General features: G+C 45.0%; 6 protein-coding genes across 11 annotated transcripts; 2 read left to right on the top strand and 4 right to left on the bottom strand.

The window, feature by feature from the left end:
* Positions 1-5,963: 5,963 nt before the first annotated feature.
* znf646 (zinc finger protein 646) lies at positions 5,964-16,116 on the bottom strand. 4 transcript variants are annotated; one of them, XM_014158951.3, is made up of 4 exons: positions 15,819-16,116; positions 11,420-14,199; positions 9,920-11,047; positions 5,964-9,677 (listed from the first exon to the last, which is right to left on the bottom strand). In XM_014158951.3, the coding sequence occupies exons 2-4, from the start codon at positions 13,993-13,995 to the stop codon at positions 8,777-8,779; spliced, it is 4,605 nt and encodes a 1,534-aa protein (XP_014014426.1). In that variant the 5' UTR covers positions 13,996-14,199; positions 15,819-16,116; the 3' UTR covers positions 5,964-8,776. The 4 variants fall into 4 exon arrangements, with proteins under 4 accessions (XP_014014426.1, XP_014014425.1, XP_014014424.1 ...); XM_014158950.3 differs by lacking the exon at positions 15,819-16,116 and adding an exon at positions 15,409-15,524; XM_014158949.3 differs by lacking the exon at positions 15,819-16,116 and adding an exon at positions 15,318-15,521.
* On the top strand, positions 16,015-19,808 carry znf668 (zinc finger protein 668). The gene is made up of 2 exons (XM_014158954.2): positions 16,015-16,116; positions 16,734-19,808. Exon 2 carries the CDS (start codon positions 16,758-16,760, stop codon positions 18,729-18,731), a length of 1,974 nt encoding a protein of 657 aa, XP_014014429.1. The 5' UTR covers positions 16,015-16,116; positions 16,734-16,757; the 3' UTR covers positions 18,732-19,808.
* Positions 19,809-20,220: 412 nt separating this feature from the next.
* On the top strand, positions 20,221-21,674 carry gjz1 (gap junction protein zeta 1). The gene is given in 2 exon segments (NM_001146638.2): positions 20,221-20,244; positions 20,474-21,674. A coding segment is annotated over 1 exon segment (708 nt). The 5' UTR covers positions 20,221-20,244; positions 20,474-20,515; the 3' UTR covers positions 21,224-21,674.
* A 2,617-nt stretch (positions 21,675-24,291) lies between these two features.
* On the bottom strand, positions 24,292-35,836 carry LOC106579237 (circularly permutated Ras protein 1). The gene is made up of 21 exons (XM_014158955.3): positions 35,782-35,836; positions 32,001-32,106; positions 31,501-31,629; positions 31,001-31,237; positions 30,703-30,807; positions 30,482-30,556; positions 30,233-30,306; positions 29,806-29,985; positions 29,502-29,543; positions 29,222-29,311; positions 28,846-28,997; positions 28,606-28,687; positions 28,381-28,511; positions 28,097-28,181; positions 27,839-27,945; positions 27,405-27,523; positions 27,180-27,297; positions 26,786-26,926; positions 26,403-26,496; positions 24,816-24,845; positions 24,292-24,593 (listed from the first exon to the last, which is right to left on the bottom strand). The coding sequence occupies exons 2-21, from the start codon at positions 32,089-32,091 to the stop codon at positions 24,504-24,506; spliced, it is 2,172 nt and encodes a 723-aa protein (XP_014014430.2). The 5' UTR covers positions 32,092-32,106; positions 35,782-35,836; the 3' UTR covers positions 24,292-24,503.
* An 8,146-nt stretch (positions 35,837-43,982) lies between these two features.
* LOC106579238 (protein kinase C and casein kinase substrate in neurons protein 1) lies at positions 43,983-59,850 on the bottom strand. 3 transcript variants are annotated; one of them, XM_014158956.3, is made up of 10 exons: positions 59,542-59,850; positions 55,169-55,237; positions 54,821-54,977; positions 53,595-53,830; positions 52,609-52,764; positions 48,152-48,327; positions 47,457-47,577; positions 47,197-47,264; positions 44,780-44,859; positions 43,983-44,642 (listed from the first exon to the last, which is right to left on the bottom strand). In XM_014158956.3, exons 2-10 carry the CDS (start codon positions 55,223-55,225, stop codon positions 44,530-44,532), a joined length of 1,164 nt encoding a protein of 387 aa, XP_014014431.1. In that variant the 5' UTR covers positions 55,226-55,237; positions 59,542-59,850; the 3' UTR covers positions 43,983-44,529. The 3 variants fall into 3 exon arrangements, with proteins under 3 accessions (XP_014014431.1, XP_014014432.1, XP_014014433.1); XM_014158957.3 differs by lacking the exon at positions 59,542-59,850 and adding an exon at positions 59,243-59,388; XM_014158958.3 differs by lacking the exon at positions 44,780-44,859 and having other exon boundaries at positions 44,503-44,642.
* Positions 59,851-60,488: 638 nt separating this feature from the next.
* On the bottom strand, positions 60,489-105,260 carry LOC106579239 (SH3 and multiple ankyrin repeat domains protein 1). The gene is made up of 24 exons (XM_082965531.1): positions 105,165-105,260; positions 95,400-95,603; positions 91,455-91,526; positions 91,237-91,345; positions 90,901-91,052; positions 90,585-90,752; positions 88,531-88,743; positions 84,971-85,037; positions 83,798-83,976; positions 83,471-83,607; positions 78,187-78,341; positions 77,976-78,089; positions 77,497-77,575; positions 69,991-70,073; positions 69,640-69,764; positions 69,153-69,291; positions 68,817-68,999; positions 68,290-68,328; positions 68,135-68,191; positions 67,841-67,953; positions 67,461-67,569; positions 64,119-67,350; positions 63,076-64,020; positions 60,489-62,676 (listed from the first exon to the last, which is right to left on the bottom strand). The coding sequence occupies exons 1-24, from the start codon at positions 105,258-105,260 to the stop codon at positions 62,613-62,615; spliced, it is 6,834 nt and encodes a 2,277-aa protein (XP_082821657.1). The 3' UTR covers positions 60,489-62,612.
* Between the last annotated feature and the right edge of the window lie 14,793 nt (positions 105,261-120,053).

Here is a 120,053-nt window from a genome sequence, read left to right as displayed (position 1 = left end):
GACCCTTTCTTCCATACTTAATCATCTTAGATATAAATTGACACATGCCTCTTCGAAATGAGTCTGGTACTGCTGTCTGTGGGTTCTCTAAAAGGATATGAGGTTTCCGGTGTAGTGTCTCTCAAGGGACATACTGTAGACATTTTCTATCTAGTCTATGTCATGTCAGTTCACTGCTGTTATGGTAATGTTTACTCCCAGTCTCACCACACCTTCTCTAGAAGTCAAACACACCAAAACAATTTCAGAACCTCATCTTGACACATCCTGCCATTCACACACAGCGTCTCACCATGCTTGTGCACGCAAAGCCAATGAGTAATGTTCATTTGCATATTAAGTGCATCAGTACGAGAAAATCAAAGGAATTCCCCAACTCATTTCATAAGAAGAGGAAACACACAGTTTCTCGGATCTTCTCTATTTCTTTGGACTTGATGTCATACGATTTCTTTATCATTGGGCAAAACAATTCCTTTCTCAGACCGCGGACTAAGTGCATACCTTTTTATTGGCAGGTTTTAAAAACATCTACAATAAGATAAATCATACTTACAGTGGGGGAAAAAAGTTTTTGATCCCCTGCTGATTTTGTACATTTGCCCACTTACAAAGAAATGATCAGTCTATAATTTTAACGGTAGGTTTATTTGAACAGTGAGAGACAGAATAACAACAAAAAAATCCAGAAAAACGCATGTCAAAAATGTTATAAAATGATTTGCATTTTAATGAGGGAAATAATTATTTGACCCCTCTGCAAAACATGACTTAGTACTTGGTGGCAAAACCCTTGTTGGCAATCACAGAGGTCAGACGTTTCTTGTAGTGGGCCACCAGGTTTGCACACATCTCAGGAGGGATTTTGTCCCACTCCTCTTTACAGATCTTCTCCAAGTCATTAAGGTTTCGAGGCTGACGTTTGGCAACTCAAACCTTCAGCTCCCTCCACAGATTTTCTATGGGATTAAGGTCTGGAGACTGGCTAGGCCACTCCAGGACCTTAATGTGCTTCTTCTTGAGCCACTCCTTTGTTGCCTTGGCCGTGTGTTTTGGGCCATTGTCATGCTGGAATACCCATCCACGACCCATTTTCAATGCCCTGGCTGAGGGAAGGAGGTTCTCACCCAAGATTTGACAGTACATGGCCCCGTCAAATGATGCGGTGAAGTTGTCCTGTCCCCTTAGCAGAAAAACACCCCCAAAGCATAATGTTTCCACCTCCATGTTTGACTGTGGAGATGGTGTTCTTGGGGTCATAGGCAGCATTCCTCCTCCTCCAAACACGGCGAGTTGAGTTGATGCCAAAGAGCTCCATTTTGGTCTCATCTGACCACAACACTTTCACCAGTTGTCCTCTGAATCATTCAGATGTTCATTGGCAAACTTTAGATGGGCATGTATATGTATTCTTGAGCAGGGGGACCTTGCGGGTGCTGCAGGATTTCAGTCCTTCACGGCGTAATGTGTTACCAATTGTTTTCTTGGTGACTATGGTCCCAGCTGCCTTGAGATCATTGACAAGATCCTCCCGTGTAGTTCTGGGCTGATTCCTCACCGTTCTCATGATCATTGCAACCCCACGAGGTGAGATCTTGCATGGAGCCCCAGGCCGAGGGATATTGACAGTTCTTTTGTGTTTCTTCCATTTGCGAATAATCGCACCAAATGTTGTCACCTTCTCACCAAGCTGCTTGGCGATGGTCTTATAGCCCATTCCAGCCTTGTGTAGGTCTACAATCTTGTCCCTGACATCCTTTGGTCTTGGCCATGGTGGAGAGTTTGGAATCTGATTGATTGATTGCTTCTGTGGACAGGTGTCTTTTTTACAGGTAACAAGCTGTGGTTAGGAGCACTCCCTTTAAGAGTATGCTCCTAATCTCAGCTCGTTACCTGTATAAAAGACACCTGGGAGCCAGAAATCTTTCCGATTGAGAGGGGGTCAAATACTTATTTCCCTCATTAAAATGCTAATCATTTTATAACATTTTTGACATGCGTTTTTCTGGATTTTTGTTGTTGTTATTCTGTCTCTCACTGTTCAAATAAACCTACCATTAAAATTATAGACTGATAATTTCTTTGTCAGTGGGCAAACGTACAAAATCAGCAGGGGATCAAATACTTTTTTTCCCCCACTGTCGGTTGCTGTCTAAAGACTATTCAGGCAGATCTGTTGTTCTCATTGACCAATGTTGAAGGAAAATAATATATACTCTCTCTCTTCCAATAGTTCATCTGTTTTGGTGAGGTAGAAGAACATTACCCAATGAGCAAATTGAGTCACAAATTGTTGTCATTCAGATGGGTAAAAGCTGTAAGAGAATTAAGCATTGTCTCTCCATTTTATGTTTTTCTCACAGACCAATGCAGTAGTTCAGAGTTCTGGAGTTCGGACATAGACCAATGCGTATCCTGCTCATCATGCAAGCAGTATCCAAAGACCCCTTCGTGTAACACTTGTAAGTCAAATCCTTAGCTAAGGAACATTCAACCTTTATATCTTCCAACTAAATCATGGAAATAACCAATGCTTAATTGTATGCCTTCGACCAATATGTCCCCTTTCAGGCACATTTACCAAGGAAAGATCTGATGTCTGGAGACTGGCAGCCATTTCCAGCTTCTCTGTGCTGGCAGTTATTCTGGTCGCTGCAGTATTGATCATTGGAGTCATGGTGCATCGACGCAAGGCACAGAAGAGGCCCCTTCGTGGTAGGGCTCAAGGCTACCATCTCATGATAAACTAACATTGTCAGTCATGAAACGTATTGTTGCACGATGATAGAGGCACACATATGTTTGTAGCATTAAGACACATTGACCTCTTTGGGTTCTGGTGAAAATACATAAAAGAAAATCGGCATCATCTTCTTGTTCTGCAGAACCCATTGAAGAGACAACGGGACCTCTTTACCAAGCGTAAACATTTCAGTAAGTGTGCGTTCCTCACATTTGTTGATGTGTGACCAGTTGATGATAACGGCTGTCAATTATTATACACAATTACATATGTAAGTAGCCTACATAAGTATACGTAAATATTTCTGTACGAGTTGTAATTATGTTTTGAAATAACGGGGATGTTAAGAGGGAATTAACTTAACAAATCTCTCTGCCTCAGCCTCATCTTCCTTCTGACATTGATGTGACAGAACCAAGGGAACATCTTTGGATGACCAACCGAAAAAGAATCATTTTTGTACAATGGATTGTACTCTGACCACAGGGTATTATTTGAGTGGAGTTTGACCATTTAATTTATTATACTGTTAGTAAAGATGTGTTCACATACACTCAGTGTGTTACGGAACGAAGCTCTCACATAGAACTGTGTTAACTAGCGCTGTCAATCCCCTATCTTGTCTGCAGTCAGACTGTACTCTGAGGAAGACAATGTAGTTAGTAAAGAGTACCTCTCACAGCTCTTTTTGAAATGATGGCCTTTGAGTAGTGATGCCAGGTTGAGCTTGTGTAGATATTCAATAATCTATCTATCGATAAGTAAGTTGTTCAATCAATAAGTAGTTTAAAAAACAGTAGTGAACATGAGACATCTTGAATGATGTGGATGTCTAACCATTACTGTCAGTGCTTGAACACCTATTGTTTTATTGTAGCTTATTAGGATGAATACCAACTACCGAACTGCCTTGACTTGCCATCATCAGCAGGATAAAAGTGAATACAGCACAATTGTGCTTCCTGGGCCAGGTTTCACATACTGTACTTCTATAACAGTAAAAGGTTTCTATTTAACATCCTCATGGTAATGAAAAGTAAAAGGGAAATGTTAGATTATAAATTCATGTTGGGCACATTTTGGCAATTTGAATGTACTTTGAGGGCAATTAATCCAGTCTGTGTTTCCATGTAGGAACTATATGCACTTAGAGCTTGTTGTTTTTAACTCATCATTTTTAAAGGAGTAGAATTATTTTAACAGTATTGTGCACTGTACTCTCTAGGATCTTCCAATCAAAAGAGGCAAAGGGGAAAATAAGTTAACTGATTATGAAACTGCGTATTGGACATTCTTACACAGGTCATTTTACCATTATACTGTAATATGTGTGTATGCAGGATAAGTAGCATAACACAGGCAAACTGTCGTGATGGAAAAGTTCAAGGTGGTCCAGAATTCCGTGGGAATGTGTTTGTATAGTTCAGGGATGGGCAACTTTGATGGGGGTGGGGGCCACAAAAAATCTGAACACATCATGAGGGGCCGCAGTTGTGCCGCCACCCAATTCTACACATTTCGCAATATGGTGGAGAAAAATGTTTGCAATTTTAATTATGATATCTTACTGAGACTGACTAACAAAATCAATGGGGGCCCCCCGGGTGGAAATTTGACCACGATTACTACAAGTTTAGATAGCTGGGCGCTAGGCTAATTTACCAATCTAAAAGTTGTTAGCTGACATGGGCTAGTTGAGGAACAAGAAAAACTGCTGATGCACAACCAAATTTCTAAATCGCACCTTGTGTATTCTACTATTCTAACTCGCAACAGTAAATTGAGGCCCTGACTAAGCCCTTCCGCCAGTTGCCAATCCCTGGTATAGTTTATATCGTTTCTTTCTTCTTTTTACAATTAAATCCATCCCCGATGGACACATAGGGAAACCTTAGCGTTCTGCTCTCCACAGTTGAAACAATGGAGATGAGTCAATGCTTGTGGGACATTTTTGTTTTTAAACACTATTAGACACTGACTGCCAACCCAGGAAGGAACATTGCAGTTTAGGGAAAAACAAACTGAACCCTATTGAAATGTATAACCATGGTATAACTGTGTACTCATCTTCAAACTAACTCAGAGCACAATTTTAGGGCTTGTGTGTCAGGATAATGTGGGTGGCTGAATATGACTTAATTCATATTACTGACAATATTACTTTCTTATCAATATTAAGTGGATATGTATACCAGCAGCAAGAAAAGGGTAATTGGACAATTTTTATACAGATACTGTTTTCATATCTATTTATTTTGAATGATATATTTTCTAATGTTTATAGTTACATGTGGTAACAGCTAAATGTATGAATAAATACTGACGAAGGGACCCCTGTAAAGTTGTTTGTAAAACCTCTGACACCAGCTGACCAATTAGATTTGTTACTGAGAAATCATTTAGGGCTCTATTCAATCTGTATCGGTGAAGTGGTACAGATTGTGCAATAGCAGTGTAAAAGTAATTTCAGATTGAGCCGTCATAAGCAGCATTTACCACGAATGCAGTCTCCGCTAACGCGGAAACATAGCCTTTAAATTTCAATGACGCCGTAACGCTAAACTTCCATATTTGGATTGAATATTGCCCTAGTGAATGTACTTTTGTCGTCTGTTTGGGTTATGTACATGGGTTAGTGTAGTAATAAGCATTGTTACAAATGAACTGACTTTTGTGTGTTATATAGAATAAAATTATGAATCCCGTAGATTTGATGTATAAACTTTATGGCCTAGATTCAATTCGTAGCACAGAGCCATGCTATAGCACGATTGAAATTTGAAGGCAATAATCCCGCGGTCGTTTGTGCTACAACACGAACCTTCCGCTCTACGGATTGAATCTAGCAAAGTTGTTCAACAACTGTCCAAATGCACACATTTTGCACTCACTACAACCATGTACTGTGTTGCATGGATACAGGCTTTGGTTTGGAACCAGGTACTATTGTGTGTAGGAAGCAGTACGTTTTGGAACCAGGTACTATTGTGTGTAGGAGACAGGTGTTGGTTTGGAACCAGGTACTATTGTGTGTAGGAGACAGGTGTTGGTTTGGAACCAGGTACTATTGTGTGTAGGAGACAGGTGTTGGTTTGGAACCAGGTACTATTGTGTGTAGGAGACAGGTGTTGGTTTGGAACCAGGTTCTTCATGTTTAAAAAAATTAATAATTTAAACCAAGTTTGAAAAGGACATGAACTCAAATTACCAACACAATGTATTTTAAGTCATTTAATTTTAATAACTGATTTGTTAAGTTTCTAATTAGCTAAGTTCATAGTACTAACAAGTAAAAATCTACATTTCAAAGTGACAAAATATATACAAGGTTATATAAATAAAATATTTCAGACTTGAGTTTTCAAACACTAAATTCAAATCATGTGGCATATGCTTTTTATTATACTATAGCCAATTTAACAGTAACTTCATGTAAAGGAAATTCTTGCTATGAATGTAGAGAACCGAGCTAATGTTTTATTTAAAATATTGACATAACTGTGGGAGATGCACATGACACATGTACAGAACCGGGGTAGTCATGTCAAAACAATGAGGCGTATATTAACAAGTGCCAGAAGAGATCATAGTAAATCTGACACCTTCCCACTTGCAAGGTTTAAACGGAGATCAACTGGTAACATTCTCTACACGCGGACCATTTAAAACGTTCATGGCTTAAAATACATGTTGCAATTTCATGTAATTGGGGTACGAGAGCCGAATTACAGAAATGAACCATAATGCATTTATTGCCAATCCAAAAACAAATAAAAAAAGACTGTCTCCGTTTAGATGTTGGTAAGTCTGCCATCACCATGCAAGCTATTCTAAGTGTACAGTAGTTCTGACTTCTGCAGTAACCTTTTGTGTGAGTTGTAGAATCTCTGTCAGGATGGCCATGTGGTTTGTCTTCTGAATCAAGTAATACAATTTAACCCAGTGGACAAGCATGTCGGATACAATAATGAGAAAAAATGTTATCCACAAAATGGGAACTTACTAAAATAACATGTATTGGCAAAATGAGCACTAAACGTTTCTAAAATGGCAACCTATTGCTTACAATATTGGTAGAATGGGGAGAACAACTTGCATGCATCTCGACTGCTCACATGCAATTAGAATTTGAGGTGTTTGAAGCTGACGCCTTATTAACAATGTGCTCATGATACAGGCCTAGAGAACTATAAAAGTTGTAATTATTACAGTGTATTGTAGCTATATGCTATAATTTCTCTTAAATAAACTGTGAAAGCTTTAAATATCAGTTTCAGGAATTGGCAAGGCTCTTTGATGAGGTATTTTATACATCTTACCGGTCCCAGAAATATTTACAATTCATAATATATGAAATACAAAGGCATAAAGAAAGCAAAGAAAAACACCTTGTGGTGTACTGATACAACACCCTCAAACAAAGGCCCTCTGCTGTTTTAAACCTAAAAAGGGCCTCTGCTTCCTACTTGTGTTTTCCCAAACATTTGACATTACAGTGTGACTGAAAAATAACTGTTTTGTGTATGATAGGCACCTTATTGTTTTCTACACTTTCTGGTAGGAATAGTAAACCAAAGATAAACGTGTAATTATGTAAAGGTTAAGTTATGACCAGACACCAAACCATTTCACAAATAGTGGTGATCAACACCTGCTTCTTGATAAACGTAGCGGTCAACATGGTTAAGGTCAGCAACCAACGATATTGACTTTTCTAACACTTAAGCTCGTGTTAGGTTGAGTATTTAGAACAAGATTTCATAGATTCATCTCCACCTTTTCAAAGTTCTAAAAGAATCCATAATACATTTCAACATAAATAAAATAACCATTAAAATGAGAGAAATAGGAGACTAGGATTTCACGGCACGATAATTCTACACTTTTGACTTATTTTAAGGACTAGCACTCAAACGTGTTTTTAGAAGTTTGAGAAGTCAAAAGCATGCGTATGGTATTGCAACACTCATGCAATTTTTAAAAGGGGGGGGGGGGGGGGGATTATGGACAAAAGGCTACAATTCTTATTTCAACAAGACATGGGTGAGAAATGACATGTAAAAAAGAAACAACCCAGACACCGATGATTATCTACAATGCTTTGCACATCAGATATTTTCCTTTTAAAGATGAAAAACCTGAGTGCTAGCAAGACCATTATCCTGGGCTTACGCATTCCTACCTGTATTGGAGTTGCACCAATTGAGAATAATGGAATTATAGATTGAGGAATTTCCATAGACGCTACATAGGATATTTCTTTAAAAAAAAGGAGGTTCTCTTCACATGTTAACATTCATTGAAAACTGCGATCTATCAAAGTATACACAGAAAAATAAATCAAAAGAACAGGAATAAATTATTAAATACGTCCATTTAGCATACAATGCCTCAAACATGAACCCAAATACTATTAGCATTATTAAAACCATTTACTTGATTTCATGATTTCAGTAAATACCTTTGATATCATCCTCTGGGTAGGACTAGAGGTCATCTCCCTTACAGCGACAGGGTTGTCCTTATTGAAACCACATCACAAAAGGTCAATTGACCACTTCTCTCTAACCTATGGCAACACTGAACAGGATTCAAGGGCATATATACAGCCCACACTTTTGATGAGCACAGCAGAGAAATTAACCTACGGAGGCACAAAACACAGTAATAGATAGCAAGAGGAAATAAATCATGACCTATAGTCTTCACTCCTATAGCACTAAACGATTCAATGGCTTTGTGCAAACATTCAATCCAATCTGGGACTTTGTGTCACAATCCCTACTAGAGGTAAGATTGGAATTCCTTCCACGAGTCCAAAAGTGTACGACCAAAACAAAACAAAATGTTTGTGAGGCAGCTTTGAAGAGCTCAGCATCAAGACTAAACGCTGTCTCTACTGGGGATTTGAGGAACACCCGTCACTTTACAATTACTGATAGGGGCCCATGGGAGACTAATATAAGAAGTATTCGACTCTACAATGGTCTGAGGGGTTGAACAAAACCCTCACCTTTTGAATCCCGACTCGACTCAGAGAAAAGAGCCCATGTCCAAGTCCATGAAACTGTTAGCATCCATGTTGAAGGAGGACTCATAAACCTGGGCACCGCTCTGGTGCATCTTTTGGTGGTGGCGCAGATTTGACTTGCTGGAGAAGCTCTTGTCGCACAGCAGGCAGGAGAAAGGCTTCTCTTTGGTGTGCATCCTCCGGTGGCAGATGAGCTGGGTGGACACGCGGAAGGCCTTGCCGCACTCCAGGCACTGGTAGCGCTTGGGCTCCGTGTGGATGCGCCTGTGGTTCTTCAGGGCCATCAGGTTAGTGAACTCCTTCTGGCACACGGAGCAGAAGAAGGAGCCCGTTTTGTGGCTGTTCTTGTGGTTGAGGAGGGAGCCGGCGTGACGGTAGGTGCGGCCGCAGTGCTCGCACACGTGGCTCTTCAACCCTGTGCAGTGAGCCTCGTTGCTCTCCTGCTGGTCCTGAGAGTCGGGCATGCCGCCGTGCATGTGGGCAAACGCCGGTACCAGCTTGGGCATGCCCTGGATCCCCACGGGTTGGTCCAGTCCCGAGCCCCAGCCTAGGTTGTCCTTTAATTGCATGCTGTGTTGTTGGTAATGCCCCTGGGCCCGGTGGTGCAGGTCCTGATGTTGCTGGTAGCTGGCCGGGTTGGGGAAGCTCTGATGGCAGGGGCTGCAGACCAGGGTGCGTTCCTTGGAGTGCACCTCCATGTGGCTCTGCAGGTGGGAGACGAGACAGAAGGTCTTGCCACAGTCTGGGCAGCAGTGGCGCTTCATCTGGGAGTGGACCTGGAGGGCGATGGGATCGGGGAAAGTCTGGAGGCACAAGGTACAGTGGTGGAGGTTTTCGGAGTGTGTCTTTTTATGGTTGAGCAGGGAGCCAGAGTGGCGGTACGAGCGTCCACACAGGTCACACCTGCAGTAGAGACATTAAAATCCCTGTTCATGAAAATAATTTACGTTGGGCATTAATTGGCAAAGAAAACCATGCTTTTACTAATAGAATATAAACTGAGGAAATAATGACAGATTTACCCTAAAACTAAACATTAAAAAAATAGCCATTAAAACCATGAAAACAGAAGGGAGAATCATTCTAATAACATCCAGGAAGAATTAGGACTTACATAAGGAGTTGATTATGAGACAGTAACTCACATGAAGCACTTGTCTCCACCACCATCTCTGTGATAGCTGTCACCAGCTTTAGCCGAGTCATCCTGACCCCTGCTCTGGCAGCGGTGCCTCTTAAGCCCAGACTTGCCCTGGAAGCTCTTGCCACATTCTGGGCAGCTGAAGTGGCTGGCCACCCTGGTGTGGACCTTCTGGTGGTTATGGAGAATACTGGCCAGCCGAAACGCCTTCCCGCAGGTCAGGCAGACATGCTTCTTCTTCTGTGTGTGAATTCGTGTGTGGTTGCGTAACGCCATGGGGTTAGAGAAGGGCTTGGAGCAGAACGTGCAGCTGAAGTGGCCGGACTTATGGGTGTTTTTATGATTCAGGAGACTGCCTGCGTGGCGGTAGCTGCGATTGCAGATGTTGCAGGTGAACGGTCGCTCCTCTTTTTTCAAGGACGTGCTCGTTTGTCCATCACTGCCCTCTGATGAGTTTGCCAGTGACCCGCAGGTATGGGCTGTGAGCTGGTCTGCAGATACAAATGTCAGTCTGCACTGCTTACATTTAATGTTTCTAGCGCGTCTGCGACCACTTCCCCTGACCCCTCCAGGCATATCCTTTCGGAGGTGTGCGCAAATATGGTTAGACAACTGCTTCTTTCCCCTAAAGGCCTTACCACAGTGTTGGCAACTGTGCTTTTTAACTGAGAAGTGGATGCGCAGGTGGTTCTTCATAGCCAGTTGGTTGGAGTAGGTGTTGTTACAAACAGAGCAGTAGTATTCACCCGTCTTGTGAGAGTTCTTGTGGTTGACCAGACTTCCTGCGTGCCGATACGTTCGCCCACATTGGTCACAGGAGTAGGGGCGAGGGTCGCCTGCCCCCTCTGATTTGACCTCAGTCTGAGACGCTGTCAGAGCCCCTTCCCCCACACTGGGTTTCTTTAGGTTGAGGGTTGGCCTACGCCTTCTGCGGGTGGTGGTGGCGGCTTGATTGGCAGGTGCATTTAACGAGTGCATTCCTCCCTCTGACCCGGTCCCATTCATTTGCATGAGGGCCTGAATCTGATTGTTGAGCTCCTGTATTTTGGCCTTGTTCTCCTTGTGAATTCTTAGGTGGTTCAATAGCTGCTTCTGTATCTTGAATGCCTTCCCACATTCATTGCATGTATGCCTAGACGAGGGGACAAAGAGAGAGGATAATCCTGTTTACAAAGCACAGAACATTTGAGCATGAATGAAGTTATGACAAGACACAAAATACATCTATGGCAATAGCAATTTTATAGGCAATATATCCTTGGATTCTTTTACAAGTACATAAGTACTTGTAAAAAATGCTTGCTGTTAGGGCAGGGTCCAATCAACAGCAAATTCAACTATAACAATGTAATAACTAAACCTTGGTATGTAGCAGTACAAATTAATTGGGTCTACCGCATGTCTACAATGTAGCTTCTCTGGTTACATACATGATGTCAAATAACATGGACATATCAGTAGAAGACAACTTTTTTCTGCGTTAGCAATTACGTTGAGCAATTACCTCTTAACGTCAAAGTGGGTCCTTTGATGGTTCTTAAGGGCCAGTAGATTGTAGAAGCGCTTCTGGCAAACCATGCAGCGGAATACTCCCATTTTGTGGGACTTTTTATGGTTGAGAAGGGAGCCAGCATGTCTGTATGCTCTTCCACACTGATCACACTTGTACTGGCGATCACCATTGTCCAAATCTGCTTTCATTGGTCCTAATTCTTTACCGTTGGCAGAGTTGCCCATTTCAGTTCTCTCATCACCAGATTCACTTTGCCCATTTGCTGTACATTGATGAGTCTCAAGATGATGGTAACTGGTGCAAAATGTACCACAATTTCCACAGATGATGCTGTCAACTTCCTCTTTGTGTCTAGCTCCATTACTATTGTCCATATGTACGTGTTTAGCGTCATCTGCTTGTGCTTTATGGTGCGAGAGCTGATGAGCAAGCATGTCCTGCTTCTTGGCAAAACTCTCTCCGCAAGTACTGCAGATCATCAGACCCCCATCCACTTGCTGTCTCTCTCCGGGGTCCTCTTCTTTTTCAGCCTCGAGGGAGGACATGGAGGAAGGGCCAGAGCTTGTAGGAGTATCGTGGGATTGAGTGTGGCCACGAAGATGACTCCTCAGAGCCCTCATGCTTGTGTAGCGGTTCCCACACACTGAGCATTGATAGAGCTCTCCGTCATCATCCTCCTCCTCGCCATCACCACCATTTAACTGCTCCCCATTCATGACTTCATGGAAGTTGTGTTCACCAAAGTACCTTTGCCCAGGGCTGCCATTCAGTCCCTGGAATTTTATATGATCCCCTGGATTTCCCATGGAGCATTGGCCATTAGTGTCCTGGAAGGTTAGGTTACTGTCATTTGACATGGCCTCCTGCTGCTGTTGTAGCTGGGGGCATATGTGCGACTTGATCCCTGCGATGTCCGCAAATGTTTCGCCACAGTCGGCGCACATGTGCCTCTCCATCAGGTGTTCGTCGTGAGGTAGGTGCACAGTTCTTTCCTGAGGAAAGGTGGAGTCAAACTTCTCGTGGGATGATCCTCCATTGTCGTGTTCACCCTTGTTCTCCTGAGCGAGCGCCATCATACTGCTAGCATCACCATCCTGAGAGGAAAAGCAGGCCTGCTGGTTCTCCAGTGTCAGGGGCTCGGGAGACAGCCAGTCTCCTTCAGAGCTGAGGTTGAAGGAGGACGGATGGGCCCTGTGGATGCGGATGTGGCTGCGGAGGGCAGCCATGTGTGGGTAAGTCTTGCGGCAGATGGAACACTGGTAAATGCCAGTCTGATGAGACCGCTTGTGGTTGATGAGGCTCCCTGCGTGCCGGTAGCTTTTGCCACAGACCTGGCACTTGAAGCGGCGCTCAACATTTTCTGTAACTGAGGACTGTTCTGCCTTCCCTAGAGCGTCAGCAGAAATCTCTGAATCCAAGATTGTGGGCTCTTGCTGAGTGTTCAAGGTGGATTCGTTACTGGAGTGGTCAGAGTATATTTGAACATCGTTGATCTGCTCCCCCTGATTATCCATCGATGGAGTATTGTTTAGAGGGGGTGAATGAAAGTTTGAGTCAGGAGAATGAGTGACACTATGGTCATAAGTGCCATGATAACCCTCAGATGAACCTTGAATGTGCCCAAATGACATAGAGGAAGAATTATGCATTTGGATGTGTTCCTGGAACTCATCATCATTAGGAAACATCACTTGACACAGGTGGCAGAAATGTACAGCAGCCTCCCTGTTTGAGGGGGAAAACTGCTCTTGTGCTGTGCCTGCGTAAGTGACTTCCGTGGAACGGGTGTCTGGCCCACTTCTGGACTTGTTATGGGTTCTCTGGTGACTATGGAGGGCAGCAAGATTATTGAACTGTTTGAAACAGATAGGGCACTCAAACATCCCTACTTGGTGAGACTTTTTATGATTGATCAGGCTTCCATGGTGTCTATATGACTTTTCACACTGATCACATTTGAAAGGTCGATCCCCTGCTTCGTCAGAGCCTAGGTTTTCACTGTAATTTGCTGAGATGGGGATAATCTCTGCCTCCTCCTGACTAAGGCCATCATCAGATATAATTTCCATCCTTGTGTCTTGCTGGTCAGCCACCAAGACCAACTGCTCATGAAGGTCTTCATTATCATCAATTTCATCTCTATTCTCAATTGGAGAATATTCTGCAGCTGCCCTCCTACCGGCTCTCCTCTTTGACTGCCTGGATAGATGGACCTTTTGATGGGTGGCCAGCTGAGTAGCTAACCTAAAGGCCTTCCCACAATCCATGCAGGAGTACTTCTTCTGCGATGTGTGGATTCGCAGATGGCTCTTCAGGGCCAGAGGGTTTGAGAGCTTCCTAGCACATACTGGACATTGAAAAGAACCCAACTCGTGTGTTTTCTTATGGTTAGCGAGGCTACCTGCATGCCTGTAACCCCGCCCACATTCATCGCACTTGAACTTGCGATCTTCCTCTTGCTGGGAGTGACTATCCATGTGTTCCAGAAGGCTTGGCATGTTGGAACACACTATGCCACAGTGTTTGCAAGGGAAGCCTTTGGTCCTGCCAGGCTCTTGCATAGCCATTACAGGATAGTACTGCACATATTTGAGCAAGATAATTGAGGGGAAAATACATCAGATTCCCAGCTCCTCTGTATAACAAGAGCGTATCTATTGTATTGTCCAAATAGGAAGGCAACACAAGAATGCGATTGGATAATTTAGTACCACTCCATTGAATATGAATTTAATTTCTGGGGTAGAAAGGCTGCAGGTACATCATGAGGGCTGTGGGAAAAATGTAAAACAGATCTGGTCATTTGGCATAATTTGCAGTCAATGTATTATTTATTTAACTATGGGATAATCATGGCCTACTAATGCAATTGGCACAAACTTTTATTCAAAATGTACTTTACTGATGCAACACCTGTATTATTTTTCATGAACATGTTAAAGGGGTCAGCGGGTAGCTTAGCGGTTAAGAGCGGTACGAAACCTTGTGCCGATTAGGTGAAACATCTGTCGATGTGCCCTTTGAGCAAGGAACTTAACTCTAATTGCTCTTGTAAGTCGCTCTGGACAAGAGCATCTGCTAAATGACTAAAATGTTAAAGGCTTGGTGTGAGACTTACTATTGAAACAAGGGTTGTCTCATCTGGAAGTATACAATTCAAGCAGGCAATGATACATTAGAGATGAAGTAGACCATATTGCTGTAAACTGGACAGTTGTGGTTTGAAACAAACACTTCAAATTATTACGAATTTTGAAGAACCATAGGGTAGTTTATCACAGATTGAAATATGGCTAATAAACAAGGCCTAATATATTTAACTCCGCTCAAATATCGTGTTAATAAACTCTCCATTCATCATATGCAGCTTCATACAGTGTACAGTAGCAATACTTTTCCTGTTTGGCCTAGCGACATAAAATGTCGTTAACGTTACCGTGAACCGAATTACCAATTGTCTTACTTATTGACATGCAATTTAAATGTATATATCAGAATTGACTAAATTTAGGAATTTAACTAGTTTGTTACTTGTTGGCTAGCTCGGTCTCAAACTATCCCAAAAAGATTTTGTCCGATTCAAGTTGAAAGTGGCTAGCTAGCTAGCACATACAGCAATACCCTGACTAGCGCGACAGCCAGCCGCATAGCTATGTCAATAATGTGGGAAAACACCACCTTGGTCAAAACAACTTAAAATGTCAAATGGTTGAATTCCAGTAGCTACATTTCATGTGTTAGGTCAACACACGCACTGCTATGGAAAAGTTGTTGTTTTGCGAGCAATCCAATGCTGGATACAATAGCTGCTAGGTAACGTTAGCAAGTAGCATCATCATGCTTAGCTAGCTAAACAAACATTGCAGCAAAAAGCGATTCTCTGTTTTACCATCCATTTCATTCGTGCGTCCTGTCAAATATATTCTGTAGTTTCTGATGTAACCTATGGCATTTTAATCCAGGTCAATGTTTTTCCTCACCACAAAGCTAAAATGTTATTGATAATGGACAAGTCTTCTTCAATTGTCTTTTTTTCCTCCTTCATTCCGTTCCATTACACATTCTTCCTACTCTTGTTGCTAGGAAACAGGATATGTGTACCACTAAAATAAGTCCCCCTTCGTCGTTCTGTCATACGCACATAACTGTGCGTTGTCTACAAAACTATTTGTGGATTTGTCATGTAAAATTATATGATGGACTGGTACGTAAACTGAAATTTAAAACCCTTCTTAGGTGACTAAAACGTTTTCCATCCCAATTAGGCACTAGCTCATTCAAAAATTAACCCATCTGCGCGACATCAACCATCCATGCAAACGATGGAAACATTTGGCAAAACAGGAGCGTGCTATTTAATTACTTCCCCTCTCAATAGAACACCTCTTACCTGCAGTTCTTCAAAATAAAGCCATTCATGCGGTTCTCCGACATCTTGCTAAGTGTAAAATACACTACCGTTGGTCAAATATGAGAAAATCCATAAAGCCAACGTTTAATATTTACAAGAAATTGTGACCCACGCAAGTGCTGCACTGTTGCACGCTCGAGAATAGCACTCTCGTCATGGTCCTAAAGCCGTCCTCCTCCACCAGCACCAATCATAGGGCTTCACTGTAAACGCAGTTATTGGGGCTTCATATCTGGACACTTTAACTGATCCTTAATGCCCGAACGAAGATAAAAAGGTAAGCAATCGTTTTAATATTATAATACACATTTATTCCAAATACAGATGCGGAGCCATCTTATGCGAGGATGACCCCAGAGGGCGAATGAGCTTGTTCAGCCGGTCCTAAAGCCAGCCATTTTGAGTTTAGCACAAGTACGCTAAAATCGCTTCAATTGCCAATTTTTGTTGAATTATTGTCTCATGATATATGCACCCCAGTAATAATTTAACATGGAAAACGCACGTTATTTTTTCAAAGAAATTAGATTTATTTGAGATTCGTGTTTTTCATGCCAACTTCCTTTATAACAAGCGTTTAGTTGAATTGTCCCTGAGGTCCTAATGCCAGCCATTTTGAGATTTACCCCTCCACATTATTAATGAAACGTTGCTTCACTAGTTTCCCTCTGCTACCTAAGTGTCTTTGTCATGTCCTCTCAGCCAGTACAAATTATATTTGAAAACATGATATAAATGATCTTGGATCGAGTTTTCAATCTGCTCACTATTTTATATGATTGTAAAATCATTACTGCCTACTGAACATTTCCCAAGCTTGATTAAGAAATGCATGACTGAATGTGTCATCTTCAGATTTACTTATGTCTTTTTCTTATATTCTAATTTCCTTAGCATCACAAGCATATAACTTAAAGGATGGCCTCTCCACAGCCTGGCAGCCCACCACCTACAGAGCAAGACACCCTCCTTGCTGAACCGAGTGAGGAGAGCAAAGAGCTGGAGGTAGAGGAGCCCCCTGTAAAAAAGAGAGGCAAAGGCAGACCTCCAAAGAAATCCAAGCATTCTTTCAAGTGCTCTGCCTGCCAGGAGGCTTTCAGTAGCCCCTTGGCTCTCCGGAGCCATAAGCTGTCTGCCCACAGTAAGGAGCAGCAGGAGCAAAAGCAGCACACATGCTCTCAGTGCAGCAAAACGTTCCACAGCAGAGCCCAGCTCTCCAAGCATCAGGTCTCTCACTCTGCTCAGCGCCCCTTTCAGTGCGATCAGTGTCACAAGGCTTACAAGACCCCAACGGAGCTACGCAACCACAGCCGCTCCCATACAGGGGAGAAGCCTTTTGTCTGCACCGAATGCGGCAAGACCTTCATGCAGGCCATATGCCTGCGTATTCACATGACGCAGCACAGCGGCGAGCGGCCATATTCCTGCCCCCATTGCTCCAAGAGCTACCCCACTCTGTCCAAGCTGAAGGTGCACCTGCGCTCTCACACGGGGGAGAAGCCCTATTTTTGTGCCGAGTGCGGGAAGAGCTTTGCCGACCCCTCTGTTTACCGGAAGCACAGGCGCAACCACCAGGGCCACCGGCCCTACTCCTGTGATAAGTGTGGGAAGACGTACACTGAGCTGAAAGACCTGAAGAACCATGAACGGTCTCACACAGGAGAGAAGCCCTACCTGTGTTCAGACTGCGGCAAGGCTTTCTCCCGTTCCTCCTCCCTGGCTTGTCACCTCCGCATTCACTCCCAGAGCAAACCCTACCAGTGTGAGCAGTGTGGCAAAGGCTTCACTCAGCTCTCCTCCTATCAGTCTCACCTGCGCACTCACTCGGGTGAGAAGCCATTCCTCTGCCCGCAGTGTGGGAAGATGTTTTCAGACCCTTCCAGTTTCCGCCGGCACCAGAGGGCCCATTCAGGGTTCAAGCCCTACCCCTGTGACAAGTGTGCCAAGAGATTCCGGCAGCCTGCTGACCTGGCCGTGCATCAGCGGGTGCACTCCGGGCAGCGGCCCTACAAGTGTCAGAGCTGCGACAAGGCGTTTGTGGCATCCTGGGACCTGCGGCGTCACATGCTGGTGCACACAGGGCTGCGGCCCTTCTCCTGCACGGAGTGCGGCAAGTCCTTTGCCGAGCGCTCCAGTCTCAACAAGCACCGCAGGGTGCACTCCGGCGAGCGCCCATTCAAATGTGACCTGTGCTTCAAGTCGTTCGTGGTCTCCTCCAGCCTACGGAAGCACGAGCGCACTCACCTGGCTGAGAGGCCTGCGCTGCTACCGCAGCAGGCGGTACCTGAGACAGTTGCAGCAGTCTTCCTCGCTCACACCTCCCTCCCCCAGTTCTCCTGTTCACACTGTGACGTCACCTTTGGGACCTGGGAGGAGGTTCAGGCCCATGAGGCTCTTCACACTGTCTCCCCTCTTTCCACCACCGTGGCCCCCCTACCCATGGGCCCACACGTATGCGCCACCTGCCGGGAGGAGTTTGTACTGCTGTCTGACCTGCAAGCCCACGAGAAGATGCACCCCAAACCGCGACCCCACGTCTGCGACAGCTGCGGCAAAGGTTTCCTCAACAAAGCCGGGTTGCGGAAACACCAGCGGATCCACTCGACCAACCGCAACCACGTCTGCCCCCACTGTAGCAAAGCCTTTCTGTTTGCCGCCTACCTCCGCAAGCACTTACGCACCCACCGCGACCCACTGCCCACCTTCCCCCTCTCTGACACACACATTGCACACACAGAGCCTCTTCCCTCGCCACCTCCACCCATTGAAGTTTCCTCGTCTACTCTTGAACCTGGTGCAATTTGTCTGACTATACCGGTGACGATTCCAGTGACTGTTCCTGTGACCTTTCAGACCACGCCCATGTATATCGATAAGGAAGACCGACTCTGAAAAGACCATAACTGTTTGTGTTGAATGAATTATGACTCAACAGCCAGATGCCTTGAATATTTTTAACAATAGTATGGTTAAAAAATGGCTTAATTCCCATCCTTAAACAAAGGTTATTGATAGCTTATTGATAACAATTTGAAATAATGAGACTTTTCACTTTAAATTGCCCTCAACTGTCTTGTGTGTAGGATGACATGTATTTGTGATTTAAAATGTGCTATTTATGCTATATAATGTACATTATGTTTTATACTATACAAAACCTGACATCTGTCATCAACTTATTTCAAATTTCATTATCATGATTTGTTCATAAGAATGTATTGTTTTGTGTCATAGGCTATACACTGAGTATACCAAATATTAGGAACACCTTCCTAATATTGAGTTGCACCACCCCGTTTGCCCTCAGAACAGTCTCAATTTGTCAGCCATGGACTCTACAAGGTGTCGAAAGCGTTTCACAGGGTATGCTGGTCCATGATGACTCCAATGCTTTCCACAGTTGTGTCAAGTTGGCTGGATGAACTTTGGGTGGTGGACCATTCTTGATAGAAACGAGAAACTGTGGAGAGTGAAAAACCCAGCAGTTTTTTCAGTTGACAAACCGGTACACCTCACACCTACTACTCTGTTCAAAGGCAACTTAAATATTTTGTCTTGCCCATTCACCCTCTGAATGGCACACATACACAATCCATGTCTCAAGGCTTAAAAATCATTCTTTAACATGTCTCCTCCCCTTCATCTTCACTGATTTAAAGTGGATTTAGCAAGTGACATCAATAAGGGATCATAGGTTTCACCTAGATCCACTTGGTCAGTCTGTCATGGAAAGTGCAGGTGTTCTTAATGTTTTGTGAACTCAGTGTATATTGATTAGTGTGTAGGCTAAGCTACTAATCTTAATTCCACGGTTAGGTCATTTATGTCTAAACAGGCTATAACATTGTTCGACTCATGATATTAAGTCATGTTTTTTTTTTCTCCATGGACTGTTGGGTATTTTGATTTCTATTCAGTTCTCATAATTATTGCGATGGAATATGTAAGTAAACAATTTACTTAATAGCATTCATGGACTGAAGTTGCTTTCTTGTGAAATGGCTGTTTTTAAGAAAAACCTGAATGCCTAAATTGACCTGTCGGAGAAGAATCATCATGCCTTATGCCTAATAATATGCAATTACATATGACATAGGTTCAGGGTATATGATAACATCATATTACAGTTAGACTCAAATACATATAATAGTTGCCTATTGTATCATCAAAAGCATGATGATAACAGAGAACCATATTTTCAACCAAAACACCTTACGTACAGACTTATACAAACAATAGTTTAAAAAGGGAGGGTCACTGAGGGAAAAAGAGAACTACCATTGGGTTGAGTCAGCAGAATAAAAGGTGAGACATGGTAACACTGATGTTGATGACAATGCCATTTTACAACCTAATAAAAGGTTTTCAACAGACATACTATGAAGTTCATGGAAATGACTTAACGGTAAGTTGGCATCTCCTATTATTACAGCAGTGTTATGTCAAATACACCAGGGAAAAGTGTTGAAATTAAATTATAGTTGTAAGCATATTTTAATATTTACGGTAATCTTACAACATTTCTTATAACGTTGAATATTATTGTTGACAAAACAAATGTTTATTGCTCTGCAATGCAAATATGTGAACATGTATCCACATTGCCCGATGTGGTACCTTTCTTCTCTTGCTAGATCACTGCTACAGTAGTTTCATAACAAAGACGAGCAGAAATAATGGCAGCCATCGTAACAGGGCTCATCCCAATCCTCCGCACGGCAGTGGACACCACTACCACCTATAAGTGCCGCTCGCTGTGGTTTGGCTTCCTCTGCATGCGCTTGGTGGTTCTGTTTGTGGCCGAGATGCCCTGGTTCAAGCTGGACGCGGACTTCAGCTGTAACACCACCCAGGACTTGTGCACCCGAGGCTGCTTCAATCAACACTTTGACAAGCCTGTCATGGTGGCCTGGAACTTCTTCTTCATCCTCCTCGTCATGTCTGTTCTCCTCATGGAGCTCTTTGCCTCCCACCTCCGCTCCGCTGCCCAGAAGAGGAGCTCCCGGCAGAGGAATACTACGGGGGAGTTGGAGGCCCAGGGGAAGAGTGTCAGTGTGGGTGAATCTGAACCCCCAGGGAAGATGGTGATTGACCTCCACAAAGACAGTGGCACTGTGGGCTTCTACCTGCTCAGCACCGTGCTGCGTATTATGGTGGAGGTCTGGTTTGTCTATGTGCTTCTGTCCTGGAACCTACCTAAAGTAGATGAAGGACCATTCAAGTGTAAGTCAGCTATCTGCCCAGAGATACATATTTGCTTGGTGAGGGCGGCACCAGAGAAACGTATGTCTATCTATGCTTTAGCCTCTGTTTCAGGCCTGGTCATTGTAACTTCCGTCTTGTTCTGTTTGTACTCTATTTTCCACTACCTCTGTAAATTTTGAGACTGCAGGGAACCCACACTGGACCTTTTTAACTATAAATGTCTAATGTGTAGGTGTAACATTGGATTTACGGTTTTCTTTTTTTTATCATGGGTCATGTTTGTGCCAGCTTAAAAGGCTAATAATGCTAAATAATCTGTCCTCAGTTTTTACTGTTCAAACGATGCTTATGGGTGTAGAAACACCTATCTGATGGTGTGTCTGAGTCAGGCATTTGTAGTGCTTTCTGGTCAGGGTGAAAATACATGCTAAGCTAGAGAGGGAGTGTTACAGTGCCTTCAGAAAGTATTCACACCACTTGACTTTTTCCACGTTTTGTTGTGTTACAGCCTGAATTTGAAATGGATTAAATTTAGATTTTTTTTGTCACTGGCCTAAACACAATACCTCATAATATCGAAGTGAAATTATGTTTTTAAAATTTGACAAATGAATTAAATATTAAAAGCTGAAATGTCTTGAGTCAATTTGTACTCAACCCCCTTGTTAGGGCAAGTCTAAATATGTGCAGGCGTAAAATTTTGATTGGCAAGTCACATAAGTTGCATGGACTCACTTTGTGTGCAATAATAGTGTTTAACATAATTTTTCAATGACCACCTCATCTCTGTACCCCACACATTCAATTATCTGTAATGTCCCTCAGTCGAGCAGTGAATTTCAAACACAGATTCAACCACAAAGACCAGGGATGTTTTCCAATGCCTCGCAAAGAAGGGCACTTATTGGTAGATGGGTCAAAATAAAAAAAGCAGACAATGAATATCTCTTTGAGCATGAAGTTATTAATTACACTTTGGATGGTGTCAATACACCCAGTCACTACAAAGATCCAGGCATCCTTCCTAACTCAGTTGCCGGAGAGGAAGGAAACCGCTCAGGGATATCACCATGAGGCCAAAGGTGACTTTAAAACAGTTACAGATTGAATTGCTGTGATCGGAGAAAACTGAGGATGGATCAACAACGTTGTAGTTACTCCACAATACTACCCTAATTGACAGAGGGAAAATAAGGAAGAAGGAAGGAAGCCTGTACAGAGTACAAATATTCAAAAACATGCATCCTGTTTGCAACAAGGCACTAACGTAATACAGCAAAAGAGATTGGCAAAGCCATTCACTTTTTGTCCTAAATACAAAGTGTTAGAGTGCATTCGTATTCAGACCCCTTGACTTTCTCTATATTTTGTTTCCTTACAGCCTTATTCTGAAATTGATTAAATAAAACATTTTCTCATCAATCTACACACAATACCCCATAATGACAAAGCGAAAACAGGCTTTTTGAATATTTAACAAATGTAAAAAAACAAAAAACAGAAATACCTTATTTCATAAGTATTTAGACCCACTCAACATTGAACTCAGGTGCATCCTGTTTCCATTGATCATCCTTGAGCTGTTTCTACAACTTGATTGGAGTCCACCTGTGGTAAATTCAATTGATTGAACATGATTTGGAAAGGCACACACCTGTCTATACAAGGTCTCACAGTTGACAGTGCATGTCAGAGCAAAAAACAAGCCATAAGGTTGAAGGAATTGTCCGTAGAGCTCCGAGACAAGATTGTGTTGAGGCACAGATCTGGGGAAGGGTACCAAAACATTTCTCTAGCATTGAAGGTCCCCAAGAACACAATGGCTTCCATCATTCTTAAATGGAAGAAGAGGGAGGAGGGCCTTGGTCAGGGAGGTGACCAAGAACCTGATGGTCACTCTGACAGAGCTCCAGAGTTCCTTTGTGGAGATAGGAGAACTTTCCAGAAGGACAACCATCTCTGCAGCACTCCACCAATCAGGCCTTTATGTTAGAGAGGCCAGGCAGAAACCATTCCTCTGTAAAAGGCAGATGACAGACCGCTTAGAGTTTGCCAAAAGGCACCTAAATGACTCTCTGACCATGAGAAACAAGATTCTCTGGTCTGATGAAACCAAGATTGAACTCTTTCGCCTAAATGCCAATTGTCATGTCTGGAGGAAACCTGCCACCATCCCTACAGTGAAGCATGGTGGTGGCAGCATCATGCTGTGGGGATGTTTTTCAGGGGCAGGAACTGGAAGACTAGTCAGGCTTGAGGGAAAGATGAACGGAGCAAAGTACAGAGAGATCCTTGATGAAAACCTGTTTCCGAGCGCTCAGGAACTCAGACTGGGGCGAAGGTTCACCTTCCAACAGGACAATTACCCTAAGCACACAGCCAAGACAACGTAGGAGTGGCTTCGGGACAAGTCTCTGAATGTCCTTGAGTGGCCCAGCCAGAGCCTGGACTTGGAACCCGATCAAACATCTCTGGAAAGACCTGAAAATAGCTGTGCAGCAACGCTCCCCATCCAACCTGATAGCTTGAGAGGATCTGTAGAGAAGAATGGGAGAAACTCCCTAAATACAGGTGTGCCAAGCTTGTAGCGTCCTACACAAGAAGACTCAAGGCTGTAATTGCTGCAAAAGGTGCTTCAACAAAGTACTAAGTAAAGGGTCTGCTTTCCACCAGACACTGGGAGATGAATTCACCTTTCAGCAGGACAATAACCTGAAACACAACACCAAATCTACACTGGAGTTGTTTACCAAGAAGAAAGTGAATGTTCCTTCTATGACAAGACCTGAAAATGGTTGTCTAACAATCATCAACGACCAATTTGACAGAGCTTGAAGAATTTTGAAAAGAATAATGGGCAAATGTTGCACAATCCAGGTATGGAAAGCTCTTAGAGTTACCCAGAAAGATTCACAGCTGTAATCGCTGCCAAAGGAGCTTCGGCAAAGTATTGACTCAGGGGTGTGAATACTTATGTAAATTAGATATGTATTTGTTTCATTTTCAAGACATCTGCAACATTTTCTAAGAACATGTTTTCAGTTTGTCATTATGGGGTATTGTGCGTAGATGGGTAATATCGAATGAATACATTTTGAGTGTAACACAACAAATTGTGGGATAAGTCAAGGGGATAAGTCAACTACATTCTGAAGGCACTGTTGGTACAAACCCATTTCACTTGCTACGTGCCATCGCAGTTCTGACATGACGTTCTGACAGTGTGCATAGATAAGAACAGGAGCAAGCTTTTATTATTTATTTGGAAAAGTTGTTTTTACAAATAGAATGAACAAGTACAATATTGACAGTTAATGCTATTTTAAATAATATATCTCCAGATGTAGCATTTTTGTTAGATACATTAATTAGTCAGACTTGTGCATAAATAGGCCTCCCCAGAAGTCAGTAGAACTTGAACAACTTCCAAGGATATCAGGCATAGCCAGTAGCTACCAATCAGTGTTGGTGCTTTTCCTTCAGTGAAATAGGCCTCCTGTTGCTGTTCTTCATGCTGTACAGCAGTGCAGCACCCATGTCCGTTAGAGACTGAAGCGAAGAGAGATATGAAGGAGGGAGATTAGCAGGGGAGACCAGTGGAAGTTAGGGGGCATATTTGGATAGGAGCTTGAGATTGCGAAGGTAAAATAGCATGATTTGTGTATCTGAATTGTACGCTAGATATTACCATAGAGGCAATTGTAGTCTGGGTGAAAATATGTTGTAATGTTCATATCAGGGTTCTATATCGATGGATATGTTTTACATTACCTGCAGTGTATCAGAACATATGGATTGTCTCTAAGATGGAAAAAAAAACATTGACAATTAGTCTTCAATTACTAAACAGAATGCATTAACCTGTTAGGGCTAGGGGGCAGTATTGACACGGCTGGATAAAAAAACATACCCGATTTAATCTGGTTACCACTCCTACCCAGTAACTAGAATATGCATATACTTATTACATATGGATAGAAAACACCCTAAATTTTCTAAAACTGTTTGAATGGTGTCTGTGAGTATAACAGAACTCATTTGGCAGGCAAAACCCTGAGACATTTTCTGACAGGAAGTGGATACCTGATGTGTTGTATTACCTTTAAACCTATCCCATTGAAAAACACAGGGGCTGAGGAATATTTTGGCACTTCCTATTGCTTCCACTAGATGTCACCAGCCTTTACAAAGTGTTTTGAGTCTTCTGGAGGGAGATCTGACCGAACAAGAGCCATGGAACGATGATGGCCCATTAGACACCTGGCGCGCGAGTTCATATTGGGTACCCTCGTTCCAATACGTTATAAAAGAGTATGCATTCGTCCACCTTGAATATTATTCATGTTCTGGTTAAAAAAGGCCCTAATGATTTATGCTATACAACGTTTGACATGTTTGAACGAACGGAAATATATTTTTTCCCCTCGTTCATGACGAGAAGTCCGGCTGGCTTAGATCATGTGCTAACAAGACGGAGATTTTTGGACATAAATGATGAGCTTTTTTGAACAAAACTACATTCGTTATGGACCTGTGATACCTGGAAGTGACATCTGATGAAGAGAATCAAAGGTAATGGATTATTTACATAGTATTTTCGATTTTAGATCTCCCCAACATGACGTCTAGTCTGTATCGCAACGCGTATTTTTCTGGGCGCAGTGCTCAGATTATTGCAAAGTGTGATTTCCCAGTAAGGTTATTTTTAAATCTGGCAAGTTGATTGCGTTCAAGAGATGTAAATCTATAATTCTTTAAATGACAATATAATATTTTACCAATGTTTTCTAACTTTAATTATTTAATTTGTGACGCTGACTTGACTGCCGGTTATTGGAGGGAAACGATTTCCTCAACATCAATGCCATAGTAAAACGCTGTTTTTGGATATAAATATAAACTTGATAGAACTAAAAATGCATGCATTGTCTAACATAATGTCCTAGGAGTGTCATCTGATGGAGATTGTAAAAGGTTAGTGCATCATTTTAGCTGGTTTTATGGTTTTGGTGACCCTGTCTTTGAATTGACAAAACATTACACACAACTCTTGTAAATGTACTGTCCTAACATACTCTAAATTTATGCTTTCGCCGTAAAACCTTTTTGAAATCGTAAAACGTGGTTAGATTAAGGAGATGTTTATCTTTCAAAGGGTGTAAAATAGTTGTATGTTTGAAAAATTTGAATTTTGACATTTATTTGGATTCAAATTTGCCGCTCTTGAAATGCACCTGCTGTTGATGGAGTGCACCACAGGTGGCACGCTAGCGTCCCACCTAGCCCATAGAGGTTTGCACCAGCATCTTACACAGTTTCTCTTTCACAATCGTCTCAATACTGCACACACAGACCTACCCTTGTGTAGTTTTGTAGGCTGTTGTGTATAGGGTCCATGGTTTTAAGCCATTTTGAATAAATCATTTTGTCTTCTGCACTTCTATCATACTCTCTGAAAAGGTAACAAAAGACAAGCATGTTGTCACGTATACATGAATACAAGTTGACAAATGCCTATGAACAGCAGAATTGACCAGCCAACACACAAGCACAAACGTGCGCATGCTCATACACACATTCGCACGCTCGCTCACCCACACACACAAAAACAGGCCTTGTTCACTCATGTGAATCCGGCTGTCAGTCTCACTCACTAATTAGCGCCCATTCTGAGGCTCTGCCTCCACACACACACACACGTTTTGCTGTCCGTCAACCTTCTCACTAAATCATTCACTCACAGGGCTCTCTCCATCAGTTCCCTCTGTGTCTCCCCCTCACTCTTTGCGTCTTGGAAGCGGCCCCTGACAGCTAGAGCGGCGCTGGCCTGGGATGAGTTGAGCTGAATGATGGCTAGAAACAGAGAGGAGAGAACCACTGAGCTGAGAGAGAGAGAGGAGAGAGGGTTACAGTGTTAGGTTACTATCATGACTCCTAACATGGTTGTCATCATCATTATTCTCCTATCAAATTGTTTTGCAAATGGAGTGGATTGTGATGTCTAAACACATTTCTATAATTTTTTTACTTTAACTAGTCTTTCTGGTAGATAAACTGTTAACAAAAGGCATTTCTGAATTCACATGTCATGAATGCTGGAAACCGCTTGAGTGAGTTTTGGACGTGTCCCATTACCTGTCATCCGTCACCTCTTTATCAGCAGTCAGTACTCTGAGCATACTGTGTCCATCCTTCTGTCTGTATCTCAGCTGCAGCTGAACAGACACACGGCCACCTGCCACTGGGGCTGACACTAAACGTCAGGGAAAGAAAAAAAGATTACAAATGTATTCCTCTGTGAACTTGGTCCCCAATCCTTAAATCTTTGACTGGTCCTCCTCCTCATGCCTCTGTTCTCACCCTCTCCCTGTGAGCCGTGTTGCCTCGCTCCAAACTGAAAGGTGATTTCTGTGTCTGATGCCACATTGCCCACCTCTCTGGTCACCCTGTTCCCAGCCTCTCTCTCTCCTTTCACACACCTGGTGGAAGAGCGAATGAAGGCGAGAGATGAAGCCCTTTTCCAGTCAAATCAGGGATCTCTGTTCAAATGTGTCGCTGGTGTGACAGTGCTAGATTTGCCATTTACAATTCAGGATTGTCAATTCACCCCAAAAAATGATTGAGGATGAGCATGCAACTGGGGTTCCTAAGCATTTACACCACTTAATGTTAAATACTGATGGTGACGTACTTACACATTATGAATGCATTATACATATACAAACATCTACCCACACACATATACTATATTTGAAAATACACATGAATATACAGATGTTTAATTCAATACTTACAGAGTTGGGGGGAGCAGCAAAGTGACACTACAGTGTGTCGCTATCGTCGCGTTCTCTATAATCTCCTCAAATTCAGTGTATAGTTCATGTGGACTTGCTATCACCACCTAGGGGGAAAGGATGACACGTACAGTACCATATTAAAAGACACATATTGAACAATGGACTATGATCACATACGGGCCAAATAGGATTGTAGCTCAATGACACACACAGCACAAAGGAGAGTAATGCAAGATTATTTATTGTATCATATACCTTTCCTCTTGTGCGGTCTGCTAGTCTCCCCAGCTCATCGAGTCTGCAGTCTGTCCCCTCGATAGCCAACACTGATACTGTCACCCTAGGAGAGAAAGGGTTACATACTGTAAGCGCTTGCTTATAATATTCAATAACTGAAAATCACTTATGTTAACACCTAAAAGGCTATCAACATGGTCTGTAGGAAAATGAGCTATTTCAAGGTAAAATAGGTTCTCCACTGTGATGCTCAAATAGAAGTGAACATGTAGCTAGTGAAGACAGTACAGAGTTGCACCGACCCCTGGCTAGCAGCGTACTCCCCCAGGTCGTGGTAGAAGATAGTGGAGGAGAGGCAAGGTCGAGCATCAGTGCCCTCCACCTCCAGATTCCCCAGGTCTGTGTTGGCCTTTCCATCTGTGCAGATGATCACCTGGGAAGAGGGCAATACATTCTATTGGTACTACATCATAAACAAAACAGATACAGTATGTATTCAGAGCACTGGAAGTATGGGACTGACTGACCTTTGACCCTGGTTGCCGAGAAGCCATCGCTATGGCTACAAGAGAAGCCGGACCTAAAGCCGTGGCACCACTCTCAGACAATCTTTTAATGAAAAGAGGAAGTGACAACATACCGTTATTTAATTAAATTATTACTTCATTGGACCAGTTTGAATGAGTCCATGGCTTATTTGCTCTTGGACCACATGGGCCCTTGAATTAAAATGTAGAGTTTGTTTTTATTGCCCCTTTCAACATCACCCTAGAATCTCTCTCTGTAGACAGTCCCTGGTCCTGGAGAGGGGTGGTGGGCTGGGAAAGCTGAATGCTGCTTCCTTAAGGTATTCACCGTCAATCAACTCCGCACCCAGCAAAAAACGTGAGGTGAACTCGTCATATCCATGCAGAGTCACCTGTCAAGACAAACATCAGTGGATGATCTTAAGATGCAGATCAAAACAACTTCAGATTTACACCCAACTATTGGACGATTGAATCCAAATCAGTGAATTTGGAATGTCACACACAAAACATAGATTTGATACCTACAGCGCCCCCCCCCAAAAAAAAAAAGTTTAGGGAAAAGAGCATGAAAACACACTTTCATTAGATATGAGAAATGGGTGTAATATTGAACCTGATTGTTGAACGTGATGAGTCCTACTCGCATGTGTGGTTGTGTTTCACTCAGCTTCCGAACACTCTGTAACATTGCTTCCTGAACAAACTGGTTTAAAATCCGCATTGGTGTTATCATTACCAGCATGTACACAACCACAAACCACGATCAATTCTAGCAAAGCAAATGATTGTGAATCTGCCACTGCATATTTCATTAACTGGTAGTTACTACGATCATCACAATATCTCACAAATGTAGCCACTTATGCTCATTTAAATAATCAAAGATGGTTGACCTGAAGACGTGACCTGTAGATTGGCTGTTTTCCTTCCAACACCTGGCACAACGAAAAAGAGAGAATTTCACTGCTCATCTCAATCTCCCAAAGAGGGTTGTAGTCAGTATATACTGTGGCCAGTATAATGGTCAGAAATACAGCTTCAACCAGCACTGAATGGGAAACTACTTAAAACAGAAAAATATGGATTTTACGGAACAAAATTGATTATAGAGGTATCCCTATCACATTTATTCTAATCTAACCGTACAGAGCCTGGGGAAAACACTAACAAATAACACTAATGGTCTTGTGTTCAAACCTGGGAGGTGATACTCATGGACGCTGAGATGTCGATACAGAACAGGAGCAGTGTGTCTGTAAGGGTCAGGGCCTTGTCACCAGGGGTCAACAGAAAGACACTGTCCTGGCAACCGAGACAGGTGGCAGATGAGGAGGTAGGTGGTTCCAATGATGACTGGCAAAAATAACAGACATTCACCTGTAGAGCAACAGAGGGATGATGGAAATGCAGTTGTTTGAAAGAAATTGTACCTTCAGTAGTCATTAATTACAATAAGTAGTAGGTATAGCTTCATTGAGATTGAGTGTAGGGCTACCACTATTGTTGAATAATTTGGAAGGCATGAAGTTAGAATCATAATAGTGATTACCGCTTGACTACTGTGATTATTTTTTATCATATTGCGTAGGATTCATGTTCAAGAGAGTGTAAAAGGTCAAACTACCACATTGTCATACAAGGAGTCCAGCACAGAGCCACACTGGGAGCAGCAGGTGGGCTCTCCCTCTATGGTGAACACTGTGATTGGACACACGTTGGTCAACACAGACAAGCGAGTTAGACTGTGACATACCGAGAGACAGTATAAAAGTCAGGAGTATCACACAGAGAGACAGTGAAAAGTCAGGTCAAAGACATTGAGTATCATATACCAAACATTATCTCAGAACGATAGCAGGAATAGTCCACTAACCGTTTTCCTCTGATATCAGCTTCCCCAAACTGACTAGGATCACATTTGGATTCCCCACCAATGGTTCCCTTGATCCTGTGTAGTAAATGGTCATTAGTAGTTGCAATTGTGTTTTGTATCTTTATTTATGACGCCTCATTTTTGCTTTTCAATGAAGAATTATCTGATGAACTGTGAAGATACTGTATACTAATGGATGTCCATAATGAAACAGGATTTACTGGAGGATGAAAAGGAAGACTTCGAGGAGGAGAAAGAATCAGGCAACAGAACTAGGTATTCTGGACAGGACCTCATAAAGGAAGGTCTTGGTGGCAAGGCTGGAGCTAGAAGTAGAGAGAATCATGTTTTTCAACTCTGGTTGTAGTCATAATCTTCATCACATCTTTATCATCACATGCAAGACTGCTTGTTTTGTTGGCATCTTAAGATGTGAATTGCATGAATGGTGGTATGGTCTGACAATACTAGCTTTGAGCCTAACAATGAATGTCTCTTGACAGGACATTAACCAGTCACCTGACTTCTGTGCAGATCCACTGCTGCTGGTGGTGTTTGGATGCTTCATCTCTTCCCCACTGCCTTCTGGGATATTGTATGAGTAGTCTGGATCCCATGGATAACTCCCAATGTCTGGTTCCTCCTTTGGAATGTCATAGGTCAGCCTCTGGCTATTGGAAGGGAGAAGGGAAGGTGGGCCTGGGATTGGCTGGAGGCAAGCAGGCGATTGAGATCGCATGAATGGGGGGAGCAGAGCTGGGGAAGGTGGAAATGGACACAATGTTAGCCACAATCTCAAGAGTTCATTCGTGACTTTTGAGACACTGAAATTGAACTGTATATCCTAAAAATGACATTATACATTGAATTCCCCAGTACACTGATGCTAGGCAAACCTGTCCATTGAGCTGTTTGAGATGTGAGCTGTTGGGGCAAGCCTGGAACATCCCCTCCTTGTCTAAGATGGAAGGCTGAATTCTCATACAATGGCAAGGGGTTGGGAGCTGTCTTCACCTCACCATTTTTAAAACATTTCTCAGTGATTCTCTGTTCTGGAGAGTGGTGTTGTTTTTGTAGTTCTGGGGAGGGTGCTGGAGGGGGAGGGGGAGGACTGCGGGGACGGATTCTGTTTGGGGGAGGAAGGAGAGCTGGGAGAGATGAGAGACAGAACATTGTTAATGTTAATGTCTACTACACAAGATTCATTAATGAACTGGCAGGACAGTGTTTGGGCAGCAACGGGCATTCGGACAGGACGGGACATTCACTGACAGGGCATTCACTGACAGGACATTCACTGACAGGGCATTCACTGACAGGACATTCACTGACAGGGCATTCACTGACAGGGCATTCACTGACAGGGCATTCACTGACAGGACATTCACTGACAGGACATTCACTGACAGGACATTCACTAACAGGACATTCACTGACAGGACGGTGTTTGAGCAGAACGGGCATTCGGACAATGTTAGCAAGATTTCATTTGAAGTGTGTCTGAAAAATTATAACTCACCTGAACGTTTAACTGCAATTGGGGGTTTCGTTTGGACTTCCTTCTGATAGGTTGATGGAGGGACATAAACAAACCCACAGGCAAACTCCATTGGTGGTCCTACCACCTAAGCAGGGATAATCAACTAGATTCAGCCACAGGCCAATGATCAGGATGCAGGAACATAATTACAAATAATTTGTACACTGTAAATTGACTGCAAGAAGACCAAACAGATATGATATTTGACTAAAACATAATAATTTCAAACCTTACTTACATTTGTATATGATCACATACATCTCTATTATGCGTGTAAAAACTTTGGAACTTGGAGCTGATTTGCTGGTGTTTTTACAGTCTTTTATGTCCAACAATAACAAAAATCCCCTCAGCAGCCTTCACTGAGATATACATATATACAGTACCAGTCAAAACTTTGGACACACCTAGTCATTCAAGGGTTTTTCTCCATTGTAGAATAATAGTGAAGACATCAAAACTATAAAATAACACATATGGAATCATGTAGTAATCAAAAAAGTCTAAAACAAATCAAAATATAGCCATCAATAAAAAACAAACCAAAACACACAAAAAACACTTTCACTTCACTTTTCCCCCCTACTTTGCACACTCTTGGCATTCTCTCAACCAGTTTCATAAGGTAGTCACCTGGAATGCATTTCAATTAACAGGTGTGCCTTGTTAAAAGTTCATTTGTGTAATTTATTTCCTTCTTAATGCATTTGAGCCAATCAGTTGTGTTGTGACAAGGTATGGGGTGGTATACAGCACTATTTGTTAAGTCCCTATTATGGCAAGAACAGCTCAAATAAGCAAAGAGAAACGACAGTCCGTCATTACTTCAAGACATGTAGGTCAGTCAGTTTCTTCAAGTGCAGTTGCAAAAATTATCAAGCACTATGATGAAACTGGCTCTCATGAGGACTGCCACAGGAAAGGAAGACCCAGAGTTACTTCTGCTGCAGAGGATAAGTTCATTAGAGTTAACTAGGTGAACGGATGATCTGCGCATGTGTGGTTCCCACAATGAAGCATGGAGGAGGAGGTGTGATGGTGTGTGGGTGCTTTGCTGGTGACAATGTTGGGATTTATTTAGAATTCAAGGGACACTTAACCAGCATGGCTACCACATCATTCTGTAGCGATACACCATCCCATCTGGTTTGCGATTAGTGGGACTATAACTTGTTTTTCAACAGGACAATGACCCAAAACACACCTCCAGGCTGTGTAAGGGCTATTTGACCAAGAAGGAGAGCGATGGAGTGCTGCATCAGATGATCTGGCCTGCACAATCACCTGACATCAACTGAATTCAGATGAGTTGGACCACAGAGTGAAGGAAAAGCAGCCAGTAAGTGCTCAGCCTATGTGGGAACTCCTTCAAGACTGTTGGAAAAGCATTCCTTATGAAGCTGGTTGAGAGAATGCCAAGAGTGTGCAAAGCTGTCATCAAGGCAAAGGGTGGCTACTTTGAAGAATCTCAAATATAAAATACATTTTGATTTGTTCAACACTTATTTGGTAATATCATGATTCCATATGTGTTATTTCATAGTTTTGATGTCTTTGGCAGCAATTACAGCTGTAAGTATTTCTGGGTAAGTCTCTAAGAGCTCTGCACACCTGGATTGCACAATATTTGCACAATGTTATTAAAAAAATTCTTCATGTTCTGTCGAGTTGATTATCGATCGTTGCTAGACAACTCTTTTCAAGTCTTGCCAAAGATTTTGAGACGATTTAAGTCAAAACTATAACTCGGCCACTCAAGAACATTCAATGTCATCTTGGTATGAAACTCCAGTATATATTTGGCCTTGTGTTTTAGGTTATTGTCCTGCTGAAAGGTGAATTTGTCTCCCTGTGTCTGTTGGAAAGCAGACTGAACCAGGTTTTCCTCTAGGATTTTTCCTGTGCTTAGCTCTATTCCGTTTATTTTTATCCAAAAAAACTCCCTAGTCCTTGCCAATGACAAGCATACTCTTAAAATGATGCAGCCACGGCCATGCTAGAAAATATGAAGAGTGGTACTCAGTGATGTGTTGTGTTGGATTTGTCCCAAACATAATGCTTTGTATTCAGGACATAAAGTTAATTTCTTTGCCACATATTTTGTAGTTTTACTTTAGCGCCTAATTGCAAACAGGATGCACATTTTGGAATATTTTTTATTCAGTACAGGCTTCCTTTTTTTCACTCTGTCAATTAGGTTACTATTGTGGAGTAACTACAATGTTGATCCATCCTCAGATTTCTCCTATCACAGCCATTAAACTGTGTAACTGTTTTAAAGTCACCATTGGCGGTTTCCTTCCTCTCTGGCAACTGAGTTAGGAAGGACGCCTGTATCTTTATAGCGACTGGTTTTATTGATACACCATCCAAAGTGTAATGAATAACTTTACCATGCCTTGGTTTTTGTTGTTGAATCTGTGTTTGAAGTTCAATGCTCGACTGACGGACCTTACAGATAATTGTATGTGTGGGGTACAGGGATGAGGTAGTCATTAAAAAATCATGTTGAACTCTATTATTGCCTCCCGAGTGACGCAGCGGTCTAAGGCACTGCATTGCAGTGCATTGCAGAGGTGTCACTACAGACCCGGGTTCGATCCCAGGGTGTGTCACAGCAGGCCATGACCGGGAGACCCATGAAGTGTCGCACAAGGGGAGGGTTTGGACGGCCAGGATTTCTTCGTCCCATTGCGCTCTAGCAAATCCTTGTGGCAGACCGGGCGCCTGCAAGCTGAATCCGGTCACCAGCTGGATGGTGTTTCCTCTGACACATTGGTGTGGCTGGTTTCCAGGTTAAGTGAGCAGTGTGTCAAGAAGGAGTGGCAGGGTCGAGTTTCGGAGGACGCATGGCCCTTGACCTTTGTCTCTCCCGAGTCCGTAGGGGAGTTGCAGCGATGGGACAAGACTGTAACTACCAATTGGATGTCATGAAATTGAGGAGAAAAAGGGGTAAAAGTAAAAAAAACGTTTTTACTCTTAATGCACACAGAATGAGTCCATGCAACTTATTATATGACTTGTTAATCAATTTTTTACTCCTGAACTTATTTAGGCTTGCCATAACAAAGTGGTTGAATACTTATTGACTCAAGATCTTTCAGCTTTTCATTTTTTTTATTAATTTGTAAAACTCTTGAAAAACATAATTCCGCTTTAACATTATGGTGTATTGTGTGTAAGCCAGTGACAAAATATCTCAATTTAATCCATTTTAAATTCAGGCTGTAACACAACAAAATGTGGGAAAAGTGAAAAGGTGTTAATACTTTCTGAAGGTACTATATATACAGAAAACTTGGGGTGCCAAATAAAATCATAGCGGGCCAAATTTGGCCACCGGGCCGCCAGTTGGGGTTCCTAACCTAAGGTAAGAACATGGACATTAAAACACATCAAACCAGTCACCAGGATGTAGACACTTCTATCACATTGTCAAACTCTTATTTCTAAGCCTTTGTATGTCATTGTGATCTTGAATAAGTCTTAATTTATTGCATCCGGTGCAAACAATTTACAATTAGATTACAACACTGATGCAAACACACCCATAGGATTATGGACTTCAGTCCCTGACAATGCTATCACTGTCCATGTAGTAGTACCAGTCAAGCTCCAGAAGATATATTGGTAATTACTGTGTAACACAGTAACTAATGTTAACACAGCTCTGTGGAAAGAATGGTCAAGTACAGGATAAGATACATTGACATTGCATTCAATGAGAGCTTAATCCGTCATACAAATGAGTCTTACTTACGTATGCAAAGCCTTGTGAACAGTGACGGTTCAAACTTGAGTTAATCCCAGTCTGAAGTGTTAGGAGTGAGTGAGTGATGACATCACTCATTCTCTATTATAATGTAAAAAAAACCTGTTTAACAAGTTTGTCCAATGGAGTGTATACATAATGTAACATGGAATGGAAACAAACACACACACAGCACTGTGCACAGTCAGTGTAGAGATTGCAGTGGACATTGTGTTGTTCCACCTTGTGAATATTCATGTTTGTAAAAGTTTATGTTCAGGGAGGGAATCAGCACAGATCAGACAGGTTTGAACATTGACACAACACATACAGCACCAATCAAAAGTTTGGACACCTCATTCCAGGGTTTTTCTTAATTTTTTGTATTTTCTCCATTGTAGAATAATAATGAAGACATCAAAACTATGAAAAAACACATATGGAATCATGTAGTAACCAAAAAAGTGTTAAAAATATATTTTATATTTGAGATTCTTCAAAGTAGCCGCCTTGATTACAGCTTTGCACAATCTTGGCATTCACTCAACCAGCTTCACAAGGTAGTCACCTGGAATGCATTTCAATGAACAGGTGTGCCTTGTTAAAAGTTCATTTGTGGAATTTATTTCCTTCTTAATGTGTTTGAGCCAATCAGTTGTGTTGTGACAAGGTAGGGGTTATATACAGAAGATAGCCCTATTTGGTAAAAGACCAAGTCCATATTATGGCAAGAACAGCTCAAATAAGCAAAGAGAAACAACAGTCCATCGTTACTTTAAGACATGAAGGTCAGTCAATACAGAACATGTCAAGAATTTTAGAAAGTTTCTTCAAGTGCAGTCGCAAAAACCATCAAGCGCTATAATGAAACTGGCTCTCATGAGGACTGCCACAGGAAAGGAAGACCCAGAGTTATACCTCTGCTGCAGAAGATAAGTTCATTAGAGTTACCAGCCTCAGAAATTGCAGCCCAAATAAGTAACTGACACATCTCAACATCAACTGGTCAGAGGAGACTGCGTGAATCCAGCCTTCGTGGTCAAATTGCTGCAAAGAAACCAGTACTAAAGGACACCAATAACATCAACTTTTTCACATTACACTTTTTTGTTGGGGCAGGATAATTAACGAAAAGGCAACTGGAATGAACTTTGATCGGTTTTGTTCGAATTTTTACATAGCAAAAAGTGACAATTATTTTGCATGCAACGAGAGGTACCGGATCCGGCCAAATAGGTTCCGGAACAAAACAGTCCAAAACGGAGAGGTACCGGATCCTGTTCCGGCAGGATTCGGCTCAAATTAAGCACTGCTCACTACCAAGTTCCAAACTGCCTCTGGAAGCAACATCAGTACAATAACTGTTCGTCGGGAGCTTCATGAAATGGGTTTCCATGGCCGAGCAGCTGCACACAAGCCTAAGATCACCATGCGCAATGCCAAGCGTTGGCTGGAGTGGTGTAAAGCTCGCCTCCATTGGACTCTGGAGCAGAGGAATCTTGTTCTCTAGAATGATGAATCACGCTTCCCCATCTGGCAATCCGACAGACAAATCTGAGTTTGGCGGATGCCAGGAGAACACTTATTTTTTTCTTGTGCATTTTGCTATGTTGCTATTTGCCTCATGACTCCTGCATACTTTGTTGACTACAAACATTCTTTACCCAACCGTGGGACAGACTATGTTTGTTCCCACACTCGGGACTCTGACTCTCTATTGGTTACACAGACTTTTTTTGTATTCATGTTACCTGATAAAATTGCTGTACAATATGATCTTGTTGCCATCTGATGCACATTCAGATGTCATAAATCAGCACTGTAGAGCTCTCCCTGTCCTCTGCCGTGCCTTGATTGTATTACTGTTGATGATATCTGGAAATGTGCATGTACACCCTGGCCCATCTACTGTGCTAGCCCCAATTCTGACTTGTACTCTGATATCTGCTTCACTGATTTCTGTTCTCGTAAAAGCCTGGGTTTTCTGCACGTTAACACTAGAAGCTTATTACCTAAAATGGATCAATTGAAAGTGTGGGTTCACAACTCCAATCCAGATGTGTTGGTCATTACTGAGACGTGATTAAGGAAGAGTGTTTTGAATGCTGATGTTAACCTTTCTGGTTATAACCTTTTTCGGCAAGACAGATCTTCCAAAGGTGGGGGAGTGGCAATCTTTACCAAGGATCACCTTCAGTGCTTGGCTGTCTCCATCAAGTCTGTCCCCAAACAATTTGATTCGCTGGTTTTAAGCATTAAACTTTCAAATAGCTCTTTGTTGATAGTTGCTGGGTACTATCGTCCTCCATCAGCACCGGCCTGTACCCTACCTGCCCTTAGCTCTCTCCTGGCCCCTTACACTAAGTCTGAATTTGTCCTGCTTGGTGACAAAAACTGTGACATGCTTAAACCACCTGGCCAAGTACTAAAGCAATGGGACTCCCTAAATCCTTCTCAGATTATTACCAATCCTAGGTATGACTGCAAACACCCAGAAAAGGCTACTCTCCTCGATGTTATCCTCACAAATAATCCTGATAGGTATCAGTCTGGTGTTTTCTATAATGACCTAAGTGATCCCTGTATTACAGCCTGTGTTTGTAATGGCTGCTCAGTGAAACGACCTGTCCTGATTTGTCATAGACGCTTGCTAAAAACTTTAATGAGCAAGCCTTCCTTCATGAACTGGCCTCTGGAAAATGGTATAGAATCAGCTTGATCCCCTATGTCGAAGACGCTTGGACCTTCTTTTTTGATATTTTCAGTGGTATTGTTAACAAAAACGCCCCCATAAAGAAAATGAGAATTAAAAACAGGTTCAGCCCCTGGTTCAACCATGATCTTGCAGAGTTACTCCACCTCAAGAATTGCATTTGGCGAAAGGCTCGGCACATGCATACTCAGGCTGACTGGCTTTCATTCAGGAAAATAAGAAATAAGTGCACTCAGGCTATCTGGAAGGCCAAAGTTAGTTACTTTAAGGAGCAGTTCTCGCTCTGTGGGTCTAACCCCAAGAAGTACTGGAAAACGGTTAAAGACCTGGAGAATAAATCCTCCTCCTCACAGCTACCCATGTCCGTTAATGTTGATGATGTGGTTGTTACTGACAAGAAGCACATGGCTGAGCTCTTTAATCACCACTTCATTAAGTCAGGATTCCTATTTGATTCAGCCGTCCAACATTTCCTCATCTCCCACCCCTTCTAATGCGACTATCCCCGATGCTTCTCCCTCTTTATCCCCTGCCCCGCTACAAAGTTTGTCCCTGCAGGCAGTCACTGAGTCTGAGGTGCTAAAGGAGCTGCTTAAACTAGACCCCCAAAAAACATCTGGGTCAGACGGTTTAGACCTTTTCTTCTTTAAGGTTGCTGCCCCTATCATCGCCAAGCCTATCTCCAACCTTTTTAACCTGTTTCTTCTTTCTGGGTAGGTTCCCATTGCTTGGAAGGCAGCGACGGTTCGTCCTTTATTTAAAGGGGGAGATCAAGCTGATTCTAACTGTTATAGGCCTATTTCTATTTTGCCCCTTTTATCAAAGGTGTTGGAAAAACCTGTCAATAATCAACTGACTGGCTTTCTTGATGTCTATAGTATTCTCTCGGGTATGCAATCTGGTTTCCGCTCAGGTTATGGATGTGTCACTGCAACCTTAAAGGTCCTCAATGATGTCACCATTGCCCTTGATTCTAAGCAATGTTGTTCTGCTATTTTTGTTGACTTGGCCAAAACTTTGATACGGTAGACCATTCCATTCTTGTGGGCCGGCTAAGGAGTATTGGTGTCTCTGAGGTATCTTTGGGCTGGTTTGCTAACTACCTCTCTCAAAGAGTGCAGTGTATAAAGTCAGAAAATCTGCTGTCAGCCACCGCCTGTAACCAAGGGAGTACCCCAAGGCTCGATCCTAGGCCCCACGCTTTTCTCAATTTACATCAACAACATAGCTCAGGCAGTAGGAAGCTCTCTCATCCATTTATATGCTGATGATACAGTCTTATACTCAGCTGGCCCCTCCCTGGATTTTATGTTAAATGCGCTACAACAAAGATTTCTTAGTGTCCAACAAGCTTTCTCTACCCTTAATCTTGTTCTCAACACCTTCAAAACAAATGTAATGTGGTTTGGTAAGAAGAATGCCCCTCCTCCCACAGGTGTTATTACTATCTCTGAGGGTTTAGAGCTTGAGGTAGTCACCTCATACAAGTACTTGGGAATATGGCTAGACGGTGCACTGTCCTTCTCTCAGCACATATCAAAGCTGAAGGCTAAAGTTAAATCTAGACTTGGTTTCCTCTATCGTAATCCTTCCTCTTTCACCCCAGCTGCCAAACTAACCCTGATTCAGATGACTATCCTACCCTGGCTAGATTACGGAGACACGATTTATAGATTGGCAGGTAAGGGTGCTCTCGAGCGGCTAGAAGTTCTTTACCATTCGGCCATCATATTTGCCACCAATGCTCCTTATAGGACACATCACTGTACTCTATACTCCTCTGTAAACTGGTCATCTCTGTATACCCGTCGCAAGACCCACTGGTTGATGCGTATTTATAAAACCCTCTTAGGCCTCACTCCCCCCTATCTGAGATATCTACTACAGCCCTCATCCTCCACATACAACACCTGTTCTGCCAGTCACATTCTGTTAAAGGTCCCCAAAGCACAAACATCCCTGGGTCGCTCCTCTTTTCAGTTCACTGCAGCTAGCGACTGGAACGAGCTGCAACAAACACTCAAACTGGACAGTTTTATCTCAAACTCTTCATTCAAAGACTCAATCATAGACACTCTTACTGACAGTTGTGGCTGCTTGTGTGTTGTATTGTTGTCTCTACCTTCTTGCCCTTTGTGCTGTTGTCTGTGCCCAATAATGTTTATACCATGTTTTGTGCGGCTACCATGTTGTGTTGCTACCATGTTATTGTTATGTTGTGTTGCTACCATGTTGTGTTGTTATGTGTTGCTGCCTTGCTATGTTGTTGTCTTAGGTTTCTCTTTATGTAGTGTTGTGTTGTCTCTCTTATTGTGATGTGTTCTTTTGTCCTATATTTATATTGTATTTATTTTATTTTTATCCCAGGCCCCGTCCCCGCTGGAGGCCTTTTACATTTTGGTAGGTCGTCATTGTAAATGAGAATTTGTTCTTAACTGACTTGCCTAGTTAAATAAAGGTTAAATAAAAAATAAATGCATAGTGCCAACTGTAACGTTTGGTGGAGGAGGAATAATAGTCTGGGGCTGTTTTTCATGGTTCGGGTTAAGCCCCTTAGTTCCGGTGAAGGGAAATCTTAATGCTGCAATGACATTCTAGATATTTCTGTGCTTCCAACTTTGTGGCAACACTTTGGGGAAGACCCTTTCCTGTTTCAGCATGACAATGCCTCTTTGCAGAAAGCGAGGTCCATACAGAAATGGTTTGTCGAGATCGGTGTGGAATAACTTGACTGGTCTGCACAGAGCCCTGACCTCAACCCCATCGAACACCTTTGGGATTAATCGCCCAACATCAATCAATCAATCAAATGTATTTAGAAATCCCTTTTGACATCAGCAGACGTCACAAAGTGCTATACAGAAATTTAGCCTAAAACCCCAAACAGCAAGCAATGCAGATGTAGAAGCACGGTGACTAGGAAAAACTCCCTAAAAAGGCAAGAACCTAGGAAGAAACCTAGAAAGGAACAAGGCTCTGAGTGGTGGCCAGTCCTCTTCTGGCTGTGCCTGGTGGAGATAATAAGAGTACATGGCCATTTAAGGCCAGATTTTTATTCAAGATGTTCAAACGTTCATAGATGACCAGCAGGGTCAAATAATAATCACAGTGGTTGTAGAGGGTGCAACAGGTCAGTACCTCAGGAGTAAATGTCAGTTGGATTTTCATAGCCGAGCATTCAGAGGTCGCGACAGCAGGTGCGGTAGAGCGAGAGAGAGAGAGAGTTGAAAACAGCAGGTGCGTGACAAGGTAGCACGTCCGGTGAACAGGTCAGGGTTCCCTAGCCGCAGCCATTGCAGCATAGATACTGAAGACTGAGACAGGAGTGGGTCTGGGGACACTGTGGCCCCGTCCGACGATACCCCCGGACAGGGCCAACCAGACAGAATATAACCCCACCCACTTTGCCAAAGCACAGCCCCTACACCACTCAAGGTATATCAACAGACCACCAACTTACTACCCTGAGACATAGCCCACGAAGATCTCCTCCACCGCACGAGCCCAAGGGGGCGTAAAACTGGATAGAAAGATCACGTCTGTGACTCAACCCACTCAAGTGGCGCACACCTCCTAGGGACGGCATGGAAGAGCACGAGTAAGCCAGTGACTCAGCCCCCGTAATAGGGTCAGCGCACAACCTCACTAATGCTCTTGTGGCTGAATGGAAGCAAGTCACCACAGTAATGTACCAACATCTAGTGGAAAGCCTTCCCAAAAGAGTGGAGGCTGTTATAGCAGCAAAGAGGGGACCAACTCCATATTAATGCCCATGATTTTGGAATGAGATGTTCGATGAGCAGGTGTCCACATACTTTTGGTAAAGTAGTATATATATATTTATCTCGGAAGAAACCTAGAGAGGAACCAGGCTCTGAGGGGTGGCCAGTCCTCTTAGGGGCTCGTAAGTAAGCATTTCACTGTAAGGTCTACCTGTTGTATTCGGCGCATGTGACTAATACAATTTGATTTGATTTGAACTAAATGTGTGCATAGAAGATGGCTTGATCTTTCATTTTCAAACATACAGTGCATTCGGAAAGTATTCAGACACCTTGACTTTTTCCACATGTTATGTTGCAGTCTTATTCCAATATTGAATGAACATAAGTATTCAGACCCTTTGCTATGTGACTCGAAATTGAGCTCAGGTGTATCCTGTTTCCATTGATCATCCTTGAGATGTTTCTAAAATTTGATTGGAGTTCACCTGTGGTAAATTCAATTAATTGGACATGATTTGGAAGGCGCACACCTGTCTATAGAAGATCCGACAGTTTACAGTGCAAAAACCAAGCCATGAGGCGAAGGAATTGTCGTAGAGCTCCGAGACAGGATTGTGTTGAGGCACAGATCTGGGGAAGGGTACCAAAACATTTCTGCAGCATTGAAGGTTCCCAAGAACACAATGGCATCCATCATTCTTAAATGGAAGAAGTTTAGAACCACCAAGACTCTTCCTAAAGCTGGTCACCTAGCCAAACTGAGCAATCGGGGGAGAAGGGCCTTGGTCAGGGAGGTGACTAAGAACCCGATGGTCACTCTGACAGAGCTCCAGAGTTCGTCTGTGGCGATGGGAGAACCTTCCAGAAGGACAACCATCTCTGCAGAACTTCACCAATCAGGCCTTTATGGTAGAGTGGCCAGACAGAAGCCACTCCTCAGTAAAACGCACATGACAGCCCGCTTGGAGTTTGTCAAAAGGCACCTAAAGACTCTCAGACCATGAGAAACAAGATTCTCTGGTCTGATGAAACCAAGATTGAACTCTTTGGCCTGAATGCCAAGCGTTACATCTGGAGGAAACCTAGCATCATCCCTACGGTGAAGCATGGTGGTGGCAGCATCATGTTGTGGGGATGTTTTTCAGCGGCAGGGACAGGGAGACTAGTCAGGATCGAAGGAAAGATGAATGGTGCAAAGTACAGAGAGATTCTTGATGAAAACCTGCTCCAGAGTGCTCAGGTCCTCAGACAGGGGCGAAGGTTCACCTTCCAACAGGACAACAACCCTAAGCACACAGCCAAAACAACGCAGGAGTGGCTTCGGCACAAGTCTCTGAATGTCCTCGTGAGGCTGTGCAGCAACACTCCCCATCCAACCTGACAGAGCTTGAGAGGATCTGTAGAGAAGAATGGGAGAAACTCCCCAAATACAGGTGCGCCAAGCTTGTAGCGTCCTACCCAAGAAGACTCAAGGCTGTAATCACTGCCAAAGGTGCTTCAACAAAGTACTGAGTAAAAAGGTCTGAATACTTATGGAAATGTCATATTTCAGTTTTTTAGTTTTTTTGGTGTTGCTAAAATAAAAAATAAAACAGTTTTTGCTTTGTCATTATGTGGTATTGTGTGTAGTTTGATGAGGGAAAAAATCAGTTTGATCAATTCTAGAATAAGGCTGTATCGTAACAGAATGTGGAAAAAGTCAAGGGGTCTGAATACTTTCCGAATGCAACACTTTGGTGTCAGTATAAAAAAGACACAAACATTGAGCTTAGTAAAGATTTAGGACTTTTACTTTTCTAATACAACCCAATGCCACTTGTAGAACTTAGTTTACTAAGAATTATGTATGTCCTTCAATCATATATAATATGCATTATCATACAGCTTTCAGATTTTAATATCAGCATACACAAATCACTGTAAACGTGTGGTCTTTCCTGGTCAAGGGTAAATACTAATACTGCTAATTAAATCATTTTAAAGTAGTGACAGAGGCAGCCAAATGTGTCCCTGCCCACAACCACCTGCAAAAGTAGAAATAGCGTGTGATAGAAGTTCATTTATATTGAGCTCAAACCATTTAGGTTAGATTGTAAAATAATTAAGGGAATTGTATGTCTCTCTTTAAGGTATTGGTAACATTACACATTTCAGCTTGATGATTATACCATTGTGAGCGTCAACCTTTTACGTTAAATCAGTCAAATCAAAATTCAAAGTCATTTTGCACCAAAGTGGATTTTTCCATGAAGACATGCACATTTCATTAAAAAAGTTGCTGACATAATGCTTGAGAGTTTTGAGAGTGGTAGGATGACATCACTGCACAACTTCCACATAATTGGCAGGGTAGAAGCCGTCATTCCCTCCGTCCAGCATCCCCCTGCACCACCCCTGGTCGTCCTCCTCCTCAACCTTCAGGAACACCTCACCTGGAATAATACAGGTATGGAAACAGGCATGATTCTGGATGACACACTTGAGACATTGGACTGGCAAAAGGAACTGTAGTCTTTCAATGCTTTAGACATAATGCTGAATTTAACTGTGTTTTAAACGGTCATGTCACCTGCTTTAAAGGACAGCTCATCACTTTCCTCTCCAACATAATTATACAGAGCTCGCACCTTCACTCCTCCAATCATCACACTAGAGGATGGAGGAATGATAGAATGAATAAGGGAGTTCATCTAGAAATGTCTTACCATAAAACTTCAATTAATTGCCCAGGCATTTATTTCCTTAAATCAATAAACACAATAGGCTCTTATTAGAGCCAAGGCATCAATTTGAGCCAGGTGTCTATTTCGCAGTGGTGTAAAGTACGCAAGTAAAAATAGTACTACTTAAGTTTTTAGTTTTTTTTTGGGGGGGGGGGGGGGGGTATCTGTACTTTACTTTACTATTCATATATATTTTTTTACTTTTACTTTTTTAATTTTTTAAAATGTTTATTTCACCTTTATTTAACCAGGTATGCAAGTTGAGAACAAGTTCTCATTTACAATTGCGACCTGGCCAAGATAAAGCAAGCAGTTTGACACATACAACAACACAGAGTTACACATGGAGTAAAACAAACATACAGTCAATAATATAGTAGAAAAATAAGTCTATATAAAAAGTGAGCAAATGAGGTGAGATAAGGGAGGTAAAGGCAAAAAAGGCCATGGTGGCGAAGTAAATACAATATAGCAAGTAAAACACTGGAATGGTAGATTTGCAGTGGAAGAAAGTGCAAAGTACAAATAGAAATAATGGGGTGCAAAGGAGCAAAATAAATAAATAAATAAATACAGTTGGGGAAGTGGTAGTTGTTTGGGCTAAATTATAGATGGGCTATGTACAGGTGCAGTAATCTGTGAGCTGCTCTGACAGCTGGTGCTTAATTAAAGCTAGTGAGGGAGATAAGTGTTTCCAGTTTTAGAAATGTTTGTAGTTCGTTCCAGTCATTGGCAGCAGAGAACTGGAAGGAGAGACGGCCGAAGGAGGAATTGGCTTTGGGGGTGACCAGAGAGATATACCTGCTGGAGCCCGTGCTACAGGTGGGTGCTGCTATGGTGACCAGCGAGCTGAGCTAAGGGGGAACTTTACTTTACTTCACTACATTCCTAAAGAAAATCATGTACTTTTTACTCCATACATTTTCCCTGAATGCTTAGCAGGACAGGAAAATTGTCTAATTCACGAGCTTATCAAGAGAACACCCTTGGTCATCCCTACTGCCTCTCATCTAGCCAACTTACTAAACACAAATGCTTCATTTGTAAATGATGTCTGAGTGTTGGCGTGTGCCCCAGGCTATCCGGGAAATATAAAAAACAAGAAGATTGTGCCATCTGGTTTGCTTAATGTAAGGAATTAGAAATGATTTACACTTTAGCTTTTATTTTTTATACTTAAGTATATTTTAGCAATTACATATACTTTTGATACTTAAGTATATTTCTAACCAAATATTTGTAGACTTCTACTGAAGTAGGAAAAGTACCCAATTGTCATACTTGAGTAAAAGTAAAGATACCTTAATAGAAAATTACTCAAGTAAAAGTGAAAGTCACCCAGTAAAATAGTACTTGAGTAAAAGTCTAAAAGTATTTGGTTTTAAATATACTTAAGTATCAAAAGTAAATGTAATTATTAAAACATACTTAAGTATTAAAAGTAAAAGTATTAATCATTTCAAATTCCTTATATTAAGAAAACCAGATTCTTAACTATTCTTGTTTTTTATTTATTTACGGATAGCCAGGGGCACACTCCAACACTCAGACATCATTTACAAATTAAGCATTTGTGTTTAGTGAGTCCGCCAGATCGGGGGCAGTAGGGATGACCAGGGATGTTCTCTGGATAAGTGCGTGAATTGGACCATTTCTTGTCATGCTAAGCATTCAAAATGTAACGAGTACTTTTGGGTGTCAGGGAAAATGTATGGATTAAAGAGTACATTATATTTTTTAGGATTGTAGTGAAGTAAAAGTAAAAGTTGTCAAAAAGATAAATAGTAAGGTAAAGCACAGATACCCCCAAAAAACTACTTAATTAGTACTTTAAAGTATTTTTACTTAAGTACTTTACACCACTCGCTAGAAGTTCTGTTAGCAGCCAATGGCTAGCAGTTTCTTACTGGGGATGAAAAGGGATGCTTGCCATAATGTTTTATAGTCATTACTGAATTATTTTATTTAACAAATCAAACATTAAACCTTGTAAACAATTCATGGTAATTCATGGTAACTTTGTAAACAATTCATTTAGACCCAGCGTATATTTGTTGAAATGTATTTGAGACTCAACGTTTAATTGACGTTTTCCAGTAATCAATTGTAATGGACATTGTAATATGTTGGATACAAATACACACACACACACACACACACACACACACACACACACACACACACACACACACACACACACACACACACACACACACACACACACACACACACACACACACACACACACACACACACAGCTTACGGTTTATCCTTCTGGCCTTTCTTGTCTCTTTTTTTATTTTTCGGCTTCTTTACAGGTGGGATCCATTCCTGATGATACAGATAAGCGTTGGTTATTCCTTCTCATTAAACTCTCTCCATATCATTTGATTTCACACAACACATGGTATGTATACAGTAGTAATCTACTGTATAGAGCTCTCACTCTATATGGCTGGTGGGAATATGCCGATCAACACTAGCAAAGGTCAAAGGTCAATATAATGAGTAACAGTTGTTTACCTCAATCGTTGGCCAGTCAGTGGGCATGCCTGGGCCGTGGTTGTTCTTCCACCACCTTAGATCGTCCGCCTCACTGATGGACGTGAGGGTGTGGTGGAGCTCACTGTACACGGTCTTCACACTGACAGACAGCGACAGACAGAACGGGAGAGGATGTTCGTATAATGAACACTTAGATCATCACAGACCTCTCACACACACACACACATACACACACACACACACACAACTCTATGCACACTCACACTGACACTCCAACACACACACACAAACTCACACACTTCATTTGCTCACACACACACACACACACACACACACATTCATGCTGACTCTATACACACGCACGCACACACTCACATACAATCATTATATATGCTGCTGCTACTCTGTTTATCATATATATCCCGATGCATAGTCACCTTACCCCTATGCATATCTACCGCTACCACTCCAGTGTCCCTGAACATTGTAAATATGGTATTGGTACTGATTCTGGAACTGACTCTGTATATAGGTTACTTACTTTCTTGTGTTTTGAAAAACATTTTTTTTTTTAAATATCGATTACTGCATTGCTGGGAAAGAGCTTGCAAGAAAAGCATTTCACTGTACTTGTGCATGTGACAATAAAACTTGAAATGCACGCACGCACCCACACGAGTGAGGACAGAGACAGAAGGAGGAGGCTCCTGTACCTTTCATTGTTGGTGATGTCCAGGTGTCTGTGGATGGACAGGAAGGCCTGTTTGAGGAAGCTGATCCTCTTCCTCTCCTCCTCCTGCGATTGGTCAAAAATGGCCTCCATCTCCTCCATGTAGCGAGGCGCATAGGACGTTACATCCTCCAACACCTTCTCATATTTCTCGCGGACCTGTCACAACATCAGAGTAGTGATGTCATACCATCAAAACACATCTTGCCACCAAAGACTGTGTAAGCTTGCCACCAAAGACTGTGTAAGCTTGCCAACAAAGACTGTGTAAGCTTGCCAACAACATTTCTCGCGGACCTGTCACAACATCAGAGTAGTGATGTCATACCATCAAAACACATCTTGCCACCAAAGACTGTGTAAGCTTGCCAACAAAGACTGTGTAAGCTTGCCACCAAAGACTGTGTAAGCTTGCCAACAAAGACTGTGTAAGCTTGCCACCAAAGATTGTGTAAGCTTGCCAACAAAGACTGTGTAAGCTTGCCAACAAAGACTGTGTAAGCTTGCCACCAAAGACTTTGTAAGTTTGCCACCAAAGACTGTGTAAGCTTGCCACCAAAGACTGTGTAAGCTTGCCAACAAAGACTGTGTAAGCTTGCCAACAAAGACTGTGTAAGCTTGCCACCAAAGATTGTGTAAGCTTGCCACCAAAGACTTTGTAAGCTTGCCAACAAAGACAGCGTAAGCTTGCCAACAAATACTGTAAGCTTGCCACACACAGTCCCATTGTTTTTAACGTAATTTGTTAATGTATTGTGACGTGGAATCTATGTGGAAAATACATTGGATTTGAAAAAAGTAATCAACTGTTGTTTTGAGGTTGACATTTCATCATGGATATCAAATTACAATACAGATAAACCTTGTATGAAATATGTTGAATTTGTACATTTAAATCAATGTCAGATCTTCAATGTTATATCCACTATCAGAAGAAAATAACAACAGGCCGGGCAGCATCTTCTACTGGATAATTGATCTATCTACAGCTACCCTTCGGTCTCTCATCCAAGGTTTTAACCCAGCCAAGCCCAGCCCTCCTGAGCTATGATATTTCTCACTGACTATTTCCAAAGTGCTATCATGCGAAAGATTGTTGAGAGATCTCCACTTAAATTCTAAATATACTCACTGTTGCTATTGAAGTCATTCCAAAGGGTAGGTTTAACAGAGCAATTGAAATGTGACCATACTTTGCCACTCATGTATCATCAATGCTGCTACTTAGGCCTATATAGCATTTGCAAAGTCATCAACAGCTATTGTTTCAATTCACCCCAGAATTGAACTAAAAATAGACAATACAATAGGCCTAGGTTTTCAAGCCCTGGTTGATTTCAAATTGAATGATATTTTGTGATATTGAATTGTGTTTGGATATCAACACAACCAAATATCAGTATTTGAAGGATATATATCTTCTGTTTGTATAGTTACATCTGTGCCAATGACTTAGTCTAGCTTTAATTCCAGTTTGTCTACAAATTCAAAATTTAATAAATAATTAATATGTTGTATTCGTGTCTCCATCTCAACCAGAAGTTAAAGTTAAAGAACAGTTTAAAGTGCATTTAAAGTTTGATTTGATTTAGTCCTATTCTTTAAATTAGATTTTTGGTTGAGATGGATACATCAATCCAACATATTAATTATTCATTTGTATACAAACTGGAATTAAAGCCAGACTAAATCAGTGGCATAGATGGAACTATCCAAGTGGAAGATACATCTCCTTCAAATGCTGATATTTGGTTGCATTGGAAACCAAACACTCCTCAATATCACTTTTATCATACAATAAATAGCTTATTAACTTGTCGACAAGATAACAAATGATATGTTGGATTCACGTCTCCAACTCAACCAAAAATAAAAGTTAAAGAATGGCATTAAGCCAATGGCTCAGATGAAACTATCCAGGCTGTAGATACATCTCATTTAAATGTTGATATTGTCAACCAAGCACAATTCCATATTACTATGTAATACAGTAAACATTAAACGTTAAAATGAGTAACACATCCATGGCCACATTTCGAGGTTACTGAAACTATACATTTCTTCTTATGTAATGATATATAAAGCGTGCATGTTCAAGATAGCAAGCACGTGAATCAGGCTTTCATGGTCGAATTGCTGCAAAGAAACCACTACTAAAGGACACCAATAAGTAGAAGAGACTTGCTTGGGCCAAGAAACACGAGCAATGAACATTAGACCGGTGGAAATCTGTCCTTTGGTCTGATGAGTCCAAATTTGAGATTTTTGGTTCCAACCACCATGTCTTTGTAAGATGCAGAGTAAGTGAATGGATTATCTCTGCATGTGTGGTTCCCACCATGAAGCATGGAGGAGGTGTGATGTGTGGTGGTGCTTTGCTGGTGACACTGTCAATGATTTATTTAGAATTCAAGGCACACTTAACCAGCATGGTTAACCACAGCATTCTGCAGCGATACACCATCCCATTTGGTTTCGGCTTAGTGGGACTATAATGACCCAAAACACACCTCCAGGCTGTGTAAGGGCTATTTGACCAAGAAGGAGGGTGATGGAGTGCTGCATCAAATGACATGGCCTCCACAATCACCTGACCTCAACCCAATTGAGATGGTTTGAGATGAGTTGGACTGCAGAGCGAAGGGAAAAAAAAGCAGCCAACAAGTGCACAGCATATGTGGGAACTCCTTCAAGACTATTGGAAAAGCATTCCAGGTGAAGCTGGTTGAGAGAATGCCAAGAGTGTGTAAAGCTGTCAACAAAGGCAAAGGGTGGCTACTTTGAAGAATCTCAAATATAAAATATATTTTGATTTGTTTAACACTTTTTTGGTTACTATATGATTCCATATGTGCTATTTCATAGTTTTGATGTCTTCACTATTATCCTACAACGTAGAAAATAGAAAAATAAAGAAAAACTCTTGAATGAGTAGGTGTGTCCAAACTTTTGACTGGTACTGTATATGAATGTATATGAATGGGCCCTTCTGGTTTAGCCAGTGTCCCTATATACTGTACACTACATGAAAAAAAGTATGTGGACACCTGCTCGTTGAACATCTCATTCCAAAATCATGGGCATTAACATGGAGTTGGTCACCCCTTTGCTGCAATAACAGCCTCCACTCTTCTGGGAAGGCTTTAAACTAAATGTTGGGCGATTACGCCTGGCTCACAGTCAGCGTCCCAATTCATCACAAAGGTGTTCGATGAGGTTGAGGTCAGGGCTCTGTGCAGGCAAGTCAAGTTCTTCCACACCGATCTTGACAAACCATTTCTTTATGCACATCGCTTTGTGGACTGGGGCATTGTCATGCCGAAACAGGAAAGGGCCTTCCCGAAACTGTTGCCACAAAGTTGGAAGCACAGAATCGTCTAGAATGTCATTGTATGCTGTGCTGTTAAGATTTATCTTCACTGGAACTAAGGGGCCTACCCGAACCATGAAAAACAGCCCCAGGCCATTATACCTCCTCCATCAAACTTTATGGTTGGCACTACGCATTGGGGCAGGTAGCGTTCTCCTGGCATCCGCCAAACCCAGATTCTTCCGTCAGACTGATAGATGGTGAAGTGTGATTCATCACTCCAGAGAATGTGTTTCCACTGCTCCAGAGTCCAATGGCGGCAAGCTTTACACTACTCCAGTTGACGCTTGGCATTGTGATCTTAGACTTGTGTGTGACTGCTCAGCCATGCAAACCCATTTCATGAAGCTCCCGAAGAATGGTTATTGTGCTTATGTTGCTTCCAGAGGCAGTTTGAACTCGGTTGTGAGTGTTTCAACCGAGGACATTTTTATGCGCTATGCGCTTCAGCTCTCAGCAGTCCCGTTCTGTGAGCTTGTGTGACCTAACACTTTGCAGCTGAGCCGTTGTTGCTCCTAGATGTTTCCACTTCACAATAACAGCACTTACAGTTGACCGGGGCAGCTCTAGCAGGACAGAAATTTGACAAACTGACTTGTTGGAAAGGTGGCATTCTATGACTGTGTCATGTTGAAAGTCACTGAGCTCTTCAGTACTAGCCAATCTACTGCCGATGTTTGTCTATGGAGATTGCATGGCTGTGTGCTGTATTTTATACACCTGTCAGTAATGGGTGTGGCTGAAATAGCCGAATCCACTCATTTGAAGGGGTGTCCACATACTTTTGTATATATAGTGTAAGTTAAAATAATTTACTACTGGATAAACAAAGATGGTGCCTAACAATAACATGGAAGGTGGTTACTATGGTGGTTACAATAACACATTTTTGCCCCTGCCATAAAAGGAAACTGTATGTGGGAAAAATTCCTTAAAATAGTCTACCAGATGGGGGCATGGGCTAGGGAAGTGCAACATTTCCATATCTGTCTAGTTGAGCATCCCACACTCTCAGATTAATGAATATAAATTGAGCAGTTGTGAGTTAGTAGCCTTTCAGTTTTTCTCACTTTGTCTTTCTCCACACTGGCCTTCTCTCGAGCGTCTTGGATCTTTTTCAGTTTCTCAGGACTCAGCTCTGTGTTCTCCTTGGCCTGCGTCTCTCTGTCTATGGCTATCTGTTCCTTATGGCAAGCCTTATGGTATGCACCACGGGCTTTCTCCAGCTACGACATACGGGTAAAAATATGCAAAACAAAGTTAAAACATTGTATTCCCTGCTTCCATGAACACGCCACTCACTACTCATCAGATCTGGGTTCAAATACTACTTTAATCCTTTCAAATACTTTGAGTGTTTGCTTTAGCCTGCCTTGGAGTGCCAAGTAGTGGGTGGGGTTTGCACATTTGGGACTTTTTAATTGGTTTCAATGCAAAAGACTTCTCAATCAAGCACAGCTAAAGTATTGCATAAAAAAAGATTGTATTTGAACCCAGTTCTACTACACATGTCCTACTACTCATAGGCTAAAATAACACCTCCCTTGGGAGTAATTCAATCACTATAATAGGGTGTGCCGCATACAGTAGGATACATAAAATATATTTTGAGGGTTCAGGAATTTATCACCTAGCTTCTAATCTCACCAGCAAAGGGTAAGCCTTGCATGCTACTAGCCTTGGAGATGTAAATGTAATGGTGCCCAAACTTAGACTACCGTAAAACTAAAGTACTGTAGAGAAACAGTTAGGCATAAAGTTGACTTCCTCGTAATCAAGCAATAGGGATGTGAAGTACAATCCCCCCAACGCACACAAATGCGGGCTCATTTGGTCAGTTTACATTTTACATTTTAGTCATTTAGCAGACGCTCTTATCCAGAGCGACTTACAGTAGTGAATGCATACATTTCATACAATTTCATACATTTTTTTTTGCTGGCCCCCCGTGGGAATCGAACCCACAACCCTGGCGTTGCAAACACCATGCTCTACCAACTGAGCTGAGCTACAGGGAACCAGTTCATGAAGACACCTAACATATGGGTTTTGTAACCTTTCCCAGCCTCTTGGCCCAGGGTTTCTGAGCGCGTGCAAACCCTGTCTCGTTTTCGTGGGTCTCACGGAATCCACAGAATATCTTCTTAGGGAAGGTATCCTTCTGCCAGCTCTTTACTCTGTCCCCCTCCTCTGTAACGAGGGACTGGGAGATAGAGGAATGGAGAATGGATAGACGCTCAGCGGAGGAGAAGAAACACTGCCACGCCCTCATAAGGGAGCCATAGAGCGGCCCTAGGGTGATAGAGAAGAGAAAGGGAAAGATAAAAAGAGAGAAGACTTTTAACTGATTAGGGAATGATAACTAATTAGATTGATGCAACCTGGACTCAGGGGTAAATGTAACATAGCAAACAAAAATCCAGAGACACTCAATTTACTGTGATATGTTACGTTTGGTATGGTATGCATTCATTTGTGGATGTCCATCAACCATTTCTTATGATATGTTACGAATTACAATTCGTATGATGTGTTACAAATTGCAATTTGTACAATATGTCATGAATTTGCTATACATATGATATGCTATGAATTTCAATTTGTTGTGACTAACATTAGCTAGGTTGCTAGGTCGCTAACAGTAATTTTAGCCAGGCTAGGGGTAAGGTTAATGCTAGGTTTAGGGTTAAGAGTTAGGTTAAAGGGTTAAGGTTAGGGTTAGGGTTAGGGTTAGCTAGCATGCTAAGTAGATACAAAGTAGCTAAAAAGTAATAAGGAGTTGCAAAGTTGTTATTTATCTAAAATGCAAAAGTTGTTTGTGATGAGATTCGAACACAACCTTTAGATTGCTAGACGTTTGCGTTAGGAATTACTGTAGGTTAAGGTTAGCATTAGGGGAAGGGTTAGCTAACATGCTAAGTAGTTGCAAAGTAGCTAAAAAGTAGTAAGTAGTTACAAAGTTGCTAATTATCTAAAATGCAAAAGTTGTCTGTGATGAAATTCGAACACGCATCCTTTGGGTTGCTAGACGTTTGTGTTATTTTGCAAACTTCTGTCTTATGTATCCATACCAAACGTACCATACTGTATCATACTAATTTGAGTGTCCCGGATTTCGTTTAATATGTTACATCTAGTCTATGAGAACAGCCTGATTGATAATACAAAGACCAGGTGGGAGGATTTGGCATAGTGTATTTGTTCATAATTTTGACAGTTTATAATGAGTGCTATAGTATAGAAGTCCAGTCCTGAAGTCCTTCTTGGTTCTCCTTCACTTACGGGCGTCTACTATGGCCTTCCACTTGCTGCCCCACTCACTGAGCTGCTGGGCGTACTGCTTCTCTACTTTGGCCCTCTCATTGAAACAGGCCATGATATCTTTACATGCATGGAAGGACTGGTCAGTGCGTCGGACGGTTCGTTCATAGTTCCCTGGCTGGGGAGGAAGAGGGGGAGAGAGGGATGGCGGAGAGAAGAGTTGATCAGGATCAGGAGGAACTGCAGAAAGAGGCATTGCTATAGATTCGACTCTCCTGTTATAAGAACACATAGAAAATCAGTTAATGGTAGTCATGAACTGTTGTAAAAGGTTGATGTTTATATTCATATCTGTAACTTCCTCCTCACCATCCAGAAGCTCTGCATCCTGGAGTCCTCATTGGGTTCTCTAGGGAGCGTCGACATTTTTGGGTATGTCTTTGAAGAGCAGAGGAAAAGATCATAAACAACCTTCAGTACTTTCACAGAGATTTCATCATTATATGAAGTACTGTGCCGTGTTACAATTCCAACCAAGTGGGTTAACCCTATTGGCGCGATGTGTAGGGTGTTTGCCATTCATACCAGCAACCCGGGTTTGCATCCCTGCACCGTAGTTCTATACATTGTTGTCAGAAGTGGGATGGCGGCCTTGGGCAGTGGTGTAAAGGTACTTAAAGTACTACTTAAGTAATTTTTTGGGCATCTGTACTTTACCTTATTATTTATATTTTGACAACTTTTACTTTTACTTCACTCCCTCCAAAGAAAATAATGTACTTTTTACTCTATACATTTTCCATGACACCCAAAAGTACTCGTTACATTTTGACAGGAAAATAGTCAAATTCACGCACTTATCAAGAGAACACCCCTGGTCATCCCTACTGCCTCTGATCTGGCGGACTACCTAAACATAAATACTTAATTTGTAAATTAATGTCTGAGTGTTGGAGTGTGCCCCTGGCAATCTGTAAATAAAAAATATACACTGCTCAAAAAAATAAAGGGAACACTTAAACAACACAATGTAACTCCAAGTCAATCACACTTCTGTGAAATCAAACTGTCCACTTAGGAAGCAACACTGATTGACAATACATTTCACATGTTGTTGTGCAAATGGAATAGACAACAGGTGGAAATTATAGGCAATTAGCAAGACACCCCCAATAAAGGAGTGGTTCTGCAGGTGGGGACCACAGACCACTTCTCAGTTCCTATGCTTCCTGGCTGATGTTTTGGTCACTTTTGAATGCTGGCGGTGCTTTCACTCTAGTGAAAGCACCGCCAGCACAAGTGGCTCAGGTAGTGCAGCTCATCCAGGATGGCACATCAATGCGAGCTGTGGCAAGAAGGTTTGCTGTGTCTGTCAGCGTAGTGTCCAGAGCATGGAGCCGCTACCAGGAGACAGGCCAATACATCAGGAGACGTGGAGGAGGCCGTAGGAGGGCAACAACCCAGCAGCAGGACCGCTACCTCCGCCTTTGTGCAAGGAGGAGCAGGAGAAGCACTGCCAGAGCCCTGCAAAATGACCTCCAGCAGGCCACAAATGTGCATGTGTCTGCTCAAACGGTCAGAAACAGACTCCATGAGGGTGGTATGAGGGCCCGACGTCCACAGGTGGGGGTTGTGCTTACAGCCCAACACCGTGCAGGACGTTTGGCATTTGCCAGAGAACACCAACATTGGCAAATTCGCCACTGGCGCCCTGTGCTCTTCACAGATGAAAGCAGGTTCACACTGAGCACGTGACAGACGTGACAGAGTCTGGAGACGCCGTGGAGAACATTCTGCTGCCTGCAACATCGTGCAGCATGACCGGTTTGGCGGTGGGTCAGTCATGGTGTGGGGTGGCATTTCTTTGGGTGGCCGCACAGCCCTCCATGTGCTCGCCAGAGGTAGCCTGACTGCCATTAGGTACCGAGATGAGATCCTCAGACCCCTTGTGAGACCATATGCTGGTGCGGTTGGCCCTGGGTTCCTCCTAATGCAAGACAATGCTAGACCTCATGTGGCTGGAGTGTGTCAGCAGTTCCTGCAAAAGGAAGGCATTGATGCTATGGACTGGCCATAGCACATCTGGGACATCATGTCTCGCTCCATCCACCAACGCCACGTTGCACCACAGACTGTCCAGGAGTTGGCGGATGCTTTAGTCCATGTCTGGGAGGAGATCCCTCAGGAGACCATCCGCCACCTCATCAGGAGCATGCCCAGGCATTGTAGGGAGGTCATACAGGCACATGGAGGCCACACACACTACTGAGCCTCATTTTGACTTGTTTTAAGGACATTACATCAAAGTTGGATCAGCCTGTAGTGTGGTTTTCCACTTTAATTTTGAGTGCGACTCCAAATCCAGACCTCCATGGGTTGATAAATTGGATTTCCATTGATTCTTTTTGTGTGATTTTGTTGTCAGCACATTCAACTATGTAAAGAAAAAAGTATTTAATAAGATTATTTATTTCATTCAGATCTAGGATGTGTTGTTTAAGTGTTCCCTTTATTTTTTTGGGCAGTATATATACAAATTGTGCCGTCTGGTTTGCATAATATATGGAATTTGAAATGATTAATACTTTCACTTTTGATACTTAAGCATATTTTAGCAAGTCCATTTACTTTTTATACTTAAGTATATTTAAAACCAAATGCTTTTAGACTTTTACTGAAGTAGGATTTTACTGGGTGACTTTCACTTTTACTTGAGACATTTTCTATTAAGGTATCTTTACTTTTACTCATGTATGACAATTGGGTACTTTTTCCACCACGAGCCGTGGGGCCATCGGAACACACGGCCCGGGACATGTGAGGGGGCTGAGCAGTCGAAGCACGGGGATTTGCCTCCCTGTTAGGAAGGGGCAGTGCAGCTATATGAGCCACATTACAATTTTTACCAAGTGGGTTATACCTATTGGCGTGATGCGTAGGGTGTTTACCTTTTACGCCTGCAACCCGTGTTCGCTTCCCTGCCGTTCACTACAATATCAACAGATATACATCTATCTTTTAAATATAAGCATTTGGCTCTTGAATCTGAAATGTACATGCCAGTGATCAAACTTAATGGCTTGATGACATAATTAGTACAGATTTGTACAGAATCTACTCAAATTAAATATGAAATATGATATGATTTGGAAAATACAGAATCTCATTGAAATCGATAATGCAACAAACAACGACAAGCAACTCCTTCACTGAGCCTTCGGAACTGGAACCAGCTGCAACATTCTATATACATTACATTGCTTACATCTATGATATACTAGCTGAACCAGAGGAGGCTGGTGGGAGGAGCTATAGGAGGACGGGCTCATTGTAATGGCTGGGATGGCATAAATGGAACGGTATCAAACACATCAAACACATAGAAACCACATGTTTGACTCCGTTCCATGAATTCCATTCCAGCCTTTACAATGAGCCCACCCTTCTATAGTGCCTCACATCAGCCTCCTCTGCTCTGAACCCATCGTGAGTAAGGGGAGTGTCATTCCGAGACTGGAATTTATAGACTGGAATCTAACAGCAGGAATAGAACACCCGCTCCGACATTCTTCCTGCTGCTGTCCCAAAATAAACAGGGAGGGAAAGGTCATATTTCCCTGGCTCTGACTAACGGCCTCCCTCACTATTAGCCGAGCCATCTTCTACTCTCACACGTCCCTTCCATGCTCATGGAAAACATGACAACAAAGTGCGAGGAGAGTGTTTGGGTTTAGCAAATCAGATAATATGCCTACTGTAGTTCTAAGTCAAAGCTTTGTTTGAAATAATTAACACAGCTTTGTTATAACCCAACTGAGGAAAAGATATGAGGCTGTGTCAGTATAGGAGGTACTTTGAACAGTACAAGATAAAAACAGATTCATGCACAAACACACAAGCACTCAGACACTTACAGGCTTATTTATCTCCCTAACACATTGGCACTTTGTTGGCTGAGTGATAATTTCCTCTGTGTGAAACTGACTAACCACACCTCATCACAAGACTAACGCAGAGGGAAGAGAAGAACCAAGGTTTTGTCTCTGAAAAGTTCTCCCCCTTGCTGCTGTGCTTATCTACCATCTCCCTCCTACAGCTGGTCTTCTATGACATGATATAACAGTACAGAAGGCCTACTGTTGATAAATGTCACAGGATTGTTGTTCGGTTTTAAATACAGTCCCACTATAGCAACTTTGTTTTATTACATGTCCGTCTCTACCCATCTCTTCTTCAGCATGCCGAGGTAAGGTGGGTAGGGGACTGGGGTTTTTAAGTATCAATTGGCTAGTTTGTCTTGGCTCAGTTTCACAACGCTGAACAGTATCATAGACTATAATTCAAATAAAAATAAATTCAAGTTGCATTCAATCATTACAAGGATCAAGTCCTCATTCAAACATGACAAAATAAAAACCATGCCGGGGAGAATCCATCACTTACATGTCTCCCTCTGAATCACCAGTGACTACTCAAGAGGCCACTTGCTAGTTCTAGGGCCGTTCCGACTTTCTCTCCCTTTCTCTCCGTCTCTCTTTTCTCTCCGAATGCCTCTCCCACAACACATGTTCCTCACTCCTCACTCACTGACCCAATTTTCCCTGGCACTTAAAGTTACACACACCAGTGTGATCTGAAAGACTGAGTCACCAAGGCAGATCCAACGAAAGTAAGACAGAGACAGTTAATTTGCATGAAAATCACATAATGATTGATGGGCAAGAGGAAAAAAACATTCTTACCTTTCTCTCCTCTTATGTTAGCAGGGCTGTTCCATCCTAATACTCATTCCACTGTTGGTCAAATTTCTCTTGCTCTTTTCTGCTGTTGCTATCCAAGTCTCCCCATCCCTTCTTTACTCTCCTCGTAGTTTCCTCAATACTCAATGTGTAAGATGATTCGTTTCGCCTACCCCTTTTTGCTCGCTCATTAGTTCCCTCTCTCTCTACAACTCTTACAACTCTTAGTCTATTAGAAAAACAGCTGGAAGAAACTTCATCCTCCTCCTCCTCTCCTTCCCTCCCTCCCTTACTCTCCTTCCCTCACCTCTCTCAATATGGTGCTAATGAATTGTAGAAGTTCATTTCGACCCTCTACTGGTCACAGCGTTGTGTCAATGTGGCACCGCATCATGGGAGCTTATTAGTGTGTGAGTGAGGGGTGGCCCCGTGAACTGTCACGTTCACCCTGTGCACTTTTGCAACACTCCATTCTCTGATGAGACTTGGGATTTGTCTGTTTTAAGAGACTATGCCGCCATACTCTCAGACCACATAGTACACACACTGCCACACTACTTGGGTGCAAAGTGGGAGTCGGAGTTCCCCTGATGCAGTGGGTCCTGGCAACCCACTGCAGAAGAACCCATCCAAGTGTGTCAGGGAACGACTTCTCGTTTACCCCTATCGAGTTTCTCTCTTTTTCTCCTCTGACTACCCACTTCTTAAAGACCCACCCTACCTCCTACACTGTATGACCACAACAGATGAATCCAAGTACTTCATGTGGCCGCTTTTCCTCATTCCGCCAGATCTGAATTAATCCTGAACATAGGAACAATATGGCATAAGGCCCCTGGTGGGCTGGGAGAAGGAGACGCTGCTAAATGAGTCAATCATAACAGGCCAGTCTAGATTGGATCTTTATGTGAACCAGGAAACCTTGGATTCAGAGAGGGAAAAAATATCAATAGAGTTCAATAGTTTATTCAGCGTTTATTTCAACACCTTAGTTATAACTCTATCATATCGGTATATTTCTGTATTTCATTTTGAACATAACTTCATAAATACCTCTTATCGCTGCATACATTTGCTCATACTGTAAATAGTCATCATATGTATATATTACTAGTCCTAAAATACTCTTTAAATCATAGAACGTAATGCTTCCTACACTACCGCTCAATCATTTCCGTCAGAAGGTTGTTGAAAGGCAACAACCCTAAAGAAGTAAAGGGTGTGTGTTGATGTGTAGGAGTTTCACTGGGAGGATGAAGTAGGTAATGGTAGAACAAGTCGAGCAGTATAGAAAGCATTTACCGGAAATAATACATAAAGAGAAAACAAAACAAGTAGCTTCAAATCATTTCTCACACTATTTGGAAGACAGCGATTCTGTAGTGTTATTTCTTTTTTACATATACCTAATGATTAATATAATAATTGTTTTAAAATTATACTATAATTGATGTTATTATTGTCGTCGTTATCATACTCGTCATTATCACTATATTATATAGGCCTATAAAGGATGTGTACAGGTTTTGAGTGTATTCCTCACCTTACAGTGCATTTCACTGAAGGCAATAGCCAAAAGGAACCTAAAAGAGCCTGTGTGTGTATCTGTGTGTGTTTGAATGTGTTTTTCTGAAATATGTGGATCTGAAAAAGGTTTCTCTTGAGATATTGGAGAGGTGTTTATGAAATAGGGCAAAGTTAGGATTGTCAACTGGTGCAAAATATACATCTCTACATTTTCGAACCATTAGAAAACTGGCGTTGAGTTGTGGAGAAGGCATATGAGAGAGGGACAGAGGGTGGGGAAAGGATCATGGGTAACCAGGCAAGCTGACAAACAGATCGACACAAACAGACACACACTCACAGAGGAAGAAGGCCTAGGAAACCATACATACCGTATAGACTGACAGACGCACAGTAAAAGCCCTTTTTTTTTGATCGCTGCACCTGTGTGTGTGAAAGTCGACATGGGACAAAAGACGCTCACATCCCTGGTATAGTCGTAAACATCATCATCATGAATGAATGAATGACAAACAGCTTTTGTAGTGTAAAATGACATGAGTTCATAGCAAACCCTGAGTCATGGCTGTGGACTCCAATACAGTCATGTCTCAGGGAAAAACAAACCAACATTTGATCATCCTCTGCCCCTCTCCTACATACTCCGGACGGCCTTTCTAAAGATAATAACTATCATAGTAAAAATGACATATTACGACTATATGTTTTGAATATTTTTCGAGTATTCGTCGTTACACACAAATCTGGATGATTAAATATCAATAATACTCTGACCCGTTTGAAATGAATGATTGCAATCAGCACTTGGTACGAAACAAATTCATGATTTGGATCTGTGAATCAATTTTTACATGTAAGCTATATTGTTACTCAGAGTTAGTAAAATACGTAGAAAGCTTGTTGGGAAATCACTAGGGAATTAGGGCATAAACTGACCTCAGTATAAAAAGTCCACTATTTTACTTTTTTTTTTACTGTTTACTTTAACTTAAAATGTCATGTACTTTTCCATTTTAGGACCATATTCAAACTTTTAGACATTCCAACAAAAGCTTCCAATCCCATGCTCTAATGCGCGTCAGAGTTTGCGCATGAATTCCAGGATAAGAATATGGCCTGTATTGTTTATTAGAGGTACCCAACCACCACCTTTAGTATATCCATGGGCTTACCCTCTCTGTATGGGTAGCAGCATTACAATCTCAAGATTCTTGTTAGCATTTCTCCCAGTACTGCAACCGCCAGGCAGCAGATGGAGTGTGAGAATCACCAGTCAAATGTCTGTGTGTGTGTGTGTGTGTCTGTGTGTGTGTGTCTGTCTGTGTGTGTCCATGTGTTAATTAAAAGCCTATTTATCAGTAGTTGTACAGTGGGTGTAAATAGACAATTGTCCTCCACTCATAACAAATCTCTCCTGGTGTGATTAAGCCTTTTCCGTCGTGATCCTTTACACCATTTGTCCAGCTCACAGTCTGTGTCCAATGGTCTTCTATAGAACTCATCTCGGTCCGTGTGTTTCTCTGTCTTTCTCTGAGCCCTGAGTCACCTCATCTTTCACTCTCTGCCTGTGGCTCAGGGGAGGGGCTAGGGTCATGCATGGGAGAGAACAGCCTGAGGAAAGAGGGAGGGGGGTAAATCAAGAAATAAGAATAAATAGAAAATGAAAAGTAGTGAAGGTAGTCAATTAAATGATAGAGAGAAATACATGTAGAGAGAGAGAGAGAGAGGGAGAGGGGGGAGGAGAGGGAGAGAGAGAGAGGGGGGGAGAGAGAGGGAGGAGAGGAGAGGGGGGAGAGAGAGAGATGGAATAACTTAGCAAATTAACTCTAAGGATAAATGCTTAATGACTAAAAAGGGAAGGGGGATGGACTCATCTGGCTCGCAGGGAAGGAAAGAGGCACTTGTCTTTCCTTCTCCATCCGGTCCTTCCTTCTCCCTCTTTATTTCCACTTGCCCCCTGGCTGACATGTTGCCTCTGTCTGTGCATTGACTCTGCCGTTCTTCCCTCACCTGTCAGTCAGTTTCTTCAGCGCTCTCTCGATGTTCATGCGGTGGCCGACGCGCGTCACCCCCAAGTCCAGGAAGTCGTCCTTGGTGAGGGAAGGCAAGTGGGAGCCGTCGATCTCGTTATCCAGGAAACGTTCCCTGTGCTCCCCCAGGTTCAGGTAGGAAAGCCAGTCGGCCACGTCCCACTTGGTCCAGTAGGACAGGGGCTTGATGGCGAAGGGCTTGGCCGGGGGAGGAGGGGTGAGGTGGGGGTAGTTGAGGCAGGATGGAGAGGGGGGCAGGTGCATGGAGGGTGAGGATGCGCCGGAGAGGAACTGGGTGGGGGAGAGGGAGCGGGAGACCAGGAGGGCGCGGGGAGGTTGTGGGGATGTGGGAAAAAGAGGAGAGGTGGAGGGGTTGAAGGGGTCTCCTAGGGTGTGACCTGGGGATGAGGGAGTTAGGGGAACGGGGAACTCAAAGGGGGTGTTGTAGACAGGGGTGCTGGGGAGGATGGGGAGGGAGGAGGGTCTGGGAGGGGCGGGGCTGGGGCGGTTTGTGGAGTAGATGAGGGGGCTGGGGGCACGCCGGCGGGACATAGACGACCTCAGCTCTGGACCAGGGGTACACTGGAAGTCAAAAATCTTGGCTCCACGGTACTTAGTGCGATGTTTGGGGGATGTGGGATAGGGTGAGTACGTGGGGGAGAGAGGAGGGTGGGATTGAGAGGGGGAGTAAGTGGGGGAGAGAGGAGGGTGGGAGGAGTGAGAGGGGGAGGTGGGCATCTGGGGAGAGGGGGAGTGGATCCAGTTAGGCTGGAGTGGGGGCTGGTGGGAGGGTGAGCCGGAGGGGGTGGCAGTGAGATTGGGGGTGAAGATTGACGGGCGATGCTGCGGGGAGGAGGTGGGTAAGGGGGAAGTGGAGTGGCCTGTGGGGGGGCTCTGAAACGAGGCAGAGAAATCCCCTGAATATCTGAAAGAGAATAAAAAAGGGATCACTGTACTCAGTAGGCAGTGCCGTGGAGTCACTGAGTGAAACCCTTAGAATTGACTAAACAACAACAGCCTTACCTTTGCATTGTGGGCGACCTCGGATTAATGGGACTCGGACCTCGCATCTCAGACTGACTCCAGTCCTCCGTGCTCTTATTGCTCATCTGTTGCAGCTTGGAGCTCAGCTCGTTGATGATGCTGGCCTTTACTCCCGATAGGGGTGAGTGCAGCCTGCGCCCCTCCACAGACATCCCACCCCCGCCTCGCTCAAGGCCCTGCCCCGGGTCAACCCCCTCGCTCCAGGACAAGGGTCTTGGCTCCAGGGTGTTGGGCCGCTCAAGACAGGCAGCCAAGGTGGAACCGAAGCTGTCCTCCATCTTGGGCCGACTCTGTCTGCGTTGTTTCCTCTCGTCCGCTGCTCCTCCCTCTCCTCTCCTGGCCTCCTCCTCTGGGTTGGCCTGTCTCTGGGGGTGTGGTGGGACACTCTGGCAGGGCGGATTGGTGCTTGCCTGTCGACGCAACGCTTCCCTTGTGTCCTTGATGCCCCCCTCTTTGTACTGCATCGTCTTTGGATACACAGGGGGGTTGGCCGTGTGTTTGGCATGGTGCGCTTCAAATGTTTGCCCACCTGAGTAAGGATCCGGGTGCACGCCACCCACTCTCTCCCCTTCCGCTCCTCCTCCTCCTCCTCCTCTCTCTCCCCTCAGTCTACTCACTCCCAGTGTTTCCAGATGGTGGTCGCTGCTACTGTCCAGCTCCTCAATCCCAGAGTCCACCACCGTCTCTGTCTGCCAGTCTCCAGTCTTCATCCTGGAGGGTTGGTGGTCGCCTGCCTTGCCAACAGCACTGATGGCGGTTCTGGGGGCGTTCCCAGCTACATTGCAGTCTGAAGACGGCGCAGAGGCGGTGGTACTGGTGGCGGCGGCGGTCACGGTCATCGTGGTAGCGTAGGTCACAGTCGTAGTGAGGGTGGCCGCGCCTCGGTCCTGTGCTAAGGTCATCGGGGAAACAGGGGCCCCCATATTAGCGGGGTTAACCGGTACGCTGGGGCCACTGGAGAAGGGGTGTGCATGGGACATGGGCTGGGGTCTGTGGAGTGAGGGGGCGGGTAAAACGGAGGCGACTGTGGCGGCGGAGGAACGGGGGAATATTTGGGGCGAGGTGAGGGAGGGAGACAGAGCTGACTGGGTGAGGTTGGCCACCTCGCTGTCGTAGGACGTGAGGCTGGAGGCAGCAGAGTCCCCGGTCTGGGGGGAAGGGAGGGGGGCGTTGGAGGCGAAGCCTCCTTGTGGAGGTACTTTAGGGGAGGGGAGGGGGGGCGGCGGGGGTGGCAAGGCGAGAGGGGCGTGTTGAGCTGAGTGTTGATGCTGTTGAGAGTATCCCCTCTGCAGTTCTCTCTGGCCTTGGCCGTTGGCGAACTGCAAGGGAGGGGGTAGGGGGTCAACAAAGACAAACTCATCATCTATGTCTATGGAGGGGGTGGGCGGTGGAAGCACCATGAGCCCCAGTCCCACTCCTCCTCCTCCCTCTCCCCCATCTTCATGTGGGTGGGCTGGGGCTGTGGGTAGGCGGTATTGGGGGATGTAGCTAGAGTTTGCACTGCTCTCCATCTGTAGGAACGAGGGTCTGCGGGGTGCAGGCTGAGGCGGTGGGCCGGGCGGCTGCATGGGCGGGCCAGGTGGCTCCCTGTCTCTAGGACTCTGTTGATAATACTGGGTCTGGTACTGGTTGGTTCTGTCCTCTGAAAAGCGAACTCTGAGGCCCTCTCTGGCTCCGGCTGCCTGGTCCCTCTCCACTCTCTCCCCTCCCCCTTCACCTCCCAAGCGTAATATCCTGGGTGACAGCGGGCGGCTCAGAGAGGCAGGGGAGGTAATGGCGGGGAACAGGGACGGCGTGGGGGACGGGAGAGAGGTAGGAAATGTCCCCACGCTGGACATCTGCCGGCCAAAGTGCCGCTCCTCCCGCCGGGTCCTCCGGTCGTCCTTGAGGGCCCTTTCCCGTGCAGCCAGTGCCAGGCCCAGGGGGGACGAGGGGTCAAGGACCTTCCCAGTCAGAGGGTGGATGAAGGTGGTGGCTGGAGAGCCTGGGCCGTAGTTGGAGGGAGCGGACTTGGGCTGGCCGTCCTGGCCCATCACAGGGGAGTGGTACTCAGGCAGCCCGAAGGCAGGGGGCATGCTGCTGGCGTAGTGGACGTAATTGTCCCCAGAGAACATGCCCTCGTCGATGGACTTGGAGGGGCGGAGGCGGGGGGTGGGGACATCCATCCCCATCCCCTGTAGAGGCTGGGTCCATACCCCCCCACCTCCCTCCGCCTCCCCTTGGATGTCCTCTTCGGAGGAGAGGAAGAAGGAAGCACTCTTCCTCCTCATGTCACGGAAACGTTCCCGGTCCCGGCGCGCTGCCCCGACGAAGGCCCCCCTGAACTGGTTGGTGAAGTCCAGATTCTCCAGGTTAGGGGGCAGCTGGGGGGCGACAGTCGAAGGGGGCATGGTGGAAGAGACAGGGGGCTGGGGTGGTAAGGGGGACACAGGGGAAGGCAGGCCGGGAGTGATGGGGGTGTCGGGGGAGGCGGATGGGGAGGTAGGGTCGTCTATGTCGGGAGGCGGATGCTCGGCATCTACGCTGCTGCCCTGGCTGCTGCGGCCACTGCCGCTGCTGGTGGAGGGGGCCTTGACGATGATGGTGGGGATGGGGATGGAGCTCTTCTCTTTGGCCCCTGAGCGCTTACCCCCCTGGCCTTGCCCCCCTCGGTGGTGCCTGCTGAGCCCACCTTCCACTGTGGTTTGCTTTACTAGAGGGCCCCTCCCGCCCTTCCTGCCTCCCCCACCCCTGCCTGCCCCTCCGCCCCTCTCCCGGGTCGCCACTTGCTGCTGGGGCTGCTGCTGCTGGGGCTGCTGTTGAGTTTTGGGAGCTGCGCTTGTGGGTGGAGTAGCACTACTGTAGCCCCTCCTCAACGGCCCCATTTTGCCCCCACCTCTCTTCATCCCCTCCGGGGGCTCCCCTGTGTATTGTCCTCCTCCTCTCCGGAGCGTCGGGGCCATGCCGTGCTGTTGATTGGCCCCGCCAGGGCCTCCCCTGTCCCAGCCTGCCTGGGTGGCGTGGGCTGCCTGCTGCTGGGTGAGGAGGGCCTGGGCCTGGGAGGACGGGGGCTGGGGGGCAGACTGCTCCCCCCTCCAAACAGTATGGGGGTCAGAAGATAAGGGGGGTTCTGGGGCGGATGTGTTGGGGGGAGGGGGGATGTCCTCTGACAGACTACGGGCCAGTTTCATGGCCGGGTTGTGGAGGTACTGCCTCTCCTCCTCCATCACACCTGAAACAGGGACACACAGAGATAAACAGACTATCTGGTTGGAAAACAGTTAACAAACAGTCAGAATGTAGCTTTTTGACAGTCATAGCAATAATATCTGTAGGACTTACCAATAGATTTCTGTCGCAGCATTACTCCATGAGGCTGGCCGGGGGGATATTGACCCTGGCTGTAACCAAATCCAGGCGGCATCACACCAACCAACTGGTCATGACTTGGCTTTATGTGTTGCAAGACACACAATGGAGAAAGACACACAGGGAGAGATGCCCGAGAACGGGAGGAAGTGATGCCGCATTAAAAGTGCATTGGCAGTAAAAGGGATATATAGTGCAATATGGAGGAAGCAATAAGTTCATATCCTGTTCTGTGAGGTTTCTTTCACATCCAGCGTTACAGACACAAGCACTGAATTGAGGGTAAGATCCCCAGGGCCAGTTGGACCTGCAGGTACAGTCATGGTAGGGTAATGTCAAGAATGATGCACTACCTCATTGGGGGCGATGCTCTTGGTTCGGTCTCTCTTCCCTCCGTGACCCCGCTGACCCTGTCCGTCTGATGTGATTGTGTGCTGAGCTGCCGCCAGGATCTCATCCAGTTTATCTGAAAGACGGAGGGCGATAGAGCGACAGAGCGAGGAGAGGGAGAGAAATAAAATATAGAAGAGAAGGAAGAGAGAGATCAAAAGCGTAAGACGATTGAAAGCGGCGGCACATTATTGTCACCCAGTTCAAAGATGGCCCTTTTTGGAAACACAAAGGGGGGGACAGGGGTCAGATCTTACTCAGTGCCATTTGATAGACTGTCCTCTTCTTATCAGGCACCTGGGAGGACTCGTACTCTGAAAAACAGAGGTGATATATTCTTAGGACCCGAGCAGACTGATTTTGAATGGAGGCTTAAGGGCTGATTTAAGGTAATGATAAGAGAGATATTCACCTGCTTTCTTTTTCCATGGAGAGGCAACTGCAGCATAATTAGAGAAAAGAAGGTTGTCATATTATGCTATAACAGTATACTGAGACTGCTATTGTAGGCATCTCTGTAGTATCACAAAATAACATGAATAAAGTACAGTACATTTTCTACATTAACACTGATGATGACTCTGATGACGTGATGGTGATAATGATGGTGAGGAGGAAGACGACGACCATGACAATGACGTCACACAACTCAACCTTTTCCCACCTTTCTCCACTGTTAGTCGTCCATTTGATTTAGCAGAAAAAGAAGACATTGAGCAGAGGTTATGTGCATAACGTCGAGCTTCCACAATGTGAATGACTTCACTGTATCTACATCTTACCTAGTGTTTATACATTCACTTGAAAGAGGACATGTATCCCCACAGTCCTCCTCATTAAGCCATTGGTAATTAAAACATGAAATCTTACCTATACCCCGAAACATCCAAGCTTCCCTGCATCAACTCACTTAATATTTAATGGACTTTTTCAATTAACGTCGTTTTCTATGGGTCAGAATTCTAATGTGAACAATCCTTTTCTTCTCCTTTTCTCCCTGCTTTTTATGCTTCCCAGACCCTTCTTCTTCCATTGTCTTACCCATGTCTTCCAGCTCTGATGTCATTGATTTAGAGCGCAGGGCAATGGCAGGAGGAGTCAGCCTCTTAGCCTGCTGGGGGACTGCCAAGGGACAAGGACCAAACAAACTTACTGCTTACTGCTGTATTATAAACATACACAGAGTAGCTGTTACGGTATTGCGAACAAGCATTATTATTACAAAGTTATAAACATGAATTGTGTACATTACACAGAACAAGCTAAAAAGTATACCTTTCTTCCTGAGGTTGGTCTCCTCCATCTCTGGGTTGCGGGCCACCATGACAACCTTGACCATTAGAGCGTTGCCACCTTGTCTGATCATGTTGACCACCTGCCTGTGGCCCACCTTCACTACATTCTGACCATTAACCTACGCACACACGCACACGCACACACGCACGCACGCACACACACATACGCACACACACACACATACGCACACGCACACACCCGCACACGCACGTACACACACGCACATGCACACGCACACACACACACACACACTCATGCACACGCGCACACACACTCATGCACACGCACAGAGAGATAACACTGGCTGTCAACAACACTAAACTGTCACACTGCACTCAACACGATACAAGTTCAAACTCTTAACAAATCAACAAATGTACAATTTGATAGTGATCACAAAAGTTGGACCCACGTTACCAGGCCTGCATAAACTGTCAGGGTGACAAGCTTTTCCAGGGATCCATACCTCAATAAGGAAGTCCCCCATCCTTAAACCAGCCCTCCAGGCCACCCCCCCCTCATCCACAGACTCCAGGTACTGCAGCGCGGGGAATGCTGGGGTCGGACTGAACTCCTCTATAGGAGTCTGGGCTGCGGAGAGAACAAGTCAAGAACAAGAGGATGAGGGGGATTTGAGAGAAGCAATAAAATAGTGTTAAAGTAGGGGGAGAAGGGAGGCCGAGAGATACGATGGAAGAATTGGGTGAGAGAGGAAGTGCAAGGAGGGAACGTGAAATAACAGAAGAGTAGAGGACTGCGGAAGCCGGAGATTGTAGACATCCAGGGGTATTTCGGGGGGGGGGAGGCTCGCACTCACCTTTGGCTCCCCGAAGCACAAAGCCAAAGCCCTCATTGTCTTTCTTCTGCAGGAGCACTGTCTTCTCCTTAATGATGTAGTCACTGAGAGATAATAATAAGGGGGGGGGGGGGGGTGAGAGAGCGCAAGCTACATGACTTCTTCAGCAGCAGAAAGTCTAATTGTCATGCAAATAAAGCTTTTCTGAATCTGGGAGACAGCTATACTGCATCGCATTATGAAATCACACTGCACCAAAAGATGGGAGGGGGGGTTGAGGCATGTCATACCAAGACCACCACCATACGAAGACACCCGACAACCAGGGTAGAGTCGATGTCATGACGGGCAAGGATGAGTGCACTGGAGAGACCTCTACATAATCCAGCATAATGCTGACTAGCACCAGGAAGCACGAGGGAATGTACATGAAAAAGGGTGCCTAGACTCTTCACTGTTAATAATTAGAACTTATAAATGCACCTGTAATGCTGCACTAGCTTTCCTCAAGCGTTCACTGCACTAGATATCTTGGCTACCACTCATTGCCACATGAGGATGTTTTTTTTTCTTAATTGATGATTGACATGGCCGTCTTGTTATGAGATGGTAGGAGTAGTGTTATGGCGCGGCAGCCAGAGTTGTCCATGCTGTTTCATTGCTCCATTACCATGTCTGGAACTCCTATTCGTTGTCAGATTTACAGATGCATTACAGCAGTTTTGCCTCATGCAGAGAGCTCAATGTATACTGTAGCCTCACACTCCACAGTACCCATATAATGTACTGTACTATAACAACAGTGTCTCCAATTCATTTGAGGTCGCCATCCTAGACAGCCCGGCCGGGTCTCAATTCGCACTGTTTTCCGAGGTCAGCTCATACTGTAGACTCCGGCTCCACAGCCGTATACAACAACAGGGTCTCCATCTCCGTTCATTTAAGGTCTCAATTCTATGCAGCCGGCCTCAATTCACACTGTTGTAGCTCCATTAGGATGTCTGGCTCTTTGGTCGCTGTATGACCTGTGGTTGAATCCATTGGTTTGAAATCCCAGCAGCTAATTCCGGGTTCTGCTTTTTTCTGCATTTAGCTGCTCGAATAAACTCAAACTGACGGCGGCCCCGCCGACCGACTACTGACTGTGCAAATCCACCCAGGTACAATGTGACTGGGGACGAGAGTCTTTGCTTTATTGGGAGTTGCTGAACTTGGTGTGAGCAGGCAGTGCCCGGAAGCCATTGCAAAGCTGAAGATTCAACTTTTAACTTCTCGTGCAAGAGGTCTACAGTTTGCACCGTCCCTTTTCATCCGTCGCTTGTGCTCTGTCATACTGTCAACGTTAGTGTTTCGCCAACGCAAAAAAAAGCCGCCTTCCATCCATCTGCTGTTCACGCCTCGTTCCTTTTTTCTCACCCTGACTCCTTCGCGCGTTCCCTCTCAAAGGATCAAATCTACATGCAGCAGTGTGTTCAAACGGCTGGTTGCAATCCACTACTGTCTGAGAACGGTATCGTTCTATCCCCGAGGCAATAGAGGTGTAGCTATGATGCTGTGGATCTTTGAAATAGTCCACCATTTAACCCTCTCGCTCCTGTTCGCTCTGTCCCTGCTGTTCAGGAAAGGATCTTAAATGTGCATGAGTGTTTTTATGTAACATGAATTCCCCATTGGCCAGTATGACACTCAGTGCTCATAGTATGACACTCACATATTACAGTAGCCTAAAGTATTACAGTAGTCTACATTATTACAGTAGCCTACAGTATTACAGTAGCCTACATTATTACAGGAGTCTACAATATTACAGTAGCCTACAGTATTACAGGAGTCTACAGTATTACAGTAGCCCACATTATTACAGTAGCCCACATTATTACAGTAGCCCACATTATTACAGTAGCCTACATTATTACAGGAGCCTACATTATTACAGTAGCCTACAGTATTACAGTAGCCTACATTATTACAGAAGTCTACAATATTACAGTAGCCTACAGTATTACAGGAGTCTACAGTATTACAGTAGCCCACATTATTACAGTAGGCAACATTATTACAGTAGCCTACATTATTACAGGAGTCTACAGTATTACAGTAGCCTACATTATTACAGTAGCCTACATTATTACAGGAGTCTACAGTATTACAGTAGTCTACATTATTACAGGAGTCTACAGTATTACAGTAGCCTACATTATTACAGGAGTCTACAATATTACAGTAGCCTACAGTATTACAGGAGTCTACAGTATTACAGTAGCCCACATTATTACAGTAGGCAACATTATTACAGTAGCCTACATTATTACAGGAGTCTACAGTATTACAGTAGCCTACATTATTACAGTAGCCTACATTATTACAGGAGTCTACAGTATTACAGTAGTCTACATTATTACAGGAGTCTACAGTATTACAGTAGCCTACATTATTACAGGAGTCTACAGTATTACAGTAGTCTACATTATTACAGGAGTCTACAGTATTACAGTAGCCTACGTTATTACAGTAGCCTACAGTATTACAGTAGTCTACATTATTACAGGAGTCTAGTATTATAGTAGCCTAAAGTGTTATCATGTACCCTCCCTCCTGACTCATCCTCTGTAGCCTCCACAATTATACAGACGAAGCAGCATGTTAGTCATACACACTCATCTTCTACCTTTACCACAGGAGGTCGGTGGCACCTTAATTGGGGAGGACGGGCTCATGGTAACGGCTGGAGCGAAATGAGTGGAACTGTATCAAATTCAGCAAACACATGGTTTTCAGGTGTTTCATGCCATTCCATTCGCTCCATTCCAGCCATTATTATGAGCCGTCCTCCCCTCAGCAGCCTCCACTGACATTTCCATACATACAATGAAACCATGAGACACAATGACACATACATGCAGCCACAACCCAGGGACAGAGACACAGATGAACTGGTCCCAAGACGACCCTCAACCACACTGTGACTATGCTCACACCAGTTTACACAGTCAAATGAAGGAAACCACAAACAAACCACTGTGTCCTCTGTCCCTTTCTATACAAGACTTTCATCCTATATGTCAGTGGTACCAACACAGATGCACATTTATGAAACACAAAATGAATGTCACACACAATTCATGAGATATGGCAATATATACTGTAGCTATAAAAATCCACCTACCTAACCAGAATCAATGATACCATGAACAAAATAAATCATTTGAAATGGTGATACAAAATGAAACACACACCGGCTGACATTACAAGAAATGCATTTACAAAATGCTCTCAGATTACATTCAGAAATACATGAGAGGAGAGACAGAGATAAACACGCTGCAGTCAGAGCCTACAGTACATTCAATAGCCACTTCCATCACACACAAACGTTCTCACACACAGGAAAAAGACGATTCAACACACACACGCACATATATACACAAGCACACATGCACAAACGCAATACATAGCTCATTAATCTGCCTTTCAAATCCACGGCCTTTCTGTTGCATCTACCTCTCCCCTCTCTCCATTGTCCTCTCCTCACATCCATAGCCAGGCAATGAATGAGGAAACAGCCTCTACCTGTAAATGAACCACACGCTTCTGTTTCTGGGGCCCAGTGACGGCCACGAAGAAGAGAGGGAGAGAGAGCGAGACAGATCTCTCTCTCTGCATCCCCCCATTGCCACCCCCCCCCCCCTTCTCTCCTCCACCCCCTCCTCTCCCTCCGCCTCCCGGTCTTCCAGCGAGAGTACAGCCAGAGAGAGCCGCGAGAGTGGAGGAGAGGAGGAGAGAGAGATGGGAAGAGTGAGAGGAGAGAGAGAGAGCGAGTGAGTGCTGGCCTAGCATGTCTACACCCTGCCTGCTTGAGACAGAGCGAAAGAGGGGGAGAGAGAGAGGGGGTGGGAAAGAGGGAGGGTGAGTGAAAGGGAGAGCGACAGAGATGGTTCTCCGCGACAGGGACAGACAGCGCAAGAGAGTGGAGGGAGTGAACTATAGATGTGAGAGTGGTGGTTTAGCATGAAAGAGAGAGAAAAGAGGTGATTTTGCAGTTGGGGGAAGTGGGGGGTGGATATAATGTGAGGGGAGATGGGGTAACAGGAAGCAGGGATGGTGTGTTTATTTGAACGTCCACTGATTCCCAAACAGCTGATTTCCGCTCCAGAGAGATTTCCTTATCGGCCAAAATACACAATACCCTATGAACAGAACAGCACTCACAACATTCACATTCAAACCAAACCCACTCAAAATTCTCATTGACATTATCCCAAGCACAGAAAATACAGTGGGTAGCAGCGGCCATACATACATCTGCAGCTGGATCCGGCTCAAAATGCCACTGTATTACAATAGGCCACATAATCACTACCACTGTACTACACACATTCCTACATGCACTCTCCCTCTCCCTCTTCACACAGACGTCATTCACCGTCTGAGTCACTGGCCATTGTTCACATTGCCAAATACCAGTAAACCTTTATTAAGCTGATTGACTTTGTGACTGATAATGAGAGCTTCTTAGCGCACGGCTAATGTCAGCTACACACTGTAAACCCAAAAACGCCGGGGGCGTGGAGTCCCTCCTCACACTTGCCGATGGACCGAACGAACGCTCATCACCTCCAAATCCCCATGACTCATCATCAGGACGTCGTGCCGCACGCTCACACGCGTAGAAACACACAGACAAACACACATACACACAGAGCACTGTTAGCCCTCATGATGCACAGCACAGCTACAGCTTCCTAGGGCTGGGCTGCAGTTTGACGCTAGCGGAGTAGACAGATGCAATAGAAGGGTTGGCTGACAACGTCAAGAAAATGATGCGCGCGCATCAATGTGGCCAGAAGGCGTGCGTTGTAACAATTCTGAACGGTCAAATTGCTAGCAACAAGCTGCCTTGTGGGGAATCGTAGTTGGTTCTTTTCAGCTCGTTGTATCTATCTTGTTTTGAGGTGTTTTGACTGATGTCATGTCTATGCTAATATGGCAAACATTTGCTAGTTAACTAACCAATAACTGTAACAATGTATTTGAGAGACAACAAGTGCTCATTGTGCAAATGTATTAAAGTTTTAAAGAACATTTGGAGACAAAATTGAGTTTACATATTGTTAACAGTCTAAGCCAACCTCGTCTGTTTTGACTCATAGCTGTGCACGCGTCGGGTTTGTTGCTAAACAACTAACCCGTCTATGGGGGAGAAGGGAAACCATTGTCAACATTTCGCCATTATTTTTAACAGGAAAAATAAACAGGGGACTGGAAGGGCAAATTCGGAGGGGTGATGAGTCATGTGAGCGAGGACAACACAAGTTGGGCTCCTCGTGGCAAAGATGATCAAGGAAGTGTCAAGGAAGAGCCAGGGAAGGGTTGAGGGAGAGCCAAGGAAGAGTCGAGGGAGAGCCAAGGAAGAGTCGAGGGAGAGCCAAGGAAGGGCCAAGGAAGAGAGTCTAGGGAGAGCCAAGGAAGAGTCGAGGGAGAGCCAAGGAAGGGCCAAGGAAGGGTCGAGGGAGAGCCAAGGAAGAGTCGAGGGAGAGCCAAGGAAAAGTCGAGGGAGAGCCAAGGAAGGGCCAAGGAAGGGTCGAGGGAGAGCCAAGGAAGAGTCGAGGGAGAGCCAAGGAAGCGCCAAGGAAGAGTCGAGGGGGAGCCAAGGAAGAACCAAGGAAGAGTCGAGGGAGAGCCAAGGAAGAGTCGAGGGAGAGCCAAGGAAGCGCCAAGGAAGAGTCGAGGGAGAGCCAAGGAAGAGCTAAGGAAGAGTCGAGGGAGAGCCAAGGATGGGCCAAGGAAGGGTCGAGGGAGAGCCAAGGAAAAATCGAGGGGGAGCCAAGGAAGAACCAAGGAAGAGTCGAGGGAGAGCCAAGGAAGGGCCAAGGAAGGGTCGAGGGAGAGCCAAGGAAGAGTCGAGGGGGAGCCAAGGAAGAGTCGAGGGGGAGCCAAGGAAGAACCAAGGAAGTGCCGAGCGAGAGCCAAGGAAGAGTCGCAGGAGAGTCAAGCGACTGTCTGCTAGATCAGTGTTTCTCAACCTCAGTCCTCTAGTACCCCCAGCAGCACACATTATGTTGTAGCCCTGGACAAACTCACCTGATTTAACTCATTAAGGGCTTGATGATTGAATCAGGTGTGCTTGTCCGAGGCTACAACAAAAATGTGTGCTGTTAGGGGTACTCGAGGACTGGAGTTGGGAAACACTGTGCTAGATGTACATATTACTGCACTGTTGGAGCTAGGCACACAAGCATTTCGCTACACCGCAATAACATCTGCTAAATATGTGTATGCGGCCAATAAAATTTGATTTGAAGAAATAGAATTGACCCGTGTTTAGTTCAGTGCCTTTAGCACTAGCATGTTCTAAATACAGCTGATACACGCACACAAACACACTCGCACACACTACACACTACACACACACACACACACACACACACACACACACACACACACACACACACACACACACACACACACACACACACACACACACACACACACACACACACACACACACACATCCTCGTCCAATTCTCAACCCAGAAACACACACCTCAGAAACACGAACAAATTAGCTGATTCCATCAACAACATTGTAGTTACTCCACAATACTAACCTAAATGACAGAGTGAAAAGATGAACGCCTGTACAGAATAAAACTATTCAAAGCATGTATCCTGTTTGCAACAAGGCACTAAAGTAAAACTGCAAATAATATGGCAAAGAAATAAACTTTATGTCCTGTATAGAAAGCATTATGTTTGGGGCAAATCCAACATCACTGAGTACCACTCTTCATATTTTCAAGCATGGTGGAGGCTGCATCATGTTATGGGTATGCTTGTCATCGGCAAAGACTATGGAGTTTTTTGGAGTTAAAAATAAATGGAAAAGAGCTAAGTGCAGGCAAAATCTTAGAGGAAAACCTGGTTCAGTCTGCTTACAATCAGACACTGGGAGACAAATGTACCTTTCAGCAGGACAATAATCTAAAATACAAGGCCACATATACACTGGAGTTGCTTACCAAGACAACATTGAATGTTCCTGAGTGGCCTAGTTACATTTTTGACTTAAATCAGCTTGAAAATCTATGGCAAGACTTGAAAATGACTGTGTAGCAATGATCAACAACCAACTTGATAGAGCTTGAAGAATTTTACAGCCGTAATTGCTGCCAAAGGTGATTCTAACATGTATTGACTTAGGGGTGTGAATACTTATGTTAAGGAGATATTTCTGTATTTAATTTTCAATAAATTAGCAAAAATGTCGAAAAACATGTTTTCACTTTGTCATTATGGGGTATTGTATGTAGATGGGTGAGATATATACTTTTTCTTTATCAATTTTGAATTTAGGCTGTAACACAACAAAATGTAGAATAAGTTAAGTGGTATGAATACTTTCTGAAGGCACTGTAACTTGGTGACCATGGTGACCATGTTTCCCAGGGGTCAAAATTAGGTCATTCATCCCTACATCTAATCTTTGAGGAGCAACACATGACAAGCTTTTATCAATTCCAGTCTTACCTGGGGCCATCCACACCATCATATGCTCCCACGGTAACATTACGAAACAGCTTCCTCTTGGCTTTCTCACTGCGCGTCTCTGGAACACAAAAAGTTAATGTGTCACAATTATATTGATGTGTGTTTTGTGTGTCTTTGTGTTCCACTATTTGTTTATTCCGGTTGTCTTTGTATACTTTGTATTCCAGTACATCTCTGAAACACACTATGATCAAGTCGGTTGTGGTGGTGTCATTACTGTTACTGGGTGGGTGTGATACATGGCCTACTGCTTGTAGCATTGTGAGGACGTCCTGCAGTCAATAGAACGCTGGGAACTGAATGAAGGGAAAACGAGTCATTCAGTAAATGCGGGGCTAGCATCTGTAGATGGATTTTGGTTGGTGTTCGTCTGAGCTGATGAAATGCGAGTGGAGATAGTGACTTTGTCTGAACACACATATTATTTGGTTTCTATAAGGTTGGTAATGTCGTCTCACCTGATCGATTGTCCTTAATGGGAGGACCCACCTCCTCCACATAGTCTGAGGGGAACCAGCCTGTACGACCCTTCACTGTGCCCTCCCAAAACCCCCCCTCTCCCACACTCAACACTGAGGGAGAGGGAGAAAAGAGAAGAGAGGTGAATCAAAACTTTATAATCAACACAATGCATTCCAAAAAACCCACTCCTCTCTGAATCTCTCTTACCTTTGACTTTGTCTCCTTTGCTGATGCTAAGCTCTTTGTCTCCGTGGGCATTGTAGGCCCTCGTGGCCACGTACACTCGCCCTGGTACCGCACTGTACATACGCCTCATCTGACCCCCAGCTGACCCCCCACCACCACCCGTTGTTGAGGTCGCACTGCAAGAGGAAAGACAGGGCGGGACAGAGTAAGAATTTGTGTTAGTGTGTAGCGGAACAACACCTGGTGATACCAGTAGCCGAGATGGAAATAAAATGGCTTAGGAGTCATGCCAGTGGTTTACACTATTAAAATAAAGCGTGTTGAAGCTTCAAAGTTGGTAAAAGCCTATTTGCTGTAGACAACCGAGAAGGATGTAAAAACACAATATTTAGCATTGTCACGTCCTGGCCAATATAAGGGTTAATTGTCATTTTAGTTTGGTCAGGACGTGGCAGAGGGTATTTGTTTTATGTGGTTCAGGGTGGTGTATTAGTTAGGAGGGCGTTTGATTTATTATTTCCGGGTTTTGAGTTATGGTCTATGTTGGGGTATTTCTATGTGTAGTCTGGTTGATCTGTTTCTATGTTGAGTTAATTGGGGTGGACTTCCAATTGAAGGCAGCTGTGTGGTGTTGCCTTTGATTGGAAGTCCTATATTAGTTGGGTGTGTTTGTCTGTGGATTGGTGGGAGATTGTTCCGTGTTTGGTGTGTGTAAACCTAACAGGACTGTCAGTGTATCGTGTGTTCGTTTTTGTTATTTTGTATGTTCGTTTTGGAATTTATTAAAAGTTCAAAATGAACCATCTCAACTCTGCTGCATATTGGTCCTCATTTTCCGATGATGATTTCGCCATATCGTCCTCCGACGAAGAAATCCCTGACAGAATCTCCCACCAAACCAGGACCAAGCAGCAGAGGAAGGAGCAGAGGGAATTTGGATTGGATACATGGAAGAAATGGAGCAAAGACCAGGAATGCTACCGAGGAACACGACTGGCGATTAAACCCGAGAGGCAACCCCAATAATTTTTTTGGGGGGGGCATATGTGTAGTTTGGCGGGGCAAGTTTGGAGCCCCAGGCCAAATCCCCGGACTGTTTCTCGGAGGCCAGTTAATGGACAGGTATTATGCTTCGGGGTAATGGGTGTTATGGCGAGGCCAAGTGTTTTTAGGCCAGTACGCGCTATACCAACGCCCCGCAGTTACCAGGGGGTAGTAAGCATTCAGCCAGAAAGGGCGATGCCAGGTTTAAGCTTGAGACCGCCAGTAAGCCTCCATGGTCCTATATATCCTGTTCCCGCTCCACGCACTAGCCTAGAGGTGCGTGTTCACAAGCTGGCATATCCGGTACCAGCACCACGCACCAGGATTATAGTGCGTCAGCCCAGTCCAGTACGTCCTGTTCCCGCTCCACGCACTAGCCCTAAGGTGTGTGTTTCACAGCTGACATATCCAGTACCAGCACCACGCATCAGGCATCTAGTGCGTAAACCCAGCCTCGCCAGTCTAAAGTCGCCAGAGCTGCCCGCCAGTCAACAGTCACCAGAGCTGCCCGCCAGTCAACAGTCACCAGAGCTGCCCGCCAGTCAAAAGTCACCAGAGCTGCCCGCCAGTCAACAGTCACCAGAGCTGCCCGCCAGTCAACAGTCACCAGAGCTGCCCGCCAGTCAACAGTCACCAGAGCTGCCCGCCAGTCAACAGTCACCAGAGCTGCCCGCCAGTCAACAGTCGCCAGAGCTGCCCGCTAGTCAGGAGCCGCCAGAGCCGCCCGCTAGTCAGAAGCCGCCAGAGTGGCCAGACTGCCCGGAACTGCCGGAGTGGCCAGACTGCCCGGAACTGCCGGAGTGGCCAGACTGCCCGGAACTGCCGGAGTGGCCAGACTGCCCGGAACTGCCGGAGTGGCCAGACTGCCCGGAGCTGCCGGAGTGGCCAGACTGCCCGGAGCTGCCGGAGTGGCCAGACTGCCCGGAGCTGCCGGAGTGGCCAGACTGCCCGGAGCTGCCGGAGTGGCCAGACTGCCCGGAGCTGCCAGAGTGGCCAGACTGCCCGGAGCTGCCAGAGCGGCCTGACTGCCCTGAGCTGCCAGACTGCCCCGAGCTGCCAGACTGCCCCGAGCTGCCAGACTGCCCCGAGCTGCCAGAGTGGCCCGACTGCCTCGAGCTGCCGGAGTGGCCCGACTGCCCCGAGCTGCCAGAGTGGCCAGACTGCCCGGAGCTGCCAGAGTGGCCCGACTGCCCCGAGCTGCCAGACTGCCCCGAGCTGCCAGACTGCCCCGAGCTGCCAGACTGCCCCGAGCTGCCAGAGTGGCCCGACTGCCCCGAGCTGCCAGAGTGGCCCGACTGCCCCGAGCTGCCAGAGTGGCCCGACTGCCCCGAGCTGCCAGAGTGGCCCGACTGCCCCGAGCTGCCAGAGTGGCCAGACTGCCCGGAGCTGCCGGAGCTGCCAGACTGCCCCGAGCTGCCAGACTGCCCCGAGCTGCCAGACTGCCCCGAGCTGCCAGAGTGGCCCGACTGCCCCGAGCTGCCAGAGTGGCCCGACTGCCCCGAGCTGCCAGAGTGGCCCGACTGCCCCGAGCTCCCAGAGTGGCCAGACTGCCCGGAGCTGCCAGAGTGGCCCGACTGCCCCGAGCTGCCAGACTGCCCCGAGCTGCCAGACTGCCCCGAGCTGCCAGAGTGCCCCGAGCTGCCAGAGTGCCCCGAGCTGCCAGACTGCCCAGACTGCCCCGAGCTGCCAGACTGCCCAGACTGCCCCGAGCTGCCAGACTGGCCAGACTGCCCCGAGCTGCCAGAGTGGTCCGACTGCCCCGAGCTGCCAGAGTGGCCCGACTGCCCCGAGCTGCCAGAGCTGCCGACTGCCCCGAGCTGCCAGACTGCCCCGAGCTGCCAGACTGGTCAGACTGCCCCGAGCTGCCAGACTGGCCCGACTGCCCCCCGGGTCTGCCAGAGTGGCCCGACGGCCTGGAACGGCCAGAACCGGAGCCACCTCCAGATATAGGTGGGTTGGGGAGGGGGGGTGTAGCACAGTGCCGTCGTTGACGGCAGCCACCCTCCCTTCCCTCCCTTTAGTAGGGGGGAATTTTGGTTTTGTTGTTGTTTGTGGTTAATTTTCTTAAGGTGCTTCCGGGGTTAGCACCTTTAAGGGGGGGGGTACTGTCACGTCCTGGCCAATATAAGGGTTAATTGTCATTTTAGTTTGGTCAGGACGTGGCAGAGGGTATTTGTTTTATGTGGTTCAGGGTGGTGTATTAGTTAGGAGGGCGTTTGATTTATTATTTCCGGGTTTTGAGTTATGGTCTATGTTGGGGTATTTCTATGTGAAGTCTGGTTGATCTGTTTCTATGTTGAGTTATTTGGGGTGGACTTCCAATTGAAGGCAGCTGTGTGGTGTTGCCTTTGATTGGAAGTCCTATATTAGTTGGGTGTGTTTGTCTGTGGATTGGTGGGAGATTGTTCCGTGTTTAGTGTGTGTAAACCTAACAGGACTGTCAGTGTATCGTGCGTTCGTTTTTGTTATTTTGTATGTTCGTTTTGGAATTTATTAAAAGTTCAAAATGAACCATCTCAACTCTGCTGCATATTGGTCCTCATTTTCCGATGATGATTTCGCCATATCGTCCTCCGACGAAGAAATCCCTGACAAGCATTTTCACATTATTTTATAAATACATTTACATACAGTTGAAGTCGGAAGTTTACCTTAGCCAAATGCATTTAAACTCAGTTTTTCACAATTCCTGACATTTAATCCTTGTAAAGATTCCCTGTCTTAGGTCAGTTATTTTATCCCCACTTTATTTTAAGAATGTGAAATGTCAGAATAATAGTAGAGAGAATGATTTATTTCAGCTTTTATTTCTTTCATTCCCAGTGGGTCAGAAGTTTACATACACTCAATTAGTACTTGATAGCATTGCCTTTAAATTGTTTATCCTGGGTCAAATGTTTCGGGTAGCCTTCCACAAGCTTCCCACAATAAGTTGGGTGAATATTGGCCCATTCCTCCTGACAGAGCTGGTGTAACTGACTCAGGTTTGTAGGCCTCCTTGCTCACACACGCTTTTTCAGTTCTGCCCACAAATTTTCTATAGGATTGAGGTCAGGGCTTTGTGATGGCCACTCCAATACCTTGACTTTGTTGTCCTTAAGCCATTTTGCCACAACTTTGGAAGTATGCTTGGGGTCATTGTCCATTTGGAAGACGCATTTGCGACCAAGCTTTAACTTCCTGACTGATGTCTTGAGATGTTGCTTCAATATATCCACATAATTTTCCTCAATCATGATGCCATGTATTTTGTGAAGTGCACCAGTCCCTTCTGCAGCAAAGCACCCCCACAACATGATGCTGCCACCCCGTGCTTCACGGTTGGGATGGTGTTCTTCGGCTTGCAAGCCTCCCCCTTTTTCCTCCATACATAACGATGGCCAAACAGTTATATTTTTCTTTTATCAGACCAGAGGACATTTCTCCAAAAAGTACGATCTGCCCAGTGCGTGCAAACCGTTGTCTGTTTTTCTTTATGGCGGTTTTGGAGCAGTGGCTTCTTCCTTGCTGAGCGGTCTTTCAGGTTATGTCAATATAGGACTCATTTTCGTGGAGCGCCTGTTTCCTCCAGCATGTTCACAAGTCCTTTGCTGTTGTTCTGGGATTGATTTGCACTTTTCACATCAAAGTACGTTCATCTCTAGGAGACAGAACGTGTCTCCTTCCTGAGCGGTATGATGGCTGCGTGGTCCCATGGTGTTTATACTTGCATATTATTTTTTGTACAGATGAACGTGGTACCTTCAGGCATTTGGAAATTGCTCCCAAGGATGAACCAGACTTGTGGAGGTCTACAATTCTTTTCTGAGGTTTTTGGCTGATTTCTTTTCATTTTCCCATGATGTCAAGCAAAGAGGCACTGAGTTTGAAGGTAGGCCTTGAAATACATCCACAGGTAAACCTCCAATTGACACAAATTATGTCAATTAGCCTATCAGAAGTTTCTGAAGCCATGACATAATTTTCTGGAATTTTCCAAGCTGTTTAAAGGCACAGTCAACTTAGTGTATGTATACTTCTGAGCCACTGGAATTGTGATACAGTGAATTATAAATTAAATAATCTGTCTGTAAACAATTGTTGGAAAATTGCTTGTGTCATGCACAAAGTAGATGTCCTAACCGACTTGCCAAAACTATAGTTTGTTAACAAGAAATTTGTGGAGTAGTTGAAAAATGAGTTTTAATGACCCCAATCTAAGTGTATGTAAACTTCCCGACTTCAACTCTATGCACGGTCACTCCCTCCACTATGTCCTCACCCCTGTCTGCCGCGCTGTGGTTTGCTGTGATGCCTCTCCTCTGTGTCACTCTGTCCTCCTCCTCTTCCTCGTGATGGGGAGCGGGTTCGGGCCCTGGGACTGCTGGAGCTCCTCACACCTACAGAGGCCCTGCGACCCTAGAGAGAGAGGGGAACAAACAAGTACACAAACACACACACTGATTATATAAATACATAGGCTGAATGATATAATTGTGTTGACACTTACACAAACCCAATCTCACAAATTGTTAACTAAAAGTAGCTTAAAGCATAGCTCCCCAATAAACATTTTCCCACTGCATCTCCATACTGTGCCTCTCAGTACCTGTCCAGGGATGGGATTGGATCTAGCAGCCTTGTTGGGCAGGGCCATGGTATCAGGCATTGTCATGCTGTTATCACTGTTAGCACGCAGGAGGGGGTGGGGGTGAGCCATGAGGAGAGGGAGCGTGCGTGCACTCTCTCCTCTTTTGGGAGCATACTTTGGGAATTCCAGAAAGGGCACTGAGAAAAGAGAGTGACAGGTAGGTGGGAGAGCAGTAAGGTTAGTGGAAGAGGGGGAGAGAAAGAAGGAGGGAATATTGTGAGAGTGTGAACAATTATCAACCAGACCCAAGTGATTCGGATGGAAAGACAATACACAAGCAACACGGATGGACTTGAACACCACACACACAACCCTGAAACTGGGCAAGCAATCATCAAAAGGATAACTTGAGGTAAAAGGGATACTTCGGGATTTTGGCAATAAAGCTCTTTATGTACTTCCCCTCAGTCAGTGGAACTCATGGCTATCGTTTTTTTTTCTCTGCATCCATTATGAAGGAAGTTAGAGGTAGTTTTGCGGGCCAATGCTAACTAGTACAATAACTGGAAGTCTATAGTCTACGGTAACAGCTAGCTGTTGGGGCAGCAGGTAGCCTAGTGGTTAGAGCGTTGGGCCAGTAACTGAAAGGCTGCTAGATCGAATCCCCAAGCTGACAAGTTAAAAATCTGACGTTCTGCCTCTGAACAAGGCAGTTAACCCAATGTTCAATGGTAGGCCGTCATTGTAAATAAGAATTCTTAACTGACGTGCCAAGTTTAAAAAAAAAGCTGTTACCATAGACTCCCAGTCATTCAGCTAATGCCAGTTAGCAACTTCCTTTGAAACTGCACATAAATGGTATCCACAAGTTCAGGCCACCTCTGAACCAACACAGGGCTTTCAGAAACAAAATAGTTTGCAAAATGTCTAGGGATTAGCCTCTATTCTGATCCAATGCACCACTTCAAATACTATCTATCAGTGTGATCAAACAACTTAAGATGACAAAAGACAACATATATTGTGAGTCAAAGGTTGATTGATGAAGCAGAACATTCATACCAAATGATGCACTGAAAGGTGTTTTATAGCAGACAGAACAAAACAAATATAGTAGACACTCATGCATCAAAACACACTACCAATCACTCCCGAATCTGAAGATAACCCAAGTGGAGGACCAAAACTTACCTACATCTGCATCTCTGTGGTTTTTGATGATTTCCCCGATTTCAAAATGGCCTGACATTACTGCTACCTTCAAAACACAAACACATGTAGACACACAATTACATGCAACTGTGCAACACTCCCCCTAATACATGCACCAGGTACAGGAGCAATTCTACAAAAACACAGAATTTAATAAATGCTTTGCAAATAATACATTTAAAACAAGCAACTGATTTTTAACTCAATGGTTTATTTACCTGTTTATTTTATTTTTTAATTTCACCTTTATTTAACCAGGTAGGCCAGTTGAGAACAAGTTCTCATTTAAAACTGCGACCTGGCCAAGATAAAGCAAAGCAGTGCGACACAAACAACAACACAGAGTTGCACATGGAATAAACAAACATCCAGTCAATAACACAATAGAAAAAGTCTATATACAGTGTGTGCAAATGGCGTAAGGAGGTAAGGCAATAAATAGGCCATAGTAGCGAAGTAATTACAATTTAGCCAATGAACACTGGAGTGATAGATGTGCAGATGATGATGTGCAATACTTGTGTTTAAATAAAAGAGCAAAAAAGTAAAAAAAAACAATATGGGGATGAGGTAGATAGTTGGATGGGCTATATACAGATGGGCTGCGTACAGCAGCAGCGATCGGTAAGCTGCTCAGCGATCGGTAAGCTGCTCAGATGCTTAAAGATAGTGAGGGAGATATGTCTCCAACTTCAGCGATTTTTGCAATTCGTTCCAGTCATTGGCAGCAGAGAACTGGAAGGAAAGGTGGCCAAAGCAGGTGTTGGCTTTGGGGATGACCAGTGAGATATACCTGCTGGAGCGCGTGCTACGGGTGGGTGTTGTTATGGTGACCAGTGAGCTGAGATAAGGCGGAGCTTTACCTAGCAAAGACTTATAGATGACCTGGAGCCAGTGGGTCTGGCAACGAATATGTAGTGAGGGCCAGCTGACGAGAGCATACAGGTCGCAGTGGTGGGTGGTATTTGGTGCTTTGGTGACAAAACAGATGGCACTGTGATAGACTGCATTCAGTTTGCTGAGTAGAGTGTTGGAGGCTATTTTGTAAATGACATCGCCGAAGTCGAGGATCGGTAGAATAGTCAGTTATACGAGGGTATGTTTGGCAGCGTGAGTGAAGGAGGCTTTGTTGCGATATAGGAAGCCGATTCTAGATTTAATTTTGGATTGGAGATGCTTAATGTGAGTCTGGAATGAGAGTTTACAGTCTGCCAGACACCTAGGTATTTGTAGTTGTCCACATATTCTAAGTCAGAACCGTCCAGAGTAGTGATGCTAGTCGGGCGGGAGGGTGCAGGCAGCGATCGGTTGAAAAGCATGCATTTAGTTTTACTAGCATTTAAGAGCAGTTGGAGGCCACGGAAGGAGTGTTGTATGGCATTGAAGCTCGTTTGGAGGTTTGTGAAAACAGTGTCCAAAGAAGGGGCAGATGTATACAGAATGGTGTCATCTGCGTAGAGGTGGATCAAGGAATCACCATCAGCAAGAGCGACATCGTTGATATATACAGAGAAAAGAGTTGGCCCGAGAATTGAACCCTGTGGCACACCCATAGAGACTGCCAGAGGTCCGGACAACAGGCCCTCCGATTTGACACACTGAACTCTATCTGACAAGTAGTTGGTGATCAAGGCTAGGCAGTCATTTGAGAAACTAAGGCTGTTGAGTCTGCCGATAAGAATACGGTGATTGACAGAGTTGAAAGCCTTGGCAAGGTCAATGAAGATGGCTGCACAGTGCTGTCTTTTAGCGATGGCAGTTATGATATCGTTTAGTACCTTGAGCGTGGCCCAGGTGCACCCGTGACCAGCTCGGAAACCGGATTGCACAGCAGAGAAGGTACGGTGGGATTCGAAATGGTCAGTGATCTGTTTGTTAACTTGGCTTTTGAAGACTTTAGAAAGGCAGGGCAGGATGGATATAGGTCTGTAACAGTTTGGGTCTAGAGTGTCACCCCCTTTGCAGCTTTCCAATCTTTAGGGATCTCGGACGATATGAAAGAGAGGTTGACCAGACTGATAATAGGGGTTGCAACAATGGCGGCGGATAATTTTAGAAAGAGAAGTTCCAGATTGTCTAGCCCAGCTGATTTGTACAGGTACAGGTTTTGCAGCTCTTTCAGAACATCTGCTATCTGGATTTGGGTGAAGGAGAAGCTGGGGAGGCTTGGGCAAGTAGCTGCGGGGGGTGCAGAGCTGTTGGCCGGGGTTGGGGTAGCCAGGAGGAAAGCATGGCCAGCCGTAGAGAAATGCTTATTGAAATTCTCAATTATCGTGGATTTATCGGTGGTGACAGTGTTTCCTAGCCTCAGTGCAGTGGGCAGCTGGGAGGAGGTGCTCTTATTCTCCATGGACTTTACCGTGTCCCAAAACTTTTTGGAGTTAGAGCTACAGGATGCAAATTTCTGTTCTGTCCTGACTTCCCTGAAAAGTTGCATATCACGGGGACTATTCGATGCTAGTGCAGTCCACCACAGGATGTTTTTGTGCTGGTCTGGAGAGAACCAAGGGCTATATATATGTTCTTAGTTCTACATTTTTTGAAAGGGGCATGCTTATTTAAGATGGTGAGGAAATTACTTTTAAAGAACGACCAGGCATCCTCTATTGATGGGATGAGGTTAATATCCTTCCAGAATACCCAGGCCAGGTCAATTAGAAAGGCTTGCTCGCAGAAGTGTTTTAGGGAGCGTTTGACAGTGATGAGGGGTGGTTGTTTGACCGCGGACCCATAGCGGATGCAGGCAATGAGGCAGTGATCGCTGAGATCCTGATTGAAAGAGCAGAGGTGTATTTGGAGGGCAAGTTGTTCATGATAATATCTATGAGGGTGCCCATGTTTACAGATTTAGGGTTGTACCTGGTGGGTTCTTTGATAATTTGTGTGAGATTGCGGGCATCTAGCTTAGACTGTACGAGTGCCGGGGTGTTAAGCATATCCCAGTTTAGGTCACCTAACAGAACAAAATCTGAAGATAGATGGGGGGCAATCAATTCACATATGGTGTCCATGGTATAGCTGGGAGCTGAGGGGGGTCTATAACAGGTGGCAACAGTGAGAAACTTAATTCTGGAGAGATTAATTTTTTAATTTAGAAGCTCGAAATGTTTGGGCATAGACCTGAAAGGTATGACAGAACTTTGCAGGCTATCTCTGCAGTAGATTGCAACTCCTCCCCCTTTGGCAGTTCTATCTTGACGGAAAATGTTGTAGTTGGGGATGGAAATCTCAGAATTTTTGGTGGCCTTCCTAAACCAGGATTCAGACACGGAAAGGACATAAGGGTTGGCGGAGTGTGCTAAAGCAGTGAGTAAAACAAACTTAGGGAGGAGGCTTCTGATGTTAACATGCATGAAACCAAGGCTTTTACGCTTACAGAAGTCAACAAATGAGAGCGCCTGGGGACACACAGGGCCTGGGTTAACCTCTACATCACCGTGGAACAGAGGAGGCGTAGGATGAGGGTACGGCTAAAGGCTATCAAAACTGGTCGTCTAGTACCTATAATAACCCTGAAACCATGACGTTGTTATTGATACCTGAAAGGGGGTTTGTCCATGCTTGTTCTTCATTTCCTTATTGGCACCTCTGTAGAGCAGAACACGAACACAGCTTTCCTGATAGGCCAGAAAGAAAGTCACTGTTTTAAGGCTCAGTGCAGTCAAAAATGTAATTTCCTGTGTTTTATTTCTATTTCCACACTTTGAGGTTGGAATAATTCTGTGAAATTGTGAAAGTGATGATAATGCCCTTTTAGTTTAAGAGATGTTAAATTTCAGCCTGTTTTTGGTGGGAGGGAGTTTTGGTAAATTAGTTAATAGACCAATAAGAAAGAGATTTACAAGCCTCTCTGCCAATAACAGCAAATGTAATGTTTTCCCCTCCCCACTCAGACCACTCCCAGAAAGTTCTAGCAACATACTTGCTTGAGAAATTGCTCTTTGCTAAGAAACTATTTGTTTATTTTTTTACCATTTTAATTGTAAAGGTACTTCATTGTTATCCAGAAATGATTTGAATTTCGGTAAAAATGGCTGCAGCAGACCTTAACTTGATTCAGGACTAAAGTATCATACAGTAGTTTTGGAACTCACATACCAGTTTCTTTAAGTTCAACTTTGAATGGACACACACACACACTCTTTATTGCGTATTTTAAATTATACTTACCTTATTATACAGGGCACAAATGTGAAGTGCAGTGTTCCCTGAGGCATTCTGAGAAGTGGTATCTGCCCCATAGAACAGAAGGTGCTCCAGGTGCTGGGCAAAACCATTCTGGCAGGCCTTGGGGGACGGTGTGTAAAGAAAGTATAAATCTAAATATCTAAATATGACAATTATTAGCAATAGAAAATCTCAGGGGTTGTAGAAGGATCATCACGTCACAATCAATTTCAAACAAATGAAATATACTGTATGTAGCAACATTTGTGACAACATGAAAGATAAACAGAATAGAAAGATATAGAGTTGATGAATACCTGAACCATTGCAAAATAAAATGATATAAATAAGCTTTGACTTCCCCTTCTGCTTAAAGGTTTTCTCTTTCTTTTTTGCACTTGAAATAACACAAGAAACCAAATTAAAGAAGTACCACAGGACACTACACAAGCTAATGTGAACAAAAGTAAAATAGCATGACACCACACTGGTGAACAGCACAGCACAGAAAAATTGAGGAAATGATGCAGATAGAAGATGTCAGCACGAGATGGTATCTAATGTCTATTCGCATTGGACTCAACAGTTACATTAAATGAATGTACGGATTTGGCACTTGGGAAGGATCACTGTTTCAGGAAGAAATGACCAATCTCCTCTTTCTTTCTTTCTTTCTTTCTTTCTTTCTTTCTTTCTTTCTTTCTTTCTTTCTTTCTTTCTTTCTTTCTTTCTTTCTTTCTTTCTTTCTTTCTTTCTTTCTTTCTTTCTTTCTTTCTTTCTTTCTTTCTTTGTTTCTTAACCACTTTGAGACCATGGAAGGTCATGTAAGGTCATGACCCTAAGTGTTACTCTTCCCCCAACTTCATGACTTAAATCGAAGTATTAATGGATTACATGATGAGTACCTTGTGTATTTCTTGCATTCCAAATTCCTCTTCATCCCTGAGCTGTGGAGAGAAAGGAAGAGCGGAGGAAAGGGAATGAATGGAAAGAGATGAGTGAGAGTGTTTCTCAATGGAGGAGAAAGGAGAGTAGAGAAAGAGGGATGAAATGTTTAAGACATGGACAGGACAGGAGACTGAAAGTAAAGTAAAACCTAATGTACTATACCAACGTATGATAATACACAGAAGACAAAAATATGAATAGACAAAAAAACAACAGTATACATGTCACCTTCCACAAATGATCCAGTTATTGTGTGTGACTAACAAATTTCAGTTCATTACTATAGCTACCGCCTTGGTCCAGTCAGTGTAATTTTGTAGATATCATATCTCTATGGCAAGACACATCCCTCAGCCAATTTTTGTCAAAATAGGGCCAGTGCTGTCTGAGACATTGTTTGTGACAATCATACGGATGGAGACGATTCTTTTTTTATTTTTTAGGGAAATTGATCTGCTTTAGACAGCCAGACGGATACCTGGTGAGACTCCTCCCAGCCGTTTTCATCTCTCACTCCCAGTCTGGCCCTGTAGTAGAGTAGGGTCTCGCAGCAGGAGGTGTCGCCACCTATCAGCACTGAGTGGTACAGCGGGGTCAGGCAACATCTGTCTTTGTAATCAGGAGACGCTCCCATGGATAGTAGAGCCTTGCAAGGATGGAGAAAATACATGCTTATTAAACCCATGGTGTGGTGTGTGTGTGTGTGTGTGTGTGTGTGTGTGTGTGTGTGTGTGTGTGTGTGTGTGTGTGGTGTGTGTGTGTGTGTGTGTGTGTGTGTGTGTGGTCCTAGTTACCAGCAGCGCAACATGATTGTGTGCCCTGACAGCCTTGTGTACAGCTGTCAGTCCATCTCTGGTTCTGAAGTCGACATGGGCCCCACCTTGAACGAGCGCCCTGATCCCCTCCACTGTCATACCAGATTGCACCGCCACAGACAGGGGAGACTCTGAAGATGAGCGAGCGAGAGAAAGGAGGGAGGGGGAAATGGAGGATCAAGAAGAGAGGGAGGAGCAGGGAAAGAGTTTGAGATTATGGGGGTTGTTAATATCGGTAATGATCATTTGACATTTGACTGAAAACAGTGTCAGAGTCATGCAGTAGTAACCCTATCAAGCTAGTTTTCAACTCACCTCCATTGTCAGGGTCATGGTAGTTTGGGTCGAGACCTTTGTCCAGGACCTTTGATATCTTATCTAATGATCCACTCACAATGTAGTCCATGAACTTTTTCAGACTCGCCTGCAATGGAAGATGTTGACTGGACATTAAAAATATTGGTCTGCCATAAACTTTCATTTCCATAGCTGTAAAAATATGTTTCACCTAAAAAAGGGGACATAGGAAGTACCTTGGTGTGCAGTTTAGTAAGTAGTTTTTCATCCAGGTTTGTTTGTTTGTATACCCTGGTCTTGTACCTAAACTGTGGAACAGAAAATATTTGCAGTAGAATCAAATCTTTAAAACCATCTGAAGGATGAAAACATGTTATTTTCATACCCCTGGCTTCAACCTTGCCTAATCTAAACACTGTAGTCCTTCTGGAACCAACTCTAGCCCTGACCTCTTACATATTTGGAACCCCACCCAGGTCATAAACACCCGCAACAGACACACCACCAGAGGGCATCATAATATCAGTGCATGGGTATCACTGTACTGTGTATTGCTTTCACAATAAGTGGAGCTCCGCAGTGAAAAATCGAAGCACTGCAAACCCACTAAAAAACAAATGTATATAAATACATCTATCCAAATCTGTTTTGACCTACAAGCTGGTTGTGTTTAAGGTTGAGGTCAAATCAATGCATATCAAGTCAGTTAAAGAAAATGCAATGAAAATCTGACTTGGAGCCAGCCCATTAGTCTTAATGAGTTTTTAAATGCACTCCCTGAAAAGTCTCAAGCTAAATAGGATACGAATACACTACCGTTCAAAAGTTTGGGGTCACTTAGAAATGTCCTTGTTTTTGAAAGAAAAGAAAAAAACTGTCCATTAAAATAACATCAAATTGATCAGAAATACAGTGAAGACATTGTTAATGTTGTAAATGACTATTGTAGCTGGAAACGGATGATTTTTAATGGAATATCTACAGTTGAAGTCAGAAGTTTACATACACCTTAGCGAAGTACACTGCTCAAAAAAATAAAGGGAACACTTAAACATCACAATGTAACTCCAAGTCAATCACACTTCTGTGAAATCAAACTGTCCACTTAGGAAGCAACACTGATTGACAATACATTTCACATGCTGTTGTGCAAATGGAATAGACAACAGGTGGAAATTATAGGAAATTAGCAAGACACCCCCAATAAAGGAGTGGTTCTGCAGGTGGGGACCACAGACCACTTCTCAGTTCCTATGCTTCCTGGCTGATGTTTTGGTCACTTTTGAATGCTGGCGGTGCTTTCACTCTAGTGGTAGCATGAGATGGAGTCTACAACCCACACAAGTGGCTCAGGTAGTGCAGCTCATCCAGGATGGCACATCAATGCGAGCTGTGGCAAAAAGGTTTGCTGTGTCTGTCAACGTAGTGTCCAGAGTATGGAGGCGCTACCAGGAGACAGGCCAGTACATCAGGAGACGTGGAGGAGGCCGTAGGAGGGCAACAACCCAGCAGCAGGACCGCTACCTCCGCCTTTGTGCAAGGAGGAGCAGGAGGAGCACTGCCAGAGCCCTGCAAAATGACCTCCAGCAGGCCACAAATGTGCATGTGTCTGCTCAAACGGTCAGAAACAGACTCCATGAGGGTGGTATGAGGGCCTGACGTCCACAGGTGGGGGTTGTGCTTACAGCCCAACACCGTGCAGGACGTTTGGCATTTGCCAGAGAACACCAAGATTGGCAAATTCGCCACTGGCGCCCTGTGCTCTTCACAGATGAAAGCAGGTTCACACTGAGCACGTGACAGACGTGACAGAGTCTGGAGACGCCGTGGAGAACGTTCTGCTGCCTGCAACATCCTCCAGCATGACCGGCTTGGCGGTGGGTCAGTCATGGTGTGGGGTGGCATTTCTTTGGGGGGCCGCACAGCCCTCCCTGTGCTCGCCAGAGGTAGCCTGACTGCCATTAGGTACCGAGATGAGCTCCTCAGACCCCTTGTGAGACCATATGCTGGTGCGGTTGGCCCTGGGTTCCTCCTAATGCAAGACAATGCTAGACCTCATGTGGCTGGAGTGTGTCAGCAGTTCCTGCAAGAGGAAGGTATTGATGCTATGGACTGGCCCGCCCGTTCCCCAGACCTGAATCCAATTGAGCACATCTGGGACATCATGTCTCGCTCCATCCACCAACGCCACATTGCACCACAGACTGTCCAGGAGTTGGCGGATGCTTTAGTCCAGGTCTGGGAGGAGATCCCTCAGGAGACCATTCGCCACCTCTTCAGGAGCATGCCCAGGCGTTGTAAGGAGGTCATACAGGCACATGGAGGCCACACACACTACTGAGCCTCATTTTGACTTGTTTTAAGGACATTACATCAAAGTTGGATCAGCCTGTAGTGTGGTTTTCCACTTTAATTTTGAATGTGACTCCAAATCCAGACCTCCATGGGTTGATAAATTGGATTTCCATTGATTATTTTTGTGTGATTTTGTTGTCAACACATTCAACTATGTAAAGAAAAAAGTATTTAATAAGATTATTTATTTCATTCAGATCTAGGATGTTGTTGTTTAAGTGTTCCCTTTATTTTTTTGAGCAGTATACATTTAAACTCAGTTTTTCACAATTCCTGACATTTAATCCTGGTAAAAATTCCCTGTCTTAGGTCAGTTAGGATCACCACTTTATTTTAAGAATGTGAAATGTCAGAATAATAGGAGAGAATGATTTATTTCAACTTTTATTTCTTTCACCACATTCCCAGTGGGTCAGAAGTTTACATACACTCAATTAGTATTGGGTAGCATTGCATTTAAATTGTTTAACTTGGGTCAAATGTTTTGGGTAGCCTTCCACAAGCTTCCCACAATAAGTTGGGTGAATTTTGGCCCATTCTTCCTGACAGAGCTGGTATAACTGAGTCTGGTTTGTAATCTGTCTGTAAACAATTGTTTGAAAAATTACTTGTCATGCACAAAGTAGATGTCCTAACCGACTTGCCAAAACTATAGTTTGTTAACAAGAAATTTGTGGAGTGGTTGAAAAATGAGTTTTAATGACTCCAACCTAAGTGTATGTAAACTTCCGACTTCAACTGTACATAGGCGTACAGAGGCCCATTATCAGCAACCATCACTCCAGTGTTCCAATGGCACGTTGTGTTAGCTAATCCAAGTTTATTATTTTGGAAGGCTAATTGATCATTAGAAAACCTTTTTGCAATTATGTTAGCCAGCTGCTAGCACAGTTAGCACACATAGTACCCGCAAAACACCAGTCTCAACGTCAACAGTGAAGAGGCAACACCGAGATGCTGGCCTTCTAGGCAGAGTTCTCCTGTCCAGTGTCTGTGTTCTTTTGCCCATCTTAATCTTTTATTTTTATTGGCCAGTCTGAGATATGGCTTTTTTTTGGGTGTCGTTGAGACTGGTGTTTGCGGGTACTATTTAGTGAAGCTGCCAGTTGAGGACTTGTGAGGCATCTGTTTCTCAAACTAGACACTCTAATGTACTTGTCCTCTTGCTCAGTTGTGCACCGGGGCCTCCCACTCCTCTTTCTATTCTGGTTAGAGCCTGTTTGCGCTGTTCTGTGAAGGGAGTAGTACACAGCGTTGTACGAGATCTTCAGTTTCTTGGCAATTTCTTGCATGGAATAGCCTTCATTTCTCAGAACAAGAATAGACTGACGAGTTTCAGAAGAAAGTACTTTGTTTCTGGCCATTTTGAGCCTGTAATCGAACCCACACATGCTGATGCTCCAGATACTCAATTAGTCTAAAGAAGGCCAGTTTTATTGCTTATTTCATTCAGAACAACAGTTTTCAACTGTGCTAACAATTGCGAATGGGTTTTCTAATGATAAATTAGCCTTTTAAAATGATAAACTTGGATTAGCTAACACAACGTGGCATTGGAACACAGGAGTGATGGTTGCTGATAATGGGCCTCTGTAAGCCTATGTAGATATTCCATTTAAAAAATCTGCCATTTCCAGCTACAAGAGTCATTTACAACATTAACAATGTCTACACTGTATTTCAGATCAATTTGATGTTATTTAATGGACAAAAAAAGTAGCTTTTCTTTCAAAAACAAGTACATTTCTAAGTGACCCCAAACTTTTGAACGGTAGTGTATTATTATTGCATCACTCTCTAACATCCAGTGTCTCCCATCAAAATACCTCCAGGTAAGGCACCCCTTTCTCAAAGGACTGTGGGTAGTCTCGGAGGCAGCGCTCCTCCTCCAGGAACATGGCATCTCGTCCCTCTCCGGCGGGTTGGAAGAGGCCATAGTTGTAGATGTCCCACAGTGGCTCGCTCAGCGAACAGACGACCTGCTGCTTGGCACTCCACACCGTGAAGTCAGGGTCAAACTGCAGACACCTCTGACAGAGGGAGGAGATGAGAGACGAGAAAGCACAGTGGACAGTTAATAGGTATGAAAATCATGAGTGTATTATTTTCAAGGTGGTGTGTGTGTGTGCGTGCATGCGTGTGTGAGTGTTGGGTGGAAGCAAGGATTGGGGCAAAGGTGAGTTCTACATTTTAAATGCCATTTGATTTGACTGGAAGGTGTATAATTAGCTTGACATACAATTTGTGATCCAAATCTAAAGCATCATGGCAGTTAATTATTTATAACATGGTGACATTTTAGCGACAAGGCTGTATTATCGGCTCGTGATTGACAAGAGTTTGTTTTAAAAGTAGACATAGAAAGTACTTTATGGAAATTAGTTTCACCTTTCTATCATTGGCCTTTTACTGGTCTCATTGAAAACTGACAATAATCATGTTTACTCTACTTGAAATAAACAAATAATCTAACCGATCTAGCATACTAACTATTGAGCGTCAAATGTGCTCATTCGCTGCAAAGCTACTAATTCAGCTATCACCATTCTGACTCATTTGAATACAAATGAAATGTGTGTAAATTATTAATCAGTTGCCATGTCTATTAACTATCTAACAAGACTCAAGACACACAATGAGACTCAATAATTACAAGGACCCAGAGTACAACACTCACTCTGTCAACTAAACCAGTTATCTGCCTTAGCCATAACCTTAGACCTGCATTGCAATCAATGGAAGACAGAGATTTTCTTCATAGACTTCTTTGGAGGATAAAGCGCTTTCCCCCCCCACGTATGTCTGTGTTTGATACACTAGAGGCTTTCTGGTCACAATGGACAATGTCTTTGATGTTTTTATATGCATCTGGTAACTTTGCATTAATATAATTTTATGCTGATGTTTATGGAGTATATTTCCATATTATTGTTTTATTTTTAGGGGGACAACATTTTCTATAGTTTTCTCCCCCTCTGTCTAGCCGTTTGATACTGTAGCCAACAACACATGGCGAGATCATTAGAGGAGCAATGTACCCGTTGCCATAGCAATGCCGTCCCTTGGAGGAAATACCTGAGTGTATGTGTGTGTGTGTGTGTGTGTGTGTGTGTGTGTGTGTGTGTGTGTGTGTGTGTGTGTGTGTGTGTGTGTGTGTGTGTGTGTGTGTGTGTGTGTGTGTGTGTGTGTCTATGTGTGAGAGAGACGTGTGTATGCAAGACGTATGGTGTGTGTGATTCCTGGGAGAGAGCGGAACTTCAGAAAGTATTCACACCCCTTGACTTTTTCCAAATGTTGTTGTGTTACAGCCTGGATTTGAAATGGATCAAATGTAGATTTTTTGTCACTGGCTTACACACAATACCACATAATGTCAAAGTGGAATTACTGTTATTCAAAATGTTTACGAATGAATTCAAAATGAAAAGCTAAATTGTCAATAAGTATTCAAGCCCACTGTTATGGCAAGCCTACATCATTTCAGGAGTAAAAATATGCTTAACAAGTCACATAATAAATTGCATGGACTCATTCCGTGTGCAATGACAGTGTGTACCCTCTTAAAGGGGGATGGGGACGGGGACAGGGGGAAGGGGTGGAGGGCGGGGAGGGGATGCATTGAATAACACATTCATTAATGGCATAACAAGACAGTACGACAATACATCATAAGGAATAAGGTTTTGAAGTGTCTGTCCTATATCTAGTGTAGTAGATATAGACTACCAGTCAAAAGTTTGGACACACCCTACTCAAGGGTTTTTCTTTCTTTTTACTATTTTCTACATTGTACAATAATAGTGGAGACATCAAAACTATGAAATAACACATATGGAATCATGTAGTAACCAAACAAGTGTTAAACAAATCAACATATATTTTATATTTCAGATTCTTCAAAATAGCCACCCTTTGCCTTGATGACAGCTTTGCACACTCTTGGCATGCTCTCAACCAGCTTCATGAGGAATGCTTGTCACGACTACTGCCGAGGGCGGTTCCTCTCCTTGTTCGGGTGGCGCTCGGCGGTCGTCGTCACCGGCCTACTAGCTGCCATCGATCCCTTTTTCATTTTTCTGTTAGTGTAACGGCGTTGGTAGTCGTGATTAGGAATGAGGCGCAGGAAGCAACGAGCACAGGGAGTGTTGTACTTTTAATAACACTTTGAGAAAGAAAATCAAAGTTCCCAAACACAGGGGAATAAATAAAGTGTGACAATGCCAAGCCGAACATGAACAAGACAGTCGGAAACAACAATTAATCCCGCACGAAAAGGAGCGGGCCAGCTAACCTAAATAGCCCTTCTAATGGCTAATTTACCACAGGTGTGTAAAATAAAAAAAAGGGAAAAGCAAAGGGAATCGGTGGCAGCTAATAGACCGGTGACGACGACCGCCGAGCGCCACCCGAGCAGGAGGGGGCGCCACCGTCGGTGGGAATCGTGACAGTACCCCCCTCCTGACACCGGCCTCGAGGTCGACCCAGAGGGCGAGGGGCAGGGCGATCCGGACGGAGGTGGTGGAAATCCCTCAACATAGATGGGTCCAGGACGTCCTCCGCCGGCACCCAGCACCTCTCCTCCGGGCCGTACCCCTCCCAGTCCACGAGGTACTGCAGGCCCCTCGCCCGGCGTCTCGAGTCCAGAATGGCCCGTATGCTGTACGCCGGGGACCCCCCGATGTCCAGAGGGGGTGGAGGGACCTCCGGCACCTCATCTTCGTGAAGGGGACCAGCTACCACCGGCCTGAGGAGAGACACATGAAACGAGGGGTTAATACGGTAATAGGAAGGGAGTTGCAACCGATAACACACCTCGTTTATCCTCCTCAGGACTTTGAAGGGCCCTACACACTGCGGCCCCAGCTTCCGGCAGGGCATGCGGAGGGGCAGGTTCCGGGTCGAGAGCCAGACCCTGTCTCCCGGTGCGAACACGGGCGCCTCACTGCGGTGGCGGTCAGCACTCCTCTTCTGCCGCGCACTGGCCTCCTTGAGTGAGTTCTGGACGGCTCTCCAGGTCTCCTTGGAGTGCTGGACCCAGTCCTCCACCGCAGGAGCCTCGGTCTGGCTCTGGTGCCATGGTGCCAGGACCGGCTGGTAACCTAACACACACTGAAAGGGTGATATGTTAGTTGAGGAGTGGCGAAGTGAGTTCTGGGCTAATTCAGCCCAGGGAATATACCTCGCCCACTCCCCTGGCCGGTCCTGGCAATACGACCTCAGGAACCTGCCCACCTCCTGGTTCACCCTCTCCGCCTGCCCATTGCTCTTGGGGTGATAACCGGAGGTCAAACTGACCGAGACCCCCAGCCGCTCCATAAACGCTTTCCAGACCCTGGACGTGAACTGGGAACCTCGATCAGAGACAATGTCCTCCGGCACCCCGTAGTGCCGGAAGAAGTGGGTAAATAGGGCCTCCGCAGTCTGCAGGGCCGTAGGGAGACCGGGCAATGGGAGGAGACGGCAGGACTTAGAGAACCGATCCACAACCACCAGAATCGCCGTGTTCCCCTGAGAGGGGGGAAGATCTGTTAAGAAGTCGATGGACAGGTGCGACCATGGTCGTTGTGTAACGGGGAGGGGCTGTAACTTCCCTCTCGGTAGATGCCTAGGAGCCTTACTCTGGGCACACACCGAACAGGAAGAGACATAGGACCTCACGTCCTTAGCCAAGGTGGGCCACCAGTACTTCCCCCTTAGACCCCGCACTGTCCTCGCCTCACCAGGATGACCCGCAGTAGGTAGCGTGTGCGCCCACCGAATCAAACGATCACGAACACCGAGCGGCACATACATGCGCCCTACGGGCACCTGCGCAGGCGCAGGTTCCAACACTAATGCCCGCTCGATGTCCGCGTCCACCTCCCATACCACTGGTGCCACCAGCCTAGATGCTGGAATGATGGGAGTTGGATCGATGGGCCGGTCCTCCGTGTCATAGAGACGGGACAGCGCGTCGGCCTTAGTATTCAGGGAACCCGGTCTATAGGAGATGGTAAACCTAAACCGGGCGAAGAACATGGCCCACCTCGCCTGACGTGGATTCAGTCTCCTCGCTGCCCGGATGTACTCCAGGTTTCGGTGGTCGGTCCAGATGAGAAAGGGGTGTTTAGCCCCCTCAAGCCAGTGCCGCCACACCCTCAGAGCTTTAACCACCGCTAGCAACTCCCTGTCCCCCACATCGTAGTTACGCTCCGCCGAACTGAGCTTCTTCGAAAAGAAAGCGCAGGGGCGGAGTTTCGATGGCGTACCCGAGCGCTGTGATAGCACGGCACCCACCCCAGCCTCAGATGCGTCCACCTCCACTACGAATGCTAAAGACGGGTCCGGGTGCGCCAACACGGGTGCGTCGGTGAACAGCGCCTTCAACCTCTTGAAGGCTCCGTCCGCCTCCGTCGACCATCGCAAACGCACCGGCCCCCCCTTCAGCAGTGAGGTAATGGGAGCCGCTACCTGGCCAAAACCCCGGATAAACCTCCGGTAGTAATTGGCAAAGCCTAAGAACCGCTGCACCTCCTTCACCGTAGTTGGAGTCGGCCAATTACGCACGGCCTTAACGCGGTCACACTCCATCACCACCCCCGTGGTGGAAATGCGATAACCCAGAAAGGAGATGGCTCGTTTGGAGAACTCACACTTCTCAGCCTTAACGTATAGGTCATGCTCCAGCAGTCTACCAAGCACCTTGCGCACCAGGGACACATGCGCGGAACGGGTGGCGGAATATATCAGAATGTCATCGATATAGACAATCACGCCCTGCCCGTGCAGGTCCCTGAGAATTTCGTCAACAAAGGATTGAAAGACGGCTGGAGCATTTTTCAACCCATACGGCATGACGAGGTACTCATAATGGCCTGATGTGGTACTAAAGGCGGTTTTCCACTCGTCTACCTTCTTGATCCGCACCAGATTATACGCGCTCCTGAGATCCAATTTTGTGAAGAACTGTGCTCCGTGAAATGATTCCACCTCCGTAGCGATGAGAGGTAGTGGGTAACTAAATCCCACCGTGATAGCGTTTAGACCTCGGTAATCAATGCACGGACGCAGACCTCCCTCCTTTTTCTTCACAAAAAAGAAACTCGAGGAAGCGGGTGAGATGGAGGGCTGAATGTACCCCTGTCCCAGGGATTCCGTGACATATGTCTCCATAGCCGCCGTCTCCTCCTGTGACAAGGGGTACACGTGACTCCTGGGAAGCGCAGCGTTTACCTGGAGATCTATCGCACAATCCCCCTGTCGATGGGGTGGTAATTTAGTCGCCCTCTTTTTACAAAAAGCGATCGCCAAATCGGCTTATTCAGGGGGAATGCGCACGGTGGACACCTGTTCTGGACTCTCCACCGACGTGGCACCTATGGAAACTCCTAGACACCTCCCTGAACACTCCTCTGACCACCCCTGGAGAACCCCCTGTTTCCACGAAATACGGGGATTGTGACCAGCCAGCCAGGGGACCCCCAGCACCACCAGAAACGCAGGCGAATCAATAAGGAAAAAACTAATGCGTTCCTTATGATTCCCCTGCGTTACCATGTCCAGTGGCACCGTAGACTCCCTGACTAGCCCTGACCCTAATGGTCGGCTATCTAGGGAGTGCACGGGGAAAGGGGAATCTATCGGCACCCGCGGAACGCCCAGCTTAATGGCAAGTCCACGGTCCATAAAATTCCCAGCTGCGCCTGAATCGACTAGCGCCCTATGCTGGGAAGAGGGGAAAAATTTAGTAAAAAAAACTGGTAAAAACACGTGACCAACAGGGGGTTCTGGGTGAATCTGGTGCTGACTCACCTGAGGTGACTGAGAAGTGTTCTGCCTGCCATCTCGACTCCCTGACTGGCTCCTCCAGCACCGGTCGGCCGTGTGTCCTCTCCGACCACAGCTGGTGCAGGAGGAGCCACCTCCTCCGGTGCCCCTTGGCACGGCTCCTCCCACCTCCATAGGGGTAGGAGCGGGGGTGCACGGGGGTGGAACGGGCAGGACCCTCTCCGAACAGCAAATTGTCCAGACGTATGGACATATCAATCAGCTCGTCCAGGGACAAAGCTGTGTCCCGACAGGCCAGCTCCCTGCGGACGTCCGCCCGGAGACTGCAGCGGTAGTGGTCTATGAGGGCCCTGTCGTTCCACCCCGCCCCAGCAGCCAAGGTCCTAAACTCCAGCGCGAAGTCCTGCGCACTCCTCGTCTCCTGCCTGAGGTGGAACAGCCGTTCACCCGCCGCTCTTCCTTCCGGAGGGTGGTCGAACATGGCCCGAAAGCGGCGGGTGAACTCTGGGTAGTGGTCCCTCGCCGAGTCTGGACCGTTCCAGACCGCATTAGCCCACTCCAGAGCTCGGCCCGTCAGGCAGGAAACGAGGGCACTCACGCTCTCCTTCCCCGTGGGAGCAGGTCTGACGGTGGCCAGGTACAGCTCAAGCTGGAGCAAAAACCCCTGGCACCCAGCCGCCGCCCCATCGCACTCCCTCGGGAGCGCCAAACGAAGCGCGCCAGAGCCAGACGTCAGGGGAGGCGCAGATGGCTGTATCGGGGGAGGTGGAGGTGGAGAGAGGATACCACTTCTCTCCCATCGGTCCATCCTCTCCATCATCTGGTCCATGGCCGATCCGATGCGATGTAGGACTGTCGTGTGGTGGAGCACGCGTTCCTCCATCGAGGGCAGAGGAGTGCTCGCTGCTTCCGCTGATTCCATACCTTTATGGTGGTGCGGGATTCTGTAACGGCGTTGGTAGTCGTGATTAGGAATGAGGCGCAGGAAGCAACGAGCACAGGGAGTGTTGTACTTTTAATAACACTTTGAGAAAGAAAATCAAAGTTCCCAAACACAGGGGAATAAATAAAGTGTGACAATGCCAAGCCGAACATGAACAAGACAGTCAGAAACAACAATTAATCCCGCACGAAAAGGAGCGGGGCCAGCTAACCTAAATAGCCCTTCTAATGGCTAATTTACCACAGGTGTGTAAAATAAAAAAAAGGGAAAAGCAAAGGGAATCGGTGGCAGCTAATAGACCGGTGACGACGACCGCCGAGCGCCACCCGAGCAGGAGGGGGCGCCACCGTCGGTGGGAATCGTGACAGTTAGTTATGTCTTTATGAGTTACACCTGTTTCCCATTAGTAATTAGTTGTATTATTTAAGCCCGCCTCTCCACCTGTTCTGTGTGCGGGCTTGTTACGTGTCGTCACTTTGTATGTTTTGTGGTACATGTATTTTGGACTTCGGGGTTATTGTTTCGCCCTGTTGTGTTTGGACATATTTCCTCGGTTTTCAGTACTTATTAAATTACATATTGTACCAAACATTTTCCTGCTTCCTGTGCCTGACTCCACACCCACGAAGCCCAAAGTGTTACGAAAGCCCGCACCATAGAAATGGAGTCAGCAGAAGCAGCCACCACCCCTCTACCATCGATGGAGGAACAGGTCCTCCATCACACCACCGTTCTCCATCGGATTGGGTCAGCCATGGACCAGATGATGGAGAGAATGGATCGATGGGAGAGGAGTGGTCTCCTCCCTTCACCTCCGGTTCACCCGACGAGCTCACCTCCTCCACTCCCTTCCCCGTCTGGATCTGGGGCACTACGTCTTACGCCTCCGAGGGAGTATGATGGAGCAGCGGCAAGGTGCCAGGGATTCCTATTACAACTTGAATTATACCTGGCGAACATGAGGCCGACTCCCTCGGGGGAGGAGAGCGTGAGCCTCCTCATCTCCTGCTTGATGGGCCGAGCATTGGAGTGGGCCAACGCTGTGTGGAATGGACCCGATTCCGCACGAAACAACTACTCTGAGTTCACCCGCCATTTCAGGGCCGTCTTCGATCATCCCCCGGAAGGAAGAGCGCGCAAGATTTTGCCCTAGAATTCCGGACTTTTGCGGCTGTAGCTGGGTGGAACGACAGGGCCCTAATAGATCACTACCGGTGTAGCCTCAGGGAGGACGTCCGCAGGGAGCTAGCGTGTCGGGACACTACACTCTCCCTAGATGAACTGATCGACATGTCTATACGACTGGACAATCTGCTGGCTGCCCGCGGGCGTTCAGAGAGGGTCCTGTCAGTTCCAGCTCCTAGCCTGCCTGCACCGATTCCTATGGAGCTCGGGGGAACTGCGTCAAGGGGAACCGGAGGAGGGCGCCCCTCCTGCACCAATTGTGGTTGACGAGGACACACGGCCGACCGGTGCTGGGGGGGTCCCTCTGGGAGTCGAGAAGGCAGGCAGAACACTCCTCATTCATCCCAGGTGAGTCAGCACCACACTCACCCAGAATCCTCTGTTGGTCATGGGTTTGTCTTAATTTTTTTCCTTGATTTTGCTCCCTTTTCCCAGCATAAGGCGCTAGTCGATTCAGGCGCAGCTGGGAACTTTATGGATAGCGGACTAGCCCTTAAGTTGGGAATTCCGCTGGTACCGTTAGAATCCCCTTTCCCCGTGCACTCCTTAGATAGCCGACCATTAGGGTCAGGGCTGATCAGGGAGACCACGGTGCCACTGGACATGGTAACGCAGGGGAATCATAAGGAACAAATTAGTATCTTTATTATCGACTCACCTGCATTTCCAGTGGTGCTGGGGGTGTCCTGGTTAGCTAGTCACAATCCTAAGATTTTGTGGAAACAGGGGGTTCTCCAGGGATGGTCAGAGGAGTGTTCAGGTAGATGTCTAGGTGTTTCCATCGGTGCCACGTCGGTGGAGAGTTCAGACCAGGTTTGTGCATTCCCCCTGAGTATGCCGATTTGGCTCTCGCCTTCTGTAAAAAGAAGGCGACTAAATTACCACCTCATCGACCGGGGGATTGTGCGATAGACCTCCAGGATAACGCTGCGCTTCCTAAGAGTCACGTGTACCCATTGTCTCAGGAGGAGACGTTGGCTATGGAGACATATGTCACGGAAGCTCTGGGGCAAGGGTACATTCAGCCCTCCATTCACCTGTCTCCTCGAGTTTCTTTTTTGTGAAAAAAAGGGGGGAGGTTTGTGTCCGTGCATTGATTATAGAGGTCTCAATTCTATCACAGTGGGGTTCAGTTACCCGCTACCTCTCATTGCTACCGCAGTGGAATCATTTAACGGAGCGCGTTTTTTCACGAAACTGGATCTCAGGAGCGCTTATAATCTGGTGCGTATTCGGAAGGGAGACGAGTGGAAAACCGCATTTAGTACCACATCGGGCCACTATGAGTACCTCGTCATGCGGTATGGGTTGAAGAATGCTCCAGCCGTCTTTCAATCTTTTGTGGATGAGATTCTTAGGGACCTGCACAGGCAGGGAGTGATTGTGTATATCGATGATATCCTTATTTACTCCTCTACACGCGCCGAGCATGTGTCTCTAGTGCGCAAAGGGCTTGGTAGACTGCTGAAGCATGATCTATACGTCAAGGCTGAGAAATGTGAGTTCTTCAAAAAAGCCGTTTCCTTCCTGGGTTATCGCATTTCCACCTCAGGGATGGTGATGGAGTGTGATCGTGTTAATGCTGTGCGTAATTGGCCGACTCCCACCACGGTGAAGGAGGTGCAGGGTTTTTGGGTTTTGCCAATTACTACCGGAGGTTTATCCGGGGTTTTGGCCAAGTTGCGGCTCCCGTTACCTCACTTTTGAAGGGGGGACCGGTGCGTTTGCGGTGGTCGGCTGAAGCGGACAGAGCCTTCAACCAGTTGAAGGCGCTGTTCACTGATGCGCCCATGTTGGTTCGATGGGCTCATACGCTACCTTCGTAGGGTCATCCTGGGGTGGCGAGGACAGTGCACGGCCTTAGGGGGAAGTACTGGTACCACCTTGGCTAAGGCCGTGAGGTTTTATGTCTCTTCCTGCTCGGTATGCGCCCAGAGCAAGGCTCCTAGGCACCTTCCTAGAGGGAAGTTACAACCCCTCCCCGTTCCACAACGGCCGTGGTCTCACCTGTCGGTGGACTTTCTTACCGATCTTCCCCCGTCTCAGGGGAATACCTCGGTTCTGGTAGTTGTGGATCGGTTTTCTAAGTCCTGCTGTCTCCTCCCATAGCCCGGTCTCCCTACGGCCCTACAGACTGCGGAGGCTCTATTCACCCATGTCTTCTGGCATTACGGGGTGCCGGAGGACATCGTCTCTGATCGGGGTCCCCAGTTCACGTCCCATGTATGGAGGGCGTTTATGGAGCGTCTGGGGGTCTCGGTTAGCTTGACCTCCGGTTATCACCCCGAGAGCAATGGGCAGGTGGAGAGAGTGAACCAGGAGGTGGGTAGGTTTCTGCGGTCGTACTGCCAGGACCGGCCAGGTGAGTGGTCGAGGTATTTACCCTGGGCTGAGGTGGCGCAAAATTCACTCCGCCACTCATCCACTAACATGTCGCCTTTCCAGTGTGTGTTAGGCTACCAGCCGGTCCTGGCACCATGGAGGATTGGGTACAGCGCTCCAAGGACACCTGGAGAGCTGTGGAGGAATCCCTCAAACAAGCAGGAGAAATGCAAAAGAGGAGCGCTGACCGCCACCGCAGCGAGGCTCCCATATTCGCACCGGAGACAGGGTCTGGCTCTCGATCCCGAAACCTGACCCTCCGCTTGCCCTGCCGGAAGCTGGGTCCGCAGCGTGTAGGGCCCTTCAAAGTCCTGAGGAGAATAAACAAGGTGTGTTATAGATTAAAACTCCCTTCTTATTATCGTATTAACCCCTCGTTTCATGTGTCTCTCCTCAGGCCGGTGGTAGCTGGTCCCCTACAAGACGGTGAGGTGCCAGAGGTCCCTCCGCCCCCTCTGGACATCGACGGGGGCCCGGCGTATACAGTACGCTCCATTCTGGACTCAAGACGCCAGGTGGGGGGCCTGCAGTAGGGGTACAGTCCGGAGGAGAAGTGCTGGGTCCCGGTGCTGGGTCCCGGTGGGGGACATACTGGATCCATCATTGTTAGTTGATTTCCATCGCTTCCATCCGGATCGCCCTGCGCCTTGTCCTCCGGGTCGACCTCGAGGCCGGTGTCGGTGCGCTGCGGGAGCCGCGCGTCGGGGGGGGGGGGTACTGTCACGACTACTGCCGAGGGCGGTTCCTCTCCTTGTTCGGGTGGCGCTCGGCGGTCGTCGTCACCGGCCTACTAGCTGCCATCGATCCCTTTTTCGTTTTTCTGTTAGTTATGTCTTTATGAGTTACACCTGTTTCCCATTAGTAATTAGTTGTATTATTTAAGCCCGCCTCTCCACCTGTTTTGTGTGTGGGCTTGTTACGTGTCGTCACTTTGTATGTTTTGTGGTACATGCATTTTGGACTTCGGGGTTATTGTTTCGCCCTGTTGTGTTTGGACATATTTCCTCGGTTTTCAGTACTTATTAAATTACATTACAAACGTTTTCCTGCTTCCTGCGACTGACTCCACACCCACGAAGCCCAAAGTGTTACAATACTTTTCCAACAGCCTTGAAGAACTTCCCACATATGCTGAGCACTTGTTGGCTGCTTTTCCTTCACTCTAAGTTCCAACTCATCCCAAACCATCTCAATTTGGTTGAGGTCGGATGATTCTGGAAGCCAGTTAATCTGATGACATCTTGGCACACTCTTGGCATTCTCTCGACCAGCTTCATGAGGTAGTCAACTGGAATGCATTTCAATTACATTTTTTTATTTAACCTTTATTTAACTAGGCAAGTCAGTTAATAACAAATTCTTATTTTACAATGATGGTCTAGGAACAGTGGGTTAACTGCCTTGTTCAGGGGCAGAACAACAGATTTTTAACCTTGTCAGCTCAGGGATTTGATCAATTAACAGGTGTGCCTTGTTAAAAGTTCATTTGTGGAATTTCTTTCCTTTTTAAAGCGTTTGAGCCAATCAGTTATGTTGTGGTAGGGGTGGTATACAGAAGATAACCCTATTTAGAGATTTTAGTTAGTGATTACTGTCTTATTTCACTGTAGAGCCTCTAGCCCTGCTCAATATGCCTTAACCAACCATGTTGTTCCACCTCCTACATATGCGATGACATCACCTGGTTTAAACGTCTCTAGAGACTATATCACTCTCATCATTACTCAATGCCTAGGTTTACCTCCAATGTACTCACATCCTACCTTACCTTTGTCTGTACACTATGCCTTGAATCTATGCTATCGTCCCCAAAAACCTGCTCCTTTTACTCTCTGTTCCGAACGTGCTAGACGGCCAGTTCGTATAGCCTTTAGCCGTACCCTTATCCTACTTCTCCTCTGTTCCTCTGGTGATGTGGAGGTCAATCCAGGTCCTGCAGTGCCTAGCTCCATTCAAACTCCCCAGGTGCTCTCATTTGTTGACTTCTGTAACCGTAAAGGCCTTGGTTTCATGCATGTTAACATTAGAAGCCTACTCCCTAAGTTTGTTTTACTCACTGCTTTAGCACACTCTGCCAACCCGGCTGTCTTAGCTGTGTCTGAATCCTGGCTTAGGAAAACCACCTAAAACCCTGAAATCTCCATCGCTAACTATAACATTTTCCGCCAAGATAGAACTGCCAAAGGGGGCGGTGTTGCAATCTACTGCAATGATAGCCTGCAGAGTTCTGTATTACTATCCAAGTTTGTACCAAAACAATTCGAGCTTCTACTTCTAAAAATTCACCTTTCCAGAAACAAGTCTCTCACTGTTGCCGCTTGCTACAGTGGGGGGGAAAAGTATTTGATCCCCTGCTGATTTTGTACGTTTGCCCATTGATAAAGAAAGGATCAGTCTATAATTTTAATGGTAGGTTTATTTGAACAGTGAGAGACAGAATAACAACAAAAATATCCAGAAAAACGCATGTCAAAAATGTTATAAATTGATTTGCATTTTAATGAGGGAAATAAGTATTTGACCCCCTCTCAATCAGAACGATTTCTGGCTCCCATGTGTCTTTTATACAGGTTAGGAGCTTGAGATTAGGAGCACACACTACCATTAAAATTATAGACTGATCATTTCTTTGTAAGTGGGCAAACGTACAAAATCAGCAGGGGATCAAATACTTTTTTCCCCCACTGTATATACCTCCCTCTGCCCGCAGCTGTGCCCTCGATACCATATGTGAATTGATTGCCCCCCATCTATCTTCTGAGCTCGGGACATGCTTAACACCCCGGCCATCCTACAATCTAAGCTTGATGCCCTCAATCTCACACAAATTATCAATGAACCTACCAGATACAACCCCAAATCCGTAAACACGGGCACCCTCATAGATGTCACCCTAACTAACTCGCCCTCCAAATACACCTCTGTTGTTTTCAATCAAGATCTCAGCGATCACTGCCTCATTTCCTGCATCCGTAATGGGTCTGCGACCAAACAACCACCCCTCATCACTGTCAAACGCTCCCTAAAACACTTCTGCGAGCAGGCCTTTCTAATCGACCTGGCCGGGGTATCCTGGAATGACATTGACCTCATCCCGTCAGTAGATGATGCCTGGCTATTCTTTAAAAGTGCCTTCCTCACCACGCTAACTTTTTCAAACAGAAATTTGCATCCTGTAGTACTAACTCAAAAAAGTTCTGGGACACTGTAAAGTCCATGGAGAATAAGAGCACCTCCTCCCAGCTGCCCACTGCTCTAAGGCTAGGAAACACTGTTACCACTGATAAATCCACTATAATTAAGAATTTCAATAAGCATTTCTCTACGGCTGGCCATGCTTTCCACCTGGCTACCCCTACCGTGGTCAACTGCCCGGCACCCTCCCCAGCAACCCGCCAATGCCCCCACCATTTCTCCTTCACCCAAATCCAGATAGCTGATGTTCTGAAAGAGCTGCAAAATCTGGACCCATACAAATCAGCCGGGCTAGACAATCTGGATCCTCTCTTTCTAAAATTATCTGCCTAAATTGTTGCAACCCCTATTACTAGCCTGTTCAAACTCTCTTTTGTATCATCTGAGATTCCCAAAGATTGGAACGCTGCCGCGGTCATCCCCCTCTTCATTGGGGGTGACACTCTAGACCCAAACTGCTACAGATCTATATCTATCCTACCCTGTCTTTCTAAGGTCTTCAAAAGCCAAGTTAACAAACAGATTACCGACCATTTCGAATCCCACCGAATCCCTCCGCTATGCAATCTGGTTTCAGAGCTGGTCATGGGTGCACCTCAGCCACGCTCAAGGTCCTAAACGTCATCATAACCACCATCGATAAGAGACATTACTGTGCAGCCATATTCATCGACCTGGCCAAGGCTTTCGACTCTGTCAATCACCACATTCTTATTGGCACACTCAACAGCCTTGGTTTCTCAAATGATTGCCTCGCCTGGTTTACCAACTACTTCTCTGATAGAGTTCAGTGTGTCAAATCGGAGGGCCTGTTGTCCGGACCTCTGGCAGTCTCTATGGGTGTGCCACAGGGTTCAATTCTCGGGTCGACTCTCTTCTCTGTATACATCAATGATGTTGCTCTTGCTGCTGGTGATTCCTTGATCCACCTCTACGCAGACGACACCATTCTGTATACTTCTGGCCCTTCTTTGGACACTGTGTTAACTAACCTCCAGACGAGCTTCAATGCCATACAACTTTCCTTCCGTGGCCTCCAACTGCTCTTAAACGCTAGTAAAACTAAATGCATGCTATTCAATCGATCACTGCCCGCACCTGCTCGCCCGTCCAGCATCACTACTCTGGACGGCTCTGACTTAGAATACGTGGACAACTACAAATACCTGGGTGTCTGGTTAGACTGTAAACTCTCCTTCCAGACTCACATTAAGCATCTCCAATCCAAAATGAAATCTAGAATCGGCTTCCTATATCGCAACAAAGCCTCCTTCACTCATGCTGCCAAACATACCCTCGTAAAACGGACCATCCTACCGATCCTCGACTTCGGTGATGTCATCAATAAAATTGCCTCCAACACTCTACTCAACAAACTGGATGCAGTCTATCACAGTGCCATCCGTTTTGTCACCAAAGCCCCATACACTACCCACCATTGCGACCTGTACACTCTCGTTGGTTGGCCCTCACTTCATACTCGTCACCAAACCCACTGGCTACAGGTTATCTACAAGTCTCTGCTAGGTAAAGTCCCGCCTTATCTCAGCTCACTGGTCACCATAGCAGCACCCAGTCGTAGCACGCGCTCCAGCAGGTATATTTCACTGGTCAACCCCAAAGCCAATTCCTCCTTTGGTCGTCTTTCCTTACAGTTCTCTGCTGCCAATGACTGGAACGAACTGCAAAAATCTCTGAAGCTGGAGACTCATATTTCCCTCACTAGCTTTAAGCACCAGCTGTCAGAGCAGCTCACAGATCCCTGCACCTGTACATAGCCCATCTGTAAACAGCCCATCTATCTACCTACCTCATCCCCATACTGTATTTATTTATTTTTCTTGCTCCTTTGCACCCCAGTATCTCTACTTGCACATTCATCTTCTGCACATCTACCATTCCAGTGTTTAATTGCTATTGTGTAATTACTTTGCCACCATGGCCTATTTATTGCCTTAATAACTTACCTCATTTGCACTCACTGTATATAGACTTTTTGTTTTCTTTTGTTCTACTGTATTATTGACTGTATGTTATGTTTATTCCATGTGTAACTCTGTGTTGTTGTATGTGTCGAAGTTGCTATGCTTTATCTTAGCCAGGTCGCAGTTGCAAATGAGAACTTGTTCTCAACTAGCCTACCTGGTTTAATAAAGGTGAAATAAAAAAATATTTTTTTTAATTGATAAAAGACCAAGTCCATATTATGTCAAGAACAGCTCAAATAAGCAAAGAGAAACGACAGTCCATCATTACTTTAAGACGTTAAGGTCAGTCAATACGGAACATTTCAAGAACTTTGAAAGCTTCTTCAAGTGCAGTCGCAAAAACCATGAAGCGCTATGATGAAACTGGTACTTATGAGGAACGCCAAAGGAATGGAAGACCCAGAGTTACCTCTGCTGCAGAGGATAAATTCATTAGAGTTACCAGCCTCAGAAATTGCAGCCCAAATAAGTACTTCACAGAGTTCAAGTAACAGACACATCTAAACATCAACTGTTCAGAGGAGACTGTGTGAATCCGGCATTCATGGTCGAATTGGTGCAAAGAAACCACTACTAAAGGACACCAATAAGAAGAACATACTTGGTTAGGCCAAGAAACACGAGCAATGGACATTAGACTGGTGGAAATTTGTCCTTTGGTCTGCAGACAAAATTGGAGATGTGTGCTTGTGAGATGCGGTGTGGGTGAACGGATGATCTCCGCATGTGTATTTCCCACCGTAAAGCATGGAGGAGGAGGTTTTATGGTGTGGGGGTGCTTTGCTGGTGACAGTGCCAGTGATTTATTTAGAATTCAAGGCACACTTAACCAGCATGGCTACCACAGCATTCTGCAGTGATACGCCATCCCATCTGGATTGGGCTTAATGGGACAATCATTTGTTTTTCAACAGGACAATGACCCAACACAACTCCAGGCTGTGTAAGGGCTATTTTACCAAGGAGAGTGATGGAGTGCTGCATCAGATGACCTGGCCTCCACAATCCCCCAACCTCAACCAAATTGAGATGGTTTGGGATGAGTTGGACCACAGAGTGAAGGAAAAGCGGCCAGCAAGTGTTCAGCATATGTGGGAACTCCTTCAAGACTGTTGGAAAAGCATTCCAGGTGAAGCTGGTTGAGAGAATGCCAAGATTGTGCAAAGCTGTCATCAAGGCAAAAGGTGGCTATTTTGAAGAATCTGAAATATAAAATATATTTTTTATTTGTTTAACACTTTTTTTGGTTACTACATGATTCCATATGTGTTATTTCATAGTTTTAATGTCTTCACTATTATTCTACAATGTAGAAAATAGTAAAATAAAGAAAACCCCTTGAACGAGTAGGTGTTCTAAAACTTTTGACAGGTAGTGTATATTTAATCCTTTTTAAATGCAGACTTTAGCACAACAAAATGTGGAATAAGTCAAGTGGTATGAATACTTTCTGAAGGCACTGTAATACAGTGCATTCGGAAAGTATTCAGACCCTTTCCCATTTTCCAAATTTTGTTACGTTAAAGCCTTATTCTAAAACAGATTAAATTAATTATTTTCCTCATCAATCTACACACAATACCCCATAATGACAAAGCAAAAACAGTTTTTTTGAAACTTTGCTAATGTATTAAAAATAAAAAACAGAAATACCTTATTTACTTAAGTATTCAGACCCTTTGCTATGAGCCTCGAAATTGAGCTCAGGTGCATCCTGTTTCCATTGATCATCCTTGATATGTTTCTACAACTTTGATTGGAGTCCACCTGTGGTAAATTCAATTGATTGGACATGAATTGGAAAGGCACACACCGGTCTATATAAGGTCCCACAGTTCAAGCCATGAGGTCGAAGGAACTGTCCATAGAGCTCCGAGACAGGATTGGGTCAAGGCACAGATCAGGGGAAGGATACCAAAACATTTCTGCAGTATTGAAGGTCCCCAAGAACACAGTGGCCTCCATCATTCTTAAATGAAAAAAGGTTGGATCCACCAAGACTCTTCTTAGAGCTGGCCGCCCGGCTAAACTGAGCAATCGGAGGAGAAGGGCCATGGTCAGGGTGACCAAGAATCTGATGGTCACTCTGACAGAGCTCCAGAGTTCCTCTGTGGAGATGGGAGAACCTTCCAGAAGGACAACCATCTCTGCAGCACTCCACCAATCAGGTCTTTATGGTAGAGTGGCCAGACGGAAGCCACTTCTCAGTAAAAGCCGTGACAGCTCGCTTGTAGTTTGTCAAAAGGCACCTAAAGGACTCTCAGACAATGAGAAACAAGATTCTCTGGTCTGATGAAACCAATACTGAACTCTTTGGACTGAAGGGCAAGCGTCACATCTGGAGAAAACCTGGCACCATCCCTACAGTGAAGCATGGTGGTGGCAGCATCATGCTGTGGGGATGTTTTTCAGCGGCAGGGACTGGGAGACTACTCAGGATCGAGGGAAAGATGAACGGAGAAAAGCACAATGAGATCCTTGATGAAAACCTGTTCCAGGGTGCTCAGGATTCACCTTCCAACAGGACAATGACCCTAAGCACACAGCCAAGACAATGCAGGAATGGCTTCGGGACAAGTCTCTGAATGTCCTTGAGTGGTTTAGCCAGAGCCCGGACTTGAACCCGATCGTACATCTCTGGAGACACCTGGAAATAGCTGTGCAGCGACGCTCCCCATCCAACCTGACAGACATTGAGAGGATCTGCAGAGAAGAATGGGAGAAACTCCCCAAATACAGGTCTGCCAAGCTTGTAGCGTCATACCCAAGAAGAATCGAGGCTGTAATCGCTGCCAAAGGTGCTTCAACATAGTACTGAGTAAAAAATCGGAATACTTATGTAAATGTGATATTTGAGTTTCAAATATGTTATACATTTGCAAACATTTCTAAAAACCTGTTTTGGGGGTATTGTGTGTTGATTGAAGAGGGGAAAAAACTATTTAATCAATTTTAGAATTAGGCTGTAACGTAACAAAATGTGGAAAAAGTGGGGTCTGAATACTTTCTGAATGCACTTTATATATCAGTGTGACACTTCCACCCTATCATTCTGTTGTTTCTGACAGGGTTCTTCTGGGATGCTCTCAGCAGCTATCCTCATTGCATTAAATATAGCATTGTTCAGACATTATTAACTACTGAGAGATTTATCAATGTACAGAGATGTATGTTGTAGTGTTGGGGGACAAAATCGATACAGTTACATATTGGGATATTATTTTTGATGATATATCACAATATTATTGTTCACAATATCGCAATAATATTTTTGCGCTAGTCGGCTGTACCTGCACCAAAACTCCAGTATTTTCTGTTCATAGCTTGTTCTCCATCTTCTTTTTAAGTAGTGAGGTGAGCCAATTTGTTTTCAGCACCTTTATTTCCATGACAGATCAAAACAAATTTTCTCATGGGCTCACTCTTGTCCCTCTGCAGCAGACATATGGTGAGCAATATGTTTGGAACATCGAATTGCAATAAAATTGCAGTATCGAAGTGCAATATTTATAGAATTCTGAGAATCGCAATACATGTCATATCGGCGCCAAAGTATCGTGATAATATCGTAACGTGAGGTCCCTGGGAATTCTCAGCCCAAGTATGTTGTTTGTGACCTTGATCTTCCTCTTTTTACCTATTCATGCCTCTTTTTGTCTCCCTTTCTAACATCTTGCGCTTCTCTCTCTCTCTCCTTCTCTTTCTCTCTCCTCTCTCCTTCTCTTTCTCTCTTTCAGCCTCCACTCCACTTCATTTCCTCATTCTCTCCATCTAATTGTGAACAATTATATTTCCTGTGCGAGGTACTTTAAGCTGTTTGTTGGGGTGGGTAGTGGATAGTCTAGGATGCCCCGTGGGTGACGGTGCTTTAAGACCAAGACACCAAATGCCCTCTTTTGTGTTCACGCCCTCCTCAAACTCATTAAAACTCTATTAGATAATTAGCAATTACTGTTATATTGAGGGCAGATCAGCTGACATGTAGAACAGTTGGGAATGTTCTGGGAATTGGAGTACGGAGAAGAATCATATCGGGGGAGGGGTTAACAAAGGGTATCCATTCTCACCTGAAATGCCGATACAGTATGGAGCAAGGGGGTTGGCCAACTCTCACCCACAATCACACCTATCTATGCAGTACTGAGAAAGCATCTATCGCTTCAAATCATTGATAACTTTATTGAGAAGTGAGAACACTGTCAATTACTTTGGATTATTAAGTGAGCCGTGTTTAGCACTTGCATGTAGCCTAACCTGAGTCAAGTCTCTGTTCTTCATAGATTCATAACCCATGTGAGAGAGATGGTTGTTCTGAATGTAGTATGGTTCCCCTCAGGATTGATCTCTGGCCTGGGCTTGGCTGTTACACTGTATGTATCCAATGATAGTAATGTGAGAAGAATATAATAACAGCTTGACATAATTGTACTTAGCAGTACCATGAAACATGCACCTACTGTCTGTTTGATGTCAGGGATTCCAATGCGGAACACCATCATGGTCAGGTGAGTGTCCTCTATGGGCGCCACTGTAGTCATACTGCGCTCCATGTGAGCGCGTCTCTTCTGGGTCTGAGTGGACGGGGCCGGGTGATACTGCTGCTGATTGGCTGGAATGAGATGGTGTTGCTGCTTTTGGGGGGCCTGATTGGATGTATAGGGGATGCCTCTATTTCTTGGATTGGCTGGCCTCAGTGTCCGGTCTCCTCTCTGTCTTCCAACCACAATGGCCGAGGGTTTACCTCCCTCCCATTTACCTTCGCGTGATTGTCTGCCTCCCTTTATCTCCATCTCCTCGAGCCCTTCTATCCCTCCATTCTCCTTCTCTCTACTCTCCCCCTTTCTGTTCTCTCGTCCCTGCTCCTCTTCCTCTTCCTCATCCTCCCCATACTTGTCGTCCTCCCCGGGATAATAGTGTTTGCTATTTCCCAGCATCCTTTGCTGTGCAGGGTCACTGCAGAGAGGGCCAGGTGACATTGCTGTCGTGGCAACGTGACATGGCTGTCCCGTGCGACACTGTCTTCACCCCCAAAAACATGCTGTGGAGGAGAGAGGGACGTAAAGGGTTAAACGAATGGCTAATTAACACATTGACTGACAACACTCAAATCAACACACTTCTCAAACTGTGAGAAAATAAATGAACGCATAAAATGTAAAGCATTTGGTATTAACAGTAGCGTAGGCATATGCAATAGAAGTAATAACTCATTGGTGACATTGGTTTCTCACATAGCCTAGGTGAATGAGTGCTGGTCCACATTTTCCATTTTGCTGTCGAGAATACATGGGGGAATAGGGCTGATGAAAGACGGCCTATATATAAACTCTATGAATATTTGCAGGTTCATTGCAGGAGAGGGAGGACAGGCAGTTTAGTATTGAAAATGGTCAAGAGCTTTGTGCTTCATTTTTTTTAATGGTATAGTCCTATTGTTTTCTCTAGTGAAACTAACAGCAAGTTGCCCAGTAATAATGTTGTCCTTTCATGAGCATTTGGCTGGGAAAGCCCTCCATATGCTTTGTACTGGTTTCACTATGAGGCGTAGTCTGGCTACAGGGCCTGCCATCATGCAGAGTTGGATCTTGTCCAAAAAAACGTCTTAACGATGGTGGATGAAGTTGGGATTCCCCACTGCCCTATTGGCAGTTTTGAGGTCGGAATTGAAAATGAAGGCGGTGAGCCCCACATACTGTAGATGTGAATCTGTAGACTCAAATGGACAGACGGAGCTCAATAAAACATCACATGACGCCACAGGGACAGCATTCATTTTAGACTAGTAGCAGGCAAACTAACACAGAAGGGCCGCTTCTGGAAAGCTCATGATGATTTAAGAATTACAGACATGAAAAAAAGCACAGACACATCACTCACATAGGTTTACATGGAAAACATGATAGATAGGTTTTGGTGTTTTCAACCAGTGTTTGTGTTAGCACCACTGAATGACAGTATGCTGGAGGTATGTTTGATGCATGCAGATCAATAGGGTCTGTTCATGTCTCAGTACACATAAGGCAAACAGGAAGCATACCCATTGAATAGCTGCTGTGTAAAGAGGATGTGGAACCGAGGATTGAGCAAGGTGGGAAAGGGATCCCCAAGGAGCCAGTGAGTGACGGGCTCCAAAGGAGGCGGGCATGACAGAGAGATGAGCCGGCCAACTGGAGAATGGTGAAGAAGGAAATGTGTCTCTAACCACTTCAGTTAACACACATACTATACATTATAGAGGGGGCTCAATGAAAATCGCTTAGAAACAATCCATCAACACATGTAAAAGGAACTGCAGGAAACCACCTATGAAATGGACAACGCTACCGTTCATCCTACACTCTAGTTGTTGTTGGCGGCATTATATTCGACATTCCCGAACCACGCCTCACATTGATGGTGATGGTGTCTATAATTCACATGTTGCTAAACCGCAGCATGTTAATGCTTCGGAAATTTTAGGAGGTTACCACCGTCATGAAATGAACAAGGAGGGACGGAGATAGGCTGATTTATGTACATTGTCTCATTAAATATTGAAGAACTTGGGAGTCTGCACTGGAGGAGAGAAGAGAAGAGAAAGACAGACAGAAGGTAGACAGGCCAATGGAGCGTCAAAGAGCTAACTTATTGGGGAGGGAAAGAGAGAGAGTGAGATGTATTCTGCATAAAGCAGAGTAATCAGGTTGAGGGAGAAATACAGAGTGAGAACAATTGGGCGGTTGGAAGGGTGATGAGAGAAAGTTGAAGAGAGCGCTGAGAGGAAAAGTAGGATATAAGCGAAAGTGACTGGATGAGGAGCGATGAGAGGACGAACTCATTGGCAAACAAGGAGTGTAAGAGATGGTACTGGAAATAGGCCTACATCACATGTTTGAGCAACATTTACAATCACAATAGGTACTGAAGCCTCATGAACCTCCCAATAAAAGGATAAAACTCTTATGATTTAAAAAACTGAATACATCACACTTGTTGGCTTGCTCTGCATGACCAATTGTACATGGAGTTGTACACTGGAATTGTACACTGAATTGAAAACAGTGAGAGCTCAGGACCATCTGACGACTGTGTTTTTGAAAGGCTGCTGAAGTTGGCGAGAGAGGCTGCCAAGGGGAAAATTGAATGATCTGAAAATTAGGGCCTAAACTCACAGGTCGGAACTCTGATTAGCACCATAAACCCTGGTGGAAACCTGGAGAAAGGGTTTGGGGCTCAAACAGGGTCTTTAACAGGGATATGGGGAACAGAACATATGGGTTCACTGAGGTGTGTAGCCAAGGGGAGGGAGAAGGAGTTGAAAATAAGAGGAGGCTCAGAGGAGGATTAATCATGATAACGAGGAATAAGATGAATTGCCCTCCTTCAGGGCCCAGGAAGCAAAGATGACTGGATGGGTTTGTGGAAAGGTTCCATAATATATTTTTCTTCAATCTTTCTTTTCATCTTCACGTTGGAACATAGTATCTAGAGCTCATCACTTGTGCATCTTGCAACAAAGTCACAATGACTTTGGGCTGGCATTGATGTCTCACCACCCTCAGTAGCTGTGTAAACAATCAAGACATGATACTGCTAAATGACGTAAATGTAAATGTAAATGTATTCAGGCCCCTTTTTGTTACGTTACAGCCTTATTCTAAAATGGATTAAATATTTTTTTCCCTCGTCAATCTGCACACCATACCCCATATTGACAAAGCAAAAACTGTTTTTTTAGAATTTTTGCAAATGTATTATAAATCAAAAGCTAAAATAAATCATTTACATAAATGTTGACACCCTTCACTCAGTACTTTGTTGAAGCACCTTTGGCAGGTATTACAGCCTCAATTCATCTTGGATAAAACTCTACAAGCTTGGCACACCTCTATTTGGGGAGTTTATCCCATTCTTCTCTGCAAATCCTCTCAATGTCTGTCAGGTTGGTTGGGGAGCGTCGCTGCACAGCTATTTCCAGGTGTCTCCAGAAATGTTAGATCAGGTTCAAGTCCGGACGCTGGCTGGACCACTCAAGGACATTGAGAGACTTGTCCCGAAGCCACTCCTGCGTTGCCTTGACTGTGTGCTTAGGGTCATTGTCCTGTTGGAGGGTGAACCTTCGCCCCAGTCCGAGGTCCTGAGCTCTCTGGAGCAGGTTTTCATCAAGGATCTCTCTGTACTTTGCTCCGTTAATCTTTTCTTTGATACTGACTAGTCTCCCAGTACCTGCCGCTGAAAAACATCTCCACAGCATGATGCTGCCACAAACCATGCTTCACCATAGGGATAGTGCCAGGTTTCCTCCAGACGTGACGCTTGGCATTCAGGCCAAGAGTTCAATCTTGGTTTCATCAGACCAGAGAATCTTGTTTCTCATGGTCTGAGAATCCTTTAGGTGACTTTTGGCAAACTCCTAGCGGGTTGTCATGTGCCTTTTAGTGAGGAGTGGCTGATTGGTGGATTGGTGGAGTGCTGCAGAGATGGTTGTCCATGGAAGGTTCTCCCATCTCCACAGAGGAGCTCTGTCAGTGTGACCATCGGGTTCTTGGTCACCTCCCTGACCAAGGCCCTTCTCCCCAGATTGCTCAGTTGGGCAGCCAGCTTCAGGAAGAGTCTTGGTGGTTCCAAACTTCTTCCATTTAAGAATGATAGGGGCCACTGAGTTCTTGGGGACCTTAAATGCTGCAGACATTTTTTGGTACCCTTCCACAGATCTGTGCCTAGGACACAATCCTGTCATAGAGCTCTATGGACAATTTCTTCGACCTCATAGCTTGGTTTTTACTCTGATGTGCACTGTCAACTGTGGGACCATATATAGACAGGTGTGTGCCTTTCCAATTCATGTCCAATCAATTGAATTTACCACAAGTGGACTCCAATCATGTTGTAGAAACATCTCAAGGATGATCAATGGAAACAGGATGCACCTGAGCTCAATTTCGAGTCTCATAGCAAAGGGTTTGAATACTTATGTAAATAAGGTAAATAACTTGTTGTTTTTTTAACCATTTTTTCGTTATATACATTTGGTAGTTATG

Source organism: Salmo salar, chromosome 19 (genome assembly GCF_965601325.2).
Source record: "Salmo salar chromosome 19, fSalSal1, whole genome shotgun sequence".
Classification (NCBI taxonomy): Eukaryota; Metazoa; Chordata; class Actinopteri; order Salmoniformes; family Salmonidae; genus Salmo; species Salmo salar.
Note: the sequence above shows the minus strand (reverse complement) of the source record. Positions and strands in the feature narration are given on the sequence as shown.

Bases quoted from the DNA above. Each gene is read 5' to 3' on its own strand.
- znf646 (XM_014158951.3), bottom strand. From the start codon at position 13,995: ATGGCTATGCAAGAGCCTGGCAGGACCAAAGGCTTCCCTTGCAAACAC. The intron at 11,048-11,419 runs GTAATTGCTCAA...CCCCTCGTCTAG, and splicing joins ACCCACTTTGACGTTAAGAG to GCATACATGCAATGAATGTG. The intron at 9,678-9,919 runs GTGAGTTACTGT...TCTCTACTGCAG, and splicing joins GGTGGAGACAAGTGCTTCAT to GTGTGACCTGTGTGGACGCT.
- znf668 (XM_014158954.2), top strand. From the start codon at position 16,758: ATGGCCTCTCCACAGCCTGGCAGCCCACCACCTACAGAGCAAGACACC.
- LOC106579237 (XM_014158955.3), bottom strand. From the start codon at position 32,091: ATGGAGTTTGCCTGTGGGTTTGTTTATGTCCCTCCATCAACCTATCAG. The intron at 30,808-31,000 runs GTGACTGGTTAA...CTCTACTTCTAG, and splicing joins TGGATCTGCACAGAAGTCAG to CTCCAGCCTTGCCACCAAGA. The intron at 29,986-30,232 runs GTAGTTTGACCT...GTTGCTCTACAG, and splicing joins ACTCCTTGTATGACAATGTG to GTGAATGTCTGTTATTTTTG.
- LOC106579238 (XM_014158956.3), bottom strand. From the start codon at position 55,225: ATGTCGACGCTCCCTAGAGAACCCAATGAGGACTCCAGGATGCAGAGC. The intron at 54,978-55,168 runs GTGAGGAGGAAG...CTTCCTCCCCAG, and splicing joins GGATGCAGAGCTTCTGGATG to CCAGGGAACTATGAACGAAC. The intron at 52,765-53,594 runs GTTACAAAACCC...CGTATGTCGTAG, and splicing joins GGGCCAAGAGGCTGGGAAAG to CTGGAGAAAGCCCGTGGTGC.
- LOC106579239 (XM_082965531.1), bottom strand. From the start codon at position 105,260: ATGGGCGCATCAGTGAACAGCGCCTTCAACTGGTTGAAGGCTCTGTCC. The intron at 91,053-91,236 runs GTGAGTTGAAAA...GCTCATCTTCAG, and splicing joins CCATGACCCTGACAATGGAG to AGTCTCCCCTGTCTGTGGCG. The intron at 77,576-77,975 runs GTGAGACGACAT...TTTGTGTTCCAG, and splicing joins CATTAAGGACAATCGATCAG to AGACGCGCAGTGAGAAAGCC.